This window comes from Thunnus maccoyii, chromosome 13, assembly GCF_910596095.1.
Source record: "Thunnus maccoyii chromosome 13, fThuMac1.1, whole genome shotgun sequence".
NCBI classification, from domain to species: domain Eukaryota; kingdom Metazoa; phylum Chordata; class Actinopteri; order Scombriformes; family Scombridae; genus Thunnus; species Thunnus maccoyii.
Genome location: NC_056545.1, coordinates 14,645,330 through 14,767,225, shown reverse-complemented (window position 1 = coordinate 14,767,225; position 121,896 = coordinate 14,645,330). Strand labels below are relative to the sequence as shown.

The 121,896-nt window shown below is 38.2% G+C and overlaps 7 protein-coding genes and 1 long non-coding RNA gene across 16 annotated transcripts; 3 read left to right on the top strand and 5 right to left on the bottom strand.

Moving 5' to 3' along the window:
* Positions 1–218: 218 nt before the first annotated feature.
* slc7a3a (solute carrier family 7 member 3a) lies at positions 219–16,860 on the bottom strand. Of its 2 annotated transcripts, none has more exons than XM_042431352.1 (12): positions 16,736–16,860; positions 7,686–8,309; positions 7,406–7,567; positions 6,735–6,918; positions 6,518–6,633; positions 5,834–6,056; positions 5,595–5,734; positions 5,119–5,221; positions 4,594–4,823; positions 4,296–4,462; positions 3,923–4,031; positions 219–3,821 (listed from the first exon to the last, which is right to left on the bottom strand). In XM_042431352.1, exons 2-12 carry the CDS (start codon positions 8,050–8,052, stop codon positions 3,667–3,669), a joined length of 1,956 nt encoding a protein of 651 aa, XP_042287286.1. In that variant the 5' UTR covers positions 8,053–8,309; positions 16,736–16,860; the 3' UTR covers positions 219–3,666. The 2 variants fall into 2 exon arrangements, with proteins under 2 accessions (XP_042287286.1, XP_042287287.1); XM_042431353.1 differs by lacking the exon at positions 16,736–16,860 and adding an exon at positions 15,702–15,822.
* Positions 16,861–22,968: 6,108 nt separating this feature from the next.
* Positions 22,969–31,331, bottom strand: snx12 (sorting nexin 12). Of its 2 annotated transcripts, XM_042431852.1 has the most exons (6): positions 30,985–31,331; positions 28,232–28,327; positions 27,720–27,844; positions 27,153–27,243; positions 26,611–26,621; positions 22,969–23,845 (listed from the first exon to the last, which is right to left on the bottom strand). In XM_042431852.1, the coding sequence occupies exons 1-5, from the start codon at positions 31,147–31,149 to the stop codon at positions 26,616–26,618; spliced, it is 483 nt and encodes a 160-aa protein (XP_042287786.1). In that variant the 5' UTR covers positions 31,150–31,331; the 3' UTR covers positions 22,969–23,845; positions 26,611–26,615. The 2 variants fall into 2 exon arrangements, with proteins under 2 accessions (XP_042287786.1, XP_042287785.1); XM_042431851.1 differs by lacking the exons at positions 22,969–23,845; positions 26,611–26,621 and having other exon boundaries at positions 27,141–27,243.
* An 801-nt stretch (positions 31,332–32,132) lies between these two features.
* On the bottom strand, positions 32,133–38,387 carry LOC121910250 (cytokine receptor common subunit gamma-like). Its single transcript, XM_042431379.1, has 8 exons — positions 37,859–38,387; positions 37,114–37,204; positions 36,493–36,659; positions 36,095–36,228; positions 35,796–35,961; positions 35,268–35,373; positions 34,762–34,822; positions 32,133–34,614 (listed from the first exon to the last, which is right to left on the bottom strand). The coding sequence occupies exons 1-8, from the start codon at positions 37,920–37,922 to the stop codon at positions 34,357–34,359; spliced, it is 1,047 nt and encodes a 348-aa protein (XP_042287313.1). The 5' UTR covers positions 37,923–38,387; the 3' UTR covers positions 32,133–34,356.
* A 3,316-nt stretch (positions 38,388–41,703) lies between these two features.
* On the top strand, positions 41,704–55,873 carry LOC121910249 (sodium/hydrogen exchanger 6-like). Its single transcript, XM_042431378.1, has 16 exons — positions 41,704–42,279; positions 43,594–43,793; positions 44,204–44,281; positions 44,882–44,958; positions 45,135–45,247; positions 45,377–45,482; positions 46,676–46,817; positions 46,960–47,065; positions 47,942–48,030; positions 48,928–49,041; positions 49,343–49,454; positions 51,830–51,983; positions 52,098–52,128; positions 52,232–52,320; positions 52,650–52,755; positions 52,902–55,873. The coding sequence occupies exons 1-16, from the start codon at positions 41,853–41,855 to the stop codon at positions 53,223–53,225; spliced, it is 2,268 nt and encodes a 755-aa protein (XP_042287312.1). The 5' UTR covers positions 41,704–41,852; the 3' UTR covers positions 53,226–55,873.
* A 1,442-nt stretch (positions 55,874–57,315) lies between these two features.
* LOC121910251 (four and a half LIM domains protein 1-like) lies at positions 57,316–74,463 on the top strand. The gene is made up of 6 exons (XM_042431380.1): positions 57,316–57,660; positions 69,238–69,417; positions 69,541–69,715; positions 70,043–70,212; positions 71,899–72,085; positions 73,118–74,463. The coding sequence occupies exons 2-6, from the start codon at positions 69,262–69,264 to the stop codon at positions 73,267–73,269; spliced, it is 840 nt and encodes a 279-aa protein (XP_042287314.1). The 5' UTR covers positions 57,316–57,660; positions 69,238–69,261; the 3' UTR covers positions 73,270–74,463.
* LOC121910253 lies at positions 72,092–95,428 on the bottom strand. Of its 6 annotated transcripts, none has more exons than XR_006099625.1 (8): positions 94,645–95,428; positions 93,263–93,410; positions 92,421–92,604; positions 89,389–89,598; positions 79,202–79,331; positions 76,797–76,933; positions 76,535–76,610; positions 72,092–73,253 (listed from the first exon to the last, which is right to left on the bottom strand). It is a non-coding gene; the product is annotated as an uncharacterized LOC121910253 (long non-coding RNA). The 6 variants fall into 6 exon arrangements; XR_006099627.1 differs by having other exon boundaries at positions 93,263–93,398; XR_006099628.1 differs by lacking the exon at positions 94,645–95,428 and having other exon boundaries at positions 76,797–76,956; positions 93,263–94,633.
* LOC121910252 (adhesion G-protein coupled receptor G2-like) lies at positions 89,605–91,327 on the top strand. Its single transcript, XM_042431381.1, has 3 exons — positions 89,605–89,699; positions 89,821–89,920; positions 90,505–91,327. The coding sequence occupies exons 1-3, from the start codon at positions 89,624–89,626 to the stop codon at positions 90,638–90,640; spliced, it is 312 nt and encodes a 103-aa protein (XP_042287315.1). The 5' UTR covers positions 89,605–89,623; the 3' UTR covers positions 90,641–91,327.
* A 648-nt stretch (positions 95,429–96,076) lies between the features above and the next one.
* On the bottom strand, positions 96,077–107,477 carry adad2 (adenosine deaminase domain containing 2). Of its 2 annotated transcripts, none has more exons than XM_042432169.1 (11): positions 107,373–107,477; positions 104,753–104,921; positions 103,840–103,984; positions 103,172–103,301; positions 102,050–102,178; positions 100,894–101,044; positions 100,328–100,498; positions 100,032–100,246; positions 99,091–99,325; positions 96,534–96,666; positions 96,077–96,380 (listed from the first exon to the last, which is right to left on the bottom strand). In XM_042432169.1, exons 2-11 carry the CDS (start codon positions 104,905–104,907, stop codon positions 96,270–96,272), a joined length of 1,575 nt encoding a protein of 524 aa, XP_042288103.1. In that variant the 5' UTR covers positions 104,908–104,921; positions 107,373–107,477; the 3' UTR covers positions 96,077–96,269. The 2 variants fall into 2 exon arrangements, with proteins under 2 accessions (XP_042288103.1, XP_042288104.1); XM_042432170.1 differs by having other exon boundaries at positions 100,894–101,041.
* Positions 107,478–121,896: the final 14,419 nt, after the last annotated feature.

The following is a 121,896-nucleotide window of genomic DNA, read 5'->3' as shown; positions in this document are numbered from 1 at the left end:
TTTTCTTTAGGCCTGTTGCTGCTGGATATATGTCAGAGGTTAGTGAAATAGCTCAAGGCTAAACTCATAGTGTAGCTTACAGACAATATTGTTGAACATAGTCGAATGAGTCAGCAGTGACACATGGAAAAACCGGGAAAAGGTGGCTTCAACAGCTCATGCTAATAAAATGTCTTCTTTCAAAAATGGAAGGTGATCAAAAACAGGCTCTCTCAATCTGACATAAGCATGAATCATTTTATTTAAAAAAAAAAAACATTGAAAATACAGCTCATTTTATACATGACAGCCATATGTACAGTATATAAAACACAAAAAGACAAAAATAGATCATTGCTGTTCATGAGACAGCGTTCAGAGGGGTAATGATAGTAGTTTTTTTTCTGAAAGGCACAAGGGCTGGGTATGAAGAAGACTGTGTCACATCACATAAACTTTTAATGATTAATTAACCCTTCCTCAGGAAAGAAAGGAAACACTAATGCTCTGAGTGAAGAGTTTAAGGCCAAGTTATCTTGACCCTCAGATTACAGTTTGATCTGTGACTGTAGCTTGCCGGACTCCTTTGCTTTAACAGCCCAGGTGCCTTTCTCAGGCAGAAGGATGGTTCTTTAGGCACCAGTTTATAGATTAACATCATCTAGAAAACACTGGCTGAATCCAAAATCTACCCTTACACCCCTTTTCCACAACCTTTTGGGAGATATGTCAACTTCTGACATGTTTAACGGGAGAGCATTTTCTGGGAAAAAACAGTGAATTTATGCAGAAATGCTTCAATATTGAATCCCCCAGGATCATTTTATCTGGAAAAAGGGGGCAATAGGCTTTCTAATTTAAAATTCAGCAGCATCAAGTGTCAAATGAAATGCCTTCAAGTGGAATTTACAGACCATCTCTTACCACAATTATACTTAAGGTCATATTTTAAAGAAAGTACATTTGTATAATTTACATCATTATACAAATAAGACAGTTTTACACGAATACTGTACAATCTACAGTAAAGCACTTTACTAGAACAACAACAAAAAAATGCTATTAACAATAAGTTATCATCTCGACTCCAGAGGTTTGGGGTAAATGCATTTTAAAACAATTACACAATTTAGAGACCAACTTTCAGTGGTCATTCTTTGTTTTGGAAAGTTTCCAAAAGCACGTTCATTTGGTCAGAAAGGGACGACGATTGAAATAATTTGTTGATGCAAGACATTTGCAACCAAAACAAACAAACAAACACAAAGATGTAAAAGAAACAAGGTAGACAAAAAAAAGATCAGCAAACTAAAGACTGTACATGTAACGATTAAAATACACTAACCTCTATAAAAAAAGATATTAATTAACTGACAATGATATGAAATGGCAAAAAAGAAAGCTATCCCAAACAATACTATACACATTTAAATATTAACAGTTCTATTAGAAAGAGTAAATAAAGTAGTAAAAATAAAATAAAGTTGGATAAAATAAAAGTGATGGGCGCTCAACAGACAAAGCTGCCAAGAAGAAGTTTCAATTGAAACTAAAAAAAGATTTTCCACCAAGGAAGTAACAACAACAAAAAAAAAAGGTGAAGATATTAACGGTGATGAAAGACAGACCCTTGTTGAGACACAGACCCCCAGCTCCCGGGTCCCAGATACTAATGTGGATCTGACAGAGGAGGATAAATGTCAGTTAGAAACTATTTGTTGTGTATATAATTTTTAAACCTTCTTCTTCCGGCCAAAATGCTCACTTATCAACAAATCTATCAACCTCCTCAGATCTGCAAAAAATATCTGGGTACAGCCATGTAAAGTGTTTCAAGACAGACAGTAAACAAAACGGGAAATAAATTAACTACAGTGTATGAGATGTTTTATAACTGTTACAAATATTTCCATGTTAACTTGCAGAGAGTATATTAGGGCTGCAACTAATGATTGTTTTCATTATAGATAACTGTGCCATTTATTTTCTCAATTAAATCATTTCTTTATATAATATGTCCAAAAATAGTGAAAAAGGTCCATTCTAATTTCTTTGAGCTCATGGTGACATCTTCAAATTTCTTGTTTTATCTGGTCAGGATATTCAGTTTACGGTTATGTATGACACAGAAAAAAAGCTTGAAATCCTCAAATTTTTTGCGTTTTTGCTTTAAAAAAAAAAAAGATGATTAATTGACTAATCGTTGCAGCTCTACAGTATATGCAAGTTTGTTTTGGATTTTATTTTGGTCCGTTTGCAATAACACTTCAATAAATACCAGAGAGAATGAAATCTCTTAACTTCTACATTTGCCATGTTGTTCTTGTTTCAATTTTGGAACTATGAGGCCCTTTGTAGGTCGAAAGATGTTTGTCACACCATTTGGCTGATAAAATGTTTTCTAAAACCTTTTAGGTGACCGTGTTTTGTGGCTTATCAGTTCAAAAAAAAACCCTTTTATTTAGAAATTAGCAGTTTTCTGTGATCTATAACAGCAGTTCTGCAGTAAACCAGTTGTGGTTTAGTGTGAAACAAAAGGCCACAAAATGCTGGCAAATACCATTTCAACACAGTGTATATGCTAGACAACATGGGTTATTTATGATAAGCAACTCATTTCATACCATTTTAAATATGTACACATACTGTACGGCTGCTTTCTGGGAGTGGAGGGGCTCAAGGGTAATAGTGTGTTAAAAAAATCATTCCATCTATAAAGCTTGTACTTCAACCTCAGACACAGAGTAGATGACATCAACATCGACTATGTGCTACTGAACTAACTGCACTGAGGCCCTGACTGAGACTGTAAGCCCCACAGCTTCAGTGCTACCCTGTTTACACACACAGCAGACGCAACAAACAGGCTGGTGCAACAAACAAGGACCAATAAACTAGACGTGTTAACTCTATTGAAAGTGATTCATTAGAAGAAACTGAATTTCTTCATCTGTCACGTTGTTGGTGTTCTCTGACTATAAAAACATCATCTTTGCTGTACAGTTTGAAGTCTAGCTCACTGATCCGAGGGTCTCGACAATCGTAAACTCGCTGGCTCAAGCCATCATTTTTAGTGATGCACATTGCGGTTCATATTCACCTCTAGCACTAATAACAAAGAGGAAGAAAAAGAAGAAAACAGCTAACGTGTAACATTCTTCCAGTAAACGGTGTCAGATAACTGATGGTCTAGCTCACTGATCCAAGCGTCTTGACGATCGTAAACTCGCTGGCTCAAGCCATCATTTTTTTTAGTGATGCACATTGTGGTTCATATTCACCTCTCGCACTAATAACGGAGAGGAAGAAAAGAAGAAAACAGCTAATGTGTAACATTCTCCCAGTAAATGGCGTCAGATTATTGATGTCAGAGCCACAGTTCTCTGTGTTAGTTAGGTCCATTCAAAGCATGTGTTATAGGCAGGTAAATATCTCCAGAGGGCTAAGGCTAAGTACAAACAGAGAGACAGATTAAAACAGACACATGGGCCAGAATGTGGCTCTGTCACAGTGTCTAGCAATCAAGTTAATCAGCTTCCGACTCAGAGGTAAGATGTGTGTGGCGTTTTCTTGCCTCTCCTCCCTGTAAGCCCAGGGCTGCGTTCCAGTCTGCCTACACTGCAGCATTTAGCTGCCAGAATGAGTGTAGATGCTCTGCAACACTCCCCAGGTCTACGTCAGTCTGTATCAGGGGCTGCTGCCCGCTTCCACATCGCTGTCATCGGGAGCGCCTTTGTAAATCGGGCTCTTGGGCTGCAGCGCGGGCTCATATTTGCGAGTGTTTAACCTGTTGGCAGCTTCACTGCTGTTCCTAATACCATAGAAGAAGTAGATGGCGAAACCTGGAGGGGCAGAAGAGAGGCAACAGGAAGTTATAAAACAGTTAGGTGAATATGTCGCATGAGAAATGAACAGAAACGGAATTAGAAATGTTCAAACGTACCGATAATCATCCAGACGGTGAAGCGGCACCATGTACCCAGGTCCAGCTGCATCATGAGGTAGATGTTGACGAAAACACTGAACAGGGGCAACCAGGGGAGCAGAGGGACCTTGAGAGGACAGAAAATTGGGTGATAGGGGAAAAATTCAGCATAGCTAGATTTTAAAATTGACATGAATCTGCTCTAGGTACCACACAGTGAGAGAATGAGAGAACAACATGTGCATAAGTGACATTGTACATTAAGAAGCGGGTATCTTAGCCGCTCAGCTGCCAAAACAGTCTTCCAAAACAAAGCACTTGATAGACAAAAACAAAATAGAAATCTCCTTTCTGTGACGCACAGGCTGCGTTCTCAGGGTTTGATAGCTACCTTGAAAGTGAGAGCCTCTTTGCTCTCAGGCTGCCTCCAGATGATGATGACGCAGACGCTACAGAGCAGAGTCAAAATGACACAGGGCACCACTACGGCTGCATTCCCAGATAGAAGCTGCGGGAGATTGTTGGCCAGTATGACACACAGTATAACCATAAGAACAGCTGCAGAGAGAGAGAGGAGAAGGAGGAGAGAACGTTAGTTAAACCGGTTGCAGCAAGATTACTGTACATTTGTGCTATTTCTGCTTTAGAAACACACATTAGGCAACAGCAAATGCTATTTTTACACTTACAAATAATAGCGGTGGTTGCGTAGACAATGTTCCCAGACGTCTGTGTTGGGGTCTTTCCACTCGGGCAGAAGAGCAGCTTGGCAGTGAAGGCCTCTCGGAGCGGCCTCTCCTCCGTCTCCATCCCGTATTCGTCACCGCTGTCCCCTCCACTTACAGCCACCTTCTCCCCTTCCACCAGCTCCACCAGCTTCTCTGTCTGGCTGGACGAAGTCAGGCTGCCTGGCTGGTACCTGCAGAGGGAAGGAAGGAATGTGTTAGAGTGAGTAAAAAAAAAAAAAAGATTACTTACAGCTAAACTGTTTTAGGTCCAACATGAGAATGAGGCCACAGCCACTGAGAGCCAGTTTGTGCAGCTTTTGTGACCCATGTACTTTAGCTGTTCACAGATTATGATATAATAATTATGCTTTTTTTTTTTTTACTGGCTTTATGGGTACGGCAGCTGCTACAGTGTAATTAACACATGATCACAACTTCAAAAAAAAGACTTTGAGACTATGCTGTTAAAGAATAGAAGGTGCTTACCTGAGGATGAGAACACAAATGGCCACTAATGAATATGCCAACAGAGTTCCAATGGACATGAGGTCAACCAGAGCTGCCAGGTCGAACAGGAAGGCCATTAGAGCTGTAAGGAGAAGTGAGACCAGATTTCTTTAAATAATTCAACTGTAACTCACTTAGAAAGAGAAAAGCTTTAACAGCTTAAACTGGTAACAATATGAGCATTGACAAAAAAAACCCTCATCTTATTATCTGTTTTTGCAGACTTTTCTTAAAATTAATGTGATATTGATCGCCAACTGACAAACTGCTAGACAGAGCTTAGACAAGAGTCCTAGTTGTGACCTTGGCAGACTATCTCTCGACTGACTTGACAGTATAGGATAGACACAGCAAAGAGCCTGGCGACCCGAGGCGATGGACAAAAGAAAAAAAAGACAAGTTGGATATGTAAATACAGACAAACACAAAAACACAACAGGTTTCGGTGAGCTTACAAGCAACGATGCCAGAAGCGATGGTAGCCAGGAGAGGAGTCTTGGTACGAGGGTTCATCCTGGACAGAACACGGAACAGCAGCCCGTCCTCCGCCATGGCGTAGATAACGCGGGGCATGGGAAACATAGAGCCCAGGAGGCTGAGAGAAGATCATTAGTTAGCATCATACTTCAAACTTTACAGTGTTATATAAAGAAAAATGGGTGATGAGGAAACAAATTTATTTTTCTTTTCTTACCTGGTGGACAGAGCACAGAGAGAGCCCACGGCCACGATGTATCTGGCAGGAGCCCAGCCCACATAGGTGAAGGCCTCGGGCAGAGGACTCTGGGTGTTGAGCTGGTAATATGGCATCATCATGGTCAGAGCAGCAGACACGCCAAAGTAGGCGAAGAAGCAGATCAGCAGCGAGGCCACGATGCCTACAGGTATGGAACGCATGGGATTCTTGGCTTCTTCACCTGAGGATGTCAACGAAAACAAAAGGTGAGAATGTTGCAAGATCAGTAAATGACGTCTTTGCACCTGAATGAGGTCTGAGGTTTGCTCAAAGTTACATAACATGACCCTTAAAAATACAGGAAACAGGTGTTCCGTCAGCCCTGCGTCGTGAAAAAATGATGTATAGTAACAGCCAGAGATCCGAGATATTTACACATTTCTTATGTAATATGGAGTGAAACCTTATCAAAAGGTGTTTCCACTCTTGTGCATGCTATCCAAACATTTGTGACCATAAGGGCGCTGGGTCAACAAGAACAGTTCCCATGTCAAGGAGAAGGCATAACTGCATCAATCCCTTAAGTAAGCATTTATATTTCTAATATAACAAATAAACAGAACACAAGGGATCATTGTGCAGTCTATCAACTGTTTATTTGTTCTTCCAGCTTATCATGAAAGTGAAATTAAAACCACTCACTTGTTGTTGCGATGCAGTCGAAACCCACAAAGGCGTAGAAGCAGGTGGCGGCACCAGACATGACACCAGTGAGGCCAAATGGAGAAAAACCACCAACACCAAATTCCTCCTCAACTCTGAGTGGCAGAAGAAGAGAGACGCACGGTTAGTTTAAACAAACGTCAAAAATAACAAACAAACACAAATGAAACAGTAAAACTATGAGCCCAATACTGACTTGTAAGGCCTGCTGCTGTTGGTTTGGTTTATGAAGCTGATGTAGTCTTCCTCTTTGAGGTTCCAGTTGGCCGAATCCCCTTTAACGAAGCCAGAGATGATAACGAAACCCAGGACCACCAGGTTAATGCCTGTGAAGATCTTATTCACCAACGCTGACTCACTCACGCCAAAGGCCAGAAGTCCTGAAGGCAGAAAGTACAGGAAGAGAGAGAAGGGAGAGGAGAGATATTCATACTTCATCACCAATAACAGCATGTCCTGGTACGTGGGTGGATGTGTTCGTACTTCATCGCTTCCAACATACCATCAGTCAGTGACACCAATAATTATTTCTTTCCTTCACACTGCTCCTGGCATGCCATCCCACACAAGCTGCAATATTAGTGTGACACCTGTTCTGGCTGTTATGCAAGGTTTTAATGCAATGCTAACAATGGCTACTGATGGCCTTATTTTAAATGAGACAGTATTTCATTTAGTTTAAATAGGTTGCTTTTACAACAATTACAATCACATGCCCATTAAAAAAACTATTCTTTATGTTGCTTTTTCAGATAGTTCCATTTGTTTCAATAAAAAAAGCAAACATTAGGGAACATCTAAAAAAAAGTAACAAGTTGTGTAGTAATAATATGTTATCTGATGGAAGATTCCTCTTCACCAACTCACCAGTGAGCAGCAGGACCAGAATGAGGGCGAACAGGTCGGGGTACTCTGCCAGCACTTGCCCTGGTACCTTCATTGCCATGGAGGCTTTAAAGAAGCCAGAGATCTTCTGTTCTACCAAGTTGTCAAAGGTTGAGCTCCACGCCCTCGCCACACTCGCCGTACCTTAAAAAAGATAGAAACAGAGATAAGTTGACAATGTGGAGAAAGGAAATGACCCATACTTTGCATTGTTTCCTACATTCTTACTTAGGATTTAAGCGTCCTTAAAAATTAAACTCACCTATCACATAGGAGAGGATGAGGTTCCATCCTGTGATGAAGGCCCAGATCTCTCCGACTGTCACGTAGCTGTACAGGTACGCGGAGCCTGTCTTGGGGACACGGGCGCCGAATTCAGCGTAGCACAGGCCGGCCAACATGGAGGACAGCGCGGCGATGAGGAAGCAGAGGACGATAGCGGGTCCCGCCTTCTCTCGTGCGACCTCGCCAGCGAGGACGTAGACGCCGGCGCCGAGTGTGGAGCCCACCCCCAAGGCGATGAGGTCCAGGGTGGACAGGCAGCGTGCGAATCTGGTCTCTTCACCAGAGCAGTCTAATGCCCGGCGACGCAGCAGGGTCTTTCCAAAGTTGGACAGCTTGCTGGCCATATTTGCTGTGACTGTGTGTGGGCGCTGAACCAGGCTATGTGTTTTAAATCCTTCTAGTGTGGGTGTGTGTGATTGACACAGCTTAAGCAGAACACGTGTGACTGGACAGCGTAGAACAACTTGGGGCAGATGGGAAAGGCTTGTTTATTATTGGTCCTTCAGCGTAGGTGTGTTCACTTAGGCAACAGTCACTCGAGCAGACAGAACAGGAAGCAGCAGGTCTGTGGTCAAAGTGTTTTACAGCAGCAGATTAGGACCTGTGAGGAAACACAATACAAAAACAAGAGCTCAAAACAAGGTACTATTCACAAACTGCCAAAGCTTACACTTCTCACAGCTCTGTTTGGCACAGTGCTGTGGGATTATAGCATCCTTTCTTTCCAGAAAAGGTGCTCAAACTACAGTTAGTTTAAGGGGAAAAAAAAAAAAATCAGAGAAATGCATGAAACCTGAGAACAATGATATCTTCTCACCCAACTGAGTCACACTGGGCAATACAAATAAACCTGACAACTTTGTAGGTTGTTTGTATAGTTTAATATTGCGTGCAATGTCTCAATGGGATGTACATGTATTTCAGGTGAGCATGGGTAACACCGGAGATGTTGGAAATATTATCCTTCTCTTCAGCAGAAAGAGATAATAAGTCAGTCAGCAGGTTTGGAGAGACACTTAAAGACACACTTTGCTACACTAGAGCTCGTTTAGATACCAGTTACGCAACTTCCAGGAATTCATACCTCAACCGCTTTCAGCTTAGTAAAACATCATAAGACACAGTGGGGCACAGAGAGACCTCCTGAAGACAAAAGAAAACCCAACGCTGCCCTACAAGGCTTAAATCTAATCTTAATTTTGCCTTGACAAATAAACTTAATGTAGTGCACGCCCATATAAAAACAAAAGAACACCTTGTCCAATTCCTCACCACTCCCTCACTGTGAAAGAGCGCACTCTACTACTTGTGTTTTGTTTTTTCAGCAGATAGACTGACAGAGAGAAGCCTGGGAAAGTAAGAGGCTGTGAGGGGACGATGCAATTCTGCAAGCTAATATCAGCAAGGGAGAAAGAGGACAGCGTGAACCAGCAGCTCGATAAGGTGAACCAGCTGCACCGGGAGGAGGTTGATATATAGTCAAATATGCTGCATATGTAAAAAACTGACCCCTACTCTGTGTAAAAACTACAATAAAATGTAAAATAACCTACTATAACCCTTGAGATTGAAATGCTATTGTAGTTCTTTAATGACTTGAATGTACATCACAAAGTTCTTAAAAGCCAAGTTTTACCGTAACTATACTGTAAAAGGTGCATTTTTTCCCCATTACAAGAACTAATTCTAACAAAATCCTTTGGCCTGTCTTTAAACTAAAATAATGCGTTTCTTACACAAAGAAATAATTTGGCAGTATATAGTTACACTGATTATCATCTCATTCATTATTGATCATTTAAAAAAAAACAAATTTTATGTCAGCAGTGAGGGGCCTGTCAAGTTCAGGAAAGGTTGAATGATAATGATTACGCTGGTTTCTGCAAAACACATACACACACACACACACACACACACCAAGAGCAGTTCATAACAGGCCAAGGACAGTTTGCACAGCACATCTGAACAGGACAGATACAGTTACTTTCTGTTTGTCTTTGGAGGCAGTCAGATGTAGCAACACACACGGAGGGGCTTGACATACCGTAAATCACTAATCGAATGCCACTTAAAAATTGAGGGAAATGACACAAGTGTGTGTATCAAAACAATGCTGCTATGTAATGTGCGTCACAGGTTGGCCTTTTTTGGTATCTTTTTGGCCATGTACAACAAACGCTAGAAGAATTCAAGCACACCCCACAAAAAAATGTTGATGACTTACATTTACTGTAAGTCATTTGAAGTAATAGGCTGATATTAAACCACATGGATTTGTGCCATTAAAGACTTAGGGTTGTTTTTTTTCCCTCCAAATACTTAAACTCCAAGCTGTTGGTTGTGGAGAGAGAAAGTATGGTGCTTTAACAGGTTAGGCCTGTCAGTTCACGCCACCTTGATGAAATGCTGAACAAAGGATTTGAAGCGATGTGTTCTGTCATGCAGCTGTCTGGATAAGAACACCATATGAAAATACAGAAGATTTTTATGCTTCTCTATATACCCTAAACCTAATTTTACTAATGATAACTTACCAAAGACAGTTCATGAATGGGCAGAAGATTACTTCCAATTTACTCATTGTTGAACCCCATTTACAGAACAGTATCTGTATGTATATAAAAAGTAAATAATTTCCTCTGACAGGAAGCAGGAGGCATGGATCCCCAAGACTTGTCATGCTGTATTTCATGGAATACAATTTTTAATGGCTAAAAACGTTACTAAAGAAAGGTGACTTCCTAACTTTTAGACTTTCAGATGCCTGTGAAGAGCCACAGTGCAACACTGAGACCAAAGCTTTGCACATCAGGTGTGTGTGTGTGTGTGTGTGTGTGTGTGTGTGTGTATGAAAGTCTGTCAGCAGCAATCCAACATTTGTATTAGTCAAAATGTCTCAGTGTACCAAGTGTTATCTTACTTCACATGTTCACAGTGTCTTGTGCTGTGGCAACAGTCTTTATTTCAGTAAAACAGCGCAACTACTTGAAATGAAATGTTTGTTTAACAAACAAGTTTATCTGTCGTAACAATGTTACAGGTTTGTACATGCAAGTCGAAGCAAGGCCGTGCTTCTCAAGTCAAGGGCAAGGCAAGTTTATCTTATCTGCAAATACTACAGCATGTTTATAATTACTACATCTACTATCACTGTCGTGACTAACCATTGACAGTTTGGAAAACAGACCGTGACAATGGTTAACTTATGGGTGTGCATCATAAAATAACTTCTGTCTTGAAAAGGGAAACTGCATAAGAATCAGCCTTTTAGTGACCAATTTAAAGACATCCACTTGTCTTTTTTTTTGTTATATTACACTATGAGAAATACATTCAGTGTCTAACAATTCCCTAAATTTAGCCGAACATGAAGTCGTGTTTGTCTTGAGATTCAGTGGAAAAGGTCAGCTTTGCAATTTTTCCAACAAGAGGCTTAAAGTATGGGTTTTGGGAAGGGCCCAGCGACGTCAAAGACAACGCCATTGATGTAATGACACCCGACTCCGTGGTGTGACTTGCTGAGAAGGCAGGCGCACATTTCAGGCCTATCAGTCACCTCGCAGGTCAGGCTGCAAAGAGAAGAAATGAAACACTAACCGGCAACATAGACCAGTGACTGTGTGGACGTGCGAGTGTGACTGTCTTTGTGGATCAGGGGTTGGTAGAGCTTAAGGGGGGTGGGGGGGGAGAAAATCTCCTTTCATGCTCATTACATGTGTGAAACTGAAGATTGAGGGGAGAAAAGGGTGCCAAAAGCAACACTACTCTTTTTGCCTTTTAGAGTCTTTTTTTTGGGTTGAAATGAGCTGTAAGAGATGAGAGGATGATTCAGAGGAGGATACTGTGGCATTTAGGAAAACTGTGGATACACTTGACATTTTTAAACAACTTTTTAAATAATAAAGAATAATCAAAAGACCAAAGCATGCGGCACAGAGCCATATGCAAAACATAAAGTGGTCAGACATCATTTTGGGTTACTGACCGGCTTGTATTCAGGTCACAGAGTATGTTGAAGAAAAAAAAAAAGTCTTTCCTTGCTGTAGATTATGTTATAGCCTAAATATGGTCTGTTCTTTTTCATAGCACACAGGATACAAGCCCTCACAAGGTTTGAGTACAATGACAATATTCTATTAATACCATTAAAACAATATAACCCACTTATCAAAGCACTTCTAGTCTTACTATTTCAAAAGCGAATATCCTGCCTAGTACAGTTAAGTGTTGAGAGAGAAAAAAGACAAACACTGTCAAACAATGACATAAAAACAACACGGAGAGCAACAGACAACCGCAATAATAAACATTCAGCCTTCTGAAGACTGATGGGAAACTGGTACATGGTGGATACGCTGCCGCTCCCCACTTGGTGCGACATTCCAGTAGCATTTTCAACTCGCACACCAGGAACTGAGATCTGAGGGTGTCAATGTTGTGTTAATAAACATTTATTACCAAACTACTGTGCCCAGTTGGCTGTGATCTCCTCAGGGGTTCGCCGCAGCACTGTACATACCTTCACTAAGCAGGACAAAAGCGCTTAATCGAAACTGTAAAGCTGCTAAACTCCCAGAGAACTTAACTTTGGGACAATTTAATTCATAACTGAAGATCAATCCAACAAAAACAAACAAACAAAAAAAAACCTCAGTTGTTGGGAAGTGTTTTGGGATTTTCCTTTCAAAGAAAGCGTTTCTTTCATGAATGCAATACTGACACAGTTCCCACCCTCAGGTTACAAAAATATGCAGACCTGATTACTGTATGACCTCACTTAAGGGTGGTCTCATTAAGATGCTAGAAGCACCTTAACCTCCGCCGATGCCTCCGTTACGTCACTCTAGATGCTAATCTTTTCCTTGTGCTTTTCACGAGGGTGCCCGTTTGTGCAAGTGGGGCAGATTTATGCCAGGTTGCATGGAGGTGTGGCTCACAAATGCGCCGTCTTCAAGCTCCACTACATAACACACACACACACACACACACACACACAAACAAGAAAAGACAGGTGCGCTTACTGCAGCCATTTTCTGTTCCTGTTAAACACAAATGACTTTCACTGGGGAGTGGTTAGCTTTGGCTTGCTTCCTTCAGCCACAACACAACTAGACCATGTTCAAGTTTTTTGAAAATGGAACAGAATAAATGTTGCAGGACTATGACCAACGAGACTCGGGCCAACAGTGCTCCGGTTACAACTGGCTTCAGGGATAAATGGTCCTGTTACTTGACTTAACATTGCTGCAACTGCTGCCATGGACTCTAAGAGGATTATTTGGAGAAGTAACAAACCTGCTAACCTCATTATAGTTTCTTGCTGCTCCTCGTTTTATCCATATAAACAACGCATGGCTTTGTTTTGACTGCCACTGTTGTTTACAACAACAATAACAACAACGCAGGTCTCTGGTTATATGAGCAGACCAGCGATAAATGTTCTCAAATTAAGGTACACAAGAAAAACATGAATCTAAATTATTCCAACATAATAAAGTGAGTGATTTTTTTTTATATGTCTGGTGCTTCAGCTTTTGTTTTAACAGTAGGAACTGAAACTCTTCCTTTAAAAAAGGGTGATTTGACTGGCCACATTGCAGGCATTCAAATATTTTGCCATATTCACAGTACACATGAAATATTTTCCTGTATAGACACAATACTGGTGTAAATATGTAAATTTGCCCACACTAAATCTTTTCCTAGTTATTGTTTCTTCTTTTTAAAGTGTGCATGGAACTAAAGTTTAAAGATTAGATTTATTAAAAATCCTTTATCCATCTATCTCTAATAATAATAATAATAATAATAATAATAATAATAATAATAATCCTAGTGAAAACAGCGGAACCGTCATTTGTGGGGCCAGCGGATAAACAAACATGCTCAGTACCCCGCCAGGCTAAACGTCCACTGCAAAGAGTAAATGTGACCTTGCATAACCCTGTAAGGTACACTGCATCATGCCTGGCTGTACAGAGTCAGTGAACCATTCTTCAAGCATCACCCACTCACACACACAAACAATGGTTTTCCAGGTGTTTGAAGTAATGGAACAGTACATCTTTTAAGCCAGGAATATATGTTTATATGTGTAAGGTACACTGCGGTGTAGCATAAAGGCTGTATGCGCGTGACGGACCGACCACTGAGATTGAACTGAACGACCCTTTAAGTCACCTGGCCGGACACCACCGCTCCTGCCAAAAACTGCTCTTGCTGTGAAATGGAATGTGACAAACTAAGAATCTGCTCACTCTCCCATGATCAACGCCAACGCTATTAACATTAGAGGCCGCGAGAACAGAAGTTAAATGTATGCATTATAAGGAAAGATAACCAGTCAGCTGGACACCTACGCATGTCAAGCATGGTTAGCAAGTTGCACCGGTCAGAAAAGATGTATGGAGAAAAGCTTAACAGCAGCCTTCCATCTCATTTCTCCCTCTCAACTATATTTAGATACTGTGTTGACATAAATGACACTTTCTCCCACTTTGCAAACACTACAAGCAGTGAGAAAATCTCAACACAATATACATTCATTAACCGTAAATCTCAACATCTTGACTTGATGTGCCAATGTGCCAATAACATTTTAAATGTGGGCACACTTGAGGTGTGATGCAATGCACACCCTTCCTGTTATGACACAGTCACACACAATTCCTTCACTTTGTGCCATTTCACTAGAAATAACTTATTAGACATGATTAAGCACAAACGGTCAGTAATCCCGCTCAGTAATTCCAAGAGGTGGGAATATTCAAGAGGATGTAACAGATGCAGTACAACGGGCCTCCTCCTACACGTCAAACATTTTGCTTTTAAGGGCAGAATCTTCAATAGATGACGGCAGGTGCAGGAATGTAGTGTACATAGACTGCGGGTCTTAAGAATAGCCTTTTACTATGTAGTGCATGCTATGAAACACACATAATATTCCTTTTTAATTTTGTTTCTGGTGAAATTGTCAGAATAAGTGGGATTGCTCAATTAAAGTCACAACTGCAGTACAACCATTGACTTTTAATATTTTTTTTGTTTGTTTTTGTTTTTTGTTTTTTTTTTGTTTTTTACAGTTGCCAGTTTACCATGTACATTTAGTCCAATGCAATTTTATGAGGGTTATAGCTTTCAGTTTTTTTTTTTAAACTCAGAGGTAATTCTAATATTTACCCTCGGTGATGTAAATCAGGTGGACAAAATATTAGAAATGCCTCTCGGTGTAACGCAATGAAATTCACTCCTCCAAAATTAAGCTGAATAAACGCCTATAAAAACTGGGCAATATAACTTTTATGAAGGTAGGATTTATTGCAGGGCTGTTGTATTAGACTGCATTATATTTTTTAACCTAGGTTTACCTAAGAAACTGGCAACTGAGTACTTGTATTTGCTCTCATATTCTCAGAGTGCACCAGTAAATCAGCAGAGAGTTGTGCAGCATATTCAAGTGTGCAAAAAATATAAGATAAAGGCCTTGTACTGTGACTTGTCAATAATAAGGAGTTGCAGCAATGACAAGCCAGCATGCACAGCTCTAGAAATGATACATCAGGACTTAACGTTTTGACTCGACAAGTTCAGCCTCTCATTTAGCGTTAGTTTTGTCTTTTGCTGGTAATTACTTAACTATGATGCTCAGCCTACATTTAGGAAAGTAACGTGGCATGTAGCTACCTGCTTAGTCCAACAACCTCTCTACTCCACCCCATCAAACCACCTGACCACTGATGAGCACGTTTGGACATCACTACCCATCCCGACTCTCTACTCTTGTTTTAACTAACACCATCACAGTAATTTCACAGCATTTGTTTTTAAATTGTGGAGTGTCTATAAACCGGCTGATGCAACAACACATGCATGGTAGTGAACATTAACCCGGAAGGACGGGATGGTTCACTTTGATGATGGCACTCGCGGATGTTTGCAATCGAGGCTCGTGTAAAAGTGAAAATTTATCGACACTTCAAATAACCTTACTTACCATACTGGGCGATGTTCAGCTGTCCATTTCGATGATTATCAATGTGTCAGTGACTGAGACACCAAGCTAGCTACGTGGCTCAGTCGGCTCTCGCGTGGTGCTAACGTTAGTGTTGCCTTCAAAGAATTAAGAAACATCGTAATTCCCGGATGTATACACAAAAATTACGCGAGAAAGCGGCACAGATGGGTTTGGACGGCATTATTTTCTGGTGTTTTACTTGTGCATGCACTATTAAGAGCCAGCAATGACATGACATGTCTCGGTAACTTAATTGATATGTTATACGAGTAGTTGTTAAGTGTTACAATTCTAATGAATGTATCGGAAAACGAGTTAGTTTAAAAGTTAATGTTGTGTAATTTTATCGTGCCAGTCTTTTCAGTTACAAAGCAGTTATGTGTCGCTTTATTAAATCAATAAAATAACCGCTAAACACGTTATTTTGTTTAGGGATAATTATGTGGATTGTTGGAAATTCTGCGCTTTTGGGGGGGGTCATTGAAAGCATCATTACAACCATTCCCACACCCTATTAACTTAGCGGGGAGTACTGGCCAGATCAAAACAATGAATGAAAACCCGCTGCTCAAAACGCGGAAAAGCGTTCAACCGTGTGTTTAAAAATGACAAGACCACTTAAACGTGTCCCACAATTACATTTCTCGTTTCTGATATGTTTTAGGTTTTCCGTGTACACAATTCAATGGCTAATTTAATAGCTAAGTTACACCGGCTGATTCACCCGCTCAAATGACAATATTAAACCGCCTAACGAAATGTCATCACCGTCATTAAACTCTAAATTTTGCGTGGATAGAAACATTTTAATCTTATTATATTTTAAATCACTAAAACAAACACAATGTAATGTTATGTTCTTTTCAAAAACGAGTGCGCCAACACAAGTGACAACACGAGGGAGGATTGCATCAGTCTACGACAAGTAGGCGTTACATCGGAGGAAGTTCATCTTTTTTAAAACATGTGGCTAAGATGTTTCATTGTATCACTGAAACACAAAGGGTAATTACCTTCAATGTCTTGTTGTTGATAAAGCTCACAGGACACCGGAGAAAAAAGACAGAAGTGCTGTTGCCGTGGTCGCTGATGAAATAAACCGTTCGGGTGTGCTTGTTTGCGGTTTTGATCAGCCGGGAGGGGCGGGCGGGATGTGTACAAACATCATGACGCATACGCATGTGGAGGTGGAGCTTTCCATTCATGAATGGAGGTATCGACGTAAGAGCCTTTAGGTTTCTGATAAGGTTGCAATACAATAATCGATGTTTAAGACAGGCTTTAACGACAAAACAAAAAGAAAATAGCAGAAGAAATCGTTTAAGAAACAGAAAGTGAGCGCGCTCGTGAGAGAGAATGTGTTATCTGTGCGCGCGTGCTTTCCCGTAGTATGAATGCCCATATATGGAAACCCATCGCCCCCCTCCCCCTCCTCTGAAGGTTATATATAGGCCCTGGCTCAAGTGTACCTACATCGCATCCGCTACTGCTTTGTCCCACAGATTAAAAGAAAAAGGAGGGGAAAAACTAAACAATTTCTTTCATGTATATGCACTCAGTGACCCGGGAATGCTGGAGGGTCAGTGGCGGCGTCAAATTCATGCAATTTGCAACATTTTATTCTCATCGTGCAAAAATCTCACCCAAAATTTGGCCTGTACGTATATGATGAAATTCAGTGACCTGATCCATGTAAATAAGCAGTGGGCACAAAAATGAGGTAGTATGATGCAACACCAACACTATATGGCATCAGAGTTAGATAAACACCTCAAAGCGTCAATAAAGAAAAGTCACTGCTGCTGCTGACCAATCTATACTTTTGTTTTGAGGCAGTTAATGATATCGGTCAAATCTGATATAATTGTTTTAAGTGAGCATGTGACATAAAAAATGTTTTGATAAGATCATGTAACTTAGGTTATTTAAGAATTGTGACCAAGATGAGTGGGACATTGAAGGTGAAAAATAAATGTAATGTGAAACAAACCAAACTATGTATTGGTGTCACTGTTTCTTAACAATGTCAAACATTTGTTGGCAATGCAATGTCACTACAAGGTCCATTTAGTAGCTGGTCTGGAGCTTTTGATCATACCACACATTCTTATTCAGCAGATGTGGTTCAACCTGTTGTCTTGGAATTGCAGATGATCAAATTTCCAATATCTCTGAGCATTTTAAGGACTTAAGGACCATCCGCGTAGGACTGAGATTTAAAGCTAATTCTTGACTTTGAGGACAGTAGTCGACAAAACAGTTTCATCACAAGGCAAACGACATCTGCTGGGAGGCTCATGTGATACCATTGAAAGGTCCAGAGCAGCTAATGGACTTCGTGGTGGACCTTATTGTTTCGTCAATTACTGTTTCCAAGAATTAACTTTCCATTTCTACATCAAACATATTTCAGGATGGGAGTTCATTCTTGACCTTGGGAATGTGTAATCTCAACTCAAATGTCCATTAACTAGCTTTTTCTGAGCTATCAACTGCACATCATGGTCTTCTTCAGTGTGTGAATGGAGCTGGCTCAGCTTTATCAGGTTCTACTGCTGAACCATAAAACTTTGTATAATTCACTGAACCTAAACCTAATGTATAACTCTTTACTTATTAAATAACTGTTTGTTCACCTTTTTATATTTCAGCTCAAACCCACATGAACTCTGGGTGGAGATCGGGGTCGTAGACTCAGGTCACAACCTGTGTTGAGCCATTTGTAGGCCGCTTGATGGAAAATATGGGTTTGTCCATGTTCTGAAAAGGATGTAGGGCTGGAAGTGTTAGTACTGGACTTGCAAAACAGCACAGGGAGTGTCTGTGTTTGCTTTTCTCTATAAACTACAGTGCTTGAGTTGATAGTTGCAGAATCGTACAAGCCAACAGATAAATGATATATTTTTAAGTAGTAGAGTCATTCTGTGTGTTTGTAATATGTTGCAAGACAATTGAATGACGTGGAAATTGGTGATATCATGGAAATTTACACTTAATCATTTCTGAAGAATCAAGAGTATTTTGACTAACTTGCTATGGGGGGCCCTGGGCCAAAAAAAATGCTGTGGGCCCCTACTGACCTCCTGTTTGTGGTGATTTGGTTAACCACTACTTTGTTTTTAGGAATATGCACCATGAACATTTTGACAAATTGTTCCTCAACAATGCAGATAGACAACGCTGCCATCATTTTAGCTCATATTGTGCTTTAGTGTTGCATATTCCCAAACAAACCTGCAATAAAGCATATCACCACAAACCAACTGAAACACAATGAAAAGGGGTCTCTGTAGGCCTGGGACACCGGGGCAGTTGCCCACTTTACCTCGTTAATAATCCAAGTATGCAAAAGAACACATCATTCTTACTTTCCTTCAGTGATTAATTTTACTTTGAGTATGTTTACACTCCTGCCGACTTTTTGATATAAAGGTGATATACTTACTTGTTTGTGCTGACTAGATAGAACTAAAAAGAGAAATTAAGGTCTGCACAGATTTTAGGAATGGAGGAATCTGTGTGTGGATTTGAATGAGTGTGTGAGCCACCCACAGATACATACAAACCAAGACACTGGAATGTATTTTCCAATACTGTTCAATTGTTATTGTGAATTTTCTTTTTGTGAGTGTTTGGATTTCTCTTTTTTATTGTTTCTATGTCTGTTTCTATGTAATGTTTTTCATACCTCGGACTATAACCAGAGGTAACTTTAAATCAAATGGATTTGTAAATTGCATTTTCTTTCTCTCAACTCATCTCTCTCTGTCTGATGGTACCATAGTAGCCACTCGTCTCAACTTTTGTCCTTGCCCAGTCACACTGCTTTGGGTTGCTCTTTCAATTTACTTCCACTTTATCAAACTAACCCAACTGGGTGTCTCTGCAAATACAACAAGCGTCATTGCTGCACATTGGGTTCCAGTGTTAGAACAGCTAACAAAACACCACCTAATCTCTGTCTTGGCCCACAGTGTTCATCCTGTCTGCCCACTTTCATTACTCAGGACAAGGCCAGCACATCAAAGCTCGCTAGTTTTGTAGGTCCCTAATAGGGAAGCTTAGGGTCTGTGAATGTATCCCAGGGCTCCTACAGTTTTTAAATTTCATCCCATTTCTGTCACATTATGGTTGTGCTCTATGTGATCAATTCAAACAGCAGTTGAGTGAATGGTGTGCTGTAACTCAAGATGTATTAAATGTATATGTATAGAACAGCAGCACTGTGCCCATTTCGTTTATAATTCTAAATGTACACAGAATAAAAAAATATCAATTAATTTTTCCTACCTCTGCCTCTGTCTACTCTGTACATAAACACATATTGCATGTCTCTCTGAAAGGGGAACCCTTCCTCTGTTGCCAGTGGTGGAAAAAGTATTAAGATCCTTTACTTCAGTAAAAGTATCAATACAGCAAAGTAAAAATACTCCATTACAAGTAAAGTCCTACATTGAAAATTCTACTTAAGTAAAAGTACATAAGTATTAGCAGCAAAATGTAGTTAAAGTATTACAGTCAAAGTACTCATTTGTCCCTCTGACTGATATATTATTATATATGACATCATTAGATTATTAATACTGAAGCATCAGTGTGTAAGCAGCACGTTATTGTTGTAGCTGCTGGAGGTGGAGCTAGTTTCAACTACTTTATATAGTTAGCTGGTTTATTCCAGTGGTTCCCAACCTAGGGGTGTGGCCCCTCCAAAGGGTCACCAGATAAGTCTGGGAGGTCATGAGATGATTAATGGGAGAGGAAAGAAGAAAAAACATAACTGTTTTCTGACTTTTTCTCTAATCTTTGGTTTGATGAAATATTGGATTATTTGAACATTTATTGAAATGAAACCATGTGAGAAGTTTAGAGGGAAAAATCACTATTTAGTGGAGCTGTTGACAAGCTCATAGACATCTGAAATGTGACCCCGACTACACACTGCTTTTTATAAAATGTCCAAAGCCAAAAAGGTTGGAAACCACTGGTTTCATCTTTAACAATGTGTTGTATTTTAAAAGCTTGTTATATTATCCATCGTGTCAAATCTTCATCTGAAAAGTAATTAAAGCTGTCAAATAAATGTAGTGGATTAGAAAGTACAATATTTCCCTCTAAAATGTAGTGGAGTAGAAGTATAAAGTAGCATCAAATGGAAATACTCAAGTAAAGTACAAGTACCTCAAAATTGGACTTAAGTACTGTATTTGAGTAAATGTACTTAGTTACTCACACGGTTTGTCACATTTTTATTTCTTTATCCAAATCAAACTTCTATAGATAGGGGGTCTTGTATGCTGATTTGTAAAACCTGTGATTCTGGATACGTAGGAATAAATATAACTTTTTGTTTTTTATTTTAATTTTAATTTTTTGACAGGCAACCATATGTAGCTCACAGGATTAGCTCTGTATGAATCTACTGTAATTCCTTGTTTTTTTTTTTTTTTTAAATCACGTGGCAGCTGCAGTTGCGTCCAATTACGGTCATGTCTGCTTTGGATCACCTGCGGGTCAAGATCTACATCACAAGATCACTATTCTAGGACAACTTTAATCCACCTGTGGCAAGAATTCCCCTTTCCGTCTTAATCCCTGCATTTCCTGAAGGAGAGCAACAAGAGAAAGATTAGAGGACTTTAAGATTTATGTTTGGTGAAACAAAAAGACCCAGTGTTGCCACTAAAGTGCCATAATGTGTACTTATTTGTTATGATGCTTCCTTCCTGCCACATAAACTGCATTTTTTATTTACAGCACTAGCACTGTACTTATGTTACTTTCTTTTGTTTTTAAGATTAAAGTATTGACATTGTAATATTTGAATCATGAATATGATAAAAGCTTAATTTTGCTTAATGATTTGTTGACATTTATCACAGTTAAAGCTTATTAAGCTATTTAACACACTGCTGCTTATAATAAATGGGAACTACCCAGAAACGTGGACTGTGTCAGCTGTCACCTTTATCTGTTATTCTGGTAGTTAAAGCCGCTGGAAAGAAAGTGCTAAAATGATTTAGATTTCTAAGTGACTGTATGAAAATTATTAGGGGGGGATTAAGAGATCAGAAGAGGGGGATGGTTGTGGTTTTTTCTTTTGATGGCAGGGTAGGCTGACATTTTGGGAGAGCAGTGGAATCTTCTTTTTTTCTCGCCCTGAATTTATCATTTATTTCAGTTTTGAATTTATTTATTTGCACAGCTTAAAATCAAACAAATTACATGTCAACAAGAAAAAAAATCAATGTGCAAGTAGAGGGAAAAAAGGCTAGACAGGCTTATTTATTACCTCTACTTACATAATTTACATACATGAAAATAAAAGAAAATGGGATTATAAAACCACAATTAAAGACTTTAAGGAAGAAGACATTTTAACTTGATTAGATGAGTAGTTCCATAACTTTGGACCCTTGTGTCTGATTGGAAATTGACCTCAGGTTTAGTCAGATGTTTGGGAAGATGAAGATTAGATGATTTTCTGGTTAAGAGTTAGTTTCATAATAGGACCTGAAATGTTTCCCTCTTTGGATTGAACTATTTGTAACATGTTAATATCATAAATTGTGGGTGTTTTGTGAAATAGTTTTTGACAAAGCTTTTTGTAAAAGAATGATTTTGTGAAGAGTTGTGGAGAATGTACTTGTCCAGATTATACTGCAATGAAAAGTTATACAATATAGGTAATAGTTACATAAAAAAAAGGACAACTTTAATTTGTGCCATGGTTCATAAAGGTGGACTTTGACATATGCAGAGCACACTGGGTCTGTCTCTGTATCAGGGGCTAATTAGAGTGGTGGTGCACATTAGAAGTTCCATTAGGATAATTAGGTACAAGGTGGGGTACACAATTAAACGCCTCGCAAGCATTAAGAACACTGCTTTTTTTTTTTTTTACCAAGTGAAAGATAAGGTTCAACCCTCCCCACCACCCCAATAATATTAGTACAGTCCCTCACTGACCAGGGCACAAGTAAATAGTAGTTTCTTTTGATCACACATAAATATAATCTATAAAATCTTGTACGATTTATGCAATGAATTGTAAAAGATCTTTTTCCATTTCACTGTTAAATTAGGTCATCCGTCAGTCTGCAGTCATGGGTCATCCAGCTCCCATGACTCTGATCCGTCTCACTGCTTTTCAGCGTGAGGCTCTAATCACAAACTGAAAGGTGAGTTTATGCGATTTTTTGCTTCCATTTCTCCCCTCTGAACTGAAAAGAGATGTGCAGACACGACAGAGCAGGCAGCAGGAAATTTAATTGGTGGACAGAATTAACAAGGAACTTCCTCATCACCCATAGTGGAACTGTAATGATAACATGTATTAATACACTTCACAATAATATTGATAGAAAGAATAAAACAGCTGAAAATAAGCGTAGGATAAGCCTTATTTAAGATCAATAAACCAGATGCTGATTACGCTTTTTAACAATGAAATATTGTTCATATAATGAACCTCTTGTCACAGTGCTTAGATATGGTTATTTACCTAACTGAACATTCCCAATAGCTGATTTGACAACACACAGCCATAATGTAGGCATGATGACATAACTAAGACAGCAGAGTTAAAACAAGTTATTGTGAAACAATCCTGTCTAAGAGCATGTCGTGAAAATAAAAATCAGGAGGGAAAAATGTTTTAAATACTGAATGGAACGACGTGTCGCTGTCTTTTTCATGATGCTACATGTTGCTTGACTTTGGGAGGTTAACATCAAAATCACACCTCTGCTAGCAAAAGAAAACACCAATCAAAGCAGGAAATTACCCTATTTTTTTAACCTGATCAAATCAATTAAAAAGACATTCAGAAAACATAATAATCATTGTAAAAAAAAAAAAAAAAAAAAAAAAATCTAGCTATGATGACATGAAAAATGGTATATGAACATGTTTTTCTTTTCACGGATTACTGAATCAAAAATAATGTACATGTGTGGAATGACTGAATAAAGACACAACATCAAACAATTTATACATTGGATCTCTTAGTTTTGTCCAGGAGCAATAGTTGTGTTTTTCCTACACCGTTGATACTTTCCACCAGCGTTATAATGCCATGATGTAGAAATAAATGTACATGGAGCAGGTGCAGCAGTCTGTATTGTCTTTGCAATAAGAGAGAAAGAGACAGAGAGAAAGAGACAGATAGCAAACATGAGAAGCTATAAGTTGTTTTGGTCAATGCTGTGCAGAGCCTACTGACACTTAATCCATAATATTGCACTATTCTTCAAAAGACAGGGTGTTCAGACTATACAGCAGCCCCCATCTCCTTCTCTTTTTCAGATTTTTGACCAACTCTTTAACTTTTCAAGACAGGCAAATACTCAAAATCATATTTCATGCTTTTTCTGACTTTCGATGTGTGTGCAGAAATCCTGTTCTATCAGTATTGTGCATTTTTTTGTTAGAAGCAGCAGTTGCTTGGGCATTACAGTCCACACACAGTCAAAGACACTGAACAACACTGCTAGATGGTCTCTGAAGTGTATTCTTGCAGACTGATTGAATATTTGGACTGACTTCAGTTGTACTCATTCAAAGGTACCATGCCTTATTTTGTTCAACTGTTCATTGCTGACTCAGAAGGTCAGAAGGTTGAGTGTAAGTCCTTACTCATAAACATATTAAATGATTTCTATAAACAGATCTTTGCATCACTTCTACAGCTGCAACGATTAGTTGATCAACAGAAAATGAGTCACCAACTATTTGGGCAATTATCGATTCAGTTTGAGTCATTTTTAAACCATGCCAAAAAGTCTCTGGTTCCAGCTACTTAAATGTGAATATTTCTGGTTTCTTTAGTCCTCTATGATAGTAAAGTAATATTTTTGGGTTTTGGATTGTTGGTTAGGACAAAACAAGACATTTTAAGTTGCATCTTCAGCTTTGGGAAACATTTTTAAAGGACCAAAATCGACAGATTACTCAATAAAGAAAATAATTGTTAGTTGCAGCCCTAATCGCTGCTATTAATATATTGTATTTAAACTGACAAAAACTTTCTGGACTTAAATGCATTTGACTCTGATTCAGTCAGGCAGGCAGGGAAGACATTATGGTGGCAAAGCTAAACATGGTACATTACACACAACTGCATGCAGTTTTCATGACACGGTGTCAGAACTGAACACATATTTCCTGAGCTGAGGGGGTTGCTGTGCATCAGACTTCACCATTAAGCATCATGCAACGCAAATGTTTGCATCACCAATGTTTGCGTGCCAATTTCATGTTTCTCTGCCAAGATACAGTATGTCACGATGCTATTTGTGTCAGGACATACATGTGACCAATATGAATAGTAAGTGGAATGCAATGTTTTCTTTTTATTGCTGCTTGCTTTATTGCTCTAATGAACTGTAGACATTGACGTTTAAAGGGCGGTTTCACAATTTTTCAAAGTCTATCTTAAAACAATAGTCAGGTGCCCATATGATCACTGAAACAGGTTTTTCTTGCTGTAATCATTCCTCCTGTTCATACCGGTCATTAGAAGATCCCTTCATAATGCACTTTAAATGTAAGTGATGGGGGACACAATCTACAGTCCTTTTTGTATTAAAATGTATTCCAAAGTTAATATGAGGTTTCAATTGTCTAAATTAGTCAAATCATGTGGATACCTTCCAAAGTCTTTTTGGTGCAAAATTCCCTTTTTGTTAACTATTCCTGTAGCTAAACAGGGAAACACTGTCCTGGGAAAAAAAGATAAGGGAATTTTTTACTAAAAAGATAGTGACTGAAAGATAGCCACTTAATTTGACTAGCTCAGACAGCCAAAGCCTCATATTAACTTCTGATACACATTTGAATAAAGTTTTGCACAAATCCATGACTGGTGGGTTTTGTCCGCCATCACTTACATTTTAAGTGGTTTAGGAAGGGATTTTAAAACAGCTATTATAAACAGGAGGGAAGATTACGACAATCAAAACCCGTTTCAATGCTCATATGGGCACCTATTGTTTTTAACACAGACTTTAAAAATTGTGGACCTACCCTTTAATGTTGAACTGGTAGACTCCAGTGCAAGAGAGAGGTGTAACTTGAACATAAAGATGCAGGATACATTAATATTCACTTTACGGCAGAATAGACTTTAGCTTTGTTTTTCAGACACAGAATCAGAAATTATTTGATAGAAAACACACAATCATTTATGTGCAGAACCTCATCCATGTCTGAAAAACAGAATTTAGGGAAATAGAAATCTGAATCAACAGTCTGAGCAACATGATGGTGATCAGAAGCATAGAAGCATGTAAAGTAATTTGTCAGCAAGACTAACACACATATATATTGCAAAGAAAGCGTGCAAGTTTGCCATGCAGCCAATGATTAGTGCGGTTGATAATGACAATGTATCAGAATTAGTTAGCAAAGAAATGTTTCAAAGAGCTCTAGTCATGGGTAAAGTACAGTACTTATTCCCTATTTAACAATAGTTCACATAACTCAAAACACTAGTGGTGGTTTGACTTTCCACTGGTCTGATACTGGTGGACTGAGAACCTTCAGCAAGCCAGTTTCTGAGAAACAGTTAACTGTAGTACAATTAAAAACTTTCAACTACAAAGTGTACAAATGCAAAACTGGCTTGCAAAATGTTCTTCGTTTAGCGATCACGCCCACATTTTGGGGGAATAACTGGTTGTTTAATGTGACAACCAGGGACTATGTGCGGCATATTTACAAGGTAAAATGACAGATTGCAGTCAGATCTCTGTGGTCATTTATAAATGGCATTAGCATTGTTTTACTCAAGTATTTGTGAACTATCGCATTTGATTTTTACAGTGCCCATGCAACCACCTTTAACTTCCAGAAAGCTTTTAAGAGACAGGATAAAATAAAGCAAACTTACTTCATTCATACCTAAAACGAAAAAACAAAGAGAACAAAACAGGATCAGAACTCTCATTTACAGTCTTTAGACATTATTCCACTTTATTCACATTATATTACAATCATGATTATATGAAACATATAGGGGGAAAGACTGAAAGTATCGCACATTATTCTTTTAATTCCCGAAATTTGCGAAATAAAGGGCCAAATCTTTACGATACAATCACGACTACTGAGGAGCGCTTTCCATATTGTACAGTTATAAAACAAATGCACAAGGGAGACAGGTGTCACAGACTTGTCTGAAACATTATCAACTTGTCCTGATGTATAGTAGAAGAACATACTCTAACTCCAAGATAAAGTGAATATGACTTTACAATGGTATACACAGACTCAGAGAGAGAGAAATAGAGAGAGAGAGAGAGGCAGATAAAGAAGAAAGAGAGAGATTAAGAGAAGACGTGAGGGAGGAGAAAGGCAAGAGACAGTCCGTTCTACATCCCAGAGTTTAACCGCCCCACCCGCCCATCTCCCTCAGTAACCCTAGTGTCGTACTTTTCCGGGAATGTAGTTACGGTCAATGCTTTCCTCTTGCAGAAACATGTGAAGACAGCGCTCGTTCTGGGCCAAGGGGTGACCTGCAATTCTACAGAAACATACACACAGACAGACAACAGACCAAATTCATTCGCTGCTTATTTTAAATGCTTTTTCATGGACAGTGGCTGGTGAAATGCCATTGTGGATTAGTCAGTTGACACAGATTAGGTTAAGCCTTGTGCTAGACATTTTTTGGCAATGTCTGACTCTACTGACTATGTGAATTTCTGTTAGTGCCAACACATTTTGTGGCTAGAAAACGTGCAAGAAACATCAGAATAACTCTGATACACGCTTTAATAGATTTAACCATCAAACAAAGCCAAGTGATTGAATAATACAAATGAATTCTAGTCTTGCAATTATCATTCCTAACACCCTTTTTTCACTTTACCACATTTTTATATTTGTTTGAGTTACACACACACACACGCAAAAACAAACAAGAAAACCAAAACAAAACAAACAAAAAACCCCCCAAAGTATGTTTTTTTTAAGGCAGGGGTTGTTGAACTGGCTGACCTGTTGATGAACTGCTCCAGGCCCGATCGTCGCTCCTCAATGAAGGACTCCTCAAAAAGGCCTTCATCTCCGCGGAATGGCAACTGTCTCTTCAGGGCTTTACCCGGCAGAGGTGGTACTACAATCTGAGGGAGTAAAGGGGGGTCAACGCATATGACGGGAAAGGTGAAAAATGTGCGTCACAATATAAGATCCAAAGTCCACACTCGCTGTGCTGTAAGTCAAATTGACATTTGCATCAGCAAATATGAGCTCAAGTCATAAAACTTTTTTGGAAAGGTAGTGCAGAGGCAATTCAACTCTGAACTAGTTCAACACAGTTAATCAGGAGGTCAAAGACAAAACATTCAGCAGAACCCTACTTCTTATTATACTTGAGAAACTGTGGAGATTATATTCTTCCACCTGTTATACTAGCATTAGCACTCATCAGCTCATTGAAAGTTTTAGTTTGCATGAGCTAGCCAGTTTAAATTATGAGCATGAAATATAAACCATCATAGCTCACTCACCTTACTGTCTCTTTCCAGCTCATTCTTTAACCACTCAAAGTCACTGTATCTTCTTCTCACACAGGAATCCTTCAGTTTGAAAATGGGAAGGTTTGTCTACAAAGAAAAGAAGAAAAACAAAGTCAAAAACAAGTATTTGATTTATACTCTATTCAATTATTTGCATGTCTATTGTTGTAAAGTGAGAATGAGGCCTGTTGAAAAATTGGGAACTAACATGACTGAGTTCTGAAGGTATTGTGGAAGTGTTATGTGACAAAAAAACAATATCTCTAAAATGTTGGCATGCACGCTAGTCTGAGATGAGGATGCAGTTCTTTTGATGTGCTAATCTGTTTTATCTGCTGCTGTAAAAACATTGGTTTATTATTGATTATTTTAAGGACAATCAGCTAAATGTTTGGTTTACCGAAAGTCAGCAAATAGTGACAAAGCAAGGGTCACAAATTCTCAGAGATCAAGGTGTCACCTTCAAATTACTTTTGGTGTCCTACCAAAAGTCCAGAACAAGAATGATATTCAATTTATAATGATATAAAAAGAAAGAAAAGGCAGCAAATCCTCCCATCAGAGGAGCAAATGTTTTGTATTTTTGCATGATTAATGATTTTAATGATTAATTGATTATCTAAATTAATTTCTGTAGACATTATGTTGACAAATGTTTCAGCACCAGTGATTTCTAAAAAGTGGAACATCAAGTGAACAATACAGCTGGCTGAGTGTAAGAAGCTTAGGTGCTGTTAAATTCATTGATTCATTTATTTGTGTGACTTAGAGCTGCAATGACTAGTTGATCAACAGAAAATTTTCTAAGAAAAAAAAAATCTAAAATTCTGATTCTAGCTTCTTTGATGTGAAAATTTTCTGGGTTTTTTTTAGTCTTCTATGATAGTAAAATGAATATCTTTGGGTTGTGGACTGTTGGTCGGGACTAAACAAGATGTTTTAGGTTGCATCTTGGGCTTTGGGAAACTGTGATCGACATTTTTCTCCATTTTAAAGGCCAAACAACTTATGGACAAATTAATCAGTCATAAAAACAATCATCAGTTGCATATGAAGACAACAGCCAGCCAAACCTGCTTCACATCGTACTCAAACTATCACAGGATGCTGAAAAATCTGCAGTTTGATTAAAAATGCAGATTCTGATTTTGTGTTTTCATGGTTTAAGTTGCGTAATTAACACCAATTTAACATCAAGTTATCTGAAGGATTAATTCATTTAATAATTTCTCAATGTTTCATTGGTTAAAGTCTGGGCGATCCTTTCCCATCAATCTCCTATGACTCACTGCTGTAGACAGTGAGTGGGATGTAATCAAGTGCAATGCTTCTTCAGCGAAGGTTGGCGTCTGTTTCCTTGACTGATTTGACTTTGTTTAGATTTGTCTCTGATTGTGCGACAGTGCTATTTGCATATAAAAACGACCTTAGATGAGTTAACCCCAGCTCTGATTCAAGAAGTTCGCCCCCCTTTGATGAGTCTATGAATGCTGTGTTGTATTGTGTTGAAAAAAGCCTTTCGAGGGTAAACACTCCAAGGAAACAGCCACAAACGGCACAAAATGAGGATCTCTTGTCAAGACAAGCCTAGAAGGTTAAGTCACAATTACACAATTACCAACAATGTTAGCCTCAGCTTCCTGAAATGTTGAAAGTTAGCTGTGTCAGTGATTTTCTCTCACACTTTTACAAGCTCAGCAACTTAAGTTAAATTCACTACTACTACTTGTCATCATTTGTATTCATATTATTCTTCTTATTAATAATAATTTAATGCTAAATGAAATATAAGTAACAGACTATGGTTAATGTTACTGGAGAATAGTAGTTTCACGTCTGTTGTATATTAAGATTATTCACCAATATGGCGTTATACTTGGCTTTAGACATCTAACGTTAGCTATGGCAGCCAAAATGACTTTATTTTGTTTATAGTCAAAGTCTCTGCCAGGTCTCCCTTATCCTCTATCTAATTTCCTTTTTTATTGCTCTTATGTCTCTCTCGTAGCAGCTTTAATTCTGCAGTAACGTTGACGTTAGCTGTTTTACTTTTATACTGTTGCACATGTCATGTTTATGTCATATGGGATATAAACGTGACATGTATAAAATATAAACCTGTACATAAGTGAACTGTATGTATGAACATACAGTTCACGTCAACATCCACGTCAGAATTAAAACTAGGAAAGTCTTCTGATATATCAGACCAAGCATAAAATAACGCAAAAAGGTAAATAAATCTGTATGCCTCATACCAGCCAAAGTCCATTGTTTAAGGTAATAAATCCAAAATTTGATGAATATTGTGCTACGTAATGCGTACCATAAGCCGAATCAACGTTACATAGCAGTTAGTTTGACAAACATTTAACTATAACGTCAACTTTACACCGTTGACTTGGCTTAAAATTGAAAATCTCTTTTTAAAATGTGTGCTAGCAGACATTGGTATGTCCACGAAACTTCTACAGCCTTTACAACATAAACCAATCTCTGCCAAAAAAAAAAACCCCACAAGCAAGGCCGCTGACAATCCACGGTCCTCGATTTTTACTGGCGCGCCATCTCGAGCCGCCCCTGGCCCCCTAACGTCAACGTCATAGTCCGGTCCCCGTTTTGGCTTGAACGGAGCGGCTAAACATGCTAAATGGCTAGCAACAACACTGTAATTACCAGTTAGCTTAGCCAATGAAAGCTAACGCTGCAACAAGGTGTGTTGGCTGGCTGTTCTCAACACCTACCCGCATGCGAACTTCATAAGTTGTGTAACGGTTTCGTCCAACTCCAACGATTTGTGGATCATAAACGTCTATTTCCAGGAAATTGCTGGGGGGGCCGTAAGCATCCGTCAGGTCCTGGGGCTTTGAATTCAACCGGCGAGTGTCGGCCACCGCAGGCTCTGACATTTTGTCGGGTTGTAATTTTTTTTTGGGACGACCGACGGCGAATTAGCGTCAAACCAACTAAATGCGCAGTAAAATCTTAAATCTCATCTGAAGACATCAATTGTTTGCTATAGCTGATCGATTCAGCTAGGGAAGTAGCTGACTTGTATCTCTCTCTTCTTGCGGGGGCCAGCCGCCCTGCGCCCTACCCTTCTTGAATCTGAAAAATGCGTTGACTCAGTTCCGTACTGTCCGGGACACTCTGCACTCCCTCTAACGGACAAGCAGATAACTGGACGGGCCAGTTTTAAAGGACAGGTTCGCAATTTTTCCAAGTCTGTCTTAAAACAACAGTCAGGTGCCCATATGAACACTGAAAGAGGTTTTCCTTACTGTAATCATTCTTCCTGTTTATACTAGCCATTAAAAGATCCCCTTCAAATGCACTTTCAGTGTAAGTGATGGGGGTCAACATCCACAGTGTGTCCACATAGTCATTTTGTACAAAAATGCATTTAAAAGTGTATCTGAATCTTATATGAGGCTTCAGCAGTCTGAGCTAGTCACATCAAGTCTTTTTTAGCATCAAATTCCCTCTTTGTGTTTCCTCGGACAGTGTTCCCCTGTTGAGCTGCGGTGGAAATATAGTAACAAAAAGAGGGACATTGACACTAAAAAGACTGTAACATTCAAATATATCTACTTGATTTTACTAATTTGGACAGTTTAATAATAATATTAGCTTCAGATAAACTTTTACATAGATTTTTGCACAGAAGGAGGCTTGTGGATTTTGCCCCCCATCACTTACATTGTACATTATGAAGGGATCTTCTAATGAATGGTCAGTATGAACAGCAGGAATGATTATGGCAAGAAAAACCTATTTCAATGTTTATTTGGGCACCTGACTACTGTTTTAAGACAGACTTGAAAAATTGTGAACCCGTCCTTTAACACTGACCAAATGAATTGGTGTAGTTGTACAAATAATACCACAGAACATTTCATGGAAACATGGATTTATTTATCAGAGGCAGACAGGGAAGATTGCACTAGATAGCTGAGTCAGTCTTGGTAATGACAAATATATTGAATGAAGGACATATAATGCTCCACTAAAAATAGGATAGAAGTATAAAAAACAATACAAAATATATATATTTTTAAAAAGTACTTCCAAAGATAATAGATGTTACACATTCTGTCAGTATAGGCTAATACAGAAATTCTGAGGTTGGAAGCTGGGTGATATATCAGTACAGTATTGATCACTGCCAGATACCATGTGGGTATTGTAATATTATTGTAACATGATCTAATAAGGCACCTTTTGTAAAGACTTTATGATAAGCCCAGCAACTAATGGTTGTAAATAATTTACTAACGCTTTGTAGATCAATTAGAAGACATCAGTAGGAACATGTTACCAAAAATTCTTTTGGCTGGCGTCTATTCTTTCTGTTTAGTAATAATGGAGATATAATAATTAATACATGATCATGGTTTTCTCACTATATAACAAGCCATCGAATCTGCAGTTAATATCAAGTCCTTAATAAAGGTTTTTTATGATAATCCATCCAATATGCAGTAACCTAAATGTTAATTTGTTAAAAAATAAATACATTTTGGTCTGGATGCATTGCAAAACTTGTCCAGCAAGTGTCATGTTGGAGGAGGATAACACCAGCCTAAGGGATATTTTAGATCTCACAGTTGCAGATATAGAATTCGTATTAACCATTAATAAAGCCAAGAATTTAAAATGTACAACTTATAAACCCTTTAAAAATTAGAAAGAAAAGATTAGAAAGTGGTACCCACTTGGTAATTTGACCAGCTGAGCAAGTGAACAATAAAAGCTGCCTTCGGTTTTTGTAATTAGTTCTCATTAAATACGAAGATCAATAGTCATACCCAAATACCAATAAGGTATTTAATCAAAATGTTGGGATATTAGATTTCATCAATATCATCCAGCTATACATGACACCAACATATTAGTTACTTTTGTGTTACAAAACAAACAAGAAAATGTCATTTTGCCACTTTCTCCATCTGCATGATCAGTTAAAATTACCAAAAGTATTGAAAACTTGTTTAAACTTTCTGTGATTTATGCATGTGGGTTTGTTTCATTACATAATGTCTCACTAACAGTTTAAAATATAAAACAAGCACATATATTGATATATAGGCTATCAATGCACACAAACACCATATTGCTAAGCTCGGTATATGGAGAATAACTTTAAAATTGCAGATAAGGAAATTACCTGACTGATGCAAGCAAGCAAGCACTGATAAAGAGGTATTGATCTGACTATTTTACCATACTGTGTTCTGAGCAATGAAGTCCTGTTTTGAGTACATAGATTTTTATTTCAGAATTTTAGTGTAGATTTTTCCCAAGAATGTAGCTGCCGTGCTGAAGTTACATTTCATGTCATCAAGACTTTGAAAATACTGTCAGTTTTTAAGAAACACTTTGGATTTCTTTTTTTTTTCCTAATGTGTATGTAAGTCTAAACCTTAAATGTAAACTTAAACACACAACATATTTTGCATTTATTTCTTATAAGTCAGTGAGCAAAACAGTAGAGATGCTGAACTGAACACTACTCACTTACTATACTGAATCCATATTTTCAGTGAGTAGCTGAAATACTGGTGTGAAATATTTGTCTCTCATAATAACCTGACTGATAGGTTGTGACTTTTTAGGGCTTTTATTGTTGTCATGTTTCTACCAGTAAAATAATATTTTGTAGGGATTAGAGGAAGGGGAAGTTCTTGTAAGGGGAACTTCATTTTGCTCTCCTTGTATAATGAAATCACTGATAAAGTCAAAACTCTGAGTTACATTGAATGTTGGAGCCTCAAAGTGGTTACATATTAAGTACTTATAATATTTATACTCTAACACACATAACTTTATTAGCAATTAAACTGCATTTTATTAGTGAAAAGTGATTTATAGATAAAGTCTTTGGCAGTTTATTATTTGTGTTAAAATAAACATTTTAAGGAGATTTTAAATTGTTCTTTTTACCTGTAACTACTGCATCAGGTGGTTGATATAGCTTTACTTTAATTAACGGCTTTTAAGCATCTCGACGTGAAATCTGATCCTCGCAAGAGATGCAAGAGATGCAAGAGATGTGTCAGTGTAAGAAAGTCTGGATTGTAAAGATTTGGAAAATCCGACCCTTACTAAGATACCTCCTAAACAGAAACCTGCTGCTCCTCAGACAAAGTGACAGCAACAGAGGTGGAAGAGGAGCAGGGTGTGGACTCTTCTGATTCGTTGGCAAGGATGAAGACGGAGCAGTCAGTTTGGTCAGTGGTGACAGAGGAGGTGGAGCTGTCAGAGCTCTCACTGTCGGACTGGGAGACGTGGCAGTACTCGCGGACAGGACAGGCACGCTCATTGTAGCTAGCCTTAAAACCTTCTTTAAGGCCTTTGGACATTCGCAGCCAATCCTTTAAAAAAAGGAGAAAAAAAAGGATTAATGACTTGCTTTTTTAAGTCACCTCATATGAAAGTACATTACTGTTTCATCAGTTGAATATGAGCATGGTGGATATTAATCTACAGTCCTACGCCTCAATAAGTTAAATGCTACTAACCTCGATGTCATCATGGAACAGGGATGGCTTTGGAACCACAGGGATGAAGATAATTCTGAGCCTGTAATGGGAGGTAAGCACATTTTCACTCTCAGATGATCATATCAGCAACAGCTCATCTATATTTGTTCCTTGCTCTTAACCTCACTTTTGGCATAAAACATATATCACTGACATCTTATGGTTATATGATGTCTTCAAGGTCTCCCTCTTTTTGGACTGTGGTTAAAAAAAAGACACTATTCCATGAATATAAAACAGTCCTCTTACATGTAAAGTGATTGAAACTGCATTAAAAAAGAGTGTTATTTTCATCACCACTTACATTTACTGCTGCTTTAAATAATTAACATTTTTACTGCATAGTACTAACAATTGATAACAATTTCATTAAGTGTTGATACAAACAAAATGAATGAAAACAAGAGGAAATAAGTACACTTTGCTGATGCCCCTTGGCTACACTTTAACCCTGTAACTTTGACATGACATATGGGTCAACACACCTCTCATGGTGCAGCAACATCATGACCAGTAGGACGAGGGTGAGAGCAGCCGAAATTGACACCACTGTGGCCCACACAGACATTGTATTATTCGGTTGATTAGTTTCTGTTTGGGGGAGAGAGAGAGATAGAGAAGGGGGGGGGGGGGGGGGGGGGGGCATTGTGATTGATGATATATCATGTGTGCTTTGATGAAAAAGTCACCAAATTCACAGTAACATGAGGTTTGCTTAGTCAAATAACCCAAGCACAGATTGAAAGGGAAATATGTAAGGTTTTACTGCCCTATTGCCCAAACCGATCATCAAATACTGTACATGGGCTGGTTTTCAATGACATTTTTGGCTTTGAAAGTTCATTTACCGCCCTGTATTATGTTTGGAAACAAACAAATAGTGGTAGTTACTGTAAAACATTCTAGCTGATAATTACTGTAGTGTCATAGTACAACAACAAGTGGAAGTCACTTCACTCTGTCCGTACAGGCTATGTAAGTTATATTGTGATAATTTCTTTGTGCAGTTTTACCCGTGCCATTGTTGGATCCCCACGTAACAGGCTCACTCCAGTCACTCCAGTATTCAGACTCTCCACAGTCGTTCCCTATTCTGCTTCTCACTTGCAGCTCATACACGGAACTACTAGATGGCATGTTGATGCAGTAATTCTGCTTCCCAATACTGACTTTAGAAGACTGTGACATGAAGAAGAGAAAGGAGATGAGCAGGGAAGGAAAGGCACAAAAAAAAAGATAACGAATTACAGAATGAAAAAAAGAGGGATGAAGACAATGATGAATCTATTTTCTGTTCCTTCAAGTTGCCCACCTGCCACTTCTTGTTGTTGGACCTGAAGCGAACCTCACTCTCCACACAGCCATTAGAGGTCTGATTCCAGTAGTACCACAGGTTAGAGTCTGATACATTTTGGACAGTCAGGTTGGTTGGTGGATTTAACCTGACTGCAGATGACAAAGATAGAGAATATACAATGTGATGACATAGTGGTAAGATAGAAATGCCAGTTTTATTGTCTTATAGTCTGTTTTTATATGAGAATTCTAGCATTGTTTCCCTTTCCTAGAAAATATTTATAGATTTAAGTTACAGCTGCTGCACCAGTAGGTGTAAAAAGTCTCTCCCTTTCCAAATAAAATGGCATCTCTTTAATTAATTGCTTTACTATTTGGAATAATGTTATGCTGCACTCCAGTAAATAAGCATACCTTTGCCTTTAAGTTCATGGTCCTTCTCAGTCTTGCTGTCGCCATGTTTAAGTACCGTGTGAAATGTATCGAACCTCTGCTCTTTCTTGTAGGGAAATTTACACCCGATGATTGTGTTGTTCACTGACAGATAGTTGCCGCAGTCACTGCCTTTGTCATTATGGAACCTGAATAAAAACCACCATTTAGTCACTGTAGATCCACACATAAAGCAAAGTATGCAGTCATATCAATTGTAAATATAGTAGTGGATCATTTAATAATCAGGTAATCTGCAGTGGGCATATTGGTTGGTGGGAGTTCTTAAATAGGTGATATCAAGGGCTACATGTAATATCAGATTAGGGACATATTCTGTTATAATAAGATATACTTTTCTACATGATGTCAAAAATCAGGGCCTTTGTTTATCAAATCTTCTTGTAATTAACTTCAGAGACCTCTGGAGCTCTCTAAATGTAGCGTTTGATTAATATTTTTTATTCTTAAGTTCGTGAGTGAGAGTAAAAATGAATGATTTTTACTGTTATGTCACTTAATTCCAAAATGTTACATTTAGCGGTTTAATAAATTCAGATGACAAAATTTGTTCTATATTTCGAGGGGTTTTTTTGTACGTACTTGCCGTAGAAGGTGTAATTGACCTCTGGAGTCCCCTGCTTATTCCAGACACAGTGAACAGCTGCCAGATGCACCACTATACAGTCCACATCTGTCAAGAGACCAACAGAATAGTTTTGTGAATAGAAAATAAACCAAAGATCTGCTCTTCAGTTCATTAACCATTTACTTTAGATAGGGTCGGCATGCTAGTCTTCCTGTAACATTAGGACTACACACATATTCATGTAACAGACGAATAGCAGTTCACTCACACACACACACACACACACACACACAATAAGGAAATGGCAGGACAATTACGTCAAGGGGAATTTACACTCAAAATGTCCATAATCAAGGAAGTAAGGCAGTACAAGTAACTTTATTTTTTAACTAAATTTGATAATCCAAGTGACTAATTAGTTATTAATTAGGCTTAATCAAATTTCTCTGTTGTTGTGCCGTTCCGCCCCTATCTAATCTCGGTTTTATTTTTAGAAAAATGACCAAAAATATAGTTCAAATGACTCAAATATATATTGTAAATGTTGTTTATTATAAATTATTCATTAATATCATATATATAAAAATGAATGTACAAATATTGACATCAAAAAGCCCAGAGTGAAACCATGTAATCAGACCTGCCCTTAAGCAAACTGAAGAACTGCTCAGACACATCTAAGCTAAAAACAAATATTATTCATATGATAAGTTGCCTATAATTTGATATTTAATTTAAAAAAAACTCAAATGTTCTTACCTGGAGGTTCATTGGCAATCACAACTCCTGTCAGACATAGAAGCAGAAGCAATGTAGTTGTCATCGTGGCACACCAGCGCACGATGCTTTCAGCATTGGACCACGTCGACTTCTACATGTGAGTATCGTTGCGTTGTACATCTCATTTCTGCTTGAGTGACATTTTGTGGGTTTTGTTTCCTGTCAGCGGAAACTGTCGAGATAGTAGGCTCTAGATAAAAATGCCTATTATTGAAGCTTGTGCTGTGTGGCTGTGATGAAAAATAAGATGCAGACAATTTGTAAAACAATTTTTAAATTGAAAAACAAGTCGCAGTTTGCAGCTGAAGGATGTTCTTGATAAGGTGTCAGAGCTGTGACAACAATTATAATAATGGCAAATAATATCAGAGGTCTATTATAAATGACTATCTGATGAATATCAGACACTGATGAATATATTGGATTGACACATTTATGTTGTGCAAATTCAGTTTGAACAGCATTAAATACCAAATAATAAAACAACATTTTTAGTTACAATGCAGTGTGGACATTCAAATCAAGTTATTTGTCCACTGACCAAAAGTATAAACAATCTTCCATCAACCAACCATCAACTTTTTAACAAAAAAGACAAAGTACAGAGAAAACCAAATCTGCATAATCCTTTCCAGATGTCTATGGTTGTTATCTGTCTTCCAGGTTTGATTTTCTGATGAAATGTGGATGCAATAGTTTGCTAACTACAAAGTCCAAGATGTCTGATCTTTCCACCAGCACATGAATGATAAATAATATGAAAGATGATTGAGATGTTACATGTTGACGACAACACAACAAGGGGCACCAGTTGCAATTCCTCCTGTAATGTTGATGATCTTGATAAAAGCATAAACCCGCCCCAAGAATGTATATGAACAAAAGCATCTCCACCAGAAGCACATTGTTCCTTCATCAACTGCTTTGCAAAATTGGTGTCTTTGTTTTTTTTTTTTTTTCCTATTTTGAATCTTATGTTATGTGTATGACAGAATCAAATCAAATCAAAATGTGCAAAAAGCTTTGAATCCCAGTTACATTGATAGTATATCTGTCATGTACACTTTTTAACAAGAGAAGTTCAGAGGTGAAAAGCAACCATATTTTGTGCATGACAGAAGGGACATGTGATGTCTGATATGTGTATCAGTTTTTGTGTGTGCTGCTCTAAAGTTGAGTTTTGTGGGTTTTTGTTTCCTGTAAGAGGAAACTCTCTCAAAAATAAAGATTAAGAAGATTGTGTGAAGGTATACTTACATCTGAAGTGGGACAGTTTATGTATACACTGTTGTATGTTTACATGTATAACAACACACAAACAAATATTTAAATCTTCTAATTAAAGAATGACTACTCAACTACATATCTGGAAGAAACTAATCCTTCCAATATTTTTGTGAACAGTCTCACTTAACTTCTGAAGTAAAAATAGCTAATAAAGTGAACTAAAGCTCATAACTTAGCCTCTTATTTTGTTGATTTAACCTATTTATTGGTATATTTTGGATGTAGCCTGCCTTAAACTAGTAAATTATAGTGATTAAAAGTGTGTATTTAACTCAAATGGCATGCTTACAACATGTAAGCAAAATTAAACACAAAATGGTGATCTCATTCCTTTCCCCGCAAAATGCATGCAATGGAAGAGTTTTGTGAAATTTAGCTTGTAATGTACCGGAACACAACTGTGCCCTTTGTCACCAAATGTTACTCAATCTACACCTCTGTGACCATTTTTTCAACTTGACATTTGATCTCTGATGCTTTATCTGACATTTTAATTAGTCATTTCAAGTAAATTGGACTGGGTTTTTTTGTTTTTTTTTGTAGATTTACGTAATTTAGAGGCACTCTTGCTTATCTGACTTTTACTGTCTCTGTGCAGCCTTGAACAGTCATCCAAATGTTTCAGCTAGTTGTGAAAAAGTGACATTGAAAATGAAACATTTAATTGAATTTAAAATTATTCAGGAATATAGACATAGGTAAGGCCAGAAATCATGTTAAAAAAATCAACATACATACATACATACATCAAATATATCACAAATGAGACAAATAAAAGCAAAACTCAAAAACTCAAAGGGCAAAATAATCGAAATTCTTCTTATATACAATACAATAAAGGAAAGGGGTCATTGGTCCTGAAATGTGTATTGTAACTTTCCAACACAAGATATTCATGAACAAAACTCAAAATAAGTACTGTCAGAGTCTGCTCTCCCCCTCACCTGTTGCCCCCGCCCCCCCTCTGCACATTGCTGCTTCCCCTGGAGCTCTAGACTAGAGACTGTTCTTGTGCAGTGTTGCGTCTTTCCCTCTTCGTCACCGATCTAGCCTGCCTAAGAACTGTTGGACTGTTGCCAATGCTGTGGTTTGTCTGCCTTGGGAGTGGAAGATCGGGGTTCGATTCCAGGTGGAGCCATACTCATCAGAACTGTGTTTCTCTGACCGTGCTACTATTGTCTTGACATTGTGTGGAATAAAGACTGTAAAATTTATACCGGTGTCATTTGTGCTGCAATTGGGTCCATTCTATACCCGTTACAGAGTACCAAAAGTACTGAGCAGCTTTGCAACTCTTTTTAAGCTTTGCTGTGAATGTGATTCTGTGTGTGAGTGAAGGTGTATGTGAGTGAGAGGTTAAAATAAAACAGGGAGAGAAAATATAAATCATATATATCCTTCAGAAACTGTCCTATCTATGTGGGGAGAAAGGTCAATGTGCAGTAGTCGCTGAAAAATATGTTGAATTGTAATCTGAGAGAAACAAGCTCTGTAGTAAATGTTTCTGTGTGATTACATCTGTAAAAAATGCCTTTTATTATATTGAATTTAATATTATTGTAGTTAGTTAGTTAGTTAGTTAATTTGCATATTGTGTAAAACATAAATATATACTTTTCTTTAATACAAATTGCTACTTTTATTCCAAGTACAATCTTTCCACAAAGCCTTCAAAATGATTGACAGAGTGCCCCTACCCCCCTGATAGTGTGTGATACTTTAAATTAGGGCCAATGGCAAACATGAACTCAATAAATAGTTCCATCTATTAAAACTGCATAGGCTGAATTGGGTGCTTTGGACTGGGGTCCCCCAGGACCCCAATACATTGGTATTTTTAAAAAACACTAACAGAAACAGAAAACAATGATATGAAGTCATAAGGAACAAGTTGATAGACAAAGTCATGAAAAATTGGAATGATAGAATAAAGCACCTGTGAGATATGACAAAAAGTATACCTCTGGGATCTGTAAATACCCCAATAGGTAGGATTAATGTTGATAAACAATCTATGCACATGTGAAAAAGATTTTAGAAAAGAAAGCGGTCCTTTTAAATAAAATTATGATTGGGACATGGTTCATTTAAAATTGTTATACACACAATGCAAAAAATATCTTTCATCACTGCATTCAGAAGAATCCATAATGTACATTAAAGTTACCCAAGATCTATTGTAAATAATTTAAGCATATGCATATTTTAAAATGAATTACCTGTTTCCATTATAATGAAGGCTAACTGTTGAATGGGGCTGTCCTATTGTAATCCTATTCCTTGTCATTATTATGCTACATATCCTATTTCTGTTTATTCCTCTTCTGTTGATATTAATTTGTTTGTTCTATTTTAAGATTTCTAAGTGTATTTCAGTGTCCAGTCTATGTTGTATAACGACAACAAAACCTACAAGCCCTCAGTCCCACCATGAGGGTCGCTGTTGGTGCCAGGTCACCCAGTTTTATTTTGAAGAACCGGAAGTTCCAGTGTTTTGATATTCCCCCCCCCACCCCACCCGCATTCCGCGAAGACCCGCCCTACTCTGCCTCTGATTGGCTAGTACTCGATACCTTCATTGGCTAGGTTGGTTAGGTTTAGGCACGAGAAGTCAGATGGTTGGGTTAAAGTAAGAATATGAAGGTCAGAGCCAATCAAAGGCAGCGTAGGGGCGGGTCTTCGCAGAATGCGGATGAGGGAACAAAAACAACGCGTTTTGATAACGGCTGCGGAAGGAGCTGTCAGTTGCTCTCGTCTCGCCGATTTCTCGTCCAAGCAGTACTTTCCCAACACAACCGACACTACTCAAACGACAAATGTAACACAGAAAGCCACAATGGGATTCTCACTTACACGCTTTCTTGGTGTTAAACCGTCGAAAGCGCTCCTGTCGCTACCTTTTCTGTTGACATTCCTGCTCGTCGGGAGCCAAGGCGAGAGCAGTGCAATGGACAACGTCGCAACTGAGAGGATGGCTGAGGAAAGCCACAGACAGGACAGTGCCAATCTACTCATATTCATAATGCTCTTAACACTCACCATTTTAACTATATGGCTGTTCAAACACCGGCGGTTCAGGTTCCTGCACGAAACAGGACTTGCCATGATCTATGGTAAGATCTCTAACGTTAGCTAACGCGAATGTCAATCAATTAACTTAACTTAGCGTTAATGCTAGCTGGCTATGGTGCCGTTAGCTCTTCAAACTGGACCAGTAAGCTAACCTGACAGCTTAGTCTTTGGTTTTAAAGGACACGGGGAGACTCACTGATAGCATAGTGTTAGTGTCAGCATGTCGCATTCAAAATTAATAGTATTTATATAGGTTAGTATGATACTTGTTGATATTCTATTAGATCTATGTATTGTTAGAAAGAATTTGTTCTGTCAACTGTCAAATTAGCAATAGATACAAGTTTTAAACAATAGTCAGGTGCTCAAATAAATATTGAAATAGATTTTCCTTGCCATAATCATTCCACTGACCATCAGATCCTTTCATAATGCACTTAAAGTGTAAGTGATGGGGGCCAGAATCCACAAGCCTCCTTCTGTGCAAAAATGTATTTAAAAGTTTATTTTAAGCTAAAATGAAGCTTCAGCCGTCCACATTAGTCAAGTGGATATCTCTGAACGTCATAGTCTTTTTAGTACCAAAGTATTACCAAAGCAAACTTTTTTTTTTTTTAACTATACTTCCACCGCAGCTCAACGGGGAAATAGTCCGAGGAAACACAAAGAGGGAATTTGATGCTAAAAAAGACTGTAAATGTGGCAGATATCCATCTGATATGACTGACCCAGACTGCTGGAGCCTCATATAAGCTTCTGATAAACATTTAAATGCATTTTAGCATAAAATGACTGTGTGGACACACTGTGGATTTTGCCCCATATCACTTACATTGAAAGCGCATTTGAAGGGGATCTTTTAATAGCCAGTATGAACAGGACGAATTACAGTGAGGAAAACCTCTTTCAGTGTTCATGTGGGCGCCTGAGTGTTGTTTTAAGACAGAATTGAAAAATTGTGAACCTGTCCTTCACTATCCTTTAATGGTCTGAACAGAAACAGCTGAAATGGTTCGAAAATATAGGATATTGTTGTTACAGTAGCTAGGAAAGAACAACTCACCATCCCCTCTAACTAGTCAGACACTTGCACCATCACTCATTTTCAGTATGCAATGTATCTTTTCTATTACAATAATGAAGCTCACCCCTTTGAAAAAAAAGCTCAAATTAATATTTGTTTTTTGTTAGACCCCCTGATCTAATTAAAATATCTAGCACACCCAAATAATTCAAGGCAGGTATTTTAAATAGAATATTACCCTAAATCCCTTGACAAAAGATAGTTACTCCAAATCCTTTCTTACAACTTTTCCTTCACTCCCTCCTCCTCCTCCTCTCTTCTCTCCCTGAAGGCCTGTTGGTGGGTGTGATCCTGCGGTTCGGAATCCATGTGCCCCAGAGCACGAGTGACGTGATCCTGAGCTGTGCTGTCAATGCCAGTCCTGCTACTCTGCTGGTCAACGTCAGCGGGCGATTCTATGAGTACACTCTGAAGGGTGAAGTCAGCGGGGGCAAAGGTCACCAAGTGCAGGACGATGAGATGCTGAGAAAGGCAAGGAGATGGCAGATGGAGGATTGGGTGTAGTGGTTGTTTTTGGTGTGCCCTTCTCACCCAGCATTTGAAATTACTAGCTGGCAGACACCAAATGGCAGGAAAATGTCTCATAGATAAATTGATATGGGTTCGGCAGTAACATTTAAAGTCCCTGATTAAAAACAGTTGGGTTTTGTCCGTGTTACTGTACATAGTATGATAAACAACATCTACAAACTCTGACATATATCTAAACATGATCTCTGTTTATAACAATGTATAAATGTTGGCAGGTAAATTGTGTAAGTTTATCAGTTTGCATAAACAAAAAGACACTATGCACTTTGAAGAAAGTTGTAAAAGATGTATCAGCGGTAACTACTCCTTCTCGAGCAAATATTCGTATAACTTCTTACAACTATCTACAGGTGACCTTTGACCCAGAAGTGTTTTTCAACATTTTGCTGCCTCCCATCATCTTCCACGCTGGTTACAGTCTAAAAAGGGTAAGAGAATTGAAAGGAGTTATGATACAGTTATGACACACTAATTGTGCAAACTCATTTTTTTCTTCAATAAATTAGGCAATATTATTTAAAAATAGAGCTTGTTATTCTCCACAGTATATTGCAGTATGCTGCATAGCAACACACAGTACTGTAAAAAATAACAAGCTCTATTTTTTCTATTTTTGAAAAGTTTAATTATTTTACATGTGATTTTTCATATCTTTGTATGATTATTGTGATATTTGTTTGTTTTGCCCCAGTACAAAATAGACAAATAAGTACAGCTGCAACAATTAGTTAATTAATTGATGAACAGAAAATTAATTGCCAACTATTTTGATAAATAATGACTCATTTTGAGTAATTTTATCTTTGGGTTGTGGACTGTTAGCTGGGACAAAACAAGACATTTGAAGTTGTATCTTGAACTTTGGGAAACTGTTTGTCACCATTTTCTGACATTTTTTAGACCAAACAACTAATTGATTAATTGAGAAAATAATCAACAGATTAATCGATATTGACAATAATCATTAGTTGCAGCCCTAAAGTACACAAGAACAAGTCTTAACAAATCTATGTCCTTGTCTGTCTCAGAGACATTTTTTCAGAAACATTGGCTCCATCCTTGCCTATGCCTTCATGGGAACAGTTATATCCTGCTTTGTTATCGGGTAAGTTATTTGGTCATCTCTGAAGTAACCTCAGATGGTTTTGTTTTTACCATGATGCCTCACATTCAGACTCAAATACATAACAGATGGAAAATTTTGCCTCATTTCATCTGATCCATTTGTTGACTGGTAAAGCGATGCCAGTGTCTTTTAGTGACATCCTTCTTTCTTCCTAGGCTGATCATGTATGGCTTTGTGTCCTTCATGAAAGTTGTGGGCCAGCTTGGGGGAGATTTTTTCTTCACTGACTGCCTCTTCTTCGGGGCCATCGTTTCTGCAACAGACCCAGGTAGGTAGTGCCACATTATCTTACAATATCCATTTGTTCAATATGGAGGCAGCTTGGCACATTATCGCAATCACTGTTTGAGGACTTTCCTTATATTTGTGTGAGTATTTTTTCTCCTCTGTGTTTCAGTGACAGTGCTGGCTATCTTCAATGAGCTGAAGGTAGATGTGGACCTGTATGCTTTGCTGTTTGGGGAGAGTGTCCTCAATGATGCTGTGGCTATCGTCCTCTCTTCGTAAGTATTCATCACACATCACAGAAATATACACACATACAGTTACAGTATTTTTCACTTCCTTTTCACCCAAGCAATAGTAGTTCCACGTAAATTCCTAGTTCTGTGTTGCTCAAGTGCTCTGTAATCAGGCTAATTGTGGCAAATTCAGCTATTTGTGTTGTACATTGCACATGAATGGACACTAATCATACTAACATCACTCCCTGTTATTTCACTGCTTGCCTTCTTCCACCCATCCGTGTCATTCGTCATCTACCTGCACGTATGTATGCAGTGTTCTCCTCCGGTTGGAGAAGCAGGGCAGGCAGGGGGCTGGAGCTGTCCTCTCCCCAGGAGACGATGGCCCAGTCTGGCTCGAGGGGGCGGAGGAATGGCTGGAAGAAAACCAGACATTTACTCCCCGGTGGGTGGGTGGGCTGTTAGCATGGTTGTGGTGGCAGAGTTATAGCGTTAGAACCTGATCATCTCAGTTCAGTCGATGTGATGCAGATCTTTTACTTAGAGTGTAGCCGTGAACCACCACCTATTAAGATGATCATTTCCCTCCCCTACACCCCCTGCCACCGCTTCATACCCGCTCCTGGCATCATTCGTTAGTGTTCTTTATGTTGCATAGACCCTGCAAATGACCAGAAAATACTACTTTCGAATAAGATTTGATAATATAAGTGTGTAAAAGGTTTATGACTGCTGAATATTAGAGCTGGTGATTTGTTTGGTTGGTCTTGAGGTAATTTGGGCACCTCTCTTCATGAAGGTGTAGTGCCTGAATTGGCTTTTTCTGTACTTATTAGTTCTCTTATTGGATATGAACTAAAGGACGTTGAGATATCCAAGAGCTAATTAGAATTAAGCATGTAAAACCCTAACTTCCTCCCTTTTTATAACTGTAAAACCCAACTCCAGTACATGTGTGTTAAGGCTTTGTAACTATTTTGAAGGGGATAACCAAAATCCTCTAAATTTACACAAAATCAGACAAACAATAGGCTTGTGATGTCAGCCGTTCTTGGATTTGGGTTGCTGCAGGTTTGTTTTGATGCCTGACTACATTTTGGAAAATTTTCTGTTTTTGTCTTTATATTTGAGCATGTGTTAGATGTTTGACCACTTCCCCTGGATTCTTAGTAAACGTCTGTTTCCTTTTTTCATGTAAATGTTCGCGTGTACTCTGTCTACGTGACCTTCAGCTCCATTGTGGCTTATCAGCCTGCTGGAGACAACAGCCACAGCTTTGAGGCCATGGCCTTGTTGAAATCCTTTGGCATCTTCCTGGGCGTCTTCAGCGGATCCTTTGCTCTTGGAGTGGCCACTGGAGTCATGACTGCTCTCATATCCTTTTCACCTCTGTTCAGGCTGTCTCATGGTGATTTCTTTCATACCTCATTCACAGTGTCTGCTGCTTATTTGTGTCTGTATTTCTGCTTGTACTTATGTCACCTCTTGTTTTGCTCCTTGACTTTCCTGTTATCACGTGACCAAGTTCACTAAGCTGAGGGACTTCCCCTTGCTGGAGACAGCTCTCTTCTTCCTCATGTCCTGGAGCACCTTCCTATTGGCTGAGGCCTGCGGGTTCACAGGTACACTTGCACCCGGGACTGGTGCATGCAATTCAAACGGCGTCCATTTTGGCATCTGATTTTGACTTGGTTTGACCTGATATTTTAGTCATTTGATTATTGTTAGCTTTTGTCTAATTTACTTTTTTTTAGATTATTATAAGATTTGGTCTAATTTTACTTAAGTATTTTAGCTTTTTTTCCTACTTTATGAAAGTCTTTACAGTGACCTTCTATTAAGCATCCAGATAAATTCAGCTGTGTGTTAAGTTCTTTTCTAATGAAGCAATTCTTAAAAAATAGTGACACATTAATTAATACAGTAAGGATGAATCATTAACACAAGCGCACGCTAATATCTGAACCAACAACAATGCAGTATGAAACTATGTAACGTCACAGAACGGTGTTGATGTCAGTTTGGTTTGATGTGTCATTCTCATGAACCACAAAATTAGCTGAGGAAACTGGTTTCATTTGCTTGTTCAAAAAAAAAAAACTCCTTGTCATTCACAACTTTTCATTAATAAGTTTTTATTTTTGAAGAAAACTGTAATACATGTCACCATAGTTTTTGTTTTCAAGGTTTTTCTAAACTTGATTTTTATCATGAAAAACATTTTTTTTGTCATTATTAATTTTTTAATCATTTTTTTTTTTTTGGTGATTATTTCTTCAAGTTTTTACATGAGTATATCCACAGGTGTATGCATAACAGGTCACTGAAGTACATCATAAAGGCCTATTTAAGGACTGTATTACATCATGCTGTGACTACAACTGTTTCTCTCACCTGCTCCCCATCCTATTCATTATTTTAATCGCTGATTTACCAGTAAGGTGTAATTGAATGTGTTTTGAGTGATACTGAGGTGATATTACTCTATATTTATTCAGGTGTGGTAGCTGTACTGTTCTGTGGGATCACTCAGGCTCACTACACCTTCAACAATCTCTCACCTGATTCTCAGGACAGAACAAAACAGGTGATATGCACTCACATAACCTTTTCTACTTGATACCATTGTGTCTAGTATCTTATCTAAGCAGCTTTAAACATTGTTCTGTAATTACTACAGCTCCCACTAGTGATACACTTACTAATAATAATATTAATGATAATAAATTTGTATAGAATTTTAAAAAAAATCTAGTTTACAAAGTTCTATAGTTACAGATTTGAAGAAAAATTCAGGGAAATGTCCCAAAAGATAATTCTTAGAAGAGAGGATGTCCCTGTAAGTTCTCAGAAATCCACACGTCGATGTCATGTATGCGTTGAAGCAGAGAGCTGTTTGACCTGAAGGCAGCGGGTCCCACAAACAAAAAAAAGCTCTGTTATTTGTGATCTCTTGAACATAAATGTTTTTAATATTACCAGCTAATGGAAGCATATAGAGACTGAATAACAACAACCACATCACACCGTGGCACCAGATGATAGTATAAGATGACTGTGGATATAAGAAGCACAAAACTGTTTCTAATGGATTTGATAGGATCTGAACTTGTAGAAACGTGTGGTCAGCTATACCAAAAGCAGCAGCGAGGCTGGAGGAAGCAAGATAGATAAGTTCTTAACTTTATTTAGATATAAATCTTACCTGACGTCTTGTTGCTTTTCAGTTTTTAGTCCTATCATTTAGATTTTTTGGTGTGCAAGAATATTTTTGAAATTTTAAATTTCTAAATTAACAATGTAAATGAGTCACTCAGTAAAAAAAAAAAGCCAACATTTTGCACTAATGCCAGCTTGAGTTATCCAACGACAACACTGAATGATGTTTGAATGAAACTAATCAAACCTTCTATTCAAAATGAATGCAGTGTGGATTTTTCAGTTTTCATTCAGTATGTGTGTTTATTTGTCTCCTCCCCTTCAGTTATTTGAGCTGCTGAACTTCCTGGCAGAGAACTTCATCTTCTCCTACATGGGTCTGACACTCTTCTCCTTCCAGTCACACGTCTTCAACCCTTTGTTCATCATTGGAGCCTTTGTATCCTTGACTCTGCTTGGTGATAATGCATCACACAAACAAATCCAGAGACATTTGGCGGAAGAATGTTGTTCCATATAACCACAGTATTACTACCGTTATTGCTGCCAAAGCTGATAATAATACAGTGTATTCATGCAGTGAATTCAGGCACCCAGAGAATAACAGAGCAAACGGAAAGATTAGTCAGTCGTGAGATAGAATTTCCATACTGCCGTCTACCCACAGTTATTTTCCCTTTCACCTTGCCCACACTAGTATTGTTTCTCGAGTGTTCTGTCCTTGACCTTCCTGTACGTAGGTGGCAGTGTTTCTTGGCAGGGCAGCAAACATCTACCCTTTGTCCTTTCTGCTCAACCTGGGCCGCAGGAACAAGATTGGATCCAACTTTCAGCATGTCATGATGTTTGCAGGTACAGAGCTGAGACAACAGAGTGCACCTGTTGTCAACTCTGTGATAACATATTTTATACATGGCGAACATGAGGAGTCTCTAATGTTTCTCAGGCTTGGGCCCAAATTGAGTAAACCGCTTCTCACCCATTAAAATAAACAATCAGTGTAATGGAGCAACCTTGTAGTTTAAAAACATGAGTCTAGATAATTGTGTGCTAAGACAGTCTCCTTTCAGACCATTTATACACGTACTCAGAAACAGTATGATGAATAATAACCTTACGTCAGCTGACATTTACAATTGAAACATGCTAATAGAAACCCCCTACATGTCTCTGCACATAATGGTTTCCTTTTTAGTATGCAGAATATGTGAACCCTTTCCTCTCATAACATTGTTCAATATATTTAACAAACGTTTGATGTTTTAATATAACTGATTTGTGTTGTTAAAATGCTATGGTGATAGATGCCTATACGATCGGGGTGGTATACCACAAATTAGGTTTAGTGAAAACTAACCCTGAGTACACCCTGAGTACAGTCGGTTACCATGGTAACTGACTCTATGAAGCATACCTGCCAACTGGCTCATTTCTCTTAAACAAACCCTGAGTTTCTCTCTGACTCCTCCCTCATACAGAGCCAGACATGCTGTTTCAGCACATTCATTAGTGAAGGTTTACTGTCTGTCAGAATCTTAATCTTGGTTGGATATTAGTTTTGTTACTAAAGGAACATTTAAAGATACTGTTTTTATGTGTTATCAGTCATTTCTTTGACAGCATTTTTTTCTCTTCACATTCAAATATTACACAGCGTGAATTCAGCCTCAGCTCAGACTAAAACCTCTGCATGTCCTTCTGTTATAACACTGACTCTGTGCACAAGATAGCTGTCAGTTTGTTAGAGCAGCTTCTGCACTGAAATGTTTATTGCACATAATGTGTAATCTCAGTTTAAATTTCAAATATTGGTATGAAACCTTAGACACATTGGATCAATGAGTAATTATCTCTATCAGCCATGATGTGATTGGTCGCACTGATGGGACATTGTTCCTGTAATATTGGAGATTATATCTTAATATTTCTGAGTGAGCAGGTTTGTGGTGCAGCTGCAGAATGTAGTTTGAAAGTGAGTTTTTCAAATAGGATGCATAGTCTTAATGTGTTTTAACAGGATTTTAGTGACAGTGTTTAAGTTTACCACATTTGTTGATTTAGCTGAAATAAAGTCACTGAATGTTGTTGAGCCAAGATACAAATAGACATCTAAAATTTTATAAAACACTACTGTATTTTAAACTCAACACCTGTTCAAATACAAATCACCAAACACATTATTACTGGATCAGACTGTGAGCTTAGTCATGTCTCTGTTCTTTGATCTATATACGTTTCAAATCTTTAACTATATTTTTCATCTTCAGTTGCTGCCTAGTGTTTTTTGTCCGTCAGATTAGGGTTAGGGATATGTAATGTAGCTGCAGCCTGATACACAGTCAGATTCCACTTAATCATCATTAAGGAAACGGAAGTCTAGTAAATGATGAAATAACGGATATTACTTTGTGTTAACTTGCTGACATTTCCTGCTCTGACTCAAGCTCTTTTTTAAAAAAAGATAAATGGGCACCGTCAGCATGCACATGCATTAATATCTATATATCCACTGGATTAAAATGGAGGCTCTGCCTTTTATTTATCCGTTGCCATGGTGAATCATAGTATCAGTGCTCCATTGATAATAGCTTTTTTCATTCACCATACATGCGCTTAGAGTTCAGGTTTAGACTCACAGTTTGTTAAACCTGCTCTCTAGAATACCACCAGTTCTGAGGGGAAAAAACACCCACATCACTATCAGCATGCTGACATGCTCACCGATAATGCTAGCATTTTCATATTAATGTTTAGCAGTTATAATGTTTACCATGCTCACACTGTTTGTTTAGAGTGTTAGCATTCAAGCATTTGCTAATTAGCACTAAACCATAGACTGTATATAAAGATAGACTTAGTGAGGTGTGACGTAACACATCAGTTTGCACTGGAGCCGGTTTGTAGTCCAGAATTACTGCTTATGGTTGGTGCCATCTTAGAGACAGGTGCTTCCAAATAATTAAGTACACAAAATTAAATATTGACCAGGTGATGGTGCCAGTGGTCATATGAGCAAAGTTATTACAATTTATCCTCTGGAGGCCATGAATGTGTGTACCAAATTTCACAGCAACCCTAACAATACTTGAGATATTTCAGTCTGGACCAAAGTGGTGGACCAACATTGCCATCCTAAAAAATGCACACTGCCTCACTCCAGGTCTCTGTTGGTAAAACAGACACAGACACACTCATTCTTACACTGTCTTGTCTTCTGTGTCCTCCAGGTTTGCGCGGGGCGATGACTTTTGCTCTTTCTATCCGAGACACGGCGACTTATGCCCGTCAGATGATGTTTTCAACCACCCTTCTAATTGTTTTCTTCACTGTCTGGATCTGTGGAGGTGGCACCACACCCATGTTGTCCTTCATGAGCATACCGTAAGACTGAGCATGTGTTTGCATGCATTTATTTCTCAATCTCTGTGTGTGTGTGTACTCCCCTCTATTGAATGTTTTTCTGTCAAAATCACTGTACCACCCTTTCTCCTTCAGGGTGGGTGTTGACTCTGATCAAGAAAACTCTGTAAGTAATTACTACAGCTTGATATCTCTTGTTTTTGAAATTTTCGTGTGTGAGTGCCTTATCAAGTTGTAAAATAATGAAACAGCAATTTTCTGCTAAACAGAGTTCAGCGATGTTGGATGGATCACAGAGGAGGAACACCAAACACGAGAGCGCCTGGCCCTTCAGGATCTGGTATAACTTTGATCACAAGTATCCTTTGAGCCTTGTTTCACATTTTTGAAATAATAACTTCAGAGGGGTGTATGCTGTAGAAGTTCAGCTTTGACCACCAGAGGGCACTCTTTACAAACTTAAAGAAGTACACACAACACCTGCTTTGACTTGCTTGTTACTAAGCCTTTAAATGTGTTCAAGTCTCATAATAAGCTACTGATGGTATTTTTCAGCAACAAACACATCATTTCAACTGCGATAGATAAAGCCTTACTGGTTCAGAGTCGGCACACTTGCATTAGTTTGTTGACTGATTAACTTTACCTAAATCAAACTGTTAGTGGTCCTTAACACTTTTTTCCTAGCTATCTGAAACCGCTCCTGACCCACAGCGGACCTCCTCTCACTGCTACTCTGCCCACTTGTTGTGGACCTCTGGCTCGATGCCTCACCAGCCCTCAGGCATATGAGGTTTGGACATACTGCATCATTTAAAAGAACAAGTGTCACTTCATTAAATGCCTGATCAATAACTTACTGACCATCAGAAATACATGGATAATTACCTATATGATGTATCATGAGTGTTATTGATATGATTCCCCTCCACACACCAGAACGAAGGTCAGCTCCACGACGATGAGTCTGACTTCATCCTGAACGATGCGAGTGTTAGCTCCATGTACGCCGATGTCACCGTCAGCACGGATGCGTCCGGATCGCGCACCATCAACCGAAAGCGCTCCTCCACCGCCAGCACTGGCGGGGGTCCGTCTGATGAAGGCCTGGATCACGAGCTCGCCCTGGCGGAAAATGAAGTGGCGATCAGGGGCACCCGCCTGGTCCTGCCCATGGATGACCCAGTGGACCCTCCAACCACTGTCACCCTGCCTCCCCCACCTTCCCCACCACACTCTGACCCTCACAGGCACAGACTGTAAGAAGAAGGCTGTCAGGGTGCAGTTTGTTGGTTTCAGCTTCAAGAAAATCACAAATCATCTAACTAGATTTCACAAGAAAACTAAATCTAATAGAATACTTAGTTGATTTGTTTTTTTTATTTATTTATTTCTTTTTTTAAATGACAAACTACTTTTACAGTATAATATTCAAGTCTCATGTTGACAAGACCACCTCCCTGTCCAACACGCGAGTTTAAAATAGTCTCAGCTTTGTGACGAACTTAAGGCGTGCTTGATTTAACTCACCTTTGAGGTGGATTACTGTAATCTTGAATGTGACTGCACTACATGTAAGATAAGGTACTGTAAATCAAGAGTACCTCAAGTTTATAGGTTACTTAAAAATCGCAAAAGATGCACATTAAGCCACCATTTAAAGGAGGCAAAAAAAATAAGAAAATGGGGCTGTCATATTTGCTCCAAAGTTTGTACTACTGTGGTGATAATGCCAGTGCTGTTGTCTATGCTCTCTAAAAAAACACTCCTTCTGGTTGTAGGGGGCGATCTAAACGTTTCATATACGGTTTACCCTTTTCTCTGTGGTGACATTGCTCGTGACAACAGGTCCTGTATTTGTTTAGCTTACCTCAAGTATTTGTAAGATGAACTGTCAAACATTTCTGACAGTTCTGAGAGTCACCCTGAAACTTTGCTCTGGCACCACGTAGTAACATTCGGTGCTGTTCAGGAGCATTTACACTACAGTTACATTACTAACCTTACTAATGTATCCACAGACTGACGTGTTGGGAGCTTTGAATTTGCAGGATTGTAGATTGGTTATACTATTAGGCCTAAAACAAAACAACCAAAATCTCAAACCGCTTCCACATCTCTGTCTAGGAGCGTCTATACTACCTTAAATTTTAGCACTGCCTGCCTCTTCTCTTCTGGGTCAGTCTTTTTCATCTCGATTTATTTATTGAACAAAGAGTGGTTTATTTATGTACTGATTTATTTATTTATTTATTGTTTTTTTTTAGCGTGACATTAATGATTATCTTGCCCTGTTCAAAAATAGGACAGCTCGGCGGTGAAAGGCTGTTGTTATTCGGCAGCTTTTCCTAAAAGCACTGTAACTCTTCCCGGACAAGGTACATACAGCGGGGGAGTCACGAGGGTGGTAGATATTCATTCCAGGAGTTTGTTGTTCTTTACCGTTTGCGCATGTTAAAATATCTCCCTCCCGAAATGTAGCAGATGCTTTTACTTTATACTTGGAAACTAGAGCTTCCCTGTGTGTGTATTTTACAAGTGTGTGTGGCTGATGTCAGATTGAAATCTTTCAAATCTACTGATGTGGTTATTAGGGCTAATGTCTGTTTGTGGGTTCTCTGTCGTCATCTGGTTTAATCTCCTTTCTAAAAAAAAAAAAAACCAAACAAAACAAACGTAACTGCCGTGTCTTTGTGATGTTGTATCATCAAAGATGACTGAGGGCTGGCTGATCTGTTTTCAATTTAAGTGCCTATTCAGAAATTCAATTACTTATGTAGATTTGTACATATTTTGATTTGCTAATGTGTAGTAAAATCTTTTTTTTGTTTTTATATGATACTAAACCCTTTGATTGATGTTGAATATTATTTCCAGTATAATTGGGCCATTAGGTGACGGCCTGAAGTGTAACTGTTTGTTTTTGGTGCATTCAAAAGGTGGAGAGCCCAAAAGGGTGCAAACTAAAACATTGTACTTATATTAATGGGAAATAACACTAATATAATGTAATCATTTTGTGAACAGTGTACTTTATCAAAAAAGTATATGTGGCATTTTAAAATGAAATTCGTTCTTTTGCTTCACAATTCGGGGCTGAATTTGAACGCAACATGAACCTGGTGACTGTTTTCCAGCTTTTCATTTGTCAGTAAGGTCGAGGGAAAGATTCTTGTGCAGGAGGATGTCACCTACTTTCTACTGAAGCAATGTTTATCTGTTTTGCACCTAGTTTGGCAACCAAGCTCCTCTATTCTGTTCCCACTTAAGTGGAGATATTTTGTGGCTCAAGCATCTCCTTAGTTAACTGGGACCCTTGCCTGTTCTGTTTTCGGCTGAGCAGGCCGGTCTAAGACCACAAGGGTTTTTTTTTTATTTTTTTATGACTGAGGTAGAAATGAATTACTGGTCAAAATGTCTGTGTTGATAGTATCAAGCTGCACACGTTGTCCTCAAGCAGTATTCTTGATTTGAAGTTTGAGTTTCTGCATAATCATCCAGAGATATGGACATAAATGGATATGCATTTTTATCCTTTGGGTAAAGTTCTCTTTGATTTATATTTGTTGTTTAAATGTCTTTGATCAATAATAAAAAAAAAACATACTTAGTTTATATGGGACTTTTGAAGAAACAGTTGTAATCTTATGGTAGTAAACACTCAAAACTATCAAAATGTTGAATGATGTTTCTACTGTTTGTAGAAACTGTTGATGACAGTTTGTGAGAAGGAGACCTGCAGTAGGTCTACATGTGAATGTTTTTAAAATGTGAAATTATGTTGAGGGCAAAAAAACATCTCGGATTTGATAGATTTTTCCCTGTGTAGTCCTGAAGTCAGTGCAGTTAGTGACTCCTCTGTCAGACATCTTGCGAGTGTACCAGAAGTAAATAAAAACTCTTTAAATTGAGCTGTTTTTGCCCTTTCAATGTATGCAGCCCCATTTTTGCCCACCTATTTTTAAATATTTGCATATATCCTAATATGCTCTTTTAAGTCTTACATCATTAGGCTGCTGAAGCCTGAAGGAATCTCAGTGTGAATCCAAATTATCTTTACCCACCCTATCCGTAGCCTTAAATAATTAATTCTTAATGCGTACAATTTCCTGCTTTGATAAAATAATCTTAAAAGGTGTCCTGTGGATTTTTTGACCACCAGCAGTGCAATGGATCAGTGTTTTTCTGAGTGGGTCAAAATGTTTTTTAAAGTCGATTTTGCAAATGTTTTATGAGAAGAAAATGCATTCAACATGTTTATTAGGCCTCAAGGACATATACACCATGTATTTTTGTACCACTGAGTGTAATCAGAATCTTTGTGTACAACAAAAACTCCACAGGGTGCCTTTAAGCTTTCAACTGTGTTTCACAGTGTTCATCAGCAGAAGTTTATGAGTGGTTAACATTGTTTTCTATTTCCAAGAATGAACCTTTACACTCCATTTTCTGCTTGTTGACTTTCCCTAAAATTATTATCAACAATTGATAAGTACCAACTGGTTTGGTTTTATTCCGTCATAAAACAACTTACACATAACACACTCTTCTACATATTGACCAAAAAAAACCCAAACAAAAGCACAAAGATTCAAACCAACATTAAACATGGACATGCAGAGACAGAAAACAAACAAAAGAAAACAAACTGTAAACAGAGTTATGAATTAAATTGAAGCATGACAGGATAAAGTAACTTAACTCCATAACAGTAAGGCCAAGATCAATGGTGGAAAGTAACTGAGTACATTTACTAAAGTACTGTACATAAGTACAATTTTGAGTTACTTGTACTTAACTTGAGTATTTCCATTTGATGCTATATGTTTCCTTATACTTGCTTACACTTCCACTCTACTACATTTCAGAGGGAAATATTGTACTTTCTACTCCACTACAGCTTTAGTTACTTTTCAGATGAAGGTTTGACACGATGGATAATATAACAAGCTTTTAAAAAAACAACACATTGTTAAAGATGAAACCAGTGGTTTCCAACCTTTTTTTGGCTTTTGACATCTTACAAAAAGCAGTGTGTAATCGGGGTCACATTTCAGATGTCTGAGTTGTTAACAGCTCCACCAAATACTGATTTTTCCCTCTAAACTTCTCACACAGTTTCATTTCAATAAATGTTTAAATGATCCAATATTTCACCAAAAATCAAAGATTAGAGAAAAAGTCCAAAAACTGAAAACAGGTTTGTGTATCAGAACTTTGTTTTTTCTTCTTTCCTCTCCCATTAATCATCTCATGACCCCTCAGATTTATCTGATGACCCTTTGGAGGGGCTCGACCCCCAGGTTGGGAAGCACTGGACTAAACTAGCTTAAGTAGGATTTTTCATGCAGGACTTTTACTTGTAAGGGAGTATTTTTACATTGCTGTATTTCTACTTTTACTTATAAAGCATCTGAATACTTCTTTTGGACAATTAGTATGACGACGCAGCTGTCGCGAGTGTTCACATATCTTTTCATATTCACTTTTATTTTGAAGGCAAACTCCCCTTCCACTTCTGTTTGAACTTGATTTTATTTTGAAGTTATACACCACACTTCCGGTCTCAGCCAGCTGTTTTGCGGGCAGCCTGACACAGCTGCAGATATAAGTATTTATAAAGTAAGCGGAGTTCCCTGCTTCCAAACAGCTCGGAGGGAGCCGCGCACCCAACGCCGCAGTCATCACTCTGAACCCGGTAAGCTGTTTATATCTGTAAAGTCTCACCAAACCTCATTTCTTAAGACTTGTTTTGAGATAAAACTGATCATTTACTGCTGAACTGTTTTATAGTTTGTTTGTACAGACATGCAGGTTATATGATGCTTAATGAACTTGTCTTCAAACTCTGAGCTGCACTTTTATCTTTTACTGTAAAGATGTGACAATATAAAGTTATTGATCTTCATGTAAAGCCAGCTCAGAGCAGATCACCTACACAGTAACTTGCCCATGAAACAACTGTGCAATAGCATGTACTTTACTCCTCTCACACACACATCTTGTGAGTTCATACAGACTTCACTTGCAAAGCAGCATTGTGATATGCAGAGAGGAAACAAGACTTAAAGTTGTCTGGGGCGTTGGCTGTCTGTCCGTCTCTGTAAGTGTGTGTGTGTGTGTGTGTGTGTGTGAGCAAGCTACAGTTACATGCTGACTTGTGGAAGAAGCCCGAGCAGCTCCTGAAATCTGTTTCCAGTTAGGAAGTCTCCTTTTTTTCACTCAGTGATGGAACTGCTGAGGCAAAAAAAAAAAAAAAAAATGCATCACAGAGGTCAATTAAAATTCCTGTACAGCTATTTTTCATTGTCCTGTGAGTGTGTGTGTGTGTGTTTTCGTATCCATGTAAGTGATGCGGTGTGTGCTCTACCAGCTATCGTTAATACTGCTTCCAGTATTAACGAAGAATTTCAGGATCCAAATGTATGACTAACAAATAACTTTGGGGGTGTAACAGGTCACATATGACTGACTGTGTAACTGCAACCCTTAAATTCTGATTATTCACACACTGATTAAAAAAAAAAGGAGAATTTCGCTGTTAAATGACTCAAGACTGAATGACTGAAAGGGGAAGGGCACATTTACCGGTAAGATTACAGAAAGAAACATCATGTTGGACATTGTGAAACCTTTGCAGATGTCCCAACGGTAACTTAAGAGTAAAATGTCATCTTCATGCACATTTCCACTGAATTATTTTTGATCTGGGGCTCTACTGGAATATCTTTGTATGCTACAGTTAAAAAACTCTCGATTTCTCTATTTCACTCATACTGTCTGCCTCTGTCTGAAACAGGCCATTTTAGCTCCCCCCCCCCTCTCAATGAGCCCACTCTCTTCTGATTGATCAGCTCTTGGAAGCTGCCAGTCGCCGGCTGCGGAGGCAACATCAACAAATCATGAAACAAACTATAGTTGTAGGATTTCACTACTTTTTCTCATTCTTTACTCGCAACGTCTTCTTCTCAAATACATCCGTAAATGTTCGAGCCTGAATCTGATCCGAAATATGAGAGTGGACGATGTGAACAACCCATGGAACAACCTTAGCAACAACATTTGCAACAATGGCTGCGGAATGAACAGCCATTTATGGGCATGCACCATGTCAGCTCGTCAGCAAGGTAGAAAAAAACATCGCAAATGAAGCGTTCAGGGCAGGTTGAAGCCTGGGCTTTTGATTCGCAGGGAGCATTTCTACATATGTTAACTTTAAGTTTTGGAACTTTTACCATGTTTAAAATAGATATCAGACATCATAACAGTGTAGAAATAAAAGAAAGTCACAAAGAGCATAATATTTCCCCTTCATCATAATATTTTTAGTGAATGTTGCTGATTTCTAACAGGCAAATGGAGTTACTTGCAGTATTACAGTCATTTCGAAGAGCACACACACAAACACACGTGTACAAAACACACAGGGTAAATAAACCAAGACTGACCTTTCTCTGCCTGACACACACACACACACAGAGCAGAAGGCTATAGGCAATTTTTAGTTTTATTCAAAGTTGGTGCCTGCATGTTAAAGAAATTACCATGAGCTCAGTGCCATAAATTACATCACAGGCTCATAAAACTTTATGATATTTGTCTGACTTCACATCTTGGTAACTCCCTGTTGTGTTTTGCCTGCTGCGAGTTAAATAGGATAGAATGTAAATGCAATATAGGCATGTTATTTGTTTTTCTTTTCATTGATCTCCTTCAGGAAACTAGTGGAGTCCCCCCCCCCCCCGATAGAGATTTCAATGGAGTCCACCAGTTAATGTGCTCTGACACCATCAAGGTTCAAATAAGTTTTCACTGAGAAACAAACTTGGCAACGTCTAATCTTTGACCTGCAGCCTTAAGAACCTGTTGTGATGTTTTTTGGTGTGCCGACATCAATCGGTGACTCTGAAATTGACAAAGTGTTGCTGTACTATGTGAAAGGAAGGAAATTTAATAGCTGCACTCTTGGTGCATAAGCACCCACTCACACACAAATGTTTCTGAGAAAAGAGGAAGCAGCTGCCTGACTAATCATATGTTTGTACCACAATATACAGGTAGGTACACTAGGTTAGGTATAATTTCACATTTGGGGAGATAAGTTTAATCACTTTTTTGCAGCCAGCAGCTAAGCTAATAATCTATGTAGCTTCATATTTAACAAATTTAAGAGAGGTATTGATCCTCTCATCTAAAGCTTGGCAAGAAAGCAACTAAATGCATACGTCTTATTATTCCTTTAAGCTTTGTGAAATGTAACACACAGATGAAAAATTAAAGGAAAAATCATAATAAATGAGTGGAGAAACATAAACACATGCTTCCATATAGGGAAAAGAGTATGAAAATGATGGGAATCATACTGTATCTGTTATGGTCTTCACAGTCACCAGATCTCATCCCAGCTGAACCCCTATGGGAGATTTTGGAGCGATGAAAATACCAAATGAGGAAATCTCTTTTCAAGAAGCTAGTAGAGACAATCTACAGATATTATATTTCTGCCAGGGAGCGCTGAAGTTATTCTAGAGACTCGTGGTGGCCATACATCTTACAAAGACACTGTTTTTTCCTTTAACTTGTCACCAATCTGTGCGTTTATTCAGCCTTGTGCTTTAACACTTAAATGGATGGTAAATGATCTAATGTTTGGTTCCCTGCCTCTTTTTACGTATAGTATTATGTACAGAAATTGTTTGGCATTTGTTAAGAAATGGTTAAGTTCACGTAAAGGTTTGGTGAGGTCAATGTTAGGGGTAAGAATCTGGAAGAATGGTTAGAAACTGGGATTTGCAGAGATTTATGAGGGGAGATTAGAATAGTTTGGAAGCAAAAAAGCCAGACAGACAGACAACGCTGAAGGCTTAAATGTCACAGAAGATAATTTCACTATTAGTTATGGGCCCTCAGTAGTCCTCCAACTGAACTGTTCTGGTGCCAATGCGGGGAGGGTCACTTACTCATATGGAAAATGTCATGGATATTCATGGAAATGGAAATTGGTCATACACTGCTCCAGCTGAAGGTTTCAAGTTTTGTCAGCTGCTCTGTTCTGAAAAACATCTCCCTTGCTGAAATGAGGAATGAGAAAAAAGGAGAGAACCAAAGAAGGAGTGTGTAACTCAGATGGAGAGAGAGAGAGAAAGAGAGAGAGAGAGAACAGGACAGACGAAGCGCGGTGGGTTAAGTGCAGAAAACCCAGCGGCTTCTGGTAAAACCATCATGTCTGTCCTGTTGTAGCGGGACATGCTACGTTTCTTCGGCCTTGCTTTACACGACTCCGATCCGTTGTATCGGCTTTATTCCACTCTCTGGAATGTGGCTCACCGGTGCCAAATACAACAATTATCTTACTTTGTGGAGTACAAATGTTTAACTGAACTCCCTGCTCAGTTTCAAATACTGATGTGTATTTATTTTTGTGATAGTATGACTGGAATCAGGGGTGGGAATGCTCCCAATATCATATTGTTGCAGTTGGACCACTATAAGGATACAGTGATCTTTAAAGCTGCTCTGAACAATACTTTCATATTAACAATGGATTAAAGGATTGTGATATGTGATATGCGAGGTGATGCTCATCATGACGAACCCACAGAGAATCATCACCAGACTCTACTTCCCCCCTCCTCATCTCTACAGAGTCTTCCAGCTCTTTGTTATGATTTTGATTCAGTCTCACTGCTATCATCAGCATCTTTTTCTTCAGCAGCTGCTTTGTTTTCTGTTTTCTTAGCAAAAAAAACTCCTCTGATAAACCTACTGTGCACTACCTCATCAGTACCAAAAAGAGGACAAAGTTAGCAGCTAGCTGATAAACATAGTAAAGCATTGGACTTATATTCATCAGGTGGCCAGACACATGACCTCACATGACGTTTGACATAACTTTATGAGGTGTTTGATTAATACAGGTTCAAGTATTGCAGTTTTCTGTTGAGTTATTTTGTGACTGCAAGTTAAAACTGTGAACTAATTGCAGTAAAAGCACTGCCATTATTTATATCAAGAGTCTGTGATGTTCTGTGCATCTTTTTAGTGATTTCCTCCATTTCTCAGATTATTTCACACATCCCAGAGTAGTTTTAAACTTACTATTTTCAATCTATGGTAGATGTATCTAAATGCACAGTAAATAAAACCAACTAGCAACTAGTTTGTGACAATTGCAGGCTGCTTATGAGAGCAGCTTCTTACTCACAGGTCCTAGTGATGCAATACATTGTAGTCTTTTCCTGATGCAGACATCGATGTGTCTCTGCCTGTTCTATGATGGATTTCTTCCTGTGAGATAGTTGATCATCGGTGAAGAATTCTGAGTCAAGTGAAAAGCTCTTACTGTTTCTTCCTGAAAGATTAAGAAATGTGACATTTACTGTTGACAGTTGAATATTTGTAATTTTTCCAAGCAAAAATTCCCTAAATTCTCTGGTCCCAGCTTCTAAAAACCTCAATCTTCGCTGTTTTTCTTAGTCTTCTATGATCGGAAATTAAAATCTCTTCAGGCTTCTGACTCTTGGTCAGACTAAACAAGCAAACTGAAGACGTTACCTTGGGCTCTGGAAAACTGTGATGGTATTATTCACTATTTTCTGACATTTTACTGAACAAACAATCAAGAAAATGACCGACAGATTAATCGATAATGAAAATAATTGTTAGTTTAGCCAGTTATTAATGAGAATAAAATAACATATAATTAACATAATAAACAGCCCAATAATGTTATACAAGTATACTGCTTAAGTTTCCGGTGCAGATTCACTTGAAGTATTACTGCAGGATTTGTAAACACAATCATATAAAGTCCATTCATCAGTTATGCACACAAACCTTCAGACTGTTGCAATTTAAAGGTCATTTATTTCCTGTTGTTCATGACTCGCCTTGACATTTTAAACAATCAGTGACCTTTTGTCAACACAAGTTTTACACTGAGGATGTGAATCTTTGTTAAAGCCATTATTCCTTATCTATGACAAATTCTAAATGTACCAATTACAATAGGAGGGACTGTAGATAAAGAGAAGAGAGTTGAAGATACATTTACAGCTCAGGATCAAAATGAACATGAATGTTTTGCACTGAGTTTCAACTCTAATCTATTTTTAAACCATCAGGAAATCCCATTAAGAGACATTTTCTACCAGCTTCCACACCAAGTCACTGATTAAAAAGTTTTCGAAGAGTTTGGATAGAAAACAGAGCTCACACCTGCAGCACACATGAAATCTAACGTAAATTCAGCTTTGGTTTATGCTAACGTGAATCTGTAGGCATTAATGAGATGTTAATGTAAACAGAGTCACAGCCAAATCATTAAAGAATTCACTTGTGTGTGTGTGTGTGTGTGTTTGGCTGGGCTGTGCCAACTTCACCGTTCTGATGGAGACTTCCTGTTTCTCGGTTTTCCACTACATTCTTCAGCGATAAGCTCATGCCAACACACACACACACACACACGCACACACACACACGGTGGGTACATGCAGACAAACTAAAACACACACCATTTGAGATTGTCTGGTCATGTTTGGCACGGTTGATCTCTCTCTCTCTCTGTTTCTCTCTCTTTATTTTGCTGCTCTCCTTCTCGTCCTTCATAGTTTTAAACATGCGTGTCAGTTTCTCCTCGTCCATGTGACATGATGTCACCTCTCTGTGCTCTATTTTTTACTCAACAGATCTTCGACTGCCGTGTGGTAGATTTGGGGTTTGGTTGAGAAATGACATAGAAGCTGTGCTTTTTTTTTTACAATCAGGTGGCTGAAACTTTGCCGAAGGTGTGAAAGGATGATCACATAGAGAGCAACAGCAATAGAGAAAACAGCAAGAAGAGATTCAGAAGAATTAAAAACTAAATCAACCAGAAAATCTTTTGAGTAGCTGCAGACTTAGAAGGATATTTCATTTACTAAGATTCATTCCCCGGAGATTTACATTAACCCTAAAAAAATAAGGCAAGTGATACTCTATAATTTTATCATTGCCAAAAAATGCCATGAAAAGTCCAAAACCAACAGTAAACTGATAATATTAACAAGTATTGTCTCTACAGACAAATCCTGATAGATTATTCCTCTGTTAGACTTCCACTGTTTTAAAACACATCAATGAGTCTCACTGTTGCACTGGGTGACATGTGGAGCTGCAACTAATGATTCATTATTGATTCATCTGTCGTTCTCAATTAATTGTTTGTTCAGTAAGATGTCAGAAAACAGTGAATAATACCAATGAACTGTTTGGTCACTTTGTCTAAAAGCTCAAGATGCAGCCTAAGATGTCTTGTTTTGTCCCGACAAATAGTCCACAACCTGAAGAGATTCAGTTTATTATCAAAGAAGACAAAGACGCCAGAAAATATTCACATTTGAGAAGCTGGAACCAGAGAATTTAAGAAGGTATTTCTTAAAAAAAATGAATCAAAATGATTAATCGACTTTCAAAACGTTTGCCAATTACTTCTTGGCGATCGACTAATCATTGCAATTCTAGTGACATATTATGATGATAAACAGTCACATTAAATCTACTTTGATTCAATGTTGAGAATAAAAGATGAAAACTTGAGTTGAAACTTGAGGTGAATACTTTTTTATTGGCACTGTGGTTCATTTTTGAATCCCACATAAAATTCCTCTGTCAATCTGTGACTGAATAGTCCCAAAAAAAAAATAATTAAAAAATCACCATTTCCTTTAGTTTGTGTTGATTTCTTGACAATAAGAAAATATAGAACACCAGCCTAATCCTTTAACTGTAACCACTTCATGCCCAACACCAAACTTTACCCCAAAACACTGTGGAGATCGTTTGTTTGTCCCTAAATGGGAGACATTCCCCTATAATACGACTGCATGAACAGATTTATTTCCCCACAATACGATTAATACAAGTCCACGCACCCACAACGTTGTCCTTGGCTGCAGCGTTGCTTTCCAATTTCACATTCAACTGTTTCCATAACGATCAAACAAAAGGTTTTGTATTGGCAGTTTGGATACGAGAAATGATGTATACGTGCTGTCTTGCCATGACACAGCAAGTGAGATTATTTATTACAGAAAATCGTTGCAGAGACATGCAGCAACACTCTGATGTCAGAGAAAACCTGATTTATTTTCCTCTGACCTGTGTGGTTACTGGCTCGCTTCCAGTCAGCCTTTGTTGGCTCCCATCAGATAACATTTTCACGATGCAGATAGCCAAACATTATTATTGCCAGCTCTGCAGCCTTAAACCTGCACAGCACTTCATGCAGCTGTGGCCTGTATGTGCTGTCTCTCTATCAGTTGCTGTGTATTCTTATAAGTTTAGGGAGAGGCAGGAAGTAAAAGAGCCAGAGAGAGATCTAGAGGGCAACAGGTAAAAATACCAGACCAGTGATGCCTTTGACTGGCCGGGCTTGCTGCTTTCCAGTGAAGATGGATGAGTAACCTCACCCAGTCAACACACAAATCAGCTGCTGGTTTTTCCATTAATAAATAATGAATTAGCAGTTTACAGACAGGAAGATGTATGTACACTCCACATGATGTCCGCCTCGGTTTGGAGTTTTTTTTGTCTGTTAAGGAGACAAGACCACAAAAGAAGCTATTTAATCAACTTAACAGTAGCACCTTTAACCTTCAGCCACATACCTCTGTCAAACGGTGCTCTGTCTCTGGGTAACAAGCTAAAATGTGTAAAACTCACTTAAGCTTGACCACATGGGGTTGGACAGGTTACACATCACAGGCTACATTCTGTTTAAGAGGCTTTTTCATGCTGAGAAGAACTGAAGTTTGGTTTAACAGTTTTAATTCCCTCCTACTTGTGCTCAAATTTAAGTATTGTTTTAATTTTGTACGAATATATTTTTTTCCTAAATCAGCAGAACAGTTTTTGCTGCCAGAGGAAACAGTTCAGAGCACTTTACAGACATAAGGTCATCTCGTCAGAATACACCTCAGCTCATAGAGTTTAACCACCAGTTAAACTACTGAATGTCTGGGCTGCGAATGATATTTTAGCCTTGCAAAACCATGCTCTAGGGATGGTAATATCGGTCTGTTGGTCCACTGCTATGGTCCAGACTGAAATTTCTCAACAACTATTGGATGAACTGGCCATGAAACTTGATGCACACATTCATGTTCCCCTCAGGACGAATTGTAATAACTTTGGTGATCCCTTGACCTTTCAACTATGGCATGCTGACATTAGCATTTTGCTAAAAGCACTGCTGTAGAGCCTCACAGAGCAGCTAGCATGGCTGTAGACTCTTAATCTTGTTATAACCCAATCTTTACAATATGTTTTCAGCACTTTTAAAATGAAAAATACTGAAAAAAAGAATACAAATACATAATAGCTGTCAGAGACCAAAAAAAGGGAGACTACTGGGACAAATATGATGGTCATAACTCAATTTTCAATGGCCCACCATTCTCACCAAAACCAAACCTATCTTTAACCTAAAACCTTTATGATTTCTAGATTTTTAAAATGGTGCGATTTTACAAGAAGTAAAGTACAAGTCCTTGGCAGAAAGGTATCATGTCACAGCACCTGACAGACAGTGTACAACTTTACATGTGGCTGACAAAGACAACCATGATTTCACCATATTTTCCCCTCGTGTCCCGTCCAAAAGCACTAGAATGGTCATCAGCATTAATAAACCCGTATATGTCTGTCCTTGCCTATAAAAACTAATTCCTGACTCATCTCTGACTTCTGGTGAAGAGCTTAAGGAAAGTCACAAGAAAAAGGGAGGATTTAAACGTTTGTGAATGCAGCCAAAACTCGTGGTAACGTCGGTCTTGAGCCAAAACCAGGACTTCCTCATGTATCTGTGCTGACATGCTGCTCAAACCAGGAGGCAAATGCTATAGTTTGTGGTTTGGGTGGTTTCCTAGGGAGTGGTCCATGGAAGAAGAAGTGTGTGTATGTGTGTGTCGAGGTTCTGTCAAAGAGTTGTCGACGTTCCAGATCTCACCACATTAGTCATACCAGGCATTCCTTCATGTGTTCACCTCACTGTGCGAACACACACACACACCCCCTCAGACACACACACACACAGCTCTGCTTGGGAGAATTCCTCGCGGTCAGCCAGCGTGAACTTGATGTGGGAAATAACCAAGCGAGCAGACTTTAGCCATCTCTTCCTCTACATTTCTGTGTGTTTGTGTAGCTGTGATTTTTTATATATCGTGTTGTGTGTTATTGAGCATCTGAAATCCTGACCCTGTAATCTCCAGGCTGTAATGGAAGTTATGGTGATGAACGTGGTGATTTTGGTTCTATCTTTAGGAATTTTATACATGTTGTATTTTGGGCAGAGTGATTATTGCACTCAAGTCTTATGAGAACTCAGTTAGACATAGCCATAATTGAATATTTGGACACTGTCCTATCCGGTTATGGGACTTCATTTACCTCGAAGGTGGACAGTAATGAGTTGGGTAGTGGACAATACCATAGTTTAAAAATACTCCATTACAAGTAAAAGTCCTGCATTCAAAATCTTAAGCACAGAAGTTTTATGAGCAAAAATGACTTTTACTTTCAAATATCAAAAGTAAAAGTGTTGGTTATGCAGAAAAATGGCCCCTGTGAGTGTTTTATTATTATATATTATATTATTGAAACTTCAATATTGATACATTCACGTGTAAGTATCATTTTAATGTTGTACATGGTCGAGGTGGAGCTCATTTTAACCACTTTATACACTGTTGAGTAGTTTAATTTATAACAATGCAACATATTCCTTAAGCTTAGCGTATGTTTTGAATGATATTTTCTATCTGCAAAGTAACTAGTAACTGTAAAATAAATAAATGTAGTGGTGTTGAAAAGTACATTCCCCTCTGAAATGTAGAGGGGAAGAAGTATAAATTTATAAAGAAGGATAAAATGAAAAATACTCAACTAAAGGCTCAATTTTTATTAGTTTTATTATTTATTTTTATTGGTGATTTTCACTGAATTATACCTAGATATTTTAAAAACATGTATGCTTAAAACTGCCCTGATTTTATGTCCACACGCATCCAAAAGTAAAGTAAAAAGTCTGCTGCACAAACAGAAAACAAGGTCATCTTGCGATTAGTACAGCTCAGAAAACAGCTTCCGGTAATACAGGTTGAACAGAGAATAAGAGGCACATGCTTGCAATCATAATTAAACACTTGGAATTTGACATGTAAAGTGGTTTGGTGACTTAACTACAGAATTGCCCTTTAAAACAGGTAATCTTTGGCAGGTCTCTCTATTACAAATGGCAGAAAGGCTGACTCAAAAACTTTAAGACATTATAAATTTCATCATCAAATCAAATGATTTAAACTTGTGCTCTTGGCCATTGAATCGGGTAGAGATAAGATGAATGAGGAACTAGCACATGAGCACTCAGACAGGCTATGTGTGCAACAAATGCAAACACAGGTGGACACATAGAAACACAGATATGTACACCTGGTTGCTATGCATGAACAAATATGTCAATGTCAACACATCAAAGCGAGTAATAAAAAGCATCTTATCAGCCATAGCTGTAAATATCAGAGTGCTCATTTCAGGTGTGGTAGTTTTAGGTACTTTAGGTACTCTTCTCTAACTGGAATACTTTGTTGTGAGAAAGATGTGAAATTCAGTTCACTTACTGTCACAGAGAGCAACTGATTAGTGGTACAAACAACACACACGCAGCTGTGAAGTGACAGAATGACCGAACTTTTATTGTTCAGATTCTAATTTCTTCTATGATCTTGCCTCTTTTTTTTTTTAAAGAGCAGTTCAAGCAGCACACAAAGCTCAAAGCAACCCAGAACAAACTGAAAAATCAGTTGCAGCTGCTGTCGTGATTAGTCAAGTAATAAACAAGTAAATTACAGAAAAGTAGTTGCCGATTACTTTGATAAGATGATTAAGATAAACTGAAACAATCACGCAAACTTGGTCGCTGTGCTTTTACACAAACAACGTCACTGTCAGTATTCAGTGCCTCAGCTATTGAAGAAAAGCATCTATATATCTACAGCGCCCCCATGTGGTGATTATCAGTAGCAAATGTCAAACATCTGCTTGTTCCAGCTTATTAAATGTGAGGCTTTTCTGTTTGATATCAATGTAAGGTGAATACTTTCGGGACTTTTTATAGACCAAAGAACTAAGAAAGTAGTTGTTAGTTGCAGCCCTAAAATCAGCATCATTTTTAACATGATGACTTTATGATGAGCAGGATTTTACCTTCCTTCTCCTCTCCCTCTATTTGCTGCAGGCGTGTGTCTCCCTTGGAGTGACGATGGCAGAGAGCTCGCACTGTTTCTACTGTCGGGAGGACCTTGGGGGGAAGAGGTTCATCCGCAGCGAGGGCAAGCCGGTGTGCGTCCGCTGCCACACCAAGTTCTGTGCCAACAACTGTGCCGAGTGCCATCGACCCATCTCTGTGGAAACAAAGGTGCGAGAGATTGGCTGGCAGTTGAGTTTTTCGCACATGTTTCTTATCAGGTCTGTTCAGCTTTGAGTGTCGCCCCTTCATTTTCTCCTTCACTTACCTCATTTCTGTTCCTTCCTGTATTAGGAGCTCAGTCATAAGGGCCGATACTGGCATGAGGAGTGTTTCCGTTGTACCAAGTGTTACAAGCCTCTGGCCAAGGAGCCCTTCAGCACCAAGGAGGACCGCATCATGTGTGGGAAGTGCTGCTCCAGAGAGGACGCTCCACGCTGCCACGGTTGCTATAAACCCATACTGGCTGGTAAGACTGCCAAGACTGCTGACCTGCAAACCCTCATTTCGTATTGACAACAGAAGAGCTGCTGGAGGACAATTAAAAATCACCACAGAAAAACTTTACATGTCCCCTGTAAAAATAATTGGCAAGAGCGTATAAAAAATGTTTATTACAATGATAATGCAAAATAATTTCTTGTTGAACTTAATTTTATTTGAAATGGAGCCACTTAGACTCAGTTAAATCAGTGAAATATTTCCAAATTCCCGTATTACTTTCAGTCATTCATCATTTACTTCTTCACTACCTGTTTCGTTGAACTAATATCTCACCATCTCTCATCTTCTGCAGGCACAGAAAGCGTGGAGTACAAAGGAAACTCATGGCACGATGAATGTTTCGTCTGCTGCAACTGTAAACGACCAATAGGATCGCTGAGTTTCCTCTCCAAAGGAACTGACATTTACTGCAGCCCCTGCCATGACAAGAAGTTTGCCAAACACTGCTTCAGCTGCAAAAAGGTTTGTTAGGACAGGGAACAGACACACCCACCCCCCTCATTCTTACTAATAACATGAACTGAACATGATAGATCTGAAAGGGATATGACTTTTTCAGGCTGTAAATGTACTTTAGTGGATAAAAAATGTTCGACTGTAGTTGTTTTGAGGGTTGGTTCTTCCAAGATTACTACATATTTTGTTACCCTGAGGACACTGTATCAATTAAAGCTGCGAGCAGCGTTGAACGGGCCCTAGCGCCTTTGCGCATGTCAGGCCGCGGCGCAGTCGAAGGGCTTCTGTCACGGGCATGTAGATGTCTTCAGACCCGGGCTGTTTTCAGACAGTGCAAGGAGATAAACATTACTTCCTTTGTTCACTATCTTGCCTGCTGCTGGGGCTGATTTGCTGCAATTTTGTAGGGGGCACTATTCAGCCAGTTTGATTGCACTTCTATGTGGCTTACGTTTAAATGTACATTGTTACTTGCTGGACAAAGACGTGTAACTTTAGTTTTTCACTGTTATCTAACATTGCATGAAGGAGTTAAATATCATTTCCTGTGTCCACTATGTGGTGCTAGAAAACACCCATTAAATAAACATCATGTCTCTGTATATCAACTGTGGAGCACACCTTGAAAATTTCATATGAATCAGATGATGTTTGTCATATAAGGCTGAGTTGCTCACACCTGTGTCATCAAAATTGTGCAAGTTTTGAGCCCGGTCACTTGAATTTCAATCAGTAAATTGAAAAGTCTTGATGAGTTTGTGTGTAAAACAAATTAATTTCCTATATTTCATTGTCTATTTTTAGAAAAGTAAACACTTTTAACCCACATGATCTGGTCAAAGTTTGATTGAAATGTGTACCACTGGACACTGGATGAAATATCCTCATAAATCCCAGGACTTTGGCCAAATCTTACATTAAAAATCACAATTTTTGTAGGAAATTTTGTCCCAAATCCATTGATACAGGTCTGAAAGTGGTCTGACTTATAGTTTAGACATCAAACGCCTCAGTTTGGCACAAAGTCCATGCCCGGAGATTGCCTCTCCATTGGTTTACATTATAAGGTGTGATGTGGCACTCCAACTTTCGGGGCTTAAAAAATCTAAACCATTCGATTATTACAAAGTTTTTAATAACTTTTGTTCAGCACAGTGGGATAAGTCATGTATCAAAGTTTGAAGCCGATTCCATTAATGCCCTAGGAGGAGATAGCGTTTCTTGGGGGTCCAAAATTGGCGCAAAGTCGTACTTTGATGAGCATATTGCGGACTTCCTGTTGGATTTAGGTCAGGGGTATCAGTGTATGATTTGTAGGTCTTGATGAGACAAAGAATTGAGTTTTGGTTCGATCTCTCTATGACATTCCTACAGGCCGTGGCGGCCATGTTAGATACATAGATGCACATTTTGGCACTTTAGGGGTTTATTTTTACATTTTATCAAATTTTTCACTAGACCTGATGTGCGTGCCAAATTTAGTGAGTTTTTGAACATGTTTAGGGGGTCAAATTTAGGGTTGAAGTGGCGTAATAAGAAAGAAAGAATAAGAAAGAAACAAACACAACAGATACAATAGGGTCTTCGCCCCTTTGGGGCTCAGGCCCTAATAAAAAAGGATTTTAGTAGAAACACTATGGTAATACTACCATTCATACACTTACTATTCTCTTCTCTTCCATCTGTCTCCAGCCGATAACCTCTGGAGGAGTGAACTACCAGGACCAGCCGTGGCACAGCCACTGTTTCGTGTGCAGCTCCTGCTCAAAGCCTCTGGCAGGAACGAGTTTCACCAACCACCAGGACCAGGTCTTCTGTGTCGACTGCTACAAGAACTCTGTGGCTAAGAAATGCAGCGGCTGCCAGAACCCCATCACAGGTTACTTAAAATTAAAACTGAAGATTAAAATGTACACAATGATTTTTCTCTTTCAAAACACTGTATTCAAAAATATATTATGCAAGTCAATTATAGTTAGTTTGGAGTTATAATCTAGTCAAAAATTTTACAGGAGAAGCATCCACAAACTCTATATACGTGCAATCTTCATTTACTGAGGCAAGCTTCTGGTCAGGGACCTTCTTGAATTGGCTTTAAACTGTAACCTATCAACAGTTTGAGAAGACAATTTTTAGTGTGGATAGTCGTGTCCCAATTCAGGGGCTTGAATCTCTGAATGGAGGTCCTTGAGACCAGGGTGAACCTGTGGCTCCTAATGAAATGAGACAGTCTAGGATAAAAACTAATTTGGATCAACTTGTAACTTCAAAAATGTATCACCAAGCAGTTGACCTAAAATGGCCAGTAGAGAGTGATTTAAGTAATAACTTGGGATAAAAAACTACTATAAACTGGGTAAATGTTAAAAATACTCATGTATATAGTGAAAGTTGTGACTTAACCTTCAAAATATAGTTGGCAAATAGTGTATTGGGTTGATAGTGAATATATTCATATAAGTTGCATTCATCTATTTAACATACCTGCTAAATGTTTACCAGTAACTGATGGCCAACTGAACATAAGAACCTGATCAGTAGGATACGGTCACATGGTCCTGACTTTACAAGTTTGGCATAATCCGTGATGCAAATGTAAATAAAAGGGTAGGTTCACCTGGATGGAAGGACTCAGCCCTGGTGTGTTCAGATTGGAGTGTGTTGATGCTATTTATACTGTTACAGGATTAAGAAATCCCACGGTTGGAATGACATATCTGGGTGACAGTGTAGTGAAGAATTTAAAAGTTTAAGAAAGTTACCACTGCTACTGTTCAGTAGTTTTAGAAAGTAAACAAAGAAGATGGGAAAAAAATGGACTTGAAGAGAGCTGAAAGGACAGACTGGGACCAAAGTGACACATTAGAACGGGGTCTTAACCCGACTCTCCTCTCCTCTTCTCTCCTCTCAGGTTTCGGTAAAGGCGTGAACGTGGTGAACTACGAGGGCAGCTCTTGGCACGAATACTGCTTCAACTGTAAGAAATGCTCCCTCAGTCTGTCCAACAAGCGTTTCGTAGCCAAGGGGAGAGACATCCTCTGCACCGACTGTGGAAACAAGTAGAGATGGAGAGTTTGGTTGTTTTCTCACAGCACATGTCATCAGCTGTCACATCCTTTTTCAAAATATAGTCATTATGTTACTTTGTTTGTTTTTACATAAAGGCCAGAGTCTTCATTTCAATTTCATTATCAAGTTGTGTTTTTGGAAGATTACACATGAATCGATAGGAGGGTTGGGACCAAAATGTAGTTTATGTCCATTGTTGGTTGTTTGCTGTGGTTGGAGAATGTTAATCCTAACACAACTTACACTGTGTTGAGTGATGGTAGATGACTAGTTTTGTCCTAAAAAGTGAGAAAATGAGAAGCACTGAAGACAAATCCTCAATGATCATACAGTATATGTAGCGAGGTTTGATAGTTTTTTTCTTTGACGGACTTGTATCAAACTAAATATGATACTAAAATATGTATAAAAACAATGTAATCAGGTTGAGCTTCAAGAATAGACAACTAGCTACATTTTTCAACATAATGTCCAACTTGCTCATTTCTAAAGCTTTCAACCACGTCTTCCGCTAGACACCACGAGATGTGAAAGCTTCAGAACAAGTTGGACCATGTGTGGAGAATTAGTTTTTGTAATAAATGTGACATGGGGTTTTGAAGTACAAATAGTAGTACATCAGCTATACTGAGGTTATGATGCCACATATGAATCTCCACATCAAGTAAAACACTGATTTTAAAAAGGCCAGTTTTCTTACACACAGACTTCTTTTCATGAGCTGACGGTAGTGTGAGTCGTCACTTTCAGTCAACACGGTGTATGCTTAAGTGTTAGCATAAGCAAGAGGTTAGCTTGTTTTTTTTTTTTTTTTTAAAGTTGAGAAACGGATGCTTGTAAGTTGAAGTTTGGAGACATACATTTGAAATCAATATATTATTTGGGATTGTTTTAACTGTAAGAAAAGTATCTGCTTATGTTAGTGGCTTGTGTGCTTGTTTTTTTTCTCTTTTTGAAAGGTGATATTTTCTTATGACAAAAAAATAGTGATTTTTAAAAGAATTCATTAAAATTATATCTATATTTTAACTGCTAAGTGCCAAAGGATTACTATGCTTATAGTATGTTTTAAGTGACTGAACTTTTATGCACTTTTCTGAAACATTTCCCTTCTGTCAGTTTTGCTTAAATTGGAATATATGCAAACTGCATGCCTTAATGTGTTGCTGGATTGAAATAAACTTCCTACAAAACTGACCACTAGTTGTTGTTGTTGTTTTTTATTTAACATAAAATGTATGGTTCATGTTGATATACAGCAATCTGCAAAATATTAACAGTCAGCACATTCACGATTTTACATAATTCTCAAACTACATCATGTTAGGTAAAGATTTAGACTACGGATTATAAAGGGACAAGACCTTTTTATGCCTGTTTGTGGCATGGGAACATACTATAAATGCTTAAAATATATTGTCTTGTAAAAAAGGAAGTGTAGAAGAGTGTTTCAAGAGAGATTCAGCTTTACATGTGCAGACACAGTGTTTGAAGAAAGTAGTGCATGTTTGTCAAATTGATTGACCTTTCAGCTAATGTCTTTGTGTTGGAGTCAGTTACTTTTTTTTTTTTTACTACTGATAAGAGGATATTCAATATGTACATATCCATTTTCTCTCTCTCTCTGTTTCACCAGTGTCTCTCTCTCACCTGCACACAGGTGAATACACACATAATTACACAAGTGGACCAATCACAGCAACAACACACTGGTCTCACTACTCCGCTCCACACTGTCAAACCATCTTTGTTTGCAGAGACAGGTTTGTGGTTCATCTCATGCTCCGTCTCAGAGTTTGTTGTTTGAAACCAATGTTGCGCTTTGAAGTTTTTCTCAGTATTAAGTATCGCTGTTATTAAGAATTTGGACCAGGATTGTTCTCCTTTATTCTTAAGATTATTTTCTTTAACCAGGTAAGTACTTTCTCTGTTGTTTCAAGGCTTGAACAGTCTTTTCTTAAAGACATATAGATCTTCTTTTTAAACAAAGAAGAAATTATTTAAAAGGCATGAGATTCACATGCTTCCTGTATTTTAATGTTTAGTGTCTAAAGTTGTTTTAACTTTAAGCATAATCTGGAAGAAGCTTTTATTCAGTTAATGTACAAAGTTTCTTCTTAATGAAAATAAAATAAACTTGTTTTTTCAGAATTGTGATGATTTTTCTTCAAAAATTCCTGAATGTGTTTGTCACTCTGTCTCTGCTGAGCAGCCCTGCCTCTACTATGGAACGAGGTAGGAAAAAGTTTTGAATGGTTATGGTTTGATAGGTTAATAGAAGATGAGTTTTATAACAATTCATGGTTATGGCTATACAAGAAGGCAAAGATGAGCACTTGGCTTTCAGAGGTTAAATCTGATTTTTCATTCTAACTAAGTATTTGTTATCTTTTAGATTACAACCTGTGAGGCTGAACCACAGTTATGTGATAAAGTCATTGTGTTGATTGTAAATAAGTCAAACATACATATCTAAAACAAACATGGTAGTTATATATATATAGCCACACACTTACATATATGGTATCTCGGAGTTACAGATTAAAAGCTAAAAGATTGAAGCCATGTGAGAAGTTTGTAAATGCATCCCACTTTAACTGAAAGAGTCTGTTATCTTTAAAACATTTCGGTCTCTCCAGCTTCCACAAACTGATATTCTCTTGTATTTCTGGAAAAAGGTGAACAGCAACTAACTCAATATTAAACCGAAATCGTAACATGTCAGATACAATCTGAGAATAATCTTCTGTGTCAAAAAGAACATACAAGAAACAATAAAAATAAAATAGTGAAATTAAAAAACTGTTTTATCATAAGTTAGTATAACCTTTTTAGATTATCTAAAAAGTTTTTCTTATATGCCAAAATTGACTTTAAGCCACGTTTTCTATCAAGTCAAGTCAGCTTTGTAATATAACAGTAATGTGTCTTTAATTAGGTTATGATACTGTTCTATTTGCAGAACAATACAGTACATGTGACACTAGCAGTGCCTCCTATTTGCTTCCAAATTACAGTATGTTAGTCTATATTAAATGTGTGTTTGGGTTAAATAATGTTTTTGTCTAAAATTAATTTTAAAATAGACAGAAAGCAGCTTCAAAGAGATGTAACACTAAAGCTCTCACTGTTTTTTCTTAGTGCTTAGCAGCTGATCTATAGATCTACTCCTATATGCTGCATGTTAATGATTTACTCTATATTGTCTGTTTCTGTCAGCCCCTCAGCTCACTCTATGGGGGAAGGTGGTTGACTTTACCTTCGGGTGCAGCCACTTGAGACTAAAGCGTCATATCTCCATCCCCACCCTGCAGGAACTCACTGTTTGCCTCAACCTGAAGTTTAAGGTACAGTTTTAGGCACTTTGCATCATCTCTAAAAGATTTAAGTTACATTGCTATAACTTTTAGGGGCAAATAAAGGAGACTGCACAGTCCAAGACATTATGAATCATGAATGTGTCATATTTCATCAACCATATCCAGGCCCTGGCTTCCACACCATGGACTGCCTTCATGTACCGTCATCCAGAGGTTCAGAATCCTGAGCTGGGTTTGGAGGGGAAGGGGGGTCGTTTGGTGGTCTGGTTGTTTGGGACGAAGTGGACTACCCCGCCGATCATCCTTGGTCTGAAACAGTGGCACTCGCTGTGCCTGACCTGGTCACATACGAAAGACAGACCTGCCCTGTATATCAATAGGAAGTTAGTGGACATCACAGCAGGTGAGTTAAATAATAGACAACCGTGGTAGAAGTTTCTGGACTCTGGAAGGAGCTGCAGGGTGCCTTTAGTCGACAAAAATATCTCCTTTTATTCAATATTCACTCAGCATTTTAAACTAAAAAGCAATATTTTGTGTGTTTTTTTAAAAATGATTTCATTTTCGCTTCTCACAACTGTATTTTATAATCTGATGGTTCTCTGTTACTATGTTTGTTTTATATGTTACAACATTCTTGAGCTGCTTTTGTGTTTTGGTAAGATAAAGACATATTTCCATCTTGGTGGGCATTCGGTTTGTATTTTATTCACGCCAGGTTAGTATTTGTATTGGGTTTTGATTTGAGGCAACTTGCATAGCCTGAGATACAAACAAAAGCAACGGCATGGAGATCAGATTAGAGCATTAGAGTTGATGAAATGGAAGAGAGATTTTTGTCCCGTTGGATGTAGGGATCCAGCTTTTATTCTCCTGATACTCCAATACCTCAACTCAGAGTATCTGACAATAAATACAGAGTTCCCATGTGACACAGTGCTCTTCTCTTCTCAAATTTAAAACCTGTAAACCCAACTAAATGAATGCAACTGATAGAGGAAGCACTGAATTTTATAATGACATTGACTAGATCCACAGTTCAGCAAAGGATAGGGACACACAAGTCCACTTGTACCATGCAAACATTGTCAGTGTTAAAATGTGTTGCTATTTCAGTGGCAATTACTTGGAATGAATATCAAATCATTTGCCTCAGCAGTGTGCTCTATTCCCTCTGGGGCAACTTGCCTTTTCTGGTTCACACTATGTAAATGAATTTTACAGTGTGTCTCTCCTTCTCTCCTAGCTCATGATCCCTCCATTTTTCCCTCATGCCGCAAACTGGCCCCCAATGGGACGCTTACTCTCGGTACCGCACACCACCTGGTAAATGGGAATATCCAGATCAAACCGTTTACCCGCATGTTGGGCAAATTATCTCTGTTTCGGCTATGGGGGCGAGAACGTAGCGAGCAGGAAGTGACGTCACTGCACTGTACAGAAGGGGAGCTGGTGAAATGGGAGAGGGACCACTGGGACGGTCAGTTCTGCACTCCGCTGCCTGATTCCACCCTGCAGTGTGGTGAGCAGATAGAAAACACCTTCTGCCTTAACTGGAACACATTTTCTCTGATTGTTCTTGCTAAAGTTATTTTTTTATGTTTCATATGGTTAGATACACCTTTTAATGTCTGCACGTCTGAATATTTTCTACCCTCTTTGCCTCCCACAGTGTTTATACAGCTCCGTCAGTGACCGATCCACTTTTATGCGGTCAATGTAAATGTCAGTTTCATCGAGCGTTTTATAGCTTTTTCCTACCTTATTGGTATAGGTTTATGTCCTCAGCGCCTCAGATTAAATATTGACCACCTGTCTTTTTGTCAGTTAAGCAAATATGGAAGCCATTCTATGATCAATAACATTAAGATCAGAAGCATTTATCACACAGCTGTCATAGGTTGTTATTTTCTCTCTACAAACTAAAGCTTGAACCAGCTGAACCTTTCACCATAAAAACTATTGATTTTAATATTGAGTCAAAATTGCCATCAGAGCTTTGATCATTTTATTATGAATTAAGTTTTTAACTAATAAGTTTTTTATTCTAATTTCTTGACTTAGCAAGAATGAATAAGATGTAAATTTGTAAATTAAAAAGTATATCAATTAACATCTGTCAAGGATTAATAATCCTGGTAAGAAATATAGTTTTATTGATAGATACAAAATAAATCAAAATACACAATAATGACACAGATTTTACTTTACATAAAACAAATCTGACATGTTTGAACGCAGAGCTCAGTATTAGGTGATGGCCCTCACAATAACATAGAAAGGTTCCACAATATGATTGTTTCAGTATATACATTGATCTATTGCATCTACTTTTTTTTCTTCTTCACATTCAATTTGGCTCCCCTTATCATCATCAAATTTTTACATTTTACTCTCTTTTATATATGACAATGCATTTGTTTATGATAATTTAGAATAAAAGGAAGATAAAACCTGTTTAACAAGAAATGGAAATGCTTTTCAGATTTAATGTTGAAAATACAATTACGCTAAAATACTTACAGTAATTGTACTTGATAGTAAAATTTAAATTTTTATTTTAATCTTTACTGAATTTTAATGTAATTTAACTTTTCTTCACTTACATTTACTTGATGGTGTTTCATATTCTGTTCTGGCAGAGTGGTCCATTTATGAAGTGAGACTGATGCTTGCCATCATCTGTGAGAACGGGAGCAACATCAAGCCCTACATAGCCAGAGAAATCGCACATCACTGGGTAAAAGAAAGAAAGAAAGGAAACAAAAAACACAGATATTGTCAAGTGTAAAAATGGACTTAAAATGTTCTGTATATTACACTCGACATTGAAACTGTTTATTCTTGCTGTCACTTTGAGCTAAGAGAGAATGTGAGCAGCGCAATATGTCAACTGATTATGAAGTAGCTACTGGATACTGTCATAACTTCTTGAAATGTAATGACTAAATGGCTAAAAATGTTAAAATAAAAAAGACTACATAACAGGATTACATAATATTAAACTGTAATTATCACATCATAGAACACGACATACACAACCGATGATGTGATAATAATACGGACAAATCACAAAATAATATACATGATTAGTGTATTTAACAATACAAATTACTACATCATTAAATAATGTGAAAATATCACGTTATCTGATCCATTAGCAGTTCCGAATAAATGTTAAACCTAGTAAATTTACACTGAATTTTATTAATGCACATATTACAGAGCTGTTGGATTGGATTGCATTATATTTTACAGGTGTTATTCTGACTTTGTTCATCTGCAGTAAATCTCAGTAGCTGTATCTTCTCTCTGCTGTTTGTTGTTCCTGTAGCTCAGAGAGGTGCTGCCAGACCACATGTATTTACCCAGAGTGTCTGTGTTTGAAGTAAGCAGGTAGGAGAAGATTCTGGTTTACAACACTGACTCAGACTGTATTTTGTAATAAAATACCTCTGAATGTCATTTTGTCTCACATCAATTAAACCATATTTTATAGTGTATGACAGACAAGGGGAACAATGGGCCACATAAGCACACTGAGTTTCTCTGGTCTCTTACACAGTTCCAGGACTGAAGACAGCTTTGAAAAAACATCAGATGAAGATGATCTGGTAAGCAGGAACATTAGAGCCTGACTGGTAAGACTGGCCAAATGCAAATGTAGCTTTACTGGGGTATATGCTGGCCAATAAGTGACTTTCTGTACTGATATTTTGTTAAAGTCATGTTTAAGGTCGTTTAGAAACACTGTCTCCACTACATAGTTTTTAACTGTAAAATGCCCCACTCAGTACATATTCTTTAATAACCAAATTTAAGGGATCCCCATAGATGTTTATGTTGAAATATAATATAGGTTGATGTAATGTTCAAAATTTTGGATTTTTCAGATTTTTAAAACTCTCAAATACCAATATCAGTATTAGTTTCAAAAATCTGGTATTGGTTTAGCTCTAAAGCGTGTGTGGGAATGTTGTGCTTAATGTATCTTGTTTTAGTGCATCTTTAAACATTATGTAAAAAAAAAAAAAAGTGCATTTTGCAGGGAATTAATGTCTCCTTTCTTCTTCAGGTGTGGTGGGCTAACCCTGATATTAAAAGGTAACATTGTCTACAGCGCATCTGCTCAGGTTTACTGTTTCACTTGGTGATTAAGCTTTTCTAAACATTGTACAATCTGAAAGTGGCTGGATAAAGAGATGGTAGACTATAGCATGCAGGATCTAAAATAACATCTAAAATAATTTCATTATAAAATCTATCTATATCTAAATGTATAATAAGTATGTAAAATGTGTTTTTTGAATTCATTTACATTGGCAAAACCTTATAATTTGAATTAATCACATTGAATTTCAATACTTGGGCAAACTATTCTGATCTGAATTCTGTATACAAATCACATACGGTATTTGTACAGTAAGACAGCAAAGTAAGGAAGAGCAGAGCTAATCACATGAAAAAGAAGTAAATCACAGCTAGGAATGACAACAAAGTGCTTAAAATCATTCTTCCTTTCTTAGAATATACTTTCAAAGAATGATCTAAAATCCTTCAAATGAAACAATCTGAGATGGAAAAATCAGCCTTTGGTTGAACTGCTCACAAATCACATCCACACTAAGGCCATAATCTTTAATCAGAGGTCACAAGTGGACTTGTTTTTTGGGGTCATAAGCCAAAATACATGTGAACCATGACTGTGGAGGACTATAAAAACATTGCTACGCAACCTTTAACTGTCTGTCTCCCCTGCAGATTTGACTGCCTGGCTCATGTAAATGTTATCCCCAGCTTGGATGTGTCAGCTGTGCAGAATAGGATGCACACTGACCTTAAAACCCCCTACCGTGACCCTAGAAGTCAGCTACTGCTGCTGGCTGGCAGCATACACGCCACGCCTCTTGGTAGGAAATAGGTTCTCTGTTTGAGCAGAAAGACAAATTACAAATGTGCACACAGGCTAATAATCCTTCCTCTGCTTCTAGAAAGTTTCTCCTCTACCACTACCAGTCCTCCAGATGTGATGACAGACTGCGTTACTGCCACAACCACCACCTTTACAACCGCAACATCACCTGCCACTTTCTCCCCTACCACCACATTTAACACAACCACCACCACTACCACAAGTAATCTAACCAGTGCAACCACAGCCACCAGCTTTACAACCACAACATCACCTGCCACTTTCTCCCCTACCACCACATTTAACACAACCACCACCACTACCACAAGTAATCCAACCAGTCTAACCACAGCCACCAGCTTTACAACCACAACATCAACTGCCACTTTCTCCCCTACCACCACATTTAAAACCACCACCACCAGCACAAGTAATCCAACCAGTGCAACCACAGCCACCACCTTCACAAAAGGCCCTGTAAATATCTCCGGTCAGTCTGGTCGTAGAAATACTCTAGATTAGTTTTGTGAGGAAAGTTACTTTGCCATGTCCTTGATAGTTTGTTTTTTCTTTATCTCCTCTGCAGTGCTGTATTTTGAGGTTAAGGTGAACGTGTCCATAACAGGAGACTGCGAGGCAGAGCAGATTCTTTCCACCTGGGTATGTCTCCTCAAACAGCAGGACTCTTATTTTTAGAGATATGACATAGATTTAGCTTTACTTGTATTCAATGTGGGCAGTGAAGGAGTATTGACAATATAAACCATGTGCATATGTTCATTTAATGTAAGCAATTGCTGTTTAGAAACAGTTTTCGAGTCTTTTAAATCTCCAGAGTGCATCATGCTGAGAGCCCTCTGACTCTTCACAGCTCAACACCAGTCTGCCTGATGACATGATAGTGCTCGACCTTCAGATGATCCCCAAAGTTGGCAGGTACAAGTTGTGATGTAGCTGCTACACCATCAGCCCACCATCTGTTTCCAGGAATAACATGCAGTCTAAAACAAGTGGAAAACCTTCAACCACTAAGCAAGAGAACAATTTAATCTGAGTTGTTAATCCCATTTACAGGCATCTTCCTAACCTGCAGCCAAACCTTTCTACTTCTGATAACGTAAGTAATTTAGTATGTAAGTAAGTATCACAAATAAACTATTAACTGTAATCTGAAGATAGAAATTAAATCCTTCACAACTTGATGATCTTGAGACTTTAAAGCACAGTGAAAGCTGGGTGTTCTAGGGCTTGATCTAGGTATAATAACATGTTGATTAGTGAGCTTTAGAGGTGTTGGTTTGCAGATGTTTGAACTGGACAAAAACATGACAGGGGCATCGATTCTCTCATTCAATCCTCAACAAGAAAGAAAACTCTTCAATTAACCATTTTTATGCCAAAGCTATTCAGTTTTTGTTGCAGAATTTTAGATGTTTATTCTGGGTAAAGGTGGAAAAACCCTTCCACTGAAACTCACAATGATAAAAAGCTTTTCTGAGGGTCAGAAGATCTATAAGAAAAGGTTAGGAGAGGTGAAATTGTTAAATACTACAAAAAAAAGTAGTTAAACAATGAAATGAATGAATACAATGCGGAAAATGCATCTATTTCACTGGATTAACAACCTGATTTTACATTTGGTTTTACTCTTCATTATTTGGATAATAGTGACTGACATCTAAATCCTGAAATAGCTTTAATCCTTGTATAGTCTGTCTTAAACTGACTATACAAGGATTTCTCCTCCTGAAAGTTGTATCAATATTTTCATTCTTCCCCAGGTGTCTGTATACAGAGTTTCAAGGTATGGATCATGTAACTCTACACACCTTTCACTTAGATAAGGTGCAAATTACCTTATAGTTGTAGACACACACTATGGCAATAATGACAAAATGACACATAAAATGCAATACATCATATACTTATATCAATTTTGGTAAACTTTTTTCCCCTGAAAATGACCCTTTATATGTAATATTGCATGTGCTTTGTACAGAACTTCATTATATTAAGAGTAACTCAAAAGGAGCTTTGTGCAGCTCATGATTAACTCTGTTACTGCTTGCAGAGAGAGCTGTGTTTTCCAGGTTCAGGTCATGATGTCGCTGTCAGACACGCAGGAAATGGAAGAACAGATGCGATACCTCCTGCTGATCCCTTATAACGAAGGATCCATCTCCATAGCAACCGAGGACATACAAATAAGCCGGATATGTGAGTGAGGTTCACGTTCAGTTAAAGATTACATGGTATAAAATGTTTAAATGTTTCAAAAAATGGAAGGAAATGATGGATTTTAATATCTAACACTATACAAATGAGACTGGCTCTAACAAAATTTATTCTTTCTCCATCTGTGTCGCTGCCTCCCTGCTTTAGTGATACTTCAGTGCAATGCAGAAACCCATCAGACTAGGAAAGGCCTATTTGAGTGGCCCGCCACTTCAGGAGGACAAAATGCAACTCGGCCGTGCCCAAAAAACCCTCGCCGCTACGCCACCAGACACTGGTGAGGGCCCAGACAGTTAATTCATTAAACAACCACACTCATATTCACACCTACTTACAGCATGGGTCTAAACCTGTGATCAATCATTATTACCAATCCTCTTATTTAGATTGCACAACCCCAGTAGTGGGAATGGTATAACAATATCCTACTCAGCTGGAAGTGCCGTTACTTTACTGTTATTTTACTTAAATGGAACTAAATGTCCTTGTTTCTGTGTCTACAACTTAAAAAGTTAGAGTTACCTTTTGGATTTGAGAACACTGCTGGATGTGATTTGTGCAACCTCAAGAGGCCACAATCCATAATAAATAAATATTGATGTTTGGAAGGTAATATTTACACTGGTTACCATCTTTGTTTTGCGTGTAAGCATGCTAACATTGTCTAATTAGTTATAAACAGAGAGTACAGCTGAGTTTCGCAGGTACTTGATCATAATCCATCATACATGACTACAATTCATCTTGAGGAGAACATGTATGTTGGTACCGATTTCATGGCGATTCATCTAATAGCTATCAAGATATTTCACTCAGAGGATCACCAAAGTCATTAGGGTACATCATCTTGGAACCATGAATGTTTGTTCCACTCCATTGAACAGATGTTGAGATATTTCACCGAAAAAAGTGAAAACTTTGAGCTGCTGGTGGCACTAGAGTTTAAGTCCAGGGATCATAAAAGTTAGTAGGTTTGGTGACTATGAATGTCCACATTTCATGGCAGTTCATCCCAAAGTTGGATTGAGATATTTCAGTGCTAGACCGACTGACCGCAAGACCAATATTGCCATCCCCAGAGTTAACCTGAAGACTATTCTCCATACGGCCACGTTCATTCTGTCAACATGAATTTAACGCCTCAATAAATACAGGCCTATTTGCGTATTGATTACATCCGCTGGTATATATTTACATGGCTGCCTCACTGTGTTCAGGACTCTGTGTGTTGCTGTGTGTTGATTCAGTGTGACAATACTTATTGATGGCTGCTCATGAGCTGTGGGAACCTGTGCTGTAAAAGCATTGATCAGTGTCACTAATGACTGGTGTTAACAGGTAGACAATTCCTGGGATCAACAGCCTCACATCTGTCTCAGGTCTGTTTTTAGTCCATCTGATCAAGATAATTTCCTGCCAAAGTCTGACTTGGATAGGATAAACATAGAAGAAGAATTTGCAGATCACAAAAAAGGTGAACAGTATTTAGAGATTTTTTACGATCAAGAATAAAATATCCCTAGGTGGTACGATGAATAAAAGAAGAAGAATTAAACATTCAACAAAGATCTTTAAAAAGGCAAGTTTAAAACTGACTTAGTACAATGTTTGACTTTTTTTACTTCCTGTTTGTCTGACAGTAAACTGTGCCTCAGTACCAAGTGGATGGCCCCAGACCTAGAAGACTGTCCTCTAGTGGTGGAAACCATCCCTGATCTCGACCATGTCGAAGTCACTGCTGGTCTGTTACACACTTTTAATTTGTCTTTTATTTTGTAGTTGTCAATTTCATTAATTCAATCTCAAATGTAAGGTTCAAAATGTTATGTTGAAGATCAAGAAAATTCATTATTTCACCAGTTGTGTCATTTATCTCTAGAGAATGCGCTGGACATGGTGGAGATGATTGAAGGTTTACTAAGCAACCACTCCAAACTCAACTACCAGGAGCTAGTCACAGTGCTCAACAAGCTGCTAGATATCGTTAACCTCAGTGTGGTCACACCAAACCTGGGCCAAGCTCTAATCAACATCATCTCAAACATACTGGAATCTGACAGCTACCTCTTTCCTTTCACTAACACGTAGGATATGAACTGAATATAAAATCCCATTGAAAGAATCTGATAAACTTTTCAGTCTATTTACTAACTCCTTCTCTGTCTTCCTCTGTAGTATTTTGAACATCACAGAGGCAGTGGGAGACAGAATGGTGGGTTTTGAGGGCTCCTTCACCCTGGCTGCTCCGTCTGTTGCTATCTCAGTGGTGGATGTGGTTCCTGGGCAGTTTGGCAATTTGACTTTCGGAGTGTCATCTCACCGGGAAGGCTCAAAGCCTGAGGTAGGTAAATTCACAACAACAGATAAATATTCTCAATCTGGCCATACAAAAAAAAAAAAAGAAATTCATCACTAAAATAAGTAGTTGAACATTATCTATTATGCTCTTATAATTGATGGGATTAAGTTCATCGTTCTATTTTGAAACAGAATAGGAAGCATATAATGAAAACTAGAAATGTCCTAGGCCAATCCTAACAACTGGTATCTGGGCCAATCTCTGTATATTTTAATGGATCTTTATCAGTTAAAATGAGCCTGATCAAATGGCGATCCTTACCTTACTGTGTTTTTACCACCTCAACCTGCTCATGCCTTTTCGACTGTCTATAGTGGTAGCATTTCCCTGCATATATGAGTGAAAATTAAGGGCGGACCAGTGCGAGTGACTCTGAGTTGTGACACTGGGATATAAAATACAAAGACTGCTAAACATATTTGTATTAAATATTTTATCCTTCCTCTCACCTCATTAGCAAAGAGCAAGGTACAAAACATTCAGGTAGCAGCTTCTCATTTTCAGCTGGCACCGACTGTCACTTTCGACGGTTAAAATGAGAAATATTGCCGTTGGCAGATTATAACAGCTGGCATTAATTAGCGTTAATTCTGTGAGTAACTTGTCTGTTGTCTGGTAAAAGTGCTCTCGGTTTTTGTCTTTTTATAGTTCCCACAACACCAACAGAGTGGTGGTATGTCTTCTCACTAGCTGATTAAAGTTACATTGAAATTATGGTGAAGATTTTCTTCTGCCTCTCAGTATTGTTTTAATGTGTTGTTTAGCCCGGTTAAGCTAATTAACAATTAACAGAGTTTGTTTTATTTTGTTTTGAAGTTAATATGTGATAAACCATGACACGGAGCTGAGACCTTTTCCAATTAAAAACAGTCCTCATTACTTGGTCTGATAAACGAGATGAAAAGTAATGTTGCCAGCAGAGTTGCTTCTTCTTCTTCATTTAACCCTTTAATATCCAGTTTCTCCTTTTATCTCCCCTTACAATTCCTTTAAGGTAGGAGAAAAAAAATCATCTTATTCCAAACTATCTGGAAGCCACATGTATATTCTGTATCATCTTGTTCCAGCTCTGCATTAAAGCATGTTTCTTTATGGCTGCATCACTCCATCAAATGGACATATTCTACATTTTTCATACATATTTGACACATTACCCATTGGAAAATTTGAGATCTCCACTAGAATTTAAACTAAAGTTATGGGAGCCAGAACAATATTTGGCCACACAGCATGAGTTTTTAATTACTGGCTCACCTGCAACTCACAGGGATTTTCAATTAATATCCTGAATCTGTGGCTCAACTCAAAATCCACATGAAAAATAGCCCCGTCTTTCAAAATTGCGATGTAAAGCATTGCAGAGGTGTATAGGCAAGCATAGTTTTATCCATACTTTAATGTAATTTCATCATCAAATCATATTATGCTGCTGTTAATTAAATCATTAAGAAATGTGTCTTTGTTGTAGATTTTCATCAACAGGTATCCCTTCAACAGTACAGTGGCTTTCATCTCCCTGCCATCTGTCCTGCAGCACAGCTTCCCACAGAGCTCACCACGGGTTCAGTTTCAGTTCTACGGCATCCCAATGCTTTTTAAGGTACTTATTTTTCTGCGTATCCTTTCTTGTCAGAAAACATGAAAATAATTCTACTGGAATAATCAATATTTTTTTTGCTCACTCATGAAAACAGTCTTAGATAAATGAAAATGAATGAATGTGTTTTATTATTTTCAGAGCAGCCAACAGGGACAGATCCTCAACACCTTTGTGGTGTCGGCCAGTGTGACTAACGCCACCTCTCCAGTCAAAGACCTTGATGAAGATATCAAAGTCACGCTCCACCATCTAATACCCAATGATGTAGGATCATATGTCCTTAGAGACTTTGGCTAATTATCAAATAATTATTATAAATTAACAATTCTTTTTTGCCTTTGGTCCGTTAATACATTTTCACCTCTGTTAAAGCTTTACAAGGACGTACAGTGTGTGTACTGGAACTTCAATAAAGACGGTAAGCCCTGATTTAAATAACTACTCTTCCAATTTTATGAAGAATTGAGTGATATTGTATTAATCGCATAAATGTTGGTCACCATTCAGATGGAAGTGGAGGTTGGGATGATTATGGGTGCAGAAAATACAACAGCAGCTTCGACTACTCTACATGCCTGTGTGATCATCTCACACACTTTGCAGTTCTTTTGGTACGTATTGCATTTCTATTCTTCATAGTTTTGTGGAAAAGGATGCATCAGTGACCTCAGAGAGACTGCAGTATATTTAAAAGTTGTGGTAATAGTAGTGACCGTGGTAATAGTAGTGATAGCAAAGAGCATCTAGAAAAGGAAAGCAGTTCAACTCAAGACTTTACCAGCAGAGGACGCTCAAAGCCCAGTATATCAAATGAAGGCTGGGCAAGCAAACGAACAGATAGAAAGCACAGATTTATTATATATCAAGCATAACCTTGAGTATAATGCTTTGTAATAAACATAATAGTATATATTACTGGATGTAATAGGTAATAACATCTAAGGGTCGTGCAAGCCCTTATTCCAAAACTGCAAAAATATCAAGCCTATAAATTCTATTGTTTCTGAAATTGACACTTAAATTGCCATATTGCCATATACTGATTTACACTTAATAGTCCTAAAGCAAGATAGTAATGAGTGTTTCATTGCTGTGTCTGTGAGAATTATTGGTGACAAATAGTAAAAATAAATACAGATACACTCATGCTTATAAGTCAGTGTGTGTTTGTATGTGTCTAGGATGTCTCCAGGACTAAGGTGGACCTGGCTCATGAGCAAATCCTGACCATTATCACCTATGTTGGTTGTGGAATCTCATCGCTGTTCTTGGGAATCACTGTTCTCACTTACACGGCTTTTGAGTAAGACTCAAACCACTGAATTGTTGATTTTCAGATCATCTTCTAACTTGTCCACATTGAAATGCCCAACGGCAGTCCTTAGATAAGGATGTGTGTTACACTCTTGAAGCTGCGATGTCAAATTTATTTTAATGCCAAAACCTAATTTCTTCTTCCTGGTATGTTATGTTTTGTGACCATTTTTACACCTGTTTGCCATTACTTCTACTTTATTATGTACTGTGTGTCTGTATCTGTTTGCCTTTAATAACTTGTCTATAAACAAAAAAAGCATGAATGTTCCCCATGACGTTAAAATACATACATACGGCACCTTTGCATATTGTATTTTAAAAGCTGAAAATCTCTTATTTGAATTTAAATTTTTCGGTCTCTGTGTCTTACCTTTTGTTTCCTCCCACATGCTCATCTCCATCTCCGTCTCAGGAAGCTTCGTCGAGACTACCCGTCTCAGATCCTCCTTAACCTCTCTCTGGCCCTGCTGGGCTTGAACCTGGTCTTCCTGGTCAACTCCTGGCTGGCCTCCTGGGGTCTGTATGGCCTCTGTGTGGCTGTAGCATTCACGCTGCATTACTTCCTCCTGGCTTCATTCACCTGGATGGGATTAGAAGCTGTCAATATGTACTTCGCCCTTGTCAAAGTCTTCAATGTCTACGTGCCCTCTTATATCCTCAAGTTCTGTGTTCTGGGATGGGGTGAGTCGTGTGTTTGAGTAGACTTTGTGACACTTCTAATAGCACAATGCTGAAGCATTGAGATGAGGCTCATATAAACATGTGACACATGTAACACACAGTATTTCAACTGTCCCTCCAGGGATTCCTCTGGTGATCTGTGTCCTAGTGTTCCTCGTGAACAGAGATGCCTACGGCAGTCACCTCTACACAGACAAGTCACTAGACAACTCTGACGACTTGTAAGTTTTGGCTTCATCTTGATTTAATTTCTCATGTCTTGATGCAGCTTTGAAATAGGGGCATCAATCAGCAAAGATCTGATACCTTGTTTACTGTTTGGCTGCTGTTATTCAGTGAAATTATACACATAACTTGGTTAAGTTGGTGAGTTTAATGCAAAATTAAACATTCACATGCAATTAGAAACTACATGTGGTCCTTTACGATATTGTAAAATGTTATTTTATAGTTCTATTTTGTGTTCCTATGTTTCCAGTTGACAGATCAAACTGTTCTCAGTGGTGCCAAACTGAAAGTTATGTGACATGATGGATGAACCAAATGTAGTTGCGAAAAATTTCATGTCATTCATACTTTTTCATTGATTGCAGGGGGTAACAGGGAGAGAACTCCAATAAAATTTTGTTGGGTTGAACCATGTTGCATTAAAATATTTCACACTACAATTCCCACTACAGTGTGACACAGAATTTGTATGTGTTGGCACAACCATGATGACCACTGTATCTCCTCCTCTGTTCCTCTTCCTCTGTCTCTCCCCCTCTTCTTTGTCCCCTTTTCCACTCAATCCTCGTTCCTCCAGCTGTTGGCTGCAGGATGATGTGACATTCTACGTGTCTGTGGTTGCCTATGCCGTGCTGGTCTTTCTCTTCAACATTGCGGTAAATGACTGCATAACTTTTAAGTTCATACACAAGTTCAAACTACTAAAACACTGACCTACTGGTTAACATATCACAGTATTCTCCTAATAACATTTTTTGCTCCATTTCAGAAGGAATATCTGCAGGCCTTTTAAATATTGCACTTTTTAACAATATATTTTTTTATAGCTACAATGGCATATATATCTTGAAATTACTGGTATACCACTTCAAAATAACTGTGCCTGACATGACTCAGTGTAACAGCATTTAAGATTTCTCCCATTAAATCATCCAACTGAAGGCACATAAATATCTATATGAAATCTTAAATTACTTTCCTTAACTACTCCAAACCTTCTTTTAAACATCTTCTTAGGTTTTTATAGTGGTTCTGATCCAGATTCGACACATGCAGGTCAACAGTCCTGCTGGAACCCGCAGCGGACTGATGCATGAGCTGAAGGGAGTTGCCAGTCTAACCTTGTTGCTAGGACTCACGTGGACTGTTGGCTTCTTCACCTGGGGGCCGGCCAGAATAGTTGTGCTGTACCTGTTCTCCGGACTCAACACCCTGCAAGGTTGTTGCTTTTTACTTTTGTACAGAGACAATTACTGAAAGCCACTCATATGATTTGTTCTTAATTGGCACATTCAAGTGATTTCAGAGAGCTTTCACCAATTTTCTTGTACTAAAAAATGTTTTCTTTCTCCAAAAAGGGGAAAAACACTTGTCAGACCTATTAAAGTTGAATTATAATATCTTAAATTGAATGGATTTTGAGCTTAAATATGTCACAAATTAAATGAACTAAAATAAAAATAAGTAGCTAAAATAAACTTAATGTAGTATTAATATTCTGTTTGTTTTTTTTTAAATTTTATTGTATTGAGTATTTTTGGTAATTTACAGTTCAGAAGTTGTTAGGAAAGTTGTGTCACTCCTACAGGTGCCCCAGTTTCATGCTTTCACCAGAAGATCATCCTCTGTTGCACCCGACAGTGTAAAGTTAACTACTTGGCAGCTGCATGTGGCAATTTGGTGGCATTCATGAGGTTGAAATGGTTGCAACATGCAATTTACGACAAGTTTGTGCAATTAAGGGAGTTTGGTGAATCCAACTTGGAACCCTGAAGCATACGCCTCAGGTTTAAGATTGGATTACAAAGATATTTCTGAATTAGGCCTTTTGTGTGTGCCGTTCACTGTTTATTTATTGAGTGGCAGTTTGCTTACAGCACATGCAGTTTTCCTCAACAGTCTACTTCATGTTCACAGTTCAAAAGAAACCAACAGAACTCACAGATAAAAAAAGGAGGAAATCAAACAGAACCTGGATGATGCAACTGTTTCACAACTGCTTTTACCTCCTGTTTTATTTCTTTCTTTTATATCTGGAAGTGATGCAACCAGACTCATTCACCGTTTGCTTCTGGAAGTGAAATGCCTTGCACAAGTGCAAATCAACAATATCTGCTGAGGGACAAAAGAGCTGTTGTCAACCAAGATCCAATATAAAGCTCATGACCTCATTTCACTTTTCCAGGTCTTTTCATCTTCCTCTTCCACTGTCTGATGAGGGAGAGTGTCAGAAAACAGTGGAGGATTCACCTCTGCTTTGGACGTTTTCGGCTTGAGGACTACTCTGGTACGTCAGGCACACATAGTATGACATAACCTAATTACAGCAACAGTGTGTACATATCATCGACTGAGGAAGACTTGAGATCATAGTTATGAACAGCAACTTCCATGTAATTGGTTTGTGTTGTGAAAGCAGTTTCCCTTTTGCTTTGGACACTTTTGGGGTTAATTACTTACAATAAAGGCAACTCAGGGCTTGATTACTGTTACCCGTGTTTGATGTATTCATCCAGAGTGGAGCAACTCAGCATCAGTCGGCGTCGTGGCCAGACCCAGGTCAAATCCTCCAAGAGTATCAGTACCATCGGTCCACTCAGTCAAGTCCAGCTCCACAGACAGCACGTCAGCTTCCTCCGACTCCAGCCAGAGAGACTCATCCTGTAGTAGACCAAACCTGGGTGAGGAAACAAAGCAGGCTTTCTTCTTGCAAATTCTTAAGTCATCAGTCTGTCAACGCTGCTATCATCATAGTATACTTAAAAGCCAAAAAGATTACAATCCAAGATACATTAAAAGTTCAATGATAAAAATGTAATTCAAAAATAAAAGCAAAAAGCAAATCAAATTTGTGAAAATGTATTTTGAGTAATAAAAAGCCAAGGTTTTGGCTTCAATTATAATCCTTAATGAATGTTTAAAAAAAACAAAACATTCTTCATTTTTCAGTGGTCTAACTACTTTGACATAAAACTCTTCATTAATTTGTTAATCCCCATCTATTAAAAGACATTTAAGGTCGCAATTAAAAGTTATAATTCATCTTGTTGAAATTCAGCTTTCTTCATATGAAATGATGATCACTGATTTAATCAGACATCACAATCCCTCGGCTGCCAGAATCACAGTGAAGGTCACTGCATACATTAATGAGACTGACGTTAAATAATTACAAAAAAGCCTTTGTAATTAAGCCGGTTTAAACACAACTAAAAGGACGCAATTGCTATTTCTTAAAGGTTTCCTTCATAGTCTGGCAGCTCAATTTAAGTTTAACGCCCCCTTACTCCCAGGCATACATTATCAATTCACATATGAGAAAATGTTTTTCACACCTCTAAATTGTTCACAGATGTTTAATTATCTTGCAGGCCTCTTTGTGAATTCCCTGGCTCTACCTCGAGCCCAGAGAAGCCCCTCAGGTGCAGGATCTCTGCCTTCCCAGAGGGGGGTGATTTACCCGACACCTGGCTGGAGGAATCACTTGCTCAGCCAACAAAACCAAAGATGAAACACATTAGACACATATAAGCGTTTGCAGACATGCAAATTCCAGAAAAGCTTAAAAATTGAAACAGCAGCTTTAACATGTATTGTACGTCAATACAAGCCACAGAAATAAGTAACTCATACAGTTTGGAGCCGAAATTAATTGCAAAGAACCTCTGTATTCCAGCTTCATAAAATTATTTTGTCACGCATTTCTATTGTTTTTTTTTTGTTTTGTTTTTGCTAAATATTGCAAAAGAGCCTGTAATTATGAAGACATGAGTAGTTGCATCAGTTCCAAGGAGGAGTTGGTTGCCAAGCAACTGGTGAGTGGAGCCATGGTGACAATGAACCATAGTACCACACAGTTTGTATGAAAAAATAATAAAATTTTAAATTTATGCTGATGCAAGTCTTCCAGTTTTTTCCTCACCTCATTTCTGGAAGAACATGTGTACTCCAGGTTAAACCAAATAACTATTCTACAATTGTTCCTTAATAACTTAAGGAACTGATAACTTATGTGTCCTTTTTTGTGATAAATATGATGGTCCAAACTTTTTTCTAATTTAGGCCATCTCTGTTGCTCAATTTATTAATTCCAGAAATAGGAAATTTCTCCAAACAAGTGCAGTCTTGGTGTAATATAAACTCACTGAGGTATTTATTAGGAACACGTGTGCAATCTAATGCAATCAAATGCGTTGTCATTGAGAGAAAGGTGATAAGTCTACTTTATATTTATGACTGAGGTGGTAGTGGGTGGTAGCTCAGTACTGGAGTGTATTAAATTGAAAAGAATTCCTAATATTTTGTCCACTCCATTAACATACATAAGGGTGGCAAAAACACTACAAAAGGCTGATAATTACTAGATATTTCACAAACCGGTTTCATTTTTGTTTAGAGTTGCAGAGATGTTGCTATGGTTTTGTAGGGTGAATTTTGAAGCCTTAAGTTTGTGGATTTCATGAGTTCCTGATTAATTAATACACAGTATTAAAATACCCAAAATTTTACAATAGTTTGCAAAATGCTGTGTAAAATGACCACAGACAAAAAATGTAATACGAGAGAAAAAATAAAAAATTCTGCATCATTTTACTTCATTACTACTATTCACCATTTTAATTTTAAACCAGCAATGTCATGTGGGGAGACTTAAAGGAATCGTTCACACTTTTTGAAGCGGGATTGCATGAGGTTCATATCCATAGTCGTGTATTACCTGCAGTAGATGGCAATCTGCACCCCCCCAGTTTGGAGAAGCAGACAGGAGGACTGGCGTGGAAGCTAAGAAATGCACTGCTGTGGACACGGCCAGCAGCAAAATGTATTTTAGCCACCTAGGAAAAAGAAAAAAAAAAAAAATCAATATCAGTGTAAGTGTACACTATATTTAAACTATTTTCACCGCTTTACCTTGCCGTCAGGTAATGTAGTTGCCTTGGCAGTACATTTTCTCAACTGTATAACTTCCGTATTCCTACGCATGCTGTGCACTGTATTACACTGGGTCAGAAAGTGCTGTTACTTGATATTGATTTTTCTTTTTTTAGGTGGCTAAAATATGTTTTGCTGCTGGCCCCGTCCACAGCAGTACATTACTTAGCTTTGGTAATTCTGCCTGCTTCTCCAAACCAGGGGGGTGCCGACCGCCATCTACTGCAGGTAATACACTGACTATGGATATGTACCTCATACAACCCCACATCATAAAATGCGAACTATCCCTTTAGGCTCTTACTTAGAGCAACAGATTTAAATCAGGTTCAGAGATAAGAAATATAGGAATAGAGGTATTAAGTTTAAAAAGGACAAAAGGGGACAACAAAATCTAGCAATGAAACTCTGACCTTCGTATCTTAGGTGCTTCAGATGCTGATTTGACCTTCTGACCTCTAACACACTGGACTTGCTGTGGATACAACTAACTCAAAATATACAGTACTGTGCAAAAGTTTTAGGCACTAAAAGTAAAGTGAGAATGCTTACAAAAATATTGCCATAAATTGTTTTAATTTATCAATGAACTTCTTACAAAGTAGAGTAAACAGCAGAAACCTAAATGAAATCAATATTTGCTGTGAGCAGCTTTGCCTTTAAAACAGTAGCAGTTCTCCTCGGTACACTTTAACACAGTTTTTCATGGTAATCCCAGATTGACTCCATGATGTTGAGATCAGGGCTCTATGGGGGGCATATCATACCATCTGTTGCAGGACTCATCATTCTTCTTGTTGCTGAAAATAGTTCTTTATGACTCTAGCTGTATGCTTGGGGTCAATGTCATGTCATGAATAATTTGGGACCAATCAAACACCTCCTTGATGGTATTGCATAATGGATGAAAATCTAAACATCTAGGGTGCCTAAAACTTTTGCACAGTGCTGTATATGTATATATAAGATCTCAGAATGTTTCAACAGTGAATGACACTAAACTCTTCACACCAGTGACTGGTTGCATTATTTGGTTGGTACATCAACACAAAATACTGTATTTTTAATCAGTATGAGCTTTTAGCTAGAGAACGACAGGTAAGTGATAATGTTGTTCAATTGTACTTGACAGGGTAGACAATGTTCCCCACTTTTTATACTTTTAGCCTTTAACCGATGCTTCTCCACCCACAATTTATTTAGACTGACTACTTCACTATGGTGCATAACAGTAGGGTCTCGTTTATTTTTCTCAAACACCTACACAAACTGAAAACAACACCGACATTTTAAATAAAACAAAACTAGAATTACTGTTAAGTGTAACTAGCGAAGTGCACTGCACAGAACAACAGCAAACAAAATCTAAACAGCAACTTGGCCCTCTAAGTGGCCCTTCTGGGAGGACGTTCAAGCGCTAAAGCAGTCCACAAGCTTTTTAGAATTCCAGGGACCCGCTTGTTCGCTCAGAAACTGTTGCTTGACCAGATCTTTGACCGTCTGGTAGACGACGGCTTCCACCTGTAAGAAAACAAACCATTTACAACATCATGCATCATATTTGATGAAGAACTGCATTGAAGCACTGTTACAAAACACTTGAGCATTTGCAGCATGCACTGCACATTCACCATAGCCACACTTCATAGTTTTGCATCTGTAGCTGACATACACCTTGATGCTGTGGTAAGTGGGAAGATCCAGCAGATAGCTATGCCCACCCAGCTGTGCAACTAGGCGGAAAGAACTGTAGAGGGCTCTCTTGCAAAGTCTGCTGGAGAAACCAGGCCCACTCACAGATGGAGAGCTGGAAAATAACAGAAAAAGTAATAAAGTGCACAATAAATAACATTACAATGATGGATGTTTCCATTTACATACATTGATTACTTCATTTATACTATTTTAAAACATTTCTCACCAAAATACACATTGTTTGTGTCTTTAAACATCTAATAAATACATTAAATGTTTTTTCCAAACACCACAAAGTGCTTTTTAGAAATGTTTGAATTCTGCACTGATAACCTTCCATGTTGTTCAATGTATGTCTGTTGTGTATGTCCTTACTTGAGATATGGACATCATTTGAGGGTATGTTGTATCCAGCTCAAATCCATTAAAAAAATCTGTGCTACAAGCAAGTCAATTTGAGTTAGTTGCCCAGTGAAATAACGGCACCTTCTTGGCTGCTGAAGATATAGACTTGCTTTGCAGTGTGTGTAACCTTTTAAAACCACCAATGTACCATAAAGATACAGTTAGCTAGCAGCAGCGAGGGACTTCGATGGATAGCGTGCCTACAAGTATTTCCTCAAAAGACCAAATATTGTAAATGTTTGTTTACTTCAGCACGGTATTTAGTGACACCTGGTCATTTTAGTAACTTGTACTTGACAATGTTTTGGAGGATGCTGTCTCTACTGTTTGGGCAAACAATTTTTTACACTGTTTCATAGGGCTGTCGCAATATTGCAATACTGCACTATGGACAAGCCATCCGTAGGGGATGGCAAGCAACCACCACAACCGCTATGTTCATGTTTCTTCTTTTTTTCATGAGGCTAGGCCCTTCTTGTTTTACACTGTAATGTGTGTGTATTGAATGTTAACCCTCTGGGGTCGCATCAGTCATCTACGATCGTAAAAGCACTTATTTGTTACTTTTAATAATATCTCTCCATTACAACAAGCTGTCACTTATTCTTATAGTCCATCCAGGGGTTTGGTAATCCATCAAGGAAACACTTATTTTTGCACGCTTTTGAAATATAATAAAAGTTATTATTCAATGTTTTATGTACTTATTTATCAAACTCAGCTGTTGACCCTCTCCTCTCCAATCACAAGCTGTGTTACTAGGTGGTGGACATGCGCAAACCAACGTCGGTTACAAAATGGCGTATTGCCGATTTACAAACGTGATTGGAATGATTTATGCTGTGCCCTGAGCATTTAGAAATCTACTGCAATAATACCGCATACTGCACTGCTGAGCTACCCTTAATCACCGCAGAGGAAATTCCTTCTATGCGACAGCCCTACTGTTACACCAAAAATCAGTGTGGTCTGTTTGAGTGAGAGAAGGCAGGGTTTCCCCACAGGCAGCACTTATCGCCACCACTACCCAATTTCCTGTGGGAAACCCTGGAGTGGAACCCTGAGACGTGCATCAGTGGTGACAGGCTCAGTGTTGACCGTGGGGGTGGTATTGAGAATGAAAGCATTATTAGAAGCTGACATTAGCAGATGGTTGTGCAGGATAACTGATATCAAATCATTTAAAAAGGTCCGTTTCAAGACGACTACAATGACTATAGCCCGTTCTATTCCTCAGCCTACTCAAAACTTCCTTTGGCTTTTGATTATTATTCACAATTCATATATAACAGATTCTTCTTGGCAGAATTCAAGAGATTTGGTTAAAAGCCGAAGTTTTTAGGAAACAATTAACTGCTTTAGCACTGAAAACCAGAGCATAAAGAAGCTAGGACTAATTGGCATGCTATTTCTACATCACTAAATTAAAGAAGTCTCATGTGACACTAAGCAGCATATCCTTTTGTTTCACACTATAATTTGATTTTTTTTTCTTCCAGTAGCTGTTTTTACCTCCTTTCAGTTCATCTTCACCTCCCCCTGCACACTTCATGTACTGTATTCTTTCCCTGAAATTGTCTCTCTCCTTTTTCCAGGAGCCTATTTTTCTTTGTTTATTTATAGATTGTTTGAAAGGTGCTGCAGAGCTCACGCTGACACCTTAAACCATGGTGTCACCTAAAACTAATAGTTCATGTTGCAGGACAAAAGCTGAAATACTCAGCAACACTGCGAGCGCCAAGCAGGATCACAAATCTATTTGTGTCTGTAATCTCTGCTCAAGGACAATACAGCCTCCAGTGAGAGCCACGTCTGTGTCACACTAGCTACTGGACATCAGCAGTTGTCTGCAGCTACAAAGCCAAAAGATGGCAGGATCCCCAGGCCTCACTGAGGCTGTCAAACAAACGAACTGCAGAGTCTGCCAGCAGTACTACTCTATCCCTGGAACTGGCTGCAGGAGTGTAAATCGGGTAAGCTGTAGTCAGGTCAAGACTCTCTTCAAGAAGAGTACAGGACGCCATACTGGTCCCACGTTTTTGATGCAGGGACAAGTTACTGCACAAGTTCATGCAGTTTGCAAGGAAGCGTGCAGAAGATTTATTTCTTGTACGATGTGTCTGCTTCTTACCCGTCAATGATGAAGCCCTTGGTACTGTCCAGAACTTCAATATCCTTGTCTCCGTGGCACCAGTTGATGCTGAGGTCATCATGCCGTGGGGAGGTCACAACAGGCCCCACTTGGTCACCACAGAGAAAGAAGATGTTGTGTTTCTTGTAGGATGGCGGCAGTAAGTCCTCCCATCCATCACCCAGTCGCTTGTTGGTGATATCAGAGACTCCCTCATTTAAGAGCTTCTGGCCCCCTAAATAAACACGACAATATCAGTAACACAGAGGTGAATGACAATCAACTATGTAACATTACATACTGAGAAGACCTCCCATGACATCAAGTATGTCATATTATATCATATCATATCAGCCCAACACCTTCAGTTTACCAATTTCAAAAACATCCCACTCACTATTTATGACAACATTGGAAATTATACCATCTGGATGTAAAATACCAAGCTTTACAGTGTTACCAAAACACCACCTTAAAAGGTAATTGTATTGTGTTATTTATTTCCAACAGGAATTAAAGGAACAGTTTGACATTTTAGGAAATATGGTCATTCGCTGTCTTGCAGAGCGTTGGTTGAGGAGATCCATACCATTCACATCTGTACACTACATATGAAGCTACAACCAGCAGCCTGTTAGCTTGTCTTAACACAAAATCTGGAAATGGGGAAACAGCTAGACTGGCTGTCTCCAAAGATAAAAAAAAAAAAACACCTGCCAGCACCTCTAAAGCTTACTAACTAAAATGTTACATCTAGTTTGTTTGATCCATAAAAAAATGTAAAAACAACACATGAAAACTCCAAAAAGCTGCTGGCTTTAAACGTTTCATATTTAGCGTACAGATATGAGAGTCTTATTTGCCTTCTCATAAAACTCTCCACAATGAAGCAAGTACACATGTTTCCCAAAATGTTTAACAATTGCTTTGAGGCTCTTTACCTAGCACCATGCTGGTGATGTAGACTGGCTGGATGAAGTGGCTCAGTAATGCACCCTGGACCCCAGTGACAGTCCAGCAACACAACTTGTCACTACCAGACATGCAGCAGACTTTGGCACCCCAGAAACTCGGGTCAAGGTAGGCTACAGGGACCAGCAGGCTCTTGGCATGATACTGCAGCTTCATAGAAGTCCATGTGTTGTTCGCAGAGCCCCTAAACAGGATATTACATTGTTTTTTTACTCGTTAAGATACTATTCTAATATGGATATTGAAACAATCAAAAGAAGGGTACTTGAAGTAGAAATTCTTAGCTGCTCCTTCAGGACACTGATTGGTGTAGAGATGCAGGCTGATCTTGGATTTGAGTTGAAGCTGGTGGCTGTCTGCACTGCTCTCAAATATACAGTTCTCCTTGGCCTTTGGATCAGCATCAAAGAACAGCAGAAGCTGTTTGTACAGAAACCTGAACACAGGCAGAAAATACCAATTTCACTTTGAGCCGCACCAGTACTTTCAATGCACCAGAAGCACCATCATCGGGTGCAAGAAAGCGAGCGAGACGATCCAGACTGCATGCACTCTAACAACAATAATAATAATAATAATAATAACAACTTAATTTATATAGTACCTTTCAAAACTACTGTTACAAAGTGCTTCACAAACAAGGACAAATAAAAGAAAGCAGGAAGCAATAACATACAAAATCACAGCCAAGAAAAAGCTATATTTATACATTTTATGTTTAAAGTTAAGATTTAGTAAATTAGGAAACGCTTTAACACTTCCAATATTAATATTGAGCTTCACATGGCTAAGTTCTTCATCCTCTCAGGAAGCCATATCAGCGGTTTGTACCTTAGAAGAGACCGTCTGGCGATGATGATGGCGTGGCAGTCATGGACCATCGTCCCATTGTAGCAAAGCCACTTGTTGCAGCTTAAACGGCCTGCTCCAAACGCCACCACCTTGTAATGCTCACATGGACGACCAGCTGTGTCTAACACTTCTAGGGAGGATATGAAGATATTTTTCTTTCCAATTTATTATTAGCTTTGTCGCTTTAGTTAATGACAACTCCTTGAGACAGAATGACAGAGATAAGATTGAAACAAAACTCTTTAAAAGCCTGGGCAGAATATAAAAGACAGAGAAGCTAGCAAGCGTGAAATACCGTTTGAGTGCACTTCATATGCCATTCTCCTCATTCTCCATTCAAACCATAGCTTGTGACTAAAAGGACAGATTTCAAAAGAGCTTAATGACCTCTAAAATTAAAAATACTTCTAGGAGAAGGAGACAGATTTCATTGCCCAATATGAATTAACATGCTGCAACCTATAGGATATACTGTGTATATATATATATATATATACACACACACACACACACACACACAGATACATTAATATACTATAATATAATATATGTCAATCTTAATGTTATTTAAATGCTATTTTGTTTCATTGACTTTTGATGCTTTGGCAATATTGTTGTTGTGTTGTTTATGCCAATAAAGCGAATTTGAACTTGAATCTGTAGGTTATGATGGATCAGATTGACAGATTTACTTAAATAAAAAAGAAAATATCAGCTCTTCAGCATTGAAATGTCAAAATCATGTCCAGAACTTGAGCACGAGGATAAATGTAGTTTTGTTTCTAAGTGAATGGATATAAACAGAAATGTATTCACTTTTTTACAATACTGTTAATTGTCCTTAAGTCAACCTTTTACCTTTTAATAGTTCTCTCAAATTCTCTTAAAGTAGTTTTACTGTTAAATGAAAGACTATTTTTTCATACTGTATGTCAGTGTCACATTTATATTCTTTATCTGCACCTGCGTTAAAGTAATATCATGCTTATATTGAGTTAAACATTTAGACCCAAAACACTACTAGTCATTAATGACAAAATAAGCACTTAAAATGAAGAATTAAGAGCTGTTTCATTGAAAAATAAAGGATATAAACTGGTCTTTTAATAAATCTAAGGTCAAATAAGGAGCTCACCTCTTATCAAGACAAATGCTGCCATGTGGCTCTTACAGCCTTGGAAATCAGGACACATCTTCAGGAGGCTGTCAAACTTCTCACTGCTTATTGCCGCCATGTGATTCTTGTGCCAGTCAGTACGCCAAACTGGAAGACAGGAAAAAATAAAACCAAAAGACAGCTATATAATCAGCGATGGAGAGTATTTTGGACATCACCAATCCTTATTATGTCCTTCAAATGCTAGTGATGAGTAGTAATGCTTGCCTTGAACATTTTATATCCTACAATTGCAGTAAATGTACCTTCAAAGTCTCTCTGGTACCCAGAGCAACACCCCACCTCCCCTCATAATGCATCCCATTGTCTTAACACAAGGCTGATTTCAGTCTGAATACCCAATTAATTGTAATTGTAAATCTTAACAAAGAGTCACTCAAAGCATATTTTCATCTAGTTTTTTCCCATATGCTGTGTGTATGTATATATGTGTATGTATATATATATATATATATATATATATATATATATATATATATATATATATATATATATATATATCATGTATTCTGCCAAGAAATTGCCAGAATACATGCTGAAGAAGGGCGTCTTGCTCGCAAAGTCCGTATGGCAATATTAAAAACCCAGTCTTCAAGGTCTAATTGTGAGTTGAGCGTGTTGTATCTTATTTACAATAAGTGCTTTAAAACTCCACACAAACAAAAGCCTGTTTTTTTTTTTGTTTTTTGTTTTTTAAATGAGCAATAAGCGTTAGCATGAGGTATTGAGGTTTGATAAAATAACTTCCAGTCTGTAATGGAAGATGGACGGTGACAAATGGCAACAGGGAGGCAGTGTGCTGACTGGAGAAGTGAGGAGGTTATGGGAAAACTTAGGTAGGTTGAACAAGAGATGGGCAGCACCGTTCAGGACTAGCTGCAGAGCACATGCATCATTATTCTGATGTTCGTCTGTGCCACATGCGTTCCTCCCTGCATGTTATGAACAGCGCTACACTGAGACATTGTGGCAACAGTCAAACTGGCAGATCTGATTTTAGGAATGTCTACATCATGATTAGATATTGTATGCCCTTTCCCTGCTGACATCACACGTGTAGTGCGACTACTATTACTGCACATTCAGTCTTTGTGCTCCAGTCGATGTCCTTTTTCTGGTCCAGGAGGAGCTCTTCATCAGAGAGTACGCTTTCGGCAGGTGACATACCAGAGAGAGAGAGGACAGCTGCATCGTCATTTGAGTCTTCATCCTGTGAAAACCAAAATCACTCTACTAAAAATTGGGATCATGAGTTTCTCCTCTAATTAATCTGTAATCTTCTTCTCTCATGTTAATTTAGGAATTCATGCTGTGGTCATGACTTTGTCGGCAGATGTGAGCAAACTGCTTACATGTGCTTGCACATGTTCACATGAGACGAGAAGGATGATGTAATGTGCAAGATAAGCTGTGAACATGGGATATAAATGATCAATGTTTAAGTGACAAGGTGGCTGCAGATTAAGTAACACAAATGTTCAGATTTCACTTCGATGATGTCAGATTTTAAAAAATGAATGAATACCGTCATTTATTCCCACATCATTTCAGGTTGTCCGTCAAGGATGCCTTCCAAATAAAAGCAGAGAAGGTTTTCCCCCCCAGGAAATAGGTTACTGGAGGAGATAAGCTGAGTCTGACAGATGCTGACAGCATCTCATCTTCTGTGATAACCTAACATATTCTACATTTTGCCTTTGCTACGGTATGCAACAAGCACCTGACATTACCTCTTTCCATTTATTTACCTCAGCTCCCACTAGGATGTCTCCACAGTCAAGTTTATCTTTGAGTTTGGGGATTGAAGCTCTCTCAATTCTGAGTCTGTCACCTCCTTCAGAGGGTAAAACTTCTTTTACTTGATCATGGTCTCCGGAAGCAGACAGATTTTTCCTATTAGGGTAACAGGAACAGATTTAACTGAGCAGCTGGTCACTCAAAATGTCTGCAAGGAGCAGGGAAGGAGGTTTAGGGCTGGAGGGTGAGGTTCAAGAGCAAGGCATCATTACAAGGTTCACCAGTGTCTAATAAACCCTTTTTCCAACCTGCATGTTTCAGTAGAAGTGTTATGGAATGGCCTGTGGACTCACAAATGAGATCAAAGAGCTTAATTTACATTTCAGGTATTCAGCTGACAAAGATTTTTTTGGGGGGATACTTTGGCCTACCATTAAAGGTAGATTTTCTATTAATGTTAAAATAGAAGAAAAAAATGCAAAAAGCGGATGACTGACAACAGCAACAAAGGTTTAGATCAGATTCAAAGCAAGTACATGAAATGTATCACAACCAGATGAGCCGCTGGGCTGTTCACTGTCCTGAAACTATGGGTGCACTTATTAATGAGCTTTGGTAACTGACAGTGTGTGCGCCCACACACACACACTGCCAGCAGGCTCCTCACCTATCCGTTCTGAAACCTCAGTAACAAGCTGCCACAACGTAACGTAAAAGTCAAATATCTCTGACAAAGACACAGTTATGACTTGGTCTGGAACTGGTCTGTCCAAACACTGTCATGGGTAAAGGCAGGATGTGCAGGTACTGGGAAGACATAAATGTCCAATCATTAATCTAGACAAGTGTACAATTAGTAAGCAGCTGGCTGTTCTGGTAGTATTACTATAACCGTACATACAACTCCGACACCTTTTCCATTACCTCAGCGAAGTAGCGGCGCTGTTACAACTTAAAGCATCATCTGTCAACTGGACCCGGGGATGTGAGAGGTGTGAGCTTGGCTCAAAGTCTGGCAGAGAATGAAAACTAGCAGCACCTCTTCTTGGACTGGATTTAAATGCGTCTTGATCCGCCATGCTTTTCAAGCACCCTATAAAAACAAGAAATTAGGTTAGTGTGAGCGCACTTTTTAACTGTGCCAATATAATCAATAGATTGGCTCCTTTCACAACTGTGCCGGAATTTCCTATTTTTGTTTTGTTTAGGAGCCACTAGCCCTAATTTTGCTCATTATTTCTATTTCATGGTGCCGTCATCTGATAACTTCTTACAATAAGAACTGTTCTGTTACTAGTGAGGAAACCACATTTGTTTGTTTCTTTAAAGTAGCATCTGACATGACTGACTTTATTTACAGTAATACTAATAAAATTACATGATGCAAATGTTCAAGTAACTTAATAATAAGTAATATTTGTTTAAATCTGAAATGGATTATTTTCAACAACTTGAATTTCTACAAAAGGTCAGTAATTTTGTCTTCATTGGACTCATTGTTTCCATACATGAACCCTGATAAAATGAGTGATGCACTGAACTTTTCTCTTGATGTATTTGGTTGTGGACATCAGTGTGCTGGTTTGATCCTGCTTTGACAAGACAGCTTGTCATAATAATCATTCAATAATAATAATTTTTGCCTATTTTTACCAAGTGTTAACTGCAATGTAATATTCATGATGCCTGTTGCTAGCAAACTTACTTGTAGCCAGTACACATTTACCTGGAGTTGACACCATTAGTGGATAAATCGGTTAGTAAATCAACAAAAAACTAATGGTTAACTTTTCTGGTGATTGATTACTTGTTTAAATCCCTTTTTCAGCCATTCTGTGGTTGCTCAGTTCTTATGATTTGCTGTTTTTCTATGTTACATATCACTGTACTGTTGTTGGTCAGACAAAAAAAGACATCTGAAGACGTCATCTCGGGCTTAAATTATGATGTACAATGAATTTCTGATGATTTATAGCTTTCTTGCCACATATTGAGAATTTGCTATTGTTTTTAAAGCTATTCCAGATGGTCTGCATGTTTTAGATGTTTTCCTCTCTCAACACACCTGATTCAAGTGATCAGCTCCTCATCAAGCTCTGCAGAAGCCTGATAACGACCCATTTGTTTGAATCAGGGGTGTTGAAGCAGAGAAACATCTAAAACATGCAGGGCAGGGATGCAGCAGGACAGGGATGGAAAAACACTGGGATAGAGAAATACATTTAAAAAGCCTACATGACAAATATCCCACTAATGTTTTTGTTTCACATTTTGCTGATGTAGATGCTAACTGTACTTTTTGTAAAAATGAAAATAAATAATTTCTTTTCCCAATTGTAACTTAGTTGCCAGATTGGTCAGATTTTAGTTGTCATTTCTATCATAGACATAATTTTAAACTTTCTGTTACAGAAGTTATAATATATTTTGAATGTAAAGACCCTAAAATTGATTTTATTAACATGATGATTATAACGGGTATAATCTTATTCACAATTTTTTTCAGTTTTTCAAAGAAATTACAATTGTTCTCTGTTCCATCATGATTTCACATATTTTTTGAACTCTAAAATCTCTTTAAAACAAAAAGAGTACATGTACATTTGATTATTATAATTGCATTTTTGAAAACATATAGAGTAGTCTACTTTTATTATTGTTTATTTTATTGGCATTATCTGTCGATTTTGTATTTCAATTGTATTTCAGATTATAATTTCAATTCACAATGGTTCACATTTGGACTTTGGATAGATAGATAGATAGATAGATAGATAGATAGATAGATAGAGTTATTAAACCACTTGAGAGAAAAGCTCTCATTTCCAAGTGTAAAATATACAAAGCATAAATACAACAAACACAAGACAAATGACTTACAAAAATACAAATAAATGATGAAATGGAATGTGTTACTATACATAAAGTTTCAATTAAAATAAAAATAAATGAATAAGACATTTGTCACTACTTTCTGTCATTATTAGCCAACCACCATTAGGCCTAAGCTTATCGAGGAAACAACTGACAGGTTAATCTAACTTATAATGAAAATAATTAATTTTAGCCCTACATTTGACTTACTGTCATAGTAGAAAACAGACAGCGATTTTTGTTGTTTTGCAGTTACTTGTTAATCAATAATAATCAATTTAACGTTAAAGTCAAGCCAACTAAACTAAACTAAGTCTATCAAGCACCCAGCGAAGACGAACAATACAACCTCGAAGACAGGTGAGCGGTTAGTTTAACTTCCCTATTGACAAAGTTGGCAATCTTAAGTGCTTTGGCAAATCTAAGAGATTGAAAAAGTTTCACTCGTTTTAAGACAAAACTATGAAACATAAAAGTTAGACGTCAACATTGAAGTAGCTAGCTGAGGTTTGCTAATGCTTTAGCTGCTAGCTAACGTTAACTCTTTCTGTCCCGTCCGTCATTCTTAAAATAAAAAAACAAACATTTTACCGTTTAACGCAGAGTTTGTATGAGGTTAAATGATTTAAACTTCCAAGTGAATTGTGGTTAAACAGCACCATATGTTTACCTTCAGTTTTTATGCATTCCTCAAAGCTGAAAGAGACGAACTTGTCGCGGTGTTGTATCCACTGTCCAGCTATCTGAATCCAGCCGCAGTGTGTTTTAAATTGCGTGTTTTGTTAATGTATTTGGTTTATTATGGAGTCGCCACAAACTCTGGCGCCCTCCTGTGGACTCTCACAGTATCGCTGTGTGATATCTTTTACCACTGAAAAGCTTTTTTTTTTTTTTTTTACCACAAACAAAGCAACTAACACTGTCCAAGAATAAATATAATAATAAAATAAACATCCATAAATTGATTCTGATGTTAGGGAAGGACACTTATAAGTATGTTTTCGTAAAAATAATTGAAATGTTAATGTAGGTGTCGGCCTACGCAGTATGTAAAAAGATACAGAGAAACACATGGAACACGGTGATCAATCAAAGCCATAAATAAAGTTTAATATCACTGCCGTTAACTTTATGCAAGTAATGTATCAATAATGTGACAGTAGTCTAGAGCTGCAACAATCAGTTGATCAACAGAAAATTAATTATTATACTATGTTGATAATTGATTAATCATTTTGAGACATTTTTCTAATAAAAATGTCCAAATTCTCCGATTCCAGCTTAGCAAATGTGAATATCTTCTGGTTTATTTAGTTTTCTATGATAGTGAACTAAATATCTTTGGGTTGTTGACTGTTGGTTGGGACAAAACAAGACCCTTGAGGAAGTCACGTCAGGCTTTGGGAAACAGTGATCCACATTTTTTGGACATTTTATAAACCCAATGACTAATTTATTAATTGAGAATCGCCAGATTAATCGATAATGAAAATAATCATTAGTTGCAGCCTTACAGTATTCCTTCACCATCATTTCCTACTGAAGGACACAAAAATGGAACAAAATGAGTATCATAATGTATCATGTCACTTCTCTCAGAATAAATGCAGTATGCAGTAAAAAGCAGATGTCCACATGGTGGAGACACAGGATACAAACTCTTTTAGGACTCTTCATGACATCCTCTAAATTGCTTGTCCCGTCCAATGTCAAAGGACAGGACCCTCTAAAAAAAACACTTTGCATGCAACAATACCTTACTGCTACTTCTAGAAACAATGGCTACAAATATAACTGTCATAATAACAAGCCATAATGGATAACAGTCGTTCATGAAAAATTAATACATTTATAAATTCAGGTTTGAAAGTTGTCGATCAGATCCACAACAAAATCGCTAAAAATGGTGTCCACATATTTTTGACTTTATCGTGTATAATCCTGTTAAATTGCTGTGCAACTATTTTACATACGCTTATACTTGTGTAAATAACCATTTCAGTGGTGTCACTTCACATGTTCCACATACATGATAGTTATAATGGGTTGTCAACGGATGGGTGGACATATAAAATGATGGTTAGACAGCAACTGAAGCATGAACTCAATATGTACAAGGTGAAATTTAAAAAATGACCAGGTGGATGTCCACTCATGTCTGTTACACAGTTGAGTAAATGTCATAGTTTCAAATCTCTATTTACACCATGATATCCATTTGGATGTCACCCATATTTGCTAGAAGTTAGATTGAATGTGGGGAAATAGAGGAAATGAAAGGGCTGATCTGTCATGTTTTATGTATAGATGCACTAAATAAGCAAATAGGTACAGAATGGTTTGGTGATTTCTATGAATTTTAAATCTGTAACCTTGCACACACACAACAAACATAAAAGCAAGCACTGAAAAGCTCCCATGATAAAAATGCAGTCAAATTAAACCTCACACAGACACACACAAACACAGTTAAGCTGCCCAAGTGTGTGGCTTTATTTGCAGTAGAGAAAACATTCCCCTGATCATTATGAAATTCAACACTGAACTCCATTTCTCTTCCCTTCACCTCAAGAGAAAACCTATCTGTCTCTCCTGAGCCAAACGAGGCTTTCTTATGAGCGTCAGTGTGAATGTGTGCATATGTGTCAGTGTGTCTGTGTTTCATGTGAGACTGAAATGTTAAGTCACTCCCCATCTCAAGAGAGAGAGAGAGCCCGCTGAGGCGCATTGGAAACTATCCCCGGTGTCCTCTTCATTTTAAATGCCACCTCTTCCCTCCCAAACTCCCCTCTCTTTGTCTCCTTCTATTCCCCTTTCTCTCCCTATCTCTCTCTCTCTGTCGTCTTTTTTTTTTCTCTTTCACACCCACACACTCGCCCCACAGGCTCAGAGATTTCCCTGTTTATTTTTTTTAATGGAAAAAAATGAAACGGTGGTGGCATACAGAACACCATAGAGCTTGATTCAATTTTTTTTTTTTTTTTTTCCGCCCAGGGGTATTGTTTCCCAAATATATTGTCACAGCTTTTGTGTTGGATTATTGACAAGCCAAAACTGTGAAATATTGAGCCTGATAATAATTTTTCTAAACATATGTTTATTGTGTGCATGTGCGTGAGAGTGTGATGGTGTTGGTGGGATCGCATGTGTGAAAAAAACCACTACTATGTACAGTTGATGAGCGCTGTTATTGATGCATCGAACATATTGATTTATGTTAATTAACATTGGAAGTGTTAATTGAACAGAGGAAATGTCTGAATTTCAATCAAGTAGATTTTCCTTCTTCACTTAACGCTGATTGTCCCATATTCATGTGCAGATATTTACAGTATGTTGCATATTGTGTGTGTGTGAGTGAAGGTTGGCGTTTACTGTGGTTACAGCTGATACAACATTGCTTTAGTTTCACTAGCAGCATTTGCATATGTTCACAGCTATATGCTTAATTTTAGACTACTTCAGTATATTTCCAGATTATTTCAGTATATTTAATGATTATTTCAGTATATTCATAACTAACAGTCATCAGCTTCGACCTGCATTTTCATGAACTTCAAATGCCCAATTGGGTTCCTCAAATCTGGAATTCAATCCCTAATAATTTTGTAAACTTATCCCCAGGTGTTTTACAGTATTGTAGATTCTAGTTTGCACAGATGAGCGCATGAATGTTGGTTGTAGATTTTTTGCTTCTGAATTATGATGATGTTGTGACAATAAGATTTCTCTTTTAAGGGAGCAACATGTGAACCTTTTGGCTTTTTGTCTCTGCTTGCACATCTCTTATTCTTGTCTGAATATTTCATTTTGTTTTAATCAGCTATATCTTTTTAATCTTACATTTTATATTTTATCTTCTTTTTTGATATTGTGCAAATGAAAAAACAAGTTCGGCTTTATATTTAATATCTACAAGTAATTATCTAATTTTGGACAGTGTGGGGTTATTTCATATTCATATTTCATTGGTCCTTTGTCTTCATCAATCAATATTTTCTACTAATTCTTTGACTTTTTGAACAGTATGGATGTTGTCAAAGTACTCTTCTTATGATGAAATAGTAAGACTTCCATTTATGATGAATACTGGCAATTTTACCCTTATTTACCTTATTTTTGAAGTTTGGTATTTAATGGATTTTTTAAAAAAGGATTCCTTCTTCTACATCAAACTAGCTGACAGTGTGTGAGAGGTGACTGATCTTTGTGGTCTTTTAATGGGATAGTTTACCCAACATCACGTATATGAGGAACTGATGTGATGCTTGTGCATATACCCCATAAACAAATACACATGAGTTTTTTCAATTTATTTATGATTTATATAGTTAATCTTTTATGACACAGGCAACTGGACAGAAAGGTCATGCATTTGTGAAAATCAATCTAAACTTTTGAGACCATTTTAAAAGCATTTGCTTTTCATATGAAGTTAAAATTACTCTGTGATATCACATGAATATCTGCATACTGATTCAGTCTGCTTTTTTTATTCTGCTGAGAGCTGCACAGTGGCAGATTGAAATCAGACTGGGTGATCGTGCACAACTTCCACATACTCATAGCATTAGCCTCTCATTCACATTTAACTATATCAGACTTGCTCGTGAATAAAATATGAAATTTGGAAAACTGAAATCTGAAACTGAATTCCAACTGGGTCACTGCCTCCATGCACAAATGATCGGGGATAAATGGACATTCATATTTTTTCCTAAGTGGATTTGACAGGCCTTTCCCCAGGCTCGCCACTAGAGGGGAAAAGTCAGTTGCTCACCCACTCTCTCAGTTTATTTCTGATACTCACACATGACCTACAAATCAGACAGGAGAGAGGGAGACAGAGAGGGAGACAGAGAATGAGGATTTGGCATTCAGGGCTGCTTCCCCTAAATGATCTGAACCAAAGACTATATTTTTCTCCTAACACAACCTTCTTCTTCTGCTTCTTGTCCTTCTTTCTCTTCATAGTATTAGAAGTAGCAGTAATTGTAGTCATTGTACTGGTTACTATACTATATTGAGAAACCAAATGAATGACCAGTTATTTAAAGGTGCAGTGTGTAGGATTTAGAGGCATCTAGCGGTGAGGTTGCAGATAGAAACAAACTGAATACCTCTCCCCTCTAAGCGTGTAGGAGTACCTACGTTGGCTGCGAAAAATGCGAAAGGCCCTCTCTAAAACCAGTGTTTGGTTTGTCTGTTCTGGGCTGCTGTAGAAACATGGTGGGCTCCATGGAAGAGGACCCACTCCTCGTGTAGACATGAAGGGCTCATTCTAAGGTAACAAAAACACAACGATTCTTATTTTCAGGTGATTATATACAAATTTAAACATACTTATGAATATTATATTCCATTTCTGCTAAGTCCATTCCACTAGATGCCACTAAATCTTACACACTGCACCTTTAAGAAAAAAGAATTCACAAGGACCTTGCACTTTTAGCAGATATTAGAGAACAACTTGAGGCAACACTACGGCTAATGCACTCTGTACAGTCTATATTTCACACATTAATTCATTTCTGAGAGAAAAAAATGCAACCTTACTTTCAACTCAAGGAATTAAAAAAAAGAAAAGCATAATCATATTTCTAAAAGTAAAAATGTATTTTCCTCACATTTTTTAAGTGTTTTGAGTGAAATGTCTCACCAGCTTTTGGATGGATTGCTATGAAATTTGGTACATACACTCATGGCCCCCTCTGATGAATTGCAACCCTTTAACGTTTCATCTAGCGTCATTATCAGGTCAAAATTTGTTCAAAACTTTGGTTTATTATCAATAGACCATTTTCACAGCAGACTTTTTGACTTGTCAAAGCAGGAAAGGCACAGGTGTAAATAATGACACTAACCATGGCTCCATTCCATTAATTTCCCAGTAAAGTCATGTCAGTGAGTGAGCATGCGCAAAACATTTTACCTGCTAAACATTAGCATGTTAGCATTTTCCTTGTGAGCATGTTAGCAGACTAAAGATATCATTTAGCTCAAAGCACTGCAGCCTCACAGAGCTGCTAGCATGCTAGAAAGTAGACTTGTTAAAACACAGTCCTATGAAATTGTCAATTGTCAACTGTTGCTACCATTGCAACAATGCTACCACTTGGTATACTTGAAACTTCGCCGCCTCCTTCCAAAATGTATTGTCATGCTTTACTAAATGGCAAATGTCTGTAGAAGGCTGAAAGGTGTTGCCGGTAGAGGTGATTTGTGTCTGTCAGTGGTGTCTTAAGTAGTGGCAGGTAATTTAATTCCCTCCACACTCGTATACCTGCTCCATCTTTGGGTAAAGAGATAAAAAATCACATCAGATTTGATAGGTGATCAGTAACCTAAAGCAATGCTGTGCCACTGACATTTCAACAGACAGGCGGACTTAAGATAGCAACATGTGGAAAAAGACTTATGACATGAAAGGGACGGGTGAATTTCAGAATGATGTATGTGGATCATCTATGTGTGTCTTTGACTGTGTGTATACTTTGTAGACAGGAGGTTGTGTGCACACTCAACACTCAACACCTGTGTTGTCCTTTAATCTCAGGCAATTCAGTGGATTGTAGAGTGACACAGATCAAGCTCTTTCACCGGAGCATAAGGAAAGAGACTTGTGCTGATTCTGTTTTTGATGTGCTGTCATCCGACTGTGCCAGGTAGAATCTCAAAAAGGAGGTGGCTGTTGATATTAATACAAACACACAGTAGTTCTAATATCAGAAAAAAACAGAAAGAGATCACTGACACATAGTGAGCTGAATTTAGGAGACAAAAATTTATAATACATTCATTTCCATTGTCCCTCTAGTCATTTTTCTTTCCCAGCAAACCTTTTTGGACAGAAACTGAGGGGTTGGGAGTTTATGAGGAGCTGAATATGTTTTTTTATAGAAACCCAGCACTGCTCAGTGCTCCTTTCTTTATCTCCTATATAGTCTCCCCCTAACTCTCTACAGTAGCTGCTGCCTCATGCATCTTTAAAAGATGAGAGGGAGGCTCCACTTTCTCATGCCATGTATGACGAGGAGGGAGAAAACCCAAGACAGATCAAGGAAAAACAGTCGATAGCTTCATGTCTAACCTACATATTGTATAAACGCTGTGTTTATATAAAACTTAATCACCCTTTGTCTCTCTTTTTTTTTTTCTGTGTCGTGCGGTATTCCCCAAATCCTACCTCCTCTTCCTCTGCATTTCGTGCTGCTCTCAGTGAATCTCATCAGGATAATTATTCGCGCACAGGCATCCGAGGCACGAGCATCTGCCTCTCCTTCTGTTGACCTCCCTCTGCCTCCCCCTCATTTTTTTCTCTTCTATCCTCCTCTCCTCTCCTCTCCTCTCCTCTCCTCTCCTCTCCTCTCCTCTCCTTTCTTTTCCTCTACCTCCAAACATGACCCTTCTTTCCCCATCCTCGTCATCCCTCTCCTCCAACTCCTCTCCTTACGCTCCAAAACCATTTCTTTGTTAACTAGAGCATCCCTCCCATTTATTTACCACTTCACAGTCTTTGCAAATTGCAAACATGCTCTGCATACATTGTAAAGGGAACAGAAGTGGTTCAAAGGGGGAACAAAGGAAGCAAAGTTGAAAGGTGAAAGGAAGAAAATAATCGAGTGGTGGAGAATTTTTACCGAAAATATGACTTTAAGAATTAGACGAAGGTGGAAAATCTTCACATATTTGATCAGATTTACCAAAAATGTTGTGATCAAACTCTCAGTCAAACCTTTACTGGTGGTATATACCACTTATTTATTATGTAGCACTTACTGCACAGACATGAGAGAGTACAGATGGATATGGGATATGCTTTGGCCTCTGCAGTAAACTATATGATCTGTGCATTAGCAGAACATCCGGCTGCAAGTCATGGTTGTATCATTTTACATATATAATTGCTGCAGGGTGAAATCTCTTATCACCAAAATGTAATTTGGTCAGGAATATGAACATATCTTTATGATGAAACATTTTTTGCATCATCAAATTGAAAAGGCTTCATAAACTGAAGATATTGGGAAGTTTTTTTCAACACTTATCTTTCAGCAACACACGCAAAAGTGGAGTTATGAGGCTTACATACAAAGAGATGATCGCCACCACTGTGTACGTGCACCTTCATCATATTACTGTAACAGAGATGTGTAGACATGTATCACAGGATCACAATACTGTCCACAAAGCATATGGCCAACCAATGCTGACCTTGTTTTATTACATTTAAGATGATAGAGCGTCTGTGTAGGTAGGAGATGGACAAACACATTACTGACCAGAGGCATTTCCGGGAATCTAGGGATCATATTAACAGGTGAAGTACACCCCTGAAGTGATTTCCACTTATGAAACCACATGTACTCTTGCTGGCCTGAGATAAAAACCATGCCTGCTCTGTTGCCATCTCAACTCAATTAAGGTATCATACACAGGCGATCTGTCTACACTCCCAAAGAAACAACAAATGATGTGACACCTTGGACAACACATACTTGGTTAATCATCTGTATCACTTCTTTCCTGTGGCCAATACCAATCTGTTGACAGTGCACACAGCCAGATAAGTAAACTCAACATGGTCATCATGCTGTCAGGCTGGCAAAATTACAACAGAGATTTGCTGATGATTGAAAAAGCATGTTTTGAATGGGAATCCGTGTGCTCGCAGATTGTACCCTGAGTATAAAACTAGCCAGACATTGCCCTCCCCAGAGCGGCATTGCTCTGGGGAGGTCAATGTCAGTCTATCAGTCCGTCCACCACTTTGGTCCAGGCTGAAATATCTCAACAACCACAGGAAGAATTGGCATTCAGTTTTGTACAGACATTCATCGTGCCCAGAAGATGAATCCTAATGACTTTGGTGACCATTTGTGGTGCTGAGTGAAATGTCTTGACAAATATTTGATGGATTTCCATGACATTTGGTTCAGATATTCATGTTCAACTATTCCTCTAGAAGTATCATCAAGTCAAAATGTCACTTTGTACAGTTCTTTGGTTTATGACTAAATACCTGCAAAACTAATGACAAATGTTAGCATGCTAACACATTAAACTATGATGGTGACTATGATAAACATTATACTTGCTAAGCATCAGCATGTTAGCTTTGTCACTGTGAGCATATCATAAGTGAAATGTCCTTACAACTATTGGATGGATTCCTGCGAAATTTGGTTCAGATAGGTCATGCCCCTGACTTTTCATCTAGTGTCATCATCACGTCCAAATTTGTTTTGTTTTTCGACCAAATATCTTCAGAACTAATGACATTCACTCCCATCAATATGTTAGCATTTAGCTCAAAGCATTGCTGTGCCTAAGCACAGCGTCACAGAGCAGTTAGTGTTGCTGTTGACGCTGTTTTGTGTTAATCCCACCGAGCCCTGTCTCCTCATAAGTGTCTTTAAGGCCATATAACGCCTTTACATTTCAGGCCTGTCATGAAGCATCACTGTCTTCACCTTCCCTACTTGCTATATGTCCTTGTTACATGCATTGCATCTGTTGGCACATTTCTCCAGCACATCTTGTGCTATAAATAGCAAAATGGCATCTGCAATAAATTTGCTCCTCTATGCTCTGAAATTACCACAACATTGGCCTACTGTACAGTGGGATTGGATGTACATTTAAGATGTTCACCAAAGTCAATACAGTTGGCCCTCATAAATCTCTGAAGAATAAAAGTCATTGAATGATAAATTTAATGCAGAAACAGTTATCTGACTAGTTGATGGAGAGAAAATTATTCAACAATTTAGATAACCAATTAATCGTTTAAGTCATGAAAAATGGCAAATTGAATATTTCTGCATTTTAGACTGTTGGTCAGTTAAAAAACAAGCAATCTGAAGATGTCAACTTGGGCTCTGGGCAACTGTAATGAGCATCAAAAATAATAAACATATTAACTGATAATGAGAATAATTCTAAGTTGCAGTCTTAAAGATACTTCACAGTACGTACTGCACATACATCATGTGTGACAGGACAATATAACACTGAATAAAGGGGCTTTCTCAACACTTAGACTAATCTTAGACTCAAACAAAGACATTATGATCTGAAGGAAAGACAGGAAGAGAAAGAGCGAAATCCGAGACTTAGTTAATAGAAGGCACTGCTAATCAAACATCTAATTATATGCCCATAAAAAGAATAGAATGGGAGATAACAATCTTGGGGCAATCTTTCACACACTTGCAGAGCAGAGTCACATTGCAAGTGAAAATGTTGGGGGATGGGAATTCCTCATAGCCACAGCAGGGCATATGCAGTATGCATATTCAGATAGCAGGGAATGCATACAGTATGGTATACTGTACGCATATAGAGGTGTTTCAAGGGCATGGCACTGCACTGAGGTGTGTAGTCTAACTCAAGCATCCTTAAAAACTAGACGCCTCGGGTATGAAATTTTGCAGTAGTGTAAATTTTAATGTAGAAATGAACCAAATATGAAACAAAAGCAGCACAGAATGGTTGATAAAGGGCTTTCTGAATTTGTGTAGCACACAAAAGAGTCAGTGAAAGCGAGGCATGGAGGCGGGGGCATCTATAAGACATCGGCCTGGCTCAGACGTACTGTATCAATTAAACATCAATAGCAAGCAGGGCATCATTCGGACTGCACTGAACCTACTGTAGATGAATTCCAGTGAAATTCTTATTTTCAACCAAGACTTCATGTCCAAAATAGGTCTGTGTCAATGAAACCTAAATGAATTTGTGATTGTTTAAGGAGTTTCATGTGCGCATATGTGTGTGTGTGTGTGTATGTGTGTGTGTACACTGGGTCTTTCCCCAGAGCGGTTCTGTTCTGTTCCTCTCCGAGGTGACGCCGGTTACCATGGCAGCAACATCAGCTCTGAATCTTTCTCTCTCTCTCTCTCTCTCTCTCTCTTCCTCTTCCTCCCTCTGTCTTTCTCTCTCCCTCTTCTTTACAGTCTCTCACCCTGTTTCCCTCTTTCTCTTTTCTCTCTCTCTATCTCTTGCTGCTGCCTCCAGCACACACCACCACCACCACTACCATCACCACAGTAAAGCAGGCCAACAACCATTTACATGGCACAGTTGGTCCTCGGCCAGGCTTTCCCCTCTCTGGCTGGGAGATATATGGAAATTATGGAAATGTTACACATATCAGCACAACGCTATCCCATAATTCCTCTAAAAATACAGGGGCGGATCCCCTTATCTCTGATCTTCATTTGACTTTTCATGGTTCTCACTTTGTTCTCTGCTTTGCTGTATTACAAATGAGACACATAGTTTATCAGAAATCCATATCTATAAATACTAATTTAAATGTTTTTTGTATTGGATTAATGATTTCATGTGATTCAAATTTTTTCTTTGTTTTCTTTTATGTATGTTTGTGTGGATCATATACATGTTTTCAGCGATAGCAAACACTTCAAATAGCTCGTAGTCTCTCTAGCTACTCTAGTTTTATTCTGTTTCCGTGAGGTGGAATATTGTCTTTCATTATTTTCTCAGTGATCTTCATCATCCCTCCATCTATTCATCCTCTTTTTTCCATTTAGCTCGAACAATGAAATGACAGGCATCAGAATGAAAACAAAAAGAACAGAAGGGCGAGAGCAGATAGAGCGGCGTAATGTAGAGGAGTGATTTCCATTCCCTGTAGAAATCAATAGACTGAGCTCTAACATCTTGGGAATGTGTGTGAGCATGTGTGTGAGTGTGTGTTTGTATATATGCATGTGGATATACACACATTTAAATCTGTTCAAATAAGTAATTAAATGTCTTTTTATGTTTGTGTGTCTATATGTCTGTGTGCGTGTGTGTGTGTGTGTGCGTGTCAGTGTGAGTGTGGCCTAAAACAGAGAGCCACAGCCAGAGGGTAATCAATACTGACTGTAAATGATGGCTATAATGGGACCATGCCTGTGGTGGGACATTGCAGAAGTGATGTGGATGTAGCCTGTGTGAGTCTGTGTGGAGTGGATATAGTGCTATTTGATCCTGTCTGTGTGTGTGTGTGTGTTTGTGTGTGTGTGTGTGTGCGCTTGTGTGTTATCTGTGTGCGTGTGAGTGTGTCCTCCAGTGCAGGGCAAACAGTGAGGGTGTGGTTGGTGGGTAGACAGGGTCCCAGTCTCAGTTCTGGGTGTACGATAACAGAAATTCAATTGAGCTGGCGAGCCCTGGCCTGTGGGATTCACTGCCTGTGGGTAAGTGTGTGTGTGTGTGTATATGTGTGTGTGTTTTAGTCATTAGGCAACCTGATCCTCCCGGCTCTCTCTCTCCTCAGGTCTGAATGAAATAAGTGATCAAGGTCTGTACGACCGTGTGTGTATTAATATACTGTGTGTGCGTCTTTGTGTTTTGTTTTGTTTTTTACTTTCATCCTTTTGTCCTTTCCTCTTTCCTTTCCTTCCTTCTATTCTCATACCTCCTTTATCCTCACTCTACTCCTCACTGTCTTTCCTCCCACTTCTTCCTTCCCCTTCTTCCGTTCTGATCTAATTTTCTTTTCATTAACATTTTAAGTCTTTTTCTATGAATGGAAATCAAAAAGGACACCAGACAGCTAACTAAGAATGTTATTGGTCTCTGTGCACATGACAATAGGTTTAAATCTTGAATCTTTGTTGTTTTATTTTCAGGTTATTGACTGTAGCCATTCAGCAACCTCTAATTTAAAGGGTTTATTCACCCAAATTGATATTTCACCTTCACGCCAATAAATGAATACAATTTTTTTTTGTGGCACTCAAAGGAATTTAAAATTCAAAAAATTCACAGCTCAGTACTTCTAGTAGAAACTGTTAAAGGATATCTTAAAACCATCTTATCTGTGTGGCTATCAGAGGTAAGTGAGAGGTGTATTTATTTATATTTATTTATTATTTAGTCTATTTTTTATTTAGGTGAACTAAACCTAAGAGAAAGGCACATAAAAGAAATGTCTTCTCATCCTTCTTATCCTCAATTCCACCTCCTCCTCGACTCCTCCATGCCTCTTTCCCCCCACTCCGCTCCCCATCCTTGGCAGCCGATTGTCCTCTGTGGGCCAAGCACAAACAAATGGCAGCCTCCCTCGGCAACAGCATGATGCTCTGACACACACATGCATAAGCGTGGCTGGCCCGGGCCCGATCACGCGCCCACATTGAGATCTTGTACCTGACTCTGAGACTATTCTACCTGCCCAGGGAATTTGGACGTGTGCTGCTGTTTGTTGTATACTCGCCACCTCCTAGTGGCAAAGTGACACGAGCAGCAGCTACTGTTGCAGACTGTGTTCAAATGTTGCAGCAACAACATCCAGAGGCCCCAGCAATTGTTCTTGGAGACATGAACCATTGCAAATTGGACATAACAATGCTGGGATTTAATCAATCTGTGAAGGGACAAACAAGGAAGAATAATATGTTGGACAATTGCTTTGTAAATGTGGAGGGAGCATATGTGTCAAGGATAAGACCACCAATAGCAAACTCAGATCATAATGTGGTTCATCTTGTACCAACTTATAAATCTAAATTGAAAAGCATCAAACCAGAGAAAAAAGTAATCAGGGTTTGGTCATTTGACAGTGTAGAAAAAGTTCAAGCCTGTTTTGATGGTACTATGTGGGAGGAGTTTCATCATGGCTGCTTGGATGAAATATCATCAGTAATAACAGACTACACAGACTTCAGTGACGCCAACCAAGGAGATAAAAATCTATCCAAATAACAAGATGTACATAACTAAGGATGTTAAGCATACTATGAATTTGAGGAAGATTGCCTTCAAGAACAAGAACACAAGAGAATTAAAGCATGTAGAAGAACATTTAAGCTACAATTAGAAAAAGGTTTTAAAAGCAACAATATCAAATACTTATGGGACACCATGAAGGGGATAACTGGACTGTCAACCACTCGGAAAGCATTAGTGGCAGATAATGAGGCAGAATTTACAAATCAACTGAACATTTTTTTCTCTTGGTTTGATAAAGGCCACAGGACCAGATAACCTCAGTGCAATTATTCTGAAAACATTTGCAGCTGAGCTTGTGTGTCAACCCATATTTCAGTGTTCTCTAGACACTCACATATTCCCTGAAATGTGGAAGACATCACATATAATATCTCTTCCAAAGAAAGAATGTCCTAAGGAACTAAGTAATTATCATCCTGTAGCCTTAACCTCTATTGTTATGAAAACCTGAGAAAGAACTGTGCAGTACTGTGCTGTGTCAGCAGCTTACCAAGTCTATAGCTGACAAACTGGACATTTACCAGTTTGCATATAAGCGGAAACGTAGCACAGAAGATGCAGTTGTAACATTGATACACCTAATACTGAAGCATTTAGATAAGCATAAAACTACAGCTAGGGCTCTTTTCTTAGATTTTACATCAGCATTCAACACAATTCAGCCAGAGCTCTTTCTGGCAAAGATGGAGGTTAATCTTCATCTGATTGAGTGGTACCATTCATTTCTTATAAACAAAGTACAGATAGTTAATCAAACATAATCAACTCCCATTGTTACTAAATCAGGAGCACCGCAGGGTTGTGTGAGCTCACCTCTACTCTTCACACTTTACACAGACGATTGTAAAACTGATCCAAATACATTTGTATTGAAGTTTTCAGATGATATTACACTGTTGTCTTTGTTAGGCACTGAAAATGATCCCAGTATTCATCAGTATTGTACGGATAGATTAGTGGAGTGTTGTGAAAAGAATTCACTTATTATTAATCCAAAGAAGACACAAGAAATAATTTTTAGTCTTCCAGTGAACTTGTATCCTCCACCAGTTACTGTCCATAACATACACTGATTGAACAAGTTTCCTCCTATAAATAGGGCATCCATGTGGATGCTGCTTTATGCTGGAGTGCACATATAGATTATATTTGTAGCAAGGTGCAACATTTTATTTACTAAGGTCAATTGGATCAAACAAACAGATCCTGTTATTGTTTTTCCAATCTATAATTACAGAGTGTTATGCAGTATGGAATCAGTACATGGTACAGTTGTCTCTCTGTTCAGCTTAAAGCTGGTTAGACTGCTACGCATCTGCTGAAAGATTGTGGGTCAAACGCTTGAGTTGAGTTTTCAAGCTGCATATACTAAAAGAATGTTGTCTCTGGTGGGTGATATTCGTCCAACCCCTCTTACATTTTATTTAAAAAATATCAGCTTTTGCCAT

Excerpts from the sequence above, each read along its gene's own strand:
- LOC121910252 (XM_042431381.1), top strand. The coding sequence starts at position 89,624 with ATGTACTTCGCCCTTGTCAAAGTCTTCAATGTCTACGTGCCCTCTTAT. Across the intron at positions 89,700-89,820 it reads GTTCTGTGTTCTGGGATGGG|GGATTCCTCTGGTGATCTGT; the intron begins GTGAGTCGTGTG and ends CTGTCCCTCCAG. Across the intron at positions 89,921-90,504 it reads CTAGACAACTCTGACGACTT|CTGTTGGCTGCAGGATGATG; the intron begins GTAAGTTTTGGC and ends TCGTTCCTCCAG.
- slc7a3a (XM_042431352.1), bottom strand. The coding sequence starts at position 8,052 with ATGGCCAGCAAGCTGTCCAACTTTGGAAAGACCCTGCTGCGTCGCCGG. Across the intron at positions 5,735-5,833 it reads CTCTGTGCTCTGTCCACCAG|CCTCCTGGGCTCTATGTTTC; the intron begins GTAAGAAAAGAA and ends ATCTTCTCTCAG. Across the intron at positions 4,032-4,295 it reads AAGAGGCTCTCACTTTCAAG|GTCCCTCTGCTCCCCTGGTT; the intron begins GTAGCTATCAAA and ends TGTCCTCTCAAG.
- adad2 (XM_042432169.1), bottom strand. The coding sequence starts at position 104,907 with ATGGCGGATCAAGACGCATTTAAATCCAGTCCAAGAAGAGGTGCTGCT. Across the intron at positions 103,302-103,839 it reads ACATCCTAGTGGGAGCTGAG|GATGAAGACTCAAATGACGA; the intron begins GTAAATAAATGG and ends TGGTTTTCACAG. Across the intron at positions 99,326-100,031 it reads CATCACCAGCATGGTGCTAG|GGGGCCAGAAGCTCTTAAAT; the intron begins GTAAAGAGCCTC and ends GTGTTTATTTAG.
- LOC121910249 (XM_042431378.1), top strand. The coding sequence starts at position 41,853 with ATGCGGATGAGGGAACAAAAACAACGCGTTTTGATAACGGCTGCGGAA. Across the intron at positions 51,984-52,097 it reads TTGTCCTTCATGAGCATACC|GGTGGGTGTTGACTCTGATC; the intron begins GTAAGACTGAGC and ends TTTCTCCTTCAG. Across the intron at positions 52,129-52,231 it reads ACTCTGATCAAGAAAACTCT|AGTTCAGCGATGTTGGATGG; the intron begins GTAAGTAATTAC and ends TCTGCTAAACAG.
- snx12 (XM_042431851.1), bottom strand. The coding sequence starts at position 31,149 with ATGTCAGAGCCTGCGGTGGCCGACACTCGCCGGTTGAATTCAAAGCCC. Across the intron at positions 28,328-30,984 it reads CTTATGAAGTTCGCATGCGG|ACAAACCTTCCCATTTTCAA; the intron begins GTAGGTGTTGAG and ends TTTTCTTTGTAG. Across the intron at positions 27,244-27,719 it reads CTGGAGCAGTTCATCAACAG|AATTGCAGGTCACCCCTTGG; the intron begins GTCAGCCAGTTC and ends ATGTTTCTGTAG.
- LOC121910251 (XM_042431380.1), top strand. The coding sequence starts at position 69,262 with ATGGCAGAGAGCTCGCACTGTTTCTACTGTCGGGAGGACCTTGGGGGG. Across the intron at positions 69,716-70,042 it reads CTATAAACCCATACTGGCTG|GCACAGAAAGCGTGGAGTAC; the intron begins GTAAGACTGCCA and ends CATCTTCTGCAG. Across the intron at positions 70,213-71,898 it reads ACTGCTTCAGCTGCAAAAAG|CCGATAACCTCTGGAGGAGT; the intron begins GTTTGTTAGGAC and ends ATCTGTCTCCAG.
- LOC121910250 (XM_042431379.1), bottom strand. The coding sequence starts at position 37,922 with ATGACAACTACATTGCTTCTGCTTCTATGTCTGACAGGAGTTGTGATT. Across the intron at positions 37,205-37,858 it reads GATTGCCAATGAACCTCCAG|ATGTGGACTGTATAGTGGTG; the intron begins GTAAGAACATTT and ends GTCTCTTGACAG. Across the intron at positions 36,229-36,492 it reads CCATGAACTTAAAGGCAAAG|TCAGGTTAAATCCACCAACC; the intron begins GTATGCTTATTT and ends TGTCATCTGCAG.